General features: G+C 40.5%; 3 protein-coding genes and 1 long non-coding RNA gene across 13 annotated transcripts; 2 read left to right on the top strand and 2 right to left on the bottom strand.

The window, feature by feature from the left end:
* Positions 1–339: 339 nt before the first annotated feature.
* ppp4r3b (protein phosphatase 4, regulatory subunit 3B) lies at positions 340–11,924 on the bottom strand. Its single transcript, XM_085477234.1, has 16 exons — positions 11,440–11,924; positions 10,855–10,910; positions 8,723–8,821; positions 7,894–8,517; positions 7,102–7,179; positions 6,754–6,870; positions 6,520–6,636; positions 5,826–5,957; positions 5,238–5,340; positions 5,115–5,156; positions 4,565–4,723; positions 4,219–4,388; positions 3,999–4,138; positions 3,566–3,711; positions 3,346–3,485; positions 340–3,034 (listed from the first exon to the last, which is right to left on the bottom strand). The coding sequence occupies exons 1-16, from the start codon at positions 11,579–11,581 to the stop codon at positions 2,930–2,932; spliced, it is 2,370 nt and encodes a 789-aa protein (XP_085333360.1). The 5' UTR covers positions 11,582–11,924; the 3' UTR covers positions 340–2,929.
* On the top strand, positions 11,912–14,711 carry LOC146695252 (uncharacterized). 2 transcript variants are annotated; one of them, XR_014923548.1, is made up of 3 exons: positions 11,912–12,004; positions 12,181–12,316; positions 13,930–14,711. It is a non-coding gene; the product is annotated as an uncharacterized LOC146695252 (long non-coding RNA). The 2 variants fall into 2 exon arrangements; XR_014923547.1 differs by having other exon boundaries at positions 13,927–14,711.
* On the bottom strand, positions 14,076–23,463 carry pnpt1 (polyribonucleotide nucleotidyltransferase 1). Of its 3 annotated transcripts, none has more exons than XM_085477237.1 (28): positions 23,369–23,463; positions 21,590–21,650; positions 21,043–21,117; positions 20,822–20,927; positions 20,660–20,709; positions 20,477–20,540; positions 20,329–20,376; positions 20,088–20,201; positions 19,490–19,676; positions 19,225–19,276; positions 19,071–19,128; positions 18,869–18,965; positions 18,673–18,775; positions 18,234–18,304; positions 17,699–17,735; positions 17,531–17,597; positions 17,347–17,436; positions 17,184–17,237; positions 16,877–16,986; positions 16,670–16,741; positions 16,265–16,328; positions 16,095–16,178; positions 15,912–15,995; positions 15,655–15,761; positions 15,165–15,220; positions 14,951–15,029; positions 14,814–14,861; positions 14,076–14,734 (listed from the first exon to the last, which is right to left on the bottom strand). In XM_085477237.1, the coding sequence occupies exons 1-28, from the start codon at positions 23,374–23,376 to the stop codon at positions 14,579–14,581; spliced, it is 2,202 nt and encodes a 733-aa protein (XP_085333363.1). In that variant the 5' UTR covers positions 23,377–23,463; the 3' UTR covers positions 14,076–14,578. The 3 variants fall into 3 exon arrangements, with proteins under 3 accessions (XP_085333363.1, XP_085333361.1, XP_085333364.1); XM_085477235.1 differs by lacking the exon at positions 23,369–23,463 and adding an exon at positions 21,758–21,984; XM_085477238.1 differs by lacking the exon at positions 23,369–23,463 and adding an exon at positions 21,262–21,445.
* Positions 23,464–35,816: 12,353 nt separating this feature from the next.
* On the top strand, positions 35,817–104,615 carry ccdc88ab (coiled-coil and HOOK domain protein 88ab). 7 transcript variants are annotated; one of them, XR_014923546.1, is made up of 39 exons: positions 35,817–36,458; positions 36,555–36,655; positions 47,407–47,515; positions 65,541–65,610; positions 72,810–72,868; positions 73,654–73,737; positions 73,864–74,004; positions 74,642–74,814; positions 80,255–80,336; positions 80,868–81,026; positions 81,447–81,593; positions 81,692–81,836; positions 82,420–82,598; positions 83,564–83,701; positions 84,816–84,999; positions 85,161–85,291; positions 85,471–85,764; positions 86,055–86,237; positions 86,691–86,969; positions 87,206–87,330; positions 87,571–87,709; positions 88,375–88,551; positions 88,638–88,799; positions 90,018–90,295; positions 90,460–90,603; positions 90,725–90,911; positions 91,034–91,179; positions 91,315–91,407; positions 91,738–91,937; positions 92,241–92,288; positions 93,875–93,952; positions 95,914–96,150; positions 96,272–96,325; positions 97,122–97,208; positions 97,837–97,926; positions 98,280–98,560; positions 98,746–99,199; positions 100,990–101,095; positions 101,741–104,615. XR_014923546.1 is itself a non-coding variant. In XM_085477208.1 (37 exons), the coding sequence occupies exons 1-37, from the start codon at positions 36,396–36,398 to the stop codon at positions 99,634–99,636; spliced, it is 6,138 nt and encodes a 2,045-aa protein (XP_085333334.1). In that variant the 5' UTR covers positions 35,817–36,395; the 3' UTR covers positions 99,637–101,057. The 7 variants fall into 7 exon arrangements, 6 of the variants coding, with proteins under 6 accessions (XP_085333334.1, XP_085333335.1, XP_085333336.1 ...); XM_085477208.1 differs by lacking the exon at positions 101,741–104,615 and having other exon boundaries at positions 98,746–101,057; XM_085477209.1 differs by lacking the exons at positions 92,241–92,288; positions 101,741–104,615 and having other exon boundaries at positions 98,746–101,057.
* Positions 104,616–106,771: the final 2,156 nt, after the last annotated feature.

Raw genomic sequence — 106,771 nt, 5'->3', positions numbered from 1 at the left:
GTGTAACAAAGCAGCCTGGCTACTCTGACATTGACAAGGCATTTTCATCCAGAGAACTGCTGCTCACTTCTCTTTTTCAGACCATTCTCCATGAGGGCCAATAGCGCAGGCTTTTTGTTCTCCTGCTCTTATCTCTGTAACTTTCCATGCAATTCAGCCAACTGATATACAGTGCATAGTAAAAGAAAGCACATATAACTTTTCAGATGTTAAACCCCATTTTCTTAATATTTTCTGGCCTCTTATTAAGCAATCAAAATGCCTAACATAAAATCTAGGACACTTGCAGCTCCAATTGCCAATTGGTACAAAGTTGGTAAACAAAGCTAGATTCACAAGTTCAATGTCAGGGTCACATTTAATTTCAAAACTTATCAAATAAATTCATACAAATGTTAAGAATGGATGGTGGTAGTAAATGCACTTGGTACAAATTCATCAAGGGAGAGCAGAAACAGTCATTGTTGGATGGAACCAACATAGAGGAGGAAAGACAATTCACTGCAGGTGCTGCTCCTGAAAAGCACATTGGCAATAATTCTCTCATTTCCTACCTCCTGCTTTTGTTGTTGTACATGAACAACTGATCTAGCAATTTTTTTTACCCAGTTTAGATTCCCTTCATCTTCCTATGTGCTTGTGTTGGGACCATGAGAGAAGAAGCAATGAAAGAAATGTTCCAACCCGACAGAATTATCCCGCTTCATCACACCGGTGTGTTGTCAGAAATAATACGCACAAGAACCACTGTTTGATTCAAAAACTTCACTGCATTGACTGCGGGGTAAATCATATTTATCATACCTAATAAAAACAGATCATCCATTCAGTCAATGAAAACTTTTTTTTAAAAAAGGACTTAAACTAACTTTTGATCTGTAGGGTTTATTTTTCTTCTTTTTTGTGTTTTTTTTTTTAAACAGAAAATGAAAAAAACAAAACAAAAAAACTTGAAATAGGCTTTAAATTTTGGGAGTAAGATCTCAACCAGAGCAGAACGACATTTTGAACCCTCAAAATGAAAACAAAAGCCCCCTTTAGCACCTCAATCTCATTAGAAGAAGTCTCCACAGTATATGTAATATCTGATTATTCACCATCTAGTAGTGTTACTCTGGCCAGAACATAGTATAAAAGATGGACACAGCTTCCAGGACTGAAAAGTGAAACCAGTGTGGATGGGGCCAACTCTGGTTGCAAAAAAAAATTGAAGTTTATGGGAAACCGGCCCTCAACTTGCTTGCCCTATGACCTCAGTACACTTTGTTTATGGCTTCATGGTTTCAATCACTAGTTTCAGGTAATACTGAATAAAACATGAAGCTCACTTTTGTAAATTGCAGTCATTATTAGAATCCGAAAAGAGGATTAGTCAGGGTAGGATCCAGTGTGTGATATCCTTGTTCACAGCAAGATCATCTCCCCCCTTCTCACATCTGGTTTTAAAACTACAAGAGGCTAAGCTCAAGGCTTCATAACAGGACTTCACAAACCAGTGGGTGACGCCACTGGCTACATCCATCTTTTATACCAGCTGTGCCACAACAAGGTGGGCAGCTTTTTGTTTCTGATGCAAGTTAAACTCTGAACCTGAGATCTGTCTGGGAGAAGGATGAACGACTCAGGTTTGCCACCCTTTTAAAACACAAACTGGGCTGATGATGTGCACACTGTAACGAGGACGCCAAGTTTGACTTAAGTACAAAATTCCAGACATCCTCGAAATGTTGACTGAAAAAAAGAAACTTTACTGCAAGTTTTTTTGTTATTTTTAAACCAGCATTTAGGACTTCTCTGTATTTGTACACTGAATCAAATGAACTGTACTAAAGGGTGAACAGTGACCCCACCTTTTTGTGCGACAACAAAAAGAACACAGGCAGGTAGGGGTCTTGCTCCCCTTTCAAAAATCACGTCAGGGGCAAAAGATTAAAAAGAGGAACAAAAAGATCTGTACAGTACTTTTTAACAAAGTCATGAAATACAGGACTTCCTGGCTAACACAGTCTTGTATGTGCGTGTATCATCGTGTGTGTGTGTGTTTGTGTGTGTGCCTCGACCAAACTGACAACATGGCTTTTGAAGGTTTGAGTCCTGCTCCTCTCGCTCTTAGTCTTCATCCCAGTCTCACTGGTCAGCTCCCTTGTCTTAAGAATTTGGGGATTTTTCTATGATGTCCCTCTATCCATGACTAAAGTAAGTAGTTCTCTGGGAGGGCGGCACACACAGCTTCAGCCAGTCAAGCTTTCTATTACTATGACGGCTAGTCCTGCTAGCCTGACTGACCTGCTGTCAAGTTCATACACTGGCTGGTTGTGATCTGACTTCCTCTCTCTCTGGAGCTCATCGATTTGGATTTGAGAAGTATGGAAGGGCTTTTTATTTTTATTTATTTTTTTTAAATAAGAGGTGACAGGCGCAGTGGGGCTCTTGTTGGACTGCAGCTTCCTTAGCCCTGTAGAGCTGGGAACTGCTGTGCCACCAATTCAAACTTCAATGTCTTGTTGGTGTTTAGGGTTGTGGGTGAGGAGGAATAAGTGAGAGCAGGAAAGGAGAGCAGGAAGGAGTGAAAGAGGGGAGAGATGAATTCTCAAAGGGTCAATGAGGTTCTCAGGTGGAAGAAAAGAGATTTGGGAATCTCCCTGAAGAGGTTGTTGAAAAGGAAGAGGTAAACAGGCTGAGACACAGATTGATCCTTCTTTCTTTAAAAAAACAAAAACAAAACAAAACAAAAGCAACTCTTCATCTCCTTTTGCCGAGGGAGAAGCTGGAGCAGCAATCAGAAGGGACTGAGAGAGGTGGGAGCTCATCTTTGTCCATTTCTTCAGTGAGACAGGTGGCACAGGCAGGCAGCCAATGAGACAACCAGAGGAGGGGATTTCAAAGGGACTCAATGTCCGTCCACCATGACCAAAGAGGACAATTCGCCTTAGGAGCTCAAACGAGGCCGCTTCCTTGGAGACTGGTCTTCTTCCTCATCATCTTCCTCTTCATCTTCATCGTCAGGGTAGTCCACCAAACCAACCAGAGCAGTCTAAGACAACAACAAGAGTGACTGTTTCATTTCAACATGTACTTTTGCAGGAGCGCAGGACAGCTATTAGTGCTGAAACATAGTGTTCTAAATTTCACTCACATTTTACTTATTCTGACCAGTGAAGTCAAACAACAAGTAACTTGTGTAACTTTTATCTGCATTCATGTTGTGATACCACTCGAAACATATTGTGCAACACAGAAAATTAAAGACTGTCCTGTGTTATACTGTCCCAAAATTGGACAAAGGATTAGGATAGGACAGGATAGGAATTCAAGTCTTTCTCAGAATGCAACATGAAATATTACCTTGACTACTGGTGTGGCAGGAAGAGGAACAGTTTTGACAGAAGAAGCTGAACTGTTGTTTGGAGTGACGGCTGGTGAGGCAGGTGGGAGGGCAGCAGCTTTCCCATTGTTATTGGCACCATTGGCTCCGTTGGCAGCTCCTACAACACAAACTAGGATCATGCAACAATCTGGGAAAAACTATCCAGCAACATTCATACAGTAAGAGAATATAGCTTACCTTTTTTGGCTTCCATGTACTTGCCGTAGCTATCAGAGAAGTCATCCCCCATTCTCTTCTCCACTGCCTCTCCATCGTCATCGTCATCATCGTCATTGAACCACAACTCTTCATCCTCATCCAAAGACCGCGCATCTCTTCGATATCTACAGTTGAGAAAACTGCTTCATGAGGTACAGGTGTCTACACAAGGGGAAGTACTACCTTGTGGTAATAAGTCTCTGATTAAATATAAATGAAGGTTATGAAGCTGAACAATGATGACAAGCACTAGGGTTAACAGAGGTTGACTAAAACATGCAGAAATTCGGTAGGGGTGTGCACAAAATGGGAATAGAAAACTATGTAAAGTCGGCATATATACATGTAAATTTATGTGGTGGAGTGCATGAGTGATAAAGATCACAGTAAGGGAATGACCCTTGCTTCTGACCTGTTGAGTCTCTGGCTCTGCCGGTCTTTTTCCTGTTCATATCGTCCTTTCAAGCCCTTGAATGTCTGGACATACTCAATGGATTCAAGTGCTTTGTAGAAGTTATCCACGATGTGAGCTATGAGTGATTTGATGTCCTCCTGGAAAGCAAAAGGTGGATCATTATATATTTAATGCAAAAACAAAGGCTTGTTAAAGTAGCCTTTGTGCTTTTACATACCACTTTAATAAACTCAAAGAGCTCTATGATGGCAGAGTTGAGGAGGTTGTATCGGGTCCCATTGTCCAGCAAGGCATTAATGACAGGCTCAAACAGGTTCCCTTTGATGATGTAGCGGTTGTAGTATTCGTCTTTTAGACCAATGATTCTGCGCATGAAACGCAGAGCACCTTGGACAAAAACAGAGCCACTTTGTAAAAAAACGAGGCACGATATGATTCAAAGTCTTATCTGTATTATTTCTGTGAGCTTGGATACAAACAGCAGTTACACAGCTCTGGTATGGTTATATCTGTATATGAGGTTCAACCACAATGTAGTCGCTATCAGAACACAGGGAACTTACAAAGAGCAAGGAACGTGTGCTTTGAGTTCATCAGCACCAGCACTCTTCTAAGCAGGTCTTTGTTCATGATGTAGGTCTTGATGTGATAGGTGTGGTGTTCCACACAAAAGGTCAGAAGCTCCAGGATCAGTGCCAGCAACTGAGCTGTCTGGAAGTTGTCTACACAAATAAAGACAAATCGTGTTAGGACATGCAGCACTGTCCAGGTACATTTCCAAATACAAGCCAGACAGCAAGTGTACAATCCTTTAATATATGGTTTTAAGAGTCATTCCAGATTTTGTGATCCTCAGCATCTTCCTTAATAATTTGAAGCTGTTCCCATAGTCTGGTGACTAGCTTAACATTTTATTTCTTATTCACGTCCTCTAAAAGAAAAAGAACCACACCCTTAGTAAGAGCTGCTGGTCATTTATTTTGGAAGGGTTCAGGTAAAAACAAATAATATAATGATGTTGTCTACTACAAGAGCAGTACTTTCAAGCCACTTCAAATGCACAAATTTCTAACTGTTGAGTAGTTCATGGTTGACAGTTTAAATAACACCCACCTGGGCACACTGGGTTGACCTTTGTTGATCCCTCCTGCAGATCTGAAATGTGATTACATAGATTAAACAGTGAAATTTCCTTTCTTCCAGTCTGTTGTACCCTAGTTTAACTTCCCAGCTCACCTTTTGAATTTTTGTCAAGTGCAGTGTTGGCCAGCAGAGGAGCAGTCAACACGTGCATGCAGTATTTGTAGAAGAAACTCAGAAACTCTGTCTTCTCAGTTTTCTAGCAGAAAAAACAAACACAAAAAAACTTTAATAAGTGTTTAAGGTTTCACTCAGGGGACACATATACTTAATCTAGCGGTGGTAACGGACATGTGGAGACACAGATGGGGGATTTTGTCAGATAACAATGAGGTAGGCACCATAAATGTGCTGCTTTACATCAGTGTTTCTTCAACTGTGAGGCAGGACTCACTGGCAGAGCCACTGCAGGTGGGTAAAAATAATGCGTGAAACTAAGTTGAATAAACTTGACTTTGTAGACTTTGTTTTTTTAAATACAGAAGACTCCACTGACCCTAATTTGACTAAATTGGATCCTTTCTTCATTGTTAATGACTAAAAAGTGTGGGGAAATGAGTCACACCAAATAAAAGTCTGAGAACAACTGATTTAAATGAAAAAGCAGAGTGATCAACATTGAGCAATGGCTGGAGAAAAAGGAAAGGGGAAGAAATCAACAAAAATCTGGTTGATTTTGCTTACGTTGGTGGAAGCCAACATATTCTCAGGGTCGATGAGTGTCCTGAGCAGACCCATCAGCTGGACAGCTCCCCCCAGCTCTGGGTCAGAGTCACAAATCATCTGCTTAATCACAACATTTATCAGGAGAACATCCTGAAACACAAATACACAAAGCAAACAAAGGAGAAGTTAACACAGTAGCGCGCTCAGATTAAAAATAAATTTTGTATGGCATGAAAATAAAACTGTCTCTCTCAAAAAAACAGGGCAAACACACAGTATTAAAACAAACAAAAAAAAGCCTTCTTGTACACAGAACAGAAGATCAACAGAGGACACTAAAGAAAGTTAATCAAACTTTGTCTCAGTAATTCTCTATAACAGTTCTGTGTTTTTATACTACTTTATCAAACATGTAAATTGTGTATCAGCTATAAAATGCCTTCAAATGTTATGGCTCTGTAGTAAAAATCGAGCACATCACGTGAGCCCCAACAGTGACAGGCTGTTGTCACAATACAAAACACCTCGTTTCCCTCATTGTTCATAAAGCAAACAGTTTTCCTTATTTAGATTTCACCTCAGTTATGGACTGTTCTACATGCCTGATGTGGTAATGAACTATTTGAAACTGAGAGAGCCTGGGCTGCCAAAACACTGCTTTCATTAAAGAGAAAGTTCTTTTTTTTAAAAAAAATAATGATTAGATGCTTACATCATCTGTCTGCTGAGGTTCCTGCATGACAAATTCCCTAACCATGGAGGGGCTGAATTCCACCAGGTAAGAGAAAATATCAGTAGCTGCTGCCCTCACCTGCAAGTCATCCATTCCCTGAACAAAAAAAAAGAAAAAAAAAAAAGAAGTTAATTCAACTGAGCATTGACCAATCAAAAAAGACTTTTATTAAGACTACCTCAGATACACATTCATGCCAGAACTATAACATACCATTACTATTTCAAGAGCAGGTAAAATGCCTAGATTTGCCAGAGTTTTGAAGAACGCATCCCTGTTTTGAGGCTGCAACGTTTGTGAAAACGCACAGAATTCTTTGACGAAGTTCACCTAAGGAGAGGAGGAAAAAAAAGGAGATAGATAAATGACAATATAAATGAGAAATGCAAAGATCAAAATAATTAAACCGGTCCCAAATAAAAATCACTGTGCCTACCGCCATTTCTGGGCTCATTTCTCAAACATGGTTATGAAAGGCAACTACTTTGAGGTTTCAACATATGTCCAAAAAAAAAACAAAAAAAAAAACAACAAGAACAAAAAAAACTTCTTAAAACTTGCCAATTCTCTCCTTTTACTGTCCTCAGTCGCATCATCTGTGAGCTGTGCAAAGACCTCCGTTAGGAACTTCTCATCCTCCTGCGGCACATTTAAAGCCGGGTTAAAACATCAGAACAATAAAGAAACATGTCTTAAAAATAAACAGAAAATCTAATCCTGACTTGCAATTTCAGCACAACAAGAATGAAAGACAAATTATTCCAGCAATAAACCCATGAGTCCTAGAACCGTACAGAAAATTAAAATCAGTCACCTGACTGTGAAATGAAAGAATTCTAAGGTCCTGTTTGTTTACACCATGAAAATAATTGTGTGGTATAAAACTTATTGTTCAGAACATATGCCTCACATTTGCACCATATTACAATACACATACAAGTGTTACAATGGGCCTAAACCTATTCACTCAAAGATTTTGAAAATGTTTTAATGTATAGTTTTAATTGGTCATCATCACAATACAAAACTTGACACACACATCTTACGCATACATTATTTGTACAGTCATTACAGGCTTATACATTTCCATCTGTTCACACTTATTATTTGAGCTTTCCCACTTGATTTAACATTTCACATGAGAATTAAATACATTTAAAGAAAAATTTTTAATTTGGTTTTAAGCATGAGTCATCTTGGTGGACTAATCTACAAGCAGGGTCATTTGTCAAACAAATTTTAATTAGTCACAACATGTACAGCAATACTGTATATGTACTGGCTAAACTACACAGTGGATTAAATAATTAACTCATAATGTTGTTTTATAAATAGCTTGGTTTGAATCCTTACCTGCAACATACTGACAATTTCCACCTTGTTGAAGAAGATGAAGGAGGTGAGTGTGGATAGGAAGTTCTCCTCAAAGACAGATGGTGTGGGCAGGATTATGTCCTGGATGTACTGAACTCTGTATGTCTGGTGGATCTTCTGCCGCAGTTCAGAGTCTGTGATAGGGATCACCTCCTTAAATTTCGCCGTCTTGGTCAAGAATTCCCGGTGGCGTTTAGGTTGAACCAATGCTGGGTCGTACTCCAGGCAGCCCACCACATCCATGATACAGTCGTCAGAGAACATCACCTCAAAGAGGGCTGCTTTATTGAGAAATAAGACGCCTCGGACAATCTCATAGAGGTGATGGAGGCCTTCCCTGTTGTCCACTTCCTCACATACTCTAAAGAGACCCAGGAGTTTCTTGATGTAGCCCTCAGTCATCAGGGCCAGGGCAAGCTTTTCCCTCCGGATGGGTGAAGAAAGGACAGAGGTAACCAAGTCGGCAATTTCCTCCAGTCTGCCTTGCTCACAAGGGGGGAGCTCAACTAAGTGGCTTGTCTCTGGAATCTCCTCAAAGCGCTCTTCCTCAGACTCATCAATGGGGTCCTGGGTGATGTCCAGAGCAGGGTCTCTACCTTGGACCTGAGTCACAAATAAAAGCTATTATTAAATGAACACAATTGATAGTATCATGTGTACAGTCACCTCTTTGCACAGGTTAACGTTTCTCAGTAATTTGTCCAGTACACAAACTATTAAATAGATCAACAGAGCTTGCCCATTGTGGTAGGCTCAATGGAATTTTAGCATCAGTGAAACAGCTGTATGTTCCTGGTTTGAGTTTTACCTGGCAAATTCTTTCCCAGATCTCATCACAGCCAGCCTTTTCCTGGAAACTGAGTGCAAGGTCATAGTTATCTGCTTCTGACCAGACAATCAATGTGTCCTGGAACAAAGACAAAGGATTATTAAACTTTACACACGGACACGCTTAACTCTTTCACGGCAGGCACTCACAGACACACACAGACACTTATTCAAGATACACTTCATTAAATTGTATGTTAACTGAACACATGCTTACAAATGTGTGCACACACACACACAGGCAGCAAAGGAAAATAAAAACGTCAACATTTAACTCCTGCAGACAGAGGATCTTGTGGCTCCGTTATGCCTTCTTGTACGTATTGCTGGCAGGATTTGGGTGCAAATCCTTAAAGTGTATCTGAAGGATAAAGTTTTCTATCCTGGTGGGAATGCACTCCTCTAGCATGACAGTGACTTATCCACAGAGTATGAAAATGATTTGAACAAAAGTCTACAACAGACAAAGCAAGCTAAACACATGCAGAATATCTTTTTTGTACCTAGCTTCACCAAGGTGGTTATCAAATAAGTCAAACAGGGGTTTTTCGATCTAGCTATGACCACATTCACATGAAAGAGGCAGCAATGGCAGCATGACCAACCAGAAACATGAACCGGTCTATTAGCAGCTGAGGGGCATAGTTTATGAATACTATCATGCTATAAAATTAGCATTATATAACATGAAGTAGGTAAACCGATAATACAGACTCGCTGCAACACAACTTCTGTAGCCAAAACAGCAGTGTCAGTCTGTGTGAGAAGAAAAGCGCTGTGTAATTTTAAAGTATTGTTATATATGTCTTAAAGTAATAATGATTAAAGTAAATAGTAAAGTGTGTACAAATTTTGATAATTTAAGGCAACAAACTTAATGTCAAAGATCTGGGAAGACCTCATTACTATATTACAATAAAAAGAAGCTAATGACGTTTAGATTTGCCGCTTCTTTCACTCAGTCTCCGCAATTTGAAATAGTCTAAGGGCAAGTAGAGACAAAATTTAACAAAATAAAAGATTTCAAACTGGTAAGTAGCCAACTTGCAAATGTTTCATGACGTCAGAAACGAAAAGGTTTAAATTGCCTGTTTTAGTATCATTTCAATGTATTACAGCCTATACAACAATAAAGTTGCTTTAATATTGTTTGCAGTCAACAGGAAAGAAGCAAGGAATAAAGTTGCCCTCAAGAATCTCTATTTCTTACCGATGCTGAGACAAACTTCAGATTTTCTTAATATCTGCACACTAAGCTCTAATTGATCTTTATGCATTATTTCATAGAAATAATTGTTCCATGGGACGCGATTTCAAACATGTTGATCTCTTGTCTCAAACATGCCCCATTCCTGAGGAGATTAGGCAAGTGTAAATTGCCACAGTAATGTACCCCATAAGAAGTAAACCAGCTCCAAAACACTGGAAATCCAGGATTAAACCTGAAGTTAGCCAGACCCTAATCATTAATAATTCTATAAATTTTTAGGTAATATAAAAGTGTCATATCACAATAACAGTGATACATAAAAAAAAACCCATGCAACACAACAACAAAAAAAAAGAAAGAAAGAAAAAAAAAAAACACGCCTCAACATGTCTGAGAACAAGAGCTGCTGTCAGCCTCCAATACCTAAAAAAAGGAAGTTATTCAACAACCTTCAACAAAGAGCAGTAATTTTAAAGACGTGCAAAAATATTTAGAAAAAGGTGGAAAATATTTTTCTTTATTTAGGAACTTGCAGAGTTACAAGGTTAAGGTTAAGTTGAATTAGTTAAATGTTTCATCAATTACAGCAGCTCACTGTTAAAGGAAGGTGGAAGTTGACTTTCAGACACTCAGCTATAAATGTGGGAAGACTTCATATTTATGCCATAATTCTAATGATACCTTGATTTACAAACCGGTGTGGTTCATATGTGGTAATTACTCACGGCATTACCCGATTATTACTCGATACCAAGTTTACAATTGCATCAGTCAGCCAATTTCTACTGTCTCGCCTAGATTACATTAACTATCCAGCAGCAGATCTCAAACCAGTGTTGGGATTATTTAAATATGTGTGCTATCTGTAGCTGAGCCAGACTCAGGTAATAATAAAAACTTACCTGTTGTTTTTGATATGCAGTATTTGGACTTATCTTCGATTCCAATAGCAGTGATCCTAAAGCACAGAGATATAGGTGACTAAATATTCAAACCAGTTAGAAAGCCGGTTCTTTAAAGACGAGGTTTGTTATTCTGCCTGGGAATAAACAGTCATGGCTATGCAAATACACACAAAAACAATCGAATTAAACTAAAATGCTTAAAAACAAAGGTAAAATAACTACAGCAGACCTTAGATTCTATTGTAATAACGTTATGTACTTTCTTTGTCACATACATGAACCACAAAGAGCAATAACAAGTTTATGCGTTCAGACTTTCAGGGGCACCATGCTATAGAGATCCCGTCGGACTAAACTAATAAGCATGCTAGCAACAGCTATTCAATAAATATTTGCCATTTATTGAGAGACGTGCCTAATATTAACAGTTCTGGCACTATGACGGCGAAGTCTGCCCCACATGTAGAAAAAAAGTCTAATAAGGTAATCTGGTGCCCACTGTGGGCAATCGAAGCGCTCTCTCCGAACAACCAGGAGTTAGCATGCTAACCACCGCAACAACTATGCTAACAGGGAACTTACCGTCCGATTCAGCCCGAACTAATAACGATATCCCCCTCAGTCGTTCGACAAATGTAGACGAAACGTGCCCGGTACCCCGATCATCCCATTGCCGATCTTCATTCAGCGTATATACCTTCACTCGCCGCCGAGTGTCCGACATGGTTTAAACGAGTCGGAGCTAGCAGGCTAGCTTTCTGCTAACAAGCTATCACCTCACCCGTCTAGTGTTTTCCTCGACCTGTTAACTTTGTTTCCAACCGCATGTTATAAAACATGCATGTTTAAATTTAGTTCCCAATAGCAACAAAATATATTAGTAGGTATTTCATAAACATATTACGACGTGAATCTACTTATTAAGGGGCCTAATATTAAACTGGAAAATTCTGAGAGAACACAACAACTCTAACGGCCTTCTTGCTAACGTCCACAGACCGCCATCTTGTAATCCGATCTTGTGTTCTTTTTCTTTTTCTACGTCAATCAAGCGCTAACTGCCGCGGGGTCTCCTCCCCCGGGCTGCATCGTCCAATGGCAGAACTGCGGCTCCTCCAGCTCACCGCGTCACCAACGGTAGAGAAAGGTAATAGCACCCATAGCTGTTTGCAGATGTTGGCATAATGTACAGATGTGATTTTGTTCAGCTTGTTTAATTCATAGAGGAAGCAGATACTTACTTAAGCAGAAGATTAACAGAGTTTTTCACGTTAATTAATCACAATCATAACTGACAAGTTTTTTTTTTTTTACACAAACGAGGAATTTGTCTTGGAAAAAGCAACACTTCAAGCCATGATCTACAGAGAAAGAAAGGAATAAAAGCTTGATGGGTTTTTTTGGCATAAGTTTCTAGACTTCTTGGAAAATATTCCTCAGACAAAAGATTAACTTTTTGGTAAGTAAAACTAACATTTAATTAAAAGAATATCAAAGCAACAGTCAAACATGGTGACGGTAGTGTGATGGTCTGGGGCTGGTTTGCTGCTTTATGCAGCTGATGGAACCGTGAAGTCTGTCCTCTACCAGAAAATCATGAATGAGAATGTCCAGCCATCTGAAATTTTAGCAGACTTGGGTTATGCGGCAAGACAATGATCCAAAACACCAAAACTTCACTGAATGCCTCAAAAAAAACAAAAAAACAAAAATAAAACAAAGGTTTGGGATTGGTCTATTCAAAGTTGGGACCTAAATTAGACGCATGACCTTAAACAGGCCGTTCATGTTCACGAACCTCCCAACATGACTGAATTCAAACTATTCTGCAGAGAAAGGTGAGCCACAGAGGATCATCTGCCTCCATCTCAGTCCATCCTCCTCTGTCACATCAACCTTCCTCTGCATCCATCAATCTTCTCGGAGGTTATCCTCTTGTCCTCCTGTCTGGCAAGCTTCGTCTTCAACATCCTTTGTCCAATATATCCACAAATTACCTCGACAGCCACTCCACCCTGCCTATACTGTCTTGTGCACTGTCTGTTGTTTTGGATTGTAGCCCAGAGGTATTTAAGTCATACACATGTATTCTGCCTTGCTTCTACTGATTTTCATTCCTCCTCCCTCCAGATCTGTAGGCCCTTCCTGATGCAACCCTACACATTACTACTAACACTCTTAGATTAAGGCTGAACAGAGAAACACTTAATTCTTCTGTAAGACTCCAAAGAGTTATTAGATCTTTCCCTGTCCAATATTATGCAATAAATTGTTTTAAATAAATGTTGAAATTTTACAGCTCTCCTGTTATCATCTCCACCACTCAGTTTCTTTTAAGGACCCACTGGATGAACCTTTTCTATTGTGAAGCAACTGTCCATCCATCCATCCATTCGCTTCCGCTTATCCTTTTCAGGGTCGCGGGGGGCGCTGGCGCCTATCCCAGCTGTCATAGGGCGAAAGGCGGGGTACACCCTGGACAGGTCGCCAGTCTGTCGCAGGGCTAACACATAGGGACAGACAACCATTCACACTCACATTCACACCTAGTGACAATTTGGATTAATCAATTAACCTATCCCCACAAGCTGCATGTCTTTGGACGGTGGGAGGAAGCCGGAGTACCCGGAGAGAACCCACGCAAACACGGGGAGAACATGCAAACTCCACACAGAAAGACCCCGGCCTGATGTTGGAATTGAACTCAGGTTGCTGTGCGGCAACAGTGCTAACCACCGTGCCACCGTGCTGCCCTTGTGAAGCAGTTGCTTGTGAAGCAACTGTCTTTTTTAAAACACGCTGAAGCAGTACTTGTGTGCCTGCATGTGGCCACTGAAACATGCAATTAAATCAGCTTTTTATGAAGAAAATTTTACATGCATGCACTCAGTACATTCTGGCACGGTTGGAAGGTGTTTTGTTGACTTAAAGACATGAATAAAGAAATCATTAATGACTTTATTTACATATTACGTCTACATACTGCTACTCCTTTTAGTTGGGTTTGTAAACTCTCATTTACAAACCTTTCCTTCTCTCCTGCTTTCCTCTTTCTTTGTCTTTGCACAGCAGTTTCCACCAGCACCCTGCTGGTCAACAGCACCATTGGTAGTCGTTCATTCTTGATGATCCACATATTTGATTTGAAGATTTTACATCGGATCCCCTTCCTGACCTACTTATCCATGGTTGGTAACAGCACTAGGAGTACACTGGCATGTGGCCCACCTGTGGCTGATTTTTTATTTACATTTTATTACTCACATATAATATAAATGCAACACCATATAAAGATTAAGAAAACGCCTCTCTCTAACACATCACCCACTTGCCTTTCTTTTCTTTAGTGGACACGCTGCTACAACAGATACCAAATATGCCTCAAGAGGCAACATTATCACACATGTGAATGACAGAAGCACTGTTGTTGTGTAATGAAAGAAAAATCTTATGACTTTGATACAGTCAAACAACAGAGCATGAAAATGGGTAGACACTTGTATTTTTGAAAATGTTTGCCTCCTCGTCTTATCCGTTTGTTTGTGCAAATTCTCAGAGTCATGATGTCAGCAGCATTTTAGCCACATCCATGCTCTCAGCAGCGGAGTAACCTTCTTTATGTATAGTTCGTAACAAGATCTGTTGTTTGAAAAGGGAAAGTTGACTCAGTCCAAGTCTACTCTGACAGAAAAGCCAGAAGTTAGGCAGTCATGGGGGAGTGTCACGAATCTGTACTGGTCGTCTGCATGTCGCTTGAACCCATGGAGATGCTCTGTTTGTCATTCAGTCTCTTTACGACGCTTGCAGCGGTAGACTGGAGCACCTTCCGCGAAAGCCTCATTCTGCCATCTGTTGGGTCCCGTCCAAAATACTTGACCTGTTAGCAGAACACAGTTTAGATACAAGCATCCCAGACTGAAATACGCAATGCCTTGTCTGCAGTAACCGAGACGCACCTGTATCTCCTGTCCCACCTCTAAGCCCAAAGCACTCGGATGTTTGATCTAAAAGGAAAATAAAGGAAGTGACTTAAGTAGAAATCTTACCATCAGACTCAAAAGGAAAACCATTTTACGCAGACAAATTCACAAACCCGTTTGTGGTCCAGCTGGGAGTTGTGCAGCAGGACAGGAGTCATGTTGGGATAAAGTTTCACCATCACGCCAATGTCCCTAAAGCAGAGGAGCAGAAGAACAGATGAATGTATGAAGGCTGCAATACTTTATTTATACATAAATCAGTTTCCAAGTGTGGAGAAATAACTGTAAACAAACACTGTTGGTAAATAACGCATTGTTTTAGTTTACCTTATTTCTGTGATGGTGGCAGTGTAGATAGCACCAAACTCCAGCTGCTGTTCTTGCTGCAAAACAAAGAAATAGACCCATTTTCACCTACATACATTATGAATATGTGTAATATGTGTAAGCAGTTGTTCTTAATGTTTTGATTTGTTTATGCAGGTCATGTTTGCATTGTGATATAAAACAGCAATTGAGTTTATATATGTGCATAAAAGGGTGCAAAGAAACTATTAGAATATATAAATATAGATATATATATTTTATGTTTTATTAGAGCATGCTGAGAGCTTTCCTGTTTTTTTAAGTGTACTGATCAGGATTATTTCTCTTATTTCTTTGTTTAAATGCCATCTAGCTTAAGCTTTATACTATATTCCTCTTTTTTTAATCTGTTTCGGGTTCTCTGTAGAGCAAATTTTAACACAAATTTTGAAAGGCTCTGAATAAAGACAGACTGCTATTATAAAGGTAATTACAAGTGGGGGAGACTCACATCATCTTTGCAGATCTCGCTGATGAAGTGTTGGGCTTCGTTCATGGCTCCTGGTGTTGGAGCGAACACGGAAAAAGTCTCTTCGTCTACCTGACTTATCGTCACACCTAAAGGCAAAGAAGAAAACGTGGTGACGTTTTTATATTCTGCACAACAGTTTCTATTATGAAAAAACAAATCTGTGTGCTGCTGGATTAGCATCACGTCACCATCACATTCCAAGTTGCCTTTTTCAGACTTTATTACTTATACATTACCTGTTTGAGCTTGAAGCCTGCGGAGGTTGTAGCCTCCAGGGCCAACAAAGCGAGCTCGCCTTGAGACAGGTACCCGGACATTTTCTGAAGACAGAAAACATCACATATTGGAACAGATGACAGTAAAAACTGTCTATTAAATATTGCATCTTTCTATATATATAATATTCAGACATAACCTACCTACAACAGGTCCATTCTCTTTCCTGCTCTCTCTGGGTTTTGCTATGCATTTGTTCATAATGCCCAAGATCTCCCTCTTTGCCACTGAAACACAACAACAGGCAAATGCTGAAAAACAGCCATGCAAATAAAATTTTAATAAAGAGTATATTTCTCAGTTTTGGGGCTACCTGTGGCCTGTTGGATTGCCTCCATGACCACCTTCAGTGGCAACCCAGGAATCTTCACATCAGCCTGGAGGTAAAATAAAGAAAATTTAGTTAATACATTTCATCTGTATCAGAAAGGCCATTTATGTTTCACCACGCAGTCGTTTAAGCAGAACAACACTTTCACTAAGAAGAATCCTGCTTAACTTGCCATTACAGAGACAAGTTAGTGTTGTCTTATAATAAAAAGAGAATAAAATAAAGCTCTAACACTATACTGGTCTCTTCTTTAATATTTTACACATTGAGTACAGTTTATATTAAAACATTTCTATGAAAAAGTGATGTCCCTTCAGCTAGCTTTATTAAATTTTACTTCTAAAACATCTTTCTTAGACACTTATTACAAGTTACTCAATGCAGTACCTGTAAAGCAGTGATACCCTTGTTTGTTCCTGCCAGTTTGAAGTCCATATCTCCCAGGTAATCCTCTATTCCCTGTTTACGAAACAGTTAAGAGCTCATACTCAACACCTGTCATACCCAGGAACAACTACAATAACATTTTGAGCATTCAACTATAATCTTTCTTCCACTTGTTAGTGATAATAACTGATCACAAACTGGACTTACCAGAATGTCTGTTAATAGTCTGTAGTTTTCTATCTCAGCAGGTTTTTCTGGGTTAGCCTTGGAGATGAGACCAATGGCTACACCTGCCACAGCAGAAGAGATGGGCACACCTGGCAACACAGATTTAGATATATTAGTTAATCATTATTATATGACATATTATCTGACTAGCATCGTATCCAGACACATGCAAAATTCAGGTCACTTTGAAAAAAAAAAGCTGATGTTTGCTGTCTGCACGTCTAAGGTCCAGAGAGCAATTTACAACTGGATTTTTCCTGGATTAACTAAAAAGTCAGAACAGTACCTGCATCCATAAGAGCGAGGCTGCCCCCACACGCTGAAGCCATAGAGGAGGATCCTGAGAGGACATGCAGAGATGGAAATATGTTGAAAAATAAGAGCAATGGACACATTCGTATTTGTGACTTTTTATATTACGACTTATAAAATTGCTTCCCCGCACTCACCATTTGACTCTAACACCTCAGCAGTGACCCTGATGGTGAAAGGGAAGTCTTTAGGAATGACTGGTCTCAGAGCCTTCTCGGCCAGAGCTCCTGCAAAAACACGAACAATGCACAAAAGATTCTTGATGGAAATGAGGGATTATTAGACTGAATACAAACAGAGGATGAAAAAAGTCAAACAAACCATGTCCAAGCTCTCGCCTGTTGAGGCCTCCCATCTTTCCAGTCTCATTGGTTGCATATGGGGGGAACTAAAAGAAAGGAAAGTTGACTTTACAGCTCTATTTGAAAACTAAAACAATTATATTTAATATCTGATAAACTATGTGACTTAAAAAATGATTTTACTTACTTCATAATGAAGCATAAAGTTTTTGTCTTTGATGCCACTGCAAAAAGAAATGCATGCATCACAGGAGTGCAGATGTTGGTAGACGCTGGCAGTATCTCCACAATTAATAACTAGCTTTTGAAATACATTCCTTGAAACTTCCTGAACAATGATCCTTTTCAATACTACATTAACATACTGCATATCTGTATATATAAAGTATATGAGGTGATACCGTTTTTTTAATCCATGATAAACAGTATCAGCATGAGCAACAAATATCCAGTTATGGCCATGCTCCCGTCTGAGCATCCATGTAAGGAAATTCCAAAAAGTTGATTCTGTTTATCTGGATGTAGCGTTTTCAGCGGGACAAATGTTTAGTCACTCATCAAAGTGACTTCTTCAGTCTCAGGATCTAAGGGGAAACCTGCAGGGGTCTGCAAGTGACTGAAGAAGTCACTTGGATGAGTAACGAAATTTTCTCTCCCGCTGAAAACGCTACTTCCAGATGAACAGAATCAACTTTTTGGGATATGTGTTCGGGTTGTTTTACCTTAAAGCTGTAGTGATAATATCTGTTTTGATGCTGGACTCCAGGGAATCAAATGTGACACTGCACAGCACCTACAGGGAGCAGAGGAGGACTTTGTTACAGGTAACATCCAAGTTTTTCCAGTTTAGAGGATTTTTTAAACACAGAATGGTACACTGGTAACACAGACTCATAGACGATACTTTATTTAAACTGATCATGCTTAAGTGTGTACCAAACAGGCCTACTCTGAGCCAGGAAAAAATCCTGTGTAACAGTCATTAAAGCGACATATCTCGACTACAGTTTCAGCGTTCCTGCTGTTGTATTCAAACCTGTCATACTTTTGCTTTCAAAACTGAAGAAACAGCCACAAACATCTTCAATCCCTTCAAAAAAAACCCCAACTTATTTACCAAATGAACTATGACTGTTGTTGGCTCTTTGTGCTTTAGCATACCTGTGTTTGTCCTCTTTGAAACAGAGCCGAGCCATGCAGCGGTTTAAATAGATCTACATCACATGAAATGTTTCTTAAACCAGTCAGCTCTCTTCCATCACACCTAAAAACACAAAATGGGAAACACAATGTTTCCATTTTTCCACACCCAGATGATGTGACATTATAATATCCACCCACAACACAGAGTGCTTACCTCCTGTACTCATTGAGCACTAGATTACGGAAGATTTCCTTGCTCAAAGTGTTAAAGGATTCAATGACTTCAAAAGGCTCGGCCTGAGGGAATTTTTCTATGAATCGACGACATCAATTGACAGGGGTTAAAGATGGAAATACAGCAACACTGGAAACTCAACTGTAAATTCTTTCCATGCACCATAACTTTGAAGGCCTACCTTTAAGTTCCTCTTCAGTTTCCAGCCGAACTTTGTTGATTGCTTCATCTCTCGAAATCTAAAAAGATTATGATGAGATTATTACAGTTATTTAGGTAAACTTCCCTAATACATAAACTGAAGCAGAAAGCTGAATAAAGATGATAGATTTTACCTTGTCATGAGTATAATCGGTAAAAACAGCGTAGATCCTCTCAGAAGCTAATCTGCAACAGGAAAAGGAAAAGCAAGTCATTTCTGAGAGCTAGAACAATATAAATCCTATTTTTGTCCTATTTTTGGCCAAACCATTAAATGAAATCATTACCCTTGCCTCAAGATTATTTTGTTTTCTCGTTTATCAAAACATTTCAAAATACACTGCTTAATTCCCAGCATCCTTTGCCTTCATCTTCCTCAGTCTCAGGCTGTGTTCTTACCTCCGAACATGTTCCACCATGTCAGCCGGGGGTGAAAACATCTTGACCGGGGTGCGCTTAGTCACCTTCTGCTCTCGTGCCAGCTGCTGGATGGCATGTATGATTTGCTGGGTGTGTTTCACTCCCACCTTCACAGCATGGCAGAAGTCCTGCTGCAGCACGTTTTCAGCTGATGCCTCAATCATCACTGGCAGACACAGAGAAACATGAGTATGTGATGCTGTCTAAGACAGGCACAAGAAGCAGGAGTCAGGAAAATGTAGGATTCTCAGAAACTGAATTATTACAGAAAGCCACACATCCAGGCCACAAAAAGATTTAAAAAAAGTCCAAGGTAACCTTTAGCAGAAATTGTCAAATTTAAAACACAAAATGCTATTATGAATAAATCCCCATAAAGGAGAAGCAATAAAAGACAATTTACATAAAGGTAAGTCTATAAATACAGGAAGTCAATACTTCTGCAGGCACTATCTCCTCAGCAAAGTGATTCCAAACACTTGATCAAGTGTTTGAATTCTAAACTTAGCAGCTTAACTACATGCCGCTATAAACACTAGATATTCTGCTGCTTATCACATACCAATTATTAACTTACCCACTTGACTGCTGGGAGCTCCAGCCACTATCAGGTTAAGACTGCTAGAAGCCATCTCTGCCCTCGTGGGGTTGACCAGCAACTCTCCATTTACCATACCCACACGCACAGCACCTGCACACACAATAACATAAGTAGCTCCAAGGTGGAGATAAACAATAATAACAATAATGTCCCAGGAACTGAAAGTGAAGTGAAAACCACCATTTCAGATCAATAAAACAATATGCATATTTCTCACCCACTGGTCCATGCCAGGGGATGTCAGACAGGGCCAGGGCAGCAGAAGCTTTAATGGAAGAATATAATGTTTTACTCGAGGATATAAAACAAACAAACAAAAAAAATCTGATTTGTGAAGAAATCTCTGTAGCTGAGATTTACCTCACCTGCATTAATAGCCAGCACATCTGGATCATTGGCGCCATCGACTGCTAGCAGGTTACAAAGGATCTTTAGGAGTGAACATACATTAAAACAGAATGGGAGGATTATCACCTTTGTGCAAGAAAACAAAAATGTGGCAACATAATCACCACATGACAGTGAAAATTCTTTAAAATTTAACTTACCTGAGTGTCATAGAAATAACCAGGAGGGAAAAGAGGTCTAATCGACCGATCTGAGCAAAACGAACGGGAAAGTTAGTCAGGTCACTCCAATTAAACAGGAAACCAAACCTCCACGACAATGTTATACACTCAGTAAGGACAGCGCTTATCTTATTAACTCACCAATAAGTCTGCTGGTGAGGATCTCATTGTCGGTGGTGCCCAGCTCTCGCCGCAGGTAGTTCGTGGGAATCCGACCAGCAGCTGCAGCTTTCTGTCTGTAGTCCACCTGTCAGTTGAAAAGGATATTAAATCAAAAGAACCCCACCAGATGTTTCCTTACATCGGGGATTCATAAAGTCAAATCCACTTAGAACACGGCTGTAACAAACATGGAGTCGTACCACAAGCGGCATGAACTGAGACGGAGAAGGTTTGGTTTTGCTCACAGCGGTCACCATCACAGAGGTGTCTCCGAGCTATGGGAAAAGGAAAAAGTGGTCACCATTTAAACCTGAAGAACAACATTTTTTAAAAAAATCACAGGTCATCTTTGCTCTGTTTTAATAAGCAGCCACAGAGGTGAATTACAAGTTGAACATATGAACACGAACAATACAAGCCTCAGTATAGGTTCTGCTGTGCTGTGCTGACACGTCCTGGGTAAAACGGACATGGGACATAAAGCCAAACTAATAGACCGGCTGCTACCAGTTGAAAGGATTTTTTTCTTGGTGGGATTCCTGTGCATAAGTGACGATTCTCTGCATGCTGATGGCCCATGGTTTACTATTCTGTAATAAAGATCTTTTGCCAACAAAGTTATGCCTGGTGTTTAATGAATTACCACAACAGATGGAGGATTAGTAGTAAACAGAATCAGAAATAGAAACAATACACAAAGAAGCAAAAAGAAAGGGCGAAGACGAATCAAAGAAGACTTTTTTGTACCTGTACTACAGCAGCTCCATCAGCAAATCTGGCAAACCTCCCTGAAGAGATTTCAAGTTTCCTACAAAAACAGCAAGAACACAACACGTGAAACTGCCAGTGACCCTGCACCGCTCGCTTTATTTCACAGTTCATGGAAGAGAATGGAAACTGGGAAAGACCACTCACTTCTCTCCGAGGTCCACTCCCACTCTACATGCGTTAGTATGGCGGCTGTAAACACTCTGGTGACATAACCGGACATGAAGGCGGGCGAACGAGCGCCCCAGCCGGAGCAAATACTTCATATTTAACCAGTAAACAACAAAAATATCCGCGCTCAGTTTGTCTTTACAGTTGGGATGTGAGCGAGGAGGCTACCATGACAGTTCGTCACATGTGCGGAATTACGTAGAGAAGCTGTCTCTTCTGATTGGACAGAGCGAGGAGAGTGTGTCACATCCACGGAGTTTCCTGCCATCCAGTAAACAACAGTTCCGCTTGATCTACTTTACATTTATCTATTTAAATAAATAAACAAACAGGTGTATTCAAATTGGCTTTTAGTAATCAATAAGGTTTTCATTTTACATATTTTACTTGATTCTCTATAATCTTAAAAAAGCTCAAAAGTATGGCATATTTTTCGATTGTTTGACGTATGTAATATATTTTTGTATTTATTTTCCTATAATCTCCTTGATGTCTAGTTACTTAAAAAATATCAGTGAGTTTAGAAAGCAATATAAGAAAAAAAGAGGAGTAAAACTTGCTAGAGGAAAGAGGAAATACAAATGATGACACGATCATTCACTTAAGACCTCCATGAAATCTGATTGTAATGGTTTGATATATTTGACCCACTTATTCCACAAATTAAAAAAAACACATTTTCTTAAGACCGAGTAAAAAGTTTAAGGGGAAAACAGTATTAAGTTTGCTTTAAAAAAAAAACCTCTTTCTTCACATTCCCAGAATATATGTCAGTGACTGATTTCTTAAAATCTAGATTGCACCTAACATTTGCTATATGCAAAATGTCTTAAGCAAACAAATAATCGTGATGTCTAAGATGCCCGTGGAAATTATCATGCTGTAAATGACAATTTGTGCATTTCTGTGGGAATTTGCATAGATCAGCCAGTTCTCATCTTATGAAAGACTACCCTCAGTTTTCTATTTTTATTTATATCTTTTCATTCTTCTTCTTCTTATTATTATTATTCTTATTCTTATTCTTATTCTTATTCTTATTCTTATTAGTAGTAGTAGTAGTATTAGTATTATTATTATTTACAATTTTTCAAGGCGATATTTATGTTTTTGCTGCGTCACTAAAATGCAATTTTAAATTCTCACCACTAGGTGTCAGGATTAAAAAGCTCATATAAGGCATATAGTTCTACCACAACGGTCAGACACTCTCCTTTTTCTCCATGGACGTCACTGTTGAAGTATAGATTGTTTGTTTGTTTGTTTGTTTGTTTGTTTGTTTGTTTGTTTGTTTGTTTGTTTGTTTGTTTGTTTGTTTGTTTAAAAAGTTCTGCTGATATTTTCGTTTGCTCGACTTCCAGCCACTTTCATTAAAGTGGTGAGATTATTTCAACCCTATATAACAGCATATAAGGAAAAAAATGCTTGTGTTGCTATCTCATCCATATTCAGAAAGTTGCCTTTGTTCAGGAAGAGTAACGTTTTTGTATCAACTGTTATGATTTATCTTGAAACCTAGTATTAAACATTGCATGGACCCTGTCCAGTTATCAGTCAGTACATCTGGCAGTCAATCAGTGAACTTGCCTCCACATGAGACGATCAGTCCTGAAGTTCGTTTACAGCCTTCCAGTCAGTCAGTGAGCCAGCTCACTAACACTGAGCCTGGTGCAGTTGTTATGGCAACAGATGAAGTGTTAACAGCATCTCCAGGCATTACTTTCACGCATACACGCACGCGCACACACAGAAGCTAATTGCAGGGCTGAGCAGCAGGATTTCACACGGGCACACACACTGAAACACATAAGCTCTCATTCCCATTATTACTAAGGTTTCTACCAGTTTTATCTTGTTTCCGTGGCTCCAGGACACACTGAGATCTCATTTATACCACGCAGAGCCACAAACTATTACTGTGTAATGGACCACTCAGTGTTTTCCACAGGACTACATGGATCATATAAATAACTCAGTGGAAGATAATGTGTTGTTTGCCTTGAAGAGAAAATGTAAATGTCTAGAGACAAATACAAAAGTTTGATATATGTTAACGGACAGGCTGTATCAATCAGTCATTAAGTCATCTGGTCATCTAACAGAGACTCCTGTGGCCTTGATTTGATGATTTGAACTAACTGCATAATAATTAGAATTACCCAATTTCCTTCGGGGTCAACCTTCAGGATCAAAAATTTTTTATTGAATTGAATTGAATCCATTTGACTAATCAATGGTTACTCAAACAGGGAAGATTTAGGGGAAGTAAAGGGGAAGTAAAAGTATAATATCAGTTCCATCTTTCAAGAAAATTGGGACACCACTTTAAGCCATAGTGTCTGGTCTTCATGTAGGATGATCGTGCAATTGATAAAAGTGCAAAAAGGTTTTTTGTTTATGTGTCTGGAGTGTGTTTGTCTCTCGATCACTTCAGGACACAAGAGGCTTACGTGGTTTAGTGATTTTCATGCTGTGTTGGATCAGGAGGGGGCAACAGAACAGCCTGCATTAACTCTGCACTGATTTTCTGTCACACACACATGAACACACAAATGCAGAATCAACAGGAGCTTTAGCGGGGGTGAGAAACGAGGCTTTTCTGGCTCCTTGGCGATCAGTTTGAGTCAGAGTGACTGATGCCCTCAGGGGTCGGTGCATTGGTGGTTCTTGGTGTCCAGGGCTGGGCGCTCAGGTATGTACCAGCTCACTCCCGGTGGCTACTTGGCGGGGCCTGGCGCCTGTTGCTCGGTCAGGCCTCCTCCGGGGTGCGGGGGGCCCTCAGGCCTCCGGCCTCTGGGCCTGCGGCTCGGTTCACTCTGGCACAGCTGGCTGACTGCAGAGCCGGCGGGCACGCCGGTGCAGCCCCCTCTAGCTTCTGCTCGGTGGCTACTGGGTGACGCCTCGTCTGGGGATCCTCAGCCCTTCCCATGAGGGTGGCACGGATGCCCCTCCGGTGGTCCTCCTTGGGCTCTCGCACTCTGGGGCCTCTGGATGTCTGGGGCCTGGATCTCCTCCATGCCTGCTTCATGCTCTGGGGGACAGGGCTATGGCTCTCTACATCCTCTTGCAGACCATTACATGTGGAAACCATTCGAATACAAGCGCACTGATCCACACAGATGTGCACACGGGTGTTCACTGTTCGTAGACTTAAATTACACCTTTCTTTGCTGCTACTTCAAAGCACATTGTGCGCTGTCTGTCCTGCGTGCTGCACAACAACATTGAATATTTAGTATTTACTGCTGTTTACACTTAGCTAGATTAATGCGATGATGTTGTGTTTAGTATGTTGCTTTGTTTTTTTTTTTGCTTGTTTTCTATTCTTTTTCTCTCAACAGGTGATCCAGGAGATTTTTTTTCCCCTTCTCCCCCCCCCCCCCCTCTCACTGTCCCTCTCCCCTTCTGTTATTCTTTTCCTTCCTCTTTCTTTCTCCCTTTCCTATCCCTCACTCATGTCTGTCCCGTCTGTAACAACTGAAAATAAAATAAAATAAATAATAAAAACAAAGGTCGATCAAATGGACCAATACGGCAATGCCACGATGATCCATTTGGCAAAATAAATCCATTGGGTATCCTTGTTGGTCTTCAGACAACAATTCTGACGGCTAAAGAACCAAATGGGACAGGCAAAAAAAAAAAAAAAAAAAAAAAAGAAAACCTTTAATTGAGTACTGCTGTTTAATTTGTTTAATGATTTTATTTTTTTACCAGAGAAGCGTTGGTTCCTTGTAGTCCTTACTTTATATTTTAAAAAACATCTCATCATTCCTTCTTTCTGTAAAGCGAAAGCTCAATAATTGATTTGACTGATATGGACACGCATAAGCTTGCAGCAGCCATGTATAGACAGCTTTTGGCTACTTGAGCTGACAAGGCATGATTTGCTTTGTCACAAGCGTGATAATTACATTATGGCACATGGCAAGGATCCACATAAGGAGCTCCCTCTCTGAGAACAAAGCAGGGCACAACTGTAGCTCATGGAAGGTTGTTGCTTCATGGCTGTGATTCATTTAGTCCACTGACTTAACAAAAGGTATGAATACCATGCTTGAAAAATACTTACATGTTAAATTTGAAAACAAAAAAAGAATAAATACATGTAAAAACAAAAGTATTCAACACAGAAAACATACACCCTGTGAGTGTTAACCTATCCTAACTACCATAACCTATAACACTGATCGTTAATAATCATCAGCGTACAAATATGACTCATATATTACTGTTTTTAACTGCTCTCTCTCTCTCTCTCTCTCTCTCTCTCTCTCTCTCTCTCTATCTATATGAAAGAGAAAGACAAATAGAGAGAGAGAGTATTTATATATACTATATTTATATATAGAGAGTATCATAGGTATTTCACATTGACCTTTTGTGCAAATTTGTAATTGTTGTACATTATTATTATTATTTTGTAACATTGCAATTGCATTGCTGTTCCTTTTCCTACAAGACATTAACATGTACAGCAGCTGTGGGCAAATGATTCAATGATTTTGTATTATGAAAAATCCTTTATGGAGTTTAACACCTTGTCCAGTAAATGCCTTCCAAGGTGTTGCTGTACAGCAGCCAGGAAAACTCACCTTGTATGTATAAGGTCTAAAGAAGTGAATTTTGACTGATGCATACAGTTCACTGGCAGGCTAGCTTTGTCAGCATTATGGCTCCTAATTAATGAATCTTTTGGGATCAGTTTATTGATTAGATGCAGATTAGAACTCCACCCCCCTCCTCTCTCTCCTTTCTCTCTTCTCTCTATTTCTGTGTGTGTGTGTGTGTGTGTGTGTGTGTGTTTACTGGATATGAATGATGATTCAGAGAACACCGGGAAAAGTGTCCTCATGACACATGCACAACATGCTGATGTTGAGATGATCAGTCCAACCAGAGTGTGACATCAGCTGATCATCAGTTGCAGAGATTCATGACAACAGTGAACAACAGTTTTCATTATTATTATTATTATTTTTAATCATAATAATTGGTTGGAAACAATGAAGGAGTATTAGGGTCACATTAAGAAAAAATATATTGTTGATCGTTTTGGGAAAAAATTTGAAATGAGATTACCATTGATGTTTCAAGACAAACTGCCACAGCTGCTATACCCTCTACAAATTACCTTGTTTAGATGAGTTAGTGAAACAAATTAACGAGCCGTATGGTAACACAACATGCATTCTCTTTATTGCATGAGTGTGTAACCATCGATAACCTTGCATATGACCATTACAATCCATTTCCTTCATTTCCTTCTCCACATTTGTGTGTTTTCCCGTCTAACCAGATGCAGCTTTCTGCACCATCTTTCCAACGTCCTTATAATTATCACCACTCTGTGTTTATGTGCTAAAAGAGAAATCATTTCCTTTCTTGTTACTAAAACAGATTCTGAGCTCACTAACTCAGAGGGTACAGAAACTGTAGCAGTATGTCTTGAAACAACAACTGTAATCTCCACATTTTGACTTTTTTTCTTAAAATAGTATCATTTGGGTAGCACTGTTGTTCTCTCAGTGCTCGCACTGGCTCTTTTAGGATCTATAGTTTCTAATGACATCAAAAACATGGCAGGTGAATTTTCCTATTACTGTGCTGCAGGAAAAAGCCACTGGTTTACAGCAAATGTAGGTCTCCATGTGTTAAACAATGGTGACCCACCGCTCCCAAAGTCTAACATAAGCAAATGCTGTACAGAGATCAAAGAGCATATCTTTCTGTTATCTCTGTCTTACTATCTAAATTAGCAAAATCAATGTTTATTTATTTTTTGAAATAAAATTGAACCAAAATGTTGTGATTTAAATCGTGATCCTGCTTTCCTAAATATTGGCTTCCTGCAGCATTACTCATTTCCAAAGCCTCTCAAACAGACATGTGACATAAAGCCAAGGGGCTGCAAAGAGCCGAATACTTTTTGATCTCCATCCTATTATGGCCAGTCATTAAGGCTCCTCATAACATCAGACTGTGCTGTTCCTATGGTAGGATAAATTATTCAGACAAAGCAATAAAAATCAACCAATATAAATCCAGTAGCTTTTTTCAAAATTAAACTGCCACCATGATGATGTAGTGGTACTCCAGTGTCTCAATAAAATAAAAATACTTAGTTTATCTGTGAGAGTTAAAGCATGCATCAGCATTTTACAACACATTTGCATGATGAAAGGGTTGGGGCATGCTCATCTTTATTAATGCAATGTTATGCAATTAGGCTTTCACTGTGCCACGGGGCTCTTAACAATTAACATTGGAGATTTAAGAGTTTTGCATTGATTTGTTGTGGCATTGATTCCTTGGTGGGATGGATACAGAGACAGGGCGGATGGTCAGAGTGACCTCCACTATAATGATAGAGGTTAAATCTTTAAATTACTTAATCTAGAAAGGCTGAGGTAATGTTGTAAGATATGCATTTTATTTTATGTTATATGTGTTCGTACACATTCCCACACCTTAATACTCTTATAATCTACTAAGCAGATTACCATTAAATTTGTTCTGAAAATTAATGATACCTGTAATCAGTCACTGGACACATTACCGGGTACACCTTGCTAGTATCGGGTTGGACCCCCTTTTCTTTCAGAACTATGTCAATCCTTTGCAGAAAAAATAAGGGTTTGGAACATCTCTTAGAGATTTTGGTCCACGTTGACATGATAGATCACACCGTTGCTTCAGCAACCATCAGAAGATGGATACTCTGTAGTCATAAAGGGATGGTCATAATCAGTAACAATACTCAGCTAGACTGGGCTTTTTAAATGATGCTCACTTGGTACTAAGAGGCCCAAAGTGTGGCAAGGAAATATCCCCACACCACCGGCAGTCCAAAACATTTATACAAGGCAGGATGGATCCATTCTTTCATGTTGTTTATGCCTAATTCAGACCCTGCAGTTTTCTGGTATGTTGCTGCAGAAACTGAGATTCATCACACCAATTTTTCCATCTTCTATTGTCCAATTTATTTGAATTTTAGGCTCAATTTTCATTTCTTAGCCAAAAGGAGTGGTGCCTGAGTGGTCTTCTGCTCTTTCTGTGTAGTCTTCACTACCATCTTATTCAAGGTTTGGCATGTTGCATGTTTGGATATACTCTTCTGCACACCTTAGTTGTAACTGGTGGTTTTTAGAGTAACTCTTGTTGACTTCCTATCAGCTTGAAGCAGTTGTAGATCTCTGTCTTTAGCAAGACATGAACAATTCTCTGTAAACCTTAGAGATGCTTATGTGGGAAAATCCAAGTAAATCAGGAGTTAAATATTCAGACCAGCCCCCCTGATTTTAGTCCCATGCTCCATCATTGTGTGAATGTGAATTATGGAAAATGCTGGCCAGATTTCCATTTACTTTGGTATATTCCTGATGTTTCTTTTCTTTTTAAAAAAAATCTTGCATTTCAAATGATGGATTGCAAAATTTCTCTTAAAATGGCCCATTCTACCAGGATTTAATACTAAACTTTTCTCATTAATGACAAGTTAACTACACTTTCTCATTTTTGTAATAGTCATTTTATCTTTAGTTGAAGAAAGAGGAAATTCTGTGCAGCCTTAGTCATTCAAAGCTGCATCCAAGACCACAAGAGATGGGCCCAGCTCCAAATTAAAATGTTTGTGGCGTCTTGTAAATTCCTGTGGAATAACTAACAGGAAACTACAGTCGTCAAAGAGAACTTTCTTAGAGAGGAGCTGCCAGTGCGTCTTTTACGTCAGCTAGAGGAGAAGTTTCCATGTGGCTCTCTTTGGTAGGTTTCCACTGGGTCTTTTTCCCCACTTTCAGAGCTGAGTGTGTGAGAGAAGTGCTGTTAAATCACTGAGTCATTAGGTGGAGGTGGATGCCGCTTTGTGACAAAACTTCTTAAAAGCCTCATGAATAATAGATTTTAGTAAAACAGCCAGGAGCACACTGTTCAGTCTGAGGTTAACGAAGCCACGCTAATGGAAATAAATGCAAATACACAATCACAAACACATTGAGCTTTACAAAATATCCAAACCTCCACAGGTCTAATCCCCCACAGTAAATGAGTTTTGAAAAAAAAAGTATTCAGGCTGCTGTGTGAGTAAGCAGGCGGTACACGAACCGTGAAAGGTTTTCATTATCTGCGTCAGGCTTAATTGTCGGCTGAGGTGATAGGGTTAGCAGAGATGTGTGTGGGCTGCCAAGGAAAAGAGCTGGGCTTGATTTGAAAAGAAGAAAAAAACATTTGCACAGACACTGAAGCAAATCCCCGTTCTCATTTGATTCAATTAAGAAAACAATGTCAATTAAACCAATTTTCTTATTATTAGTACGCTTCATTTATCAGTCTGTTAGAAATGATGAAAAACATGATCAATGAGAACAACATCTTCAGGAATAACATATTTTATACACTTTTTTCTACAATTTTACATTAAATTAGATCATTGAAAATCAATTAAATGTTGCTGTAAAATATTGTCAAATATAAAAACCATTAATACTCTATATAGAGACTAATAGAGAAGGCCTGCGAGTGATGTTTGATGAAGCACTCCAAAGAAATACAACAGGGACAAGGAACAGCAATGAGAAACAGGGAACATATTGTTAGAATATTTTGGTTTGAGGGAATGAGTAGAAATGCAGGAGGGGATAATGAAAGTTGACCCAAAGTTATATTTTTTCATTTTTTTAATAAGAAAAAAAACACAAAAAACCTGAAACGCTTCTACCTGCCATAATGGTGTCACCTAAAAAACAGAAAAACATTTTGTGTGTGATCAGTGATTCACTTGAACAGATCTGTGCACGTTTCACATCTTGATGTCCAAAATAACAGCACACTACAAAAAAGGACTGCATCGTTAGGTAGACTTTGCTACAAATATATATTTCTTGTTCTTATTACTCCACTTTGACCCTTGAGCCTCCAACAAATTCATGCAGCCAAAACAGTTATTTTCCAGCACTGAAGCTACTTCTTGCACCTTCTTTACAGCCCTGCAAAGGTGTGAGGGTAAATCTTGTGTCGTACATTTCAACATCTGAAAAGCTGATTTGATTGATAACACTGAAAACCGTTAAAAAAGAACTTTATTATTTTTGAATATATGCTTGGATATTCAAAACAATGACTATCATACATTTTTTGTAGTGTAGTTATTGCTACAAAAATTACAAATAATATCAAACTAAAACAACAACAAAAAACAAAACACAATACTGTGTTCTGACTTTGATTCATTGATTGACTCTTGAGTCTCTAATTTGGGAAAGTTTGCCAGCTTCCAGACTACTGTACTTTAAATGAATACAGTGTTGGTCAGAGTCTTTTGGGATAATTGTAGCAGCAGATGTAGTACACAGATCACGCCAAACATGACCGAGAAGTTCATCAGCAATTCTTGGGAGTCCTCCACAAAGTCACTTTGAATTATAACAGCCCAGAATGAATGAGAGATAGTCAGATGGTAAATTGATTAATGAAGTGGGCAGCACATTTGGTTTCTAGTAAGATCAGAGACTGATTTAATACAAAGTACAAAACAAGAATCCTGGCTTTCAGGATGCTTCTTAAAACATATTTGCCTAAACAAAACAAATTAGCATTTCCCTGCATGGACATATCACTGAACGTTAACTTATCTTTTATTTAACTAGTTCATGTCACTTACCTAACAACACTTACCTAAGGCCTAAATAATTTAGTTAATAACATTGAATATTTATTGCAAAATATATCATATATATAACCATATCCACTTAGTCTTCATTAAAGAAATTCGATTGTAAGGTTAAAGATCAGAGCACAAAATGATCATATCTGAATCATCACCGAAGAAAGAATAGTATGTTCTTCCTTCCTCTCGTGTTTTACTGATACAGCTCAAGAAATGAAACGACATCTTCAGAGACTTTAAATACATTTGAATATAAAACAGGTGTGTTACCGAATTAGTGCTTCGGTATGCGTGATCTAGGATACAGAGGGATTTATTTCAAGCCTCCAAAAGGAACTTTTGCAGTTCAAATATAAGCAAAGACACAATCAGACATTACATGTTGAAACATGTCAGACTTTTACCAGTTTCTGCTTATATCTAATGAGCATTTTGTTGTACGCTAGACATAGCCCATCTGTTAGCAGCAGAGCGTCATTTAAATGGCTGATGCCCACATAAAGAAGCAGACTTCCATGTAAAAGATAAATAGAGTCCTTTTTTGTTTTGTTTACATTGGATTATCCAGCTGAATATTGTGCTTTAAACAACTTACATCGCTTCAGCTAAACATGTTTTGCAGGAAACGAGAGACAGCCGGTCCTGTCATGAACACATACTGTATAGTCCCAAGCTAAAGCACCAACAACAGTGACCGTTAATCTAAATGCAAATTATAACTTCTGCTTATTCAAAACAGCTGGTGAAATGTGCTGAGTGAAGGTTTTAGGGGACTATATGTACAGTAAGCTATTCATTCATTCTTAAACCTGTTTCTTGGAGGTGATTCAGGTCTCTGGTTCTCAAACCAGTGATTGTGTTTTAATTGGCTATTTGGCCACATTGCCTTTGCTCCCTCTGCACATCATCAAAGCCATTCATCATTTGTTGATTAGGTGTCTTCAACCTCTATAGTGGACTTATCTCTAAGTCATCACCTTGCAAAATAAAAAAATTATTGTGTGCTTAAAACTGCTGGCTTCATTCAGCAAACTAACCAAGTCACATTTAGTCAAACACATTAGTCATTGTACTATTTGTTGCCAACAGTGAATTTATTGATTAGTTACTCACAGTCTTCCCAAACCAACCTAATACAATCAGTGTCCATGTTCTGTCCGGCCCACTCAGAAATTCAGTTTCCACTGCTATAAAACAGAGAAATGTTGGTGACAACTTGTTTTAAAAATTATTTGAATGATTCATTAATTATCTAAGCAGCAGATTCTTTTTCTGTCAAAATCTGACCTTGAGTAATCATTTGACCTTTCACTGAATAGTGTGAGTCACAAGTTATCTTAGAGCTTCAAAATTAGCCATTTATAGCTGTTCTGGCATTTAGTAAATCATCATCAGTAAGTCATTTTAAAAACACAACTATCAATAAAAATGACATAACCTCATTCTGTATCATTATGGATATTTTTAGTTTTATGGTCTTTAAAGCAGACCTGTCTATTTCTGTTAAATTTGTAATGTTACAATGGCGACTGCTCAACTAATGATAGAGGCATATCAGAATCAGACGAATATGTAGAAGTAATGAGCCAAAAGCTCAAGTTTCAGACTGCTCTAACTTGCTCCATTTCACATACTTTTTTTCCTACTCTTGAGTATGCATGATGTCACTGAGTCTAGATAATATTGTCATTACAGACCCATCCACCTGCTATTGAGCCTGTGTTTTTATCAGGGATAGCCAATCAGAAGAATGTTGCGTTAAAGATGAGAACTAAAATACAGATGCTGGATGAAATGAGGGACTGTACCAAGGCCCAGTATAAGATTAATCGGGATTGTTTTGAAATAATAATAGACTAGAGTCCAAGAGTAGCAAGAAGATCTTGATAGATTGTACCGTGAATCTCTACATTTTATTAAAAATCCAAAGTCTCTGATAACTTACAAAAACCAATATTGGTTTATCTTTCTCTATGAAGCGATATTATTTAACACTATTGGACGCCTCTTTGTTGCCATATCAATAGTTACTAGCTATGATTGGCCTTTTTTGATGTGACTAGAGTTCTGACAGATGTGGGGACAACAGTGTTTTGTTAGACATGGAATTTACAGGAAGACCTTAAACTTAAACATGGCTATAGCTATTGGTGAATTTAAATAATCATATGTACCAAAGACGCCTCGTCCCAGTGGCCCCCAGGATTACAGGCCCGTGGCACTGACCTCCCACATCATGAAGACCCTGGAAAGGCTCATCCTGGACCAGCTGCGACCCATAGTAAGACCACATCTGGATCCCCTTCAGTTCGCTTATCAGCCTCGTCTCGGAACAGAGGACGCCATCATCTACCTGCTCAATCGTGTCTACACCCATCTGGACCAGCCGGCGAGCACTGTGAGGGTCATGTTTTTTGACTTTTCCAGTGCTTTCAACACCATCAGGCCGACCCTCCTGGGTGATAAGTTAGCAGCGATGCAGGTGGATGCTTCTCTGGTGTCCTGGATTGTTGATTACCTGACAGGAAGACCACAATATGTACGTCTCCCACAGTGTGTGTCTGACAAGGTGATTAGCAACACAGGGGCACCACAGGGGACTGTCCTCTCCCCCTTCCTCTTCACCCTCTACACCACAGACTTCAGCCACTGCACAGAGACCTGCCATCTTCAGAAGTTTTCTGATGACTCTGCGGTGGTTGGATGCATCAGCAGGGATGATGAGACAGAGTACCGGGCTGTGGTCGACTCCTTTGTCACGTGGTGTGAGCAGAATCATCTGCAGCTCAACGTGGCAAAGACCAAGGAACTGATCGTGGACTTCAGGAAGACCAGGAAACACTTGACCCCTGTTTCAATCCAGGGGGTCAGTGTTGACATTGTGGAGGACTATAAATACCTTGGAGTACACATTGACAATAAACTGGACTGGGCTAAAAACACCACAGCACTTTACAGGAAGGGCCAGAGTCGTCTCTATTTTTTGAGGCGACTGAGGTCCTTCAACATCTGCCAGAAAATGCTGAGGATTTTCTATGAGTCTGTGGTGGCCAGTGCGATCCTCTATGCTGTTGCATGCTGGGGGAGCAGGCTGAGGGTCGCAGATGCCAACAGACTTAATAAACTAATCCGTAAGGCCAGCAATGTTGTGGGGATGGAGCTGGACTCCCTCAAGGTGGTGTCGGAGAGGCGGATGCTGTCCAAGATAAAGACAATGTTGGATAACACCTCCCACCCACTCCATGACATGTTGGTCAGTCACAGGAGCTCGTTCAGTGAGAGACTGAGATTACCGAAAAGCACCACTGAACGACACAGGAAATCATTCCTGCCTGTGGCCATCTCCCTGTACAACGCATCCACTTAACACACTGTTTGCTGCTACAACTACACATGTTTCTTTTCCAAATATTTATTTATAAGTGACTTATGTATGTATGTATGTATATATATGTATATATTGTACTATTCTTAGTTAGCGTATTGTCTGTCTTGTCTTAATGTTGGTTTAAAATGGAGCACTGTAACAAAAAATAATTTCCCCCAGGGATCAATAAAGTATTCTGATTCTGATTCTGATTCTGATTCGGATTGCAGAAAAGGAGACATTTCATTATTTTTTTTAGAGGCCACTAATGTTTTATGTTATTTGTTTATTGCATATTAATTGTATGTATGTAGACCTTGTATTTTTTGTTGTATTTGTGGTATTTTGGGGATATATGTCTAAAAGTTGCATTGGCCAAATCTCCCTTGCAAAACAGATTTGATTTCAAAAGAACTTCCTAAATAATGCTAAATAAATAAATAAATAAACAAACAACAGACTGCAGAAAGCTTATTTTAAATTTAAACGAATCATATGTTGCAAATTTGATGGAACAGTTTCTTTGATTGACAGATACTACACCTCCAGTCTTTACGTTACCCACCAGGTGTCAGTAGCCTACATGTCACTAATGTACTGCATGGTGCAAAAGCAGACAAAGAGTATACCTGGATCCCCACCATTTATACATGCCAGTGGATTAACTAAGCACAAACTGGAACCAAATGTGCCACAGCATGTTAGAAATTATAACGCTGAAGCTGCAGACAAACTGGTTCTCAATAAAAAACAACAACATTTGCTTCTTTGATACTTAAAATGATCTTAAGACAGTTTAACTGCGCTAGATGACTAAGTGCTTTCTACGAAACATGACTAAGAGCATGAAGTAGTCTGAGCTGAAAGAGATGCTTTGATCAGTGCCCTACTTTTCTTGGGCTAAAGAGGCGATGAGGCGGAGGGAGATGCACGCGAGAGGCAGGGAGGGGGGCGGTCCTACGTGTCCTCCTCCCCAGTCTTGCGCTCAGTGGTGTGCAGCATTTGAACAGAGGCAGACAGGGGAAGCAGAATCAGTGGCTAGACATGACCTTAGAATAAATTTGAGGAGTAACCCGATGGTTTCAAACCACGGACCTTGAACATCTGGATTTCCCTTCGTATTGGATATTTAATTTAAAAGGAGGTGTTGGAGGAATATCTCCCCTCAGCGTTGGACTCTATCTACCAGTTCCTCAGCATAAAACCATACCTGGCGCAGGTCTCAGAGTCTCCTTAATCTTATTTGTAGATAGACAGCGAGCCCGGCTGGCGACACATTAGAGTATCTTTATTTAAAGCGCTTTAACAGAAAATGTGAATCCCTGCCTTCTCCGTGAGGGAGCCGAAACCCCGTCGTTGGCATCTGAAACAGCTGGCTTGTGTCTAGAAAATTGTGGATTAACGATTTTTTTTTACCCCTTATCCAAAGGAACCTCGGACGTCTTTCAGTGGCCTGTAGCCACAATGAGCGTCGATTTAATTGAATTAACTACATGAGCGGTGTCAAAAGAAACGCGTTTCTCTCCGATTTAAAAAGGGAAAAAACCCATATCTGCTGAAATAAACGGCGCCAGGAAAATATGGAAAACGAGGTGTTCACTCCTTTGCTGGAGCAGTTCATGCTCACACCTCTGGTCTGCTGGGTAAGCTCCCTAATTAGCTATTCAGATGTGTCTTGAGCTCGCCAATTAATCACCCCATGCTGTTCTTTTATTGATTATCTATTGTCCCCTTTTCAGGTGAAGACGGTCGGACACTCGACGGTGACCGATGGCACCAAATTATCGGAATATATTGAATTAGTGGATGGGATTTACCTGAATGAGATAATGCTTGAGATGTAAGTAGTTTGCGGCACACATCCAGAAATATTACCCATCATTGCATTAACAAGGGTTACATGGTTAAACCGTACCCATTCTGTGTGGTTATATGTATGCTTTTTGGTCAGTAAACGGGGTCTGTGGGTGTGGAGGAAGGTCAAAGTGGTACTCACCCTGGGGTTTTTTCGTGGGGTCATCCCCTCATGAGCAAATTAAGCAACTGCAGCCTCTGTCCGGCGCTTAAAATGAATGTAGGCTAAGCACAAAGGGACCTTGTATTGGGGTCAATGATGGGTCGCACTGTCAGAAATCTTTGCAGACAGTTATTGTCAGGGGTTCTTTAGAGCTCCGCAGATTGTCTGCAGGCATGTTTGCTGCAAAGATGCGTGCGTGTTTTCTTTTAAGTCATCCTACACTGTCATCTGCAGCCGACTGGAAGACACCCCGCCCCTGGAAGCTGCAGCTTCACGTTTCCTGCTGTGCTGTAAATTAAACTAGAAATAGTAGCCCTAAGAGGAATCCCTGGTAGCAGCACAGAATCTGGATGTTGACTGCACTGCAATGCAGCAGGCCAACATTTGGTTTACATTCAGCTGAAAGGGAAAGACTGCTTATGTATTGGGAGTTCTGTTGATAGTGAGAGAGGTTGGATGTTTGATAAGGCAAAGGAATTTCATGTTCAGTTTGTCTCTTTCCAGTCATAAATATATAAAACATGGCAGAACACCGCTTTCCATTCCTTTGTCTGGCTCCTGGCTGGTACTTCCTGCTAGCAGGACAATTTTTCATATTTTCCGCTAATGCTACACTCCACACTGTCAGCATTTATCCCCCCGCCTGCCTGTCTAAGCACCATTCAACCCAGCCTGCTCCCACTGGAATTGATTTTCACCTCTCAAGAGATTATGTGTTGCACTTTCATGTGACAACTTCTTGCCACATCAGTAGCTCAGGGAAATGTATGGATATTCTAATCTGTCTTTCCATTGTTTTGTGTACAGATTTATGTTAGTAACAAGTGTGTAGTGTTTCAGAAGGATAAATGTGTGGCTGCATTGCATGAGGAGCTGATTAACCCCCCACACGGTTTCCTCTCTTTGGATGGTTTCCTCTTCCTCCTGTCCTGCCTTCTTATAATGTCCTCGACCTCTTGCTGTTCGCCCATCACTCTAAGCTGCCTATCTTGAGGTTTCAACTATCTCTTCCAGCTCTTTTTCCCATGCTTGTTTTCCTCCTCCAGGCTTTTTCTACATGCTGATGTATTCTCCAAATGGCAAGGCCGTCTTTCCTCTTCCACACATAGCTTCATCAAACAAGTCTGCTATATTTTTAGTGCATTTTCCCCCTTATGGGACACACTATGGTGGAAAAAGAAACAGGAAGGATATGGGGGGAAGGGAAGGGTCAGAGGACCAAGGAAGGCAGAAAATGATTTGCCAAAAAGCCAGAGATGAAAAAAAACAAAACAACTTTGACATGACAGGAAAGATTTGCAAAAATTGAGCAAGCATTTAACACACAAAAGACAAATTCACATCCCTGGTTTGCTGAGCCACAATGGCAATTCCTCAGTTCTACATATTAACACAAAGGTGTGTGGCCATGTAATTGGTAGGATTTCAGTGTGCAGTAAAATGGAAAGAGCCAGAAGGAAATTTCCTGTGGATGGTTGAGAGCTCTATGCTAAAATGAACCGTGACTACCTTAGTGATCGCCTGACAGGATACTGGGAATATTCAGTCACAGCCCGCACAGTGTGTTTATGTTTGTGTGTGTCTGCATGCTTTTCTGCAGGGCTTCTGTCTCTGTGTGGGAGTTTGTGTATCTGTGTTTTTTTTGTTTTTTCTTTTCCCTGTGTATTTGGTTTTGGACTGAGGCAGCTGTTGGTAGTCATCTTGTTCAGCCACCCTCCCACTCAAAGGGCTACAGTATTGGTCAGATTTAGTGTTGGTGAGACTGCTCTTTGTCTGCCTCTCCTGCTTTACAGGCACTGCAGGATTAACTTAAGCTAACTGAAATATCATAAACTCAACTGTATATTACACCTCATGGTTGTAAACTTTGCAGCTGCTGCAGAGCCCTTTGAATAATTGCTATATCATTTTTTTCATTGTCATCCTTTTGTAAATGTAACATGAGCTTATTCAGTATTAAGACCATAAATGTGGTTGAAAGCAATGCGTGGTGTGTGGTTATACTTCCTTCGGCTCCATCTCTCATTAAAAGTAGCTTAGAAACTTCTCCGAATACCTGTAGGTGATAATTAACAGGGCTCCCACTAGAACACTCTTACTCACACATTTAGTTTTTTCCTTTTCTCCTCTGTTGTGACAGCTTGAAACATATTGTAGTGAGTGTTATTGCCTTGCTTGAAATTGATCCAGCTGCACTAAAAAGCTGTACTCTACTGGTGTTACCCTCCAGCTGCTGTTTACATTAAAAACCAGCAACAAAAAAACACCCACTAGCGTTCAGCACAGTTAGCACTGCATTTAGAAGAGTCAATGATATAACTACAAAACTTACATAAATGAGTGGATGGAAGTCGGCATACTTTTATGTTAAAATAAAACATTAATAAATATTGTGTGATCACTTCACATGCATGCCTAATTACACACCTTTGTGGTATTTTATTGGCAACATCAGCTGTTGTAGAGCAAGCTTTAGTATTGCTGTGCGCATGTCTCTATCTAGCACAAAGCAGGAGACATGGCAGACCGGCTGGCAGCAGTTGTCATGAGGACAGCATGGGAGAGCACAGAAAGAGCTGAGAGACCCCAGGATTATCTAACGGTTTGCTGACAGACACCCAGATGGCACCGTGTCCCCTCCCCCTGCCCTCGTGTGACTGACATTACCTAGCCAATTACATCGCCTCCGTAGTGCTGTCGAACCAATTAGTTTTCCCGCCCAGCAAGAAAGCGCCAATTAAATTTTTGTCAGAGTGACAACTGTCCTTTTGAATTCTTGGCTTTTTTGCAAAGTCTGTAGACTCGTGCTGGCTCCTTGGCCTGTTCGGTCAACCGGTCAGTCCGTCCTTTTACAGGCTGCAGTTACCTGATTTATTTGAGTGAGACAGACAGTTGATGGAAATCGGGTGCACAACATTTGTCATGTTGGATGTCAGTGCTTTTCTAGCATTGCAAAGCTGTGAGCTTTGCAATGCTAACTTTGCAATGCTAACAACTTTAAACTAGAAAAGATGTTCAAAAAACTGGCTGCTAATTTTACTGAAGTAGCTACAAGTGTAAAGTAGTAAAGCATATGTGAGAAATGGAAAGAATGCGGTTCCACATGTTCTGTGGTCAGTACTTCTGTTTATTATTCAGACAGATCAGTGCATGTCTGTAAGTCTGTCTGAATGGGTGCACATATGGGAAAGAGAATGTGAGAAAATTGAGCGTAACTACCAGCTGTCAGAATTTTCATCTGCATATTTTTTTCTCAGTGTATTTCAGTACACTTTGTTTGTACTGTTGTAACAGCCATTGAGGTCTGCCGTAGATAATCAACTTAAAATTACAATTTAAATGGATGTAAATTCCAGCATTGGCTGGGTTTTACTGTGTGAAGTCATATGTGCACCAATCTAATACTTTACTTGAAACAAAGCTCTGTTGCATGTTGATACATGTCTTTTGTTTTTTTGTCATATTTGTCTTTACAATTTTTACTCAGGAATCACACCCAGGTATTATTGCACCTCTGCTCTTCTCTAGTTTTTTTTTTTTTTTTTTTTTTTTTTTTTTTTTTTTTTTTAGCAAACTAGAACAGCTAAGAAAAAAATACTACAAGTCATGCAATACCAATAGGTCTCAGAGGGGTAAATATTTCAATAGGGTCAAATCTTATGTTCTTTTTCTTCTGCTGTCTCTCTTCATCATTTACCAACACTTACAGATCCTGCACCACATGCTCTTAGTCTGTTTCTCCCGTCTTTCCTCCAGCTGGAATCTCCATCTCTCCACTTCCTTTTCTGTCCACACCTCAGCACTCCTCTCACTCTCATTTCTCTCTCCTGTTTTCTTTTGAGCAGCACGTTGAAGCCTTTGTTAGCTTTCTCTGGGGCTAGTTACAGCAGACATAGTTGAAATTCCTGCTGGATTGGAGAATGGAGGCAGACAAATGTGCTGCTGGGTTGTTAGACTGTTTGATTTCCCTCCTGCTCCTGGCTGGAGTGTGGGCTCCATCCTTCAACATCAAAGTGTTCGCCTTGGATCTCAACTCTCATAATCATCATTGTGTCATTCTCTCTGTGCCTGGCGAGCAGGGGGATGTGTATCATATCAGGAAGGAAACGGCAGCTGTGACCTTGGAAGGACAAAACTTTAACAAGGCTGTGTTAATATGAGGCACTCCAAACCTCGGAAACAAGGACGTTTAACCCCAAAGGAATCATCGTAGAAATTTAATCGCAGAGTTTTTCACTCTAGCAGTGCAGAGTCATTTGACTTACAATTACCCGACTCTTAAAGTATAGTATTTAAGTTTGCTGCTGCATAGCATTTAGCATGACTATGAATAAATTGCTGCCCATCACAATTTAATACTGAACATTTGAATTCCACTACTGATGCTATTTGCCACCATTTCAAATGTTCATTTTGGCAGCTTTATATCAGATTTTTATTAAAGGTAGCTGTTAATTTGCTGGTGCTGCTATTTGCAATTAATGCAAACTCAACATTTCCTCCATCTGTTACTTATTTCTATCCCTTCAGCGGCTCAGGGATATAATCCCTTCTGTTCAATGAAAGACTTATGGGGTGAAACATCTGCAGGAATTGTTGAGTTTCATTAACAGCAGCTTAACACTGAGAATTAACAGCAAAGTAAAATTAATCATCGACCAGGTAAAACAATTTCTGTTCCAAAGAGTGACCCATAGCAGAATGATTGAAGTGTGATTTATGTTAGAAAGATTCATTCTCTATATTGACAGTGGATGTGTCTAAATAAGGTGCGAACCCTTCTCAAATGAATTAATAATTAATCTTATTTAAAAGTTTCTCTTTTGCAAATGTGTGTTTGCAAAAAAGTACTTTTTATACTTTTTGACAGATAGTGTGTAGTCCTGCGGCAGAACTCCACCTTCACTATCGTCGACTGAAAGTAGCAACACTAGACCTTACTTTGCTCTGAGGCCTTGAGGAACCAGTGCTTCACCTCCTACACATTTCCAGTTTGAGCAGTTAGTCCTTCATTATGCAGATAAACTGCAAGATAGATGACTAACCTTGGAAGGACTTTCCTCAGCACCTCCAATCCAGATTGGTAGGAATGAGTTCAGCTACAATCCTTGTGGGTACACGGAAGACAGGAAGAGGCCCTGTGGTAACAGAAAGACAAAGACGGAAAAGAAACGACTCCATGAAAAACCAGGACAAGGAAATGGGGCGATGAGAACTCGGTGTGTTTAAGCACTACAGTTTCCGTGAGAAAAGGTGAAGAATGAGAGAAGAGGATGCAGTCCACATCTGTAAAGAGTGGTGGATGTTACTTTGTTCCAGCATCTTGCACTCCCAGTATTCTAATGGGGTAAAGTAATATAATCTGCATTGCAGCCCAAGTTAAAAATAACCTAATGGTGCAGTGACATATGATGCTCTAGAATCACCGTCTGATTCCTCACTAATTTGAGATTAATTGGATTTATAAGAGTATGTGTTACCTCCTGCCTGTGCTTACTGTACTTCAAAGCTTCTGTTTGGAAGTGCAGTCAGTGTAATGATGCACTCCAAAATCTAAAAGATAAGTGCTGATTTCCTCATTTTATAGCTGACTTGTTAGTATGGATCATTGTTAATAACTTTCTTTGCTTTCATAGTAAGTGTGATGTTTTAATGAAGGTATCCTATTTATTTACTACTCATTAATCAATTCCCTAATATTTGACCGATATTCCTACATGTCCACAAATATTGGATTAGTGTCCGACAGAATGAAGTCTTGACTATGCTCCATTGTGGACGTGGACAGCTGGAGACCCAACAAGCATGCAATGATTCCTGTTATCCTCCTTGGAAATGCGCTGCCTGGGGCGGATGCGTCGTCGGTGCATTGTAATGTAAATTCCCTGCGGACAAAAAACAGGCAGGCACCTGGGTGTGCACAAAATTTACGCCGTTCAGATTCAGGTGGATTCGTGTTTACTCACAGACAAGGAAAGTCGAGGCTTCAGATCACAGAAATACAAGTGGTAAATATGAGCTTCCTCCAAAGGGTATTTGGACTCGGGAGGAGCTCAGTAATTTTGGAGTGTCTCAAAGTAGTACTTATACTCCCTCGCACTGAAAGTAGCCGGGATAAATGGTAGAAAAGAGTATCATTTTCTATCAGCCTGTTGGTTAACAGTTCTACAAGCCATATAAGGTCTAGATCTGTGTTACTGGGTTGGTTGCATGCCCTCAGTGGTATTTGAACCAACTGGTTTAAAATTTTGACATCTTAAAGGCTTCTGCTGTTTCTTTGTGCTTCTGAGTGGTGGAAAAAACAAACCGAGGGTGTGTCAGACAGCCTTAATTCTTTACACCGACCTGAAATTATCCTGAACCAAACCGTCAGCCTTAACACGGCTGCTAATAAGAGCTCATCCCCCAGATTTCTTTCACCGGCCTCCTGTGTATGTTTGTCTTCTCTCTCACATGGAGGCACAAACACACTGCTGTGTTTGGACAGTACAGCTCACAATCTCCATCTCCAGCACGTGGCCAAATGGGGCCTGGGCTTTGTGTGTACGTGCATTTAGGCTGCTTTCTGTATTGGTGTGTGTACGGGCATGTGCCTGGCTGCCCACGTTGACTCTAATGTAGCCTGTCATATATAGGCTAACACTACTCTCTAACCTACCCAGCCAATCAAAGCTTGCAGATGAGAGGAGGAAGCCCAGTGGCCGCCTGCTCTGCATAAGGCTGCAGTGCCTATCGACGGCAACCATGAACCGACTTATTGACTGGCCGTCTGGCTGACTTGCTGACTAGTTGTCTGTGTTGCTGCCTCTTGAGCTGGCTTTGCCTGTTCATCCTTAATCTGTTTGTCTATTTAAAGTCTTAGGTTTATTGTATCAGCAGGAACAGGGAGGGGGAGGCAATAAGTTGGATTTTCTTTTCTTTTTTTTTTTTTTTTTTTTTTTTTTTCTTTTTTTTTTTTTTAAACTGCTGTTAAGCCCCCGTATTTAGTCGCCCGCTGATCCACAGGGGTGTCAGCCTGTCCCAGACTAGTAACATCAGAGATTGTGCAGGAGAAATGAGTAGTGGATTGCATGTTATTGTCATGAGATGGTGACTGCCATGTTGTCAGCTGAGCGTGATGATGATGATGGAATGCATGAATAGTAACAACATTTTTTTTTCTCTTCCTTTTCCCCTTCTCCAAGTATTTCTCACACACCTCGTTCACCACATTACCCTCCTCGCACTGATAGGATTACAGCTTCCTCTGTGCTTTTTAATTAATGGGTTAAATAGACCCCCTACTATGGACCTCGAAAGGGGCTGTGTGTGCATGTGGAGGGGAGAGATGGCAAGGTCATGTGACTTCGTTTAGCACGGTATTAAAAAGAGCCGTGTGTGTGTGTGTGTGTGAGAGAGTATTTCAGGGTGGAGGCTGTTGAAAAGCCGAATTAACACATCCACACTGCAGCCATTTGAGAGAGAGACTTTTCATATAAACCCAAGACTTCTAAATAAATTCATAAATGGGTCTAAATTGATAACTGGAGTCTTTATATTACTGTGTATTAAGCAAGTATGCTTTGTTTTGTTTCTATTAGAGGTATATTTAATGGTGCTCAGTGCAAGGAGAATGTAATGGTGGTAAAACAAGAAAAGGATTTAACCAGTCACCAATGAATGAATGTTGCTGAAGATAAATACAACCCTTGACATTCAGCGTCGTCTTCTAAACAGGAAAAATAAATCTTGATTATATCTTTGTAATCAAATTATGAGCTGTGCAGATACAGACATTCCTTTGCGATTCTTGGGTGTTTCAGAAGCAGTCATGCACACACATGCATGACGACACATGTGCTGCACACTACATGCATGCATGCATACATTTATAAGCAGTCAGGATCCTTCTCAGGCGCAAGGCAGCCATGTTGACCCTCATAAATAGGTCATGGAGCATACACACTGAGGTTTAAAGTGCATATCACGATAATCAGAGCTGCTCTCTGGCATTGTTGGTGTAAGGCATGATGGTAAGGAAAATACCACGACTTAATTACTTGGATATGTTTCCCTTATGGAGGATAGGAGGTATTTTACTTTATATAGCTATAACACATGGAAGCTGAATGGTGAAATGGTTCATCATTTTGATGGATCATCAAAATGTGTTGCCTCAAATATTGTTAAGTAAATTATTTCATTATTTTTATCTATAGGAACAGCAAAATTAATGTGTGGCAAGTTTGTTAAAATGAGTTAAGTTTAGTATAAAATGTAGCTGGTTAATTATCGGTTTAAAATTAAATTAGCATGAGTGTTAAATTGCATTTCACTTTAAAGTGACATAAGTGTGTGTGTGTGTGTGTGAGATCTATTGGCCTTAGCGGATGTGGTTCTGTTTTACTTAGTCTTATGCAAAAAAAGTTTTCACGAGGCTCCTAAATACACCCTTACTGTTTCAATATGAATTAAGAAAGTAAGGAGCATCCAGGTGCTACTGATGTATTGCAATTAATAAACTGATCATTAGCAAGTGTGAACACCTTTTAATAAAGCAGATGATTTGGCAGTTCATTTGTCTATTCATCATTGAAGTTGTGAAGTTGTTAACACAATACCACAATCTTTTAAGGGATGGAAGATTGTCTGAGAAATTCACTCCAAGTTCAGACTGTGCAATGCACAGAGGAACCGCTAAAAATCCAGAGCTATGTCTCGGACACCACAAGCATTACTCATTAAGAAGGGTTGACAGAACAACATGGCAGCACAGCTCAGGTTTGCATCAACAAACCACAATGTGTGGAACAATGACCTTTGGACAGATGTAATGCACAGTACCATGTTTGGTAAAATCAAGAACAGCATATCAGAAGCACGGTAGTGGAGGGGTGATGATTTGGCCTTGTTTTGCATCCACTGGCTCTGGCCAGCTTGCAGTGAATGACTTGACCGTGAACCCCTCTGTTTACCAAGTATTCTAGAGTTAAATGTGACATGTGTCCCAAAACTAAATGTTGGCCCAAATTGGGTCATGAAAAACAGGACAGTGATCCTGAGTATGCCGGCTAATGAGCTGTGCATAAAAGAAAGCCTGCAGGCCTCAGTTGAGTAAACTGAAGTAATGCTGTGAAGAAGAACGAGCCAAAATTCCTTCACAAGAATGTGAGAGACTGATAAAGTCTTACAGAAAACAATTACTAAAGTTAAGGGTAATAAAATAAATAAATAAATAAAAAAGTAAAGATTTCTGCAAACCATTGACTCATCGGGTGGACTTTTAGTGGAACTTTTAGTGGGATTACTGAAGGAAATGCTGCCCATCTAAAGCTACACTCATTATGTAGAACAAATAAACTGTATGAAAAGTATTTGAGACAAATGTTACAGCAATATATAGATGCATTTGGCATTAGCAAATGTGAAATTAAGACTTTCTCTCTAGATGCTCAAGGGCTGCCATTTTGTCATCGCCTCAGTTCTGTGACTCAAGGAAACTGGAATTTCCCTCAGGGGATCAGTAGATATCACATTAAATACACAAGACTTGTATAGTATCAATCTTTTTAACCTCTAACTAGCTGGTTGAACTTCTTTTTTCTCTCCCTCCAATCAGTGTCGTTTATCCTATCAAAGAACTTTATTGTTAAAACCTGGGAGATTATTAGCCATAAATGATGCAGACTCTGAGCTTGACAGCAGGTCAGCATGTCAGGCTTTCCAATGATGGGAGGATACAAGTTGCTAAGGATTTGTCTGATTAATTATCTTACCAGTAGACTTAATTGGTGAATGTTTGTAATTAGGCTTGGTAACATTCACAGATGTGCAAATTGTTTGGATTGCTATCAGTTACTATGTGAAATGGTTCTGTGTGGATGTGGAATGTTTGGCTCCTTAAAACGTGTTGACGCCTGTGATAATATAAGTTGTGATGCATGCGCCGTTTAACATCCCTTAGGCAACACTCACCGAGGGCACACAGCCTCTTGACTCTGCAGGCAGCATGAAGGCAATGATCACAGTTAAATGTCACAGAACTGCTGATATACAACGCCTCAGTGTAGCCTAGTGGGTATCAAATGTTTTCTGACATTCCCCAAATCGAAGTAAAACATGTAGTAAGCAAAAGGAAGCTCTTGTTTGTGCATTTTCCCTGAAAGTGATTATAAAATTAATTTTGATTAATTTTGCTTCACCCCCCCCCCCCCCCCCCCCCTCTGGTTTTCCACGTCCCATCAACAGAGCCACTATGCCCCATCTCAGTGATTTTCCCCCGCAGTTGGTGTAACCCAAATGTTTAAATACTTCAAGAGCTTTGAATTTTAGTACTTTAATTTGGACCCTAGAAACTGTCTGAAACTTTGGTGCCACTAATGTTTTGTTGGTTGTGGTTTCTTTTAACATTGTTATGGCACTCTGTTTATTTAAGCAAGGGTCTACTGTCACTCTACGGCTTATATACAGAGCCATTCTATTACATAAAGCAATGATACAATGGCAATTCTTAGAAACAAAGAAATCTTCACCTGATATTTATCTTTGCTACAAACTTGGATTGTTGAATAACCCTTATTCCATTTCTCCTACAGAAATCCCAAAGCCACAGTGCAGCGCACCAACAAGAAAGTGAACAATGACTCCACACTGCGCATCCAGAACCTTTCTATTCTCATCAGGCAGATTAAATCCTACTATCAGGTAAGATTTTACTACTTTGCTTTATCAGAAGTTAAAAGTAGCCACACTGAAGTGATTGTTAGGAGCTATTTATTGCAGATATGTCATAAAAATGTGTGGATTTAGTGATAAGGGTCAAAATCCCTTAAATTTAGCTCTTCATACATACCCCATGTTCCTTTATGCCTAAAACAGGAGTTGGCTTTCACCACCTTTCACCACCAAAAATGTATCAGTTAACACACTCGTCAAGTTTAGCTCAGCATACACACAAGCTCATGCCACATAAAGAGTTGGCTGTATAAACGGAGATGTATTTGCAGATGTGTATGTGAGTGATGTGGTATCAGCCTCCATCCAGATGTCAAAAGTAGCCCAGTAAATTTAAAGAGACGTCAGGAATGTAAAACAGTGATGTGGTTACTCGTCTATAGTGTCTGCTATATATTTTTAACTTAAATCTGCTTATGTACCATTTCCGTCTTGAACAATTTTCTTAATTTTAGAGAGTTTCATCCGACAGTGAGAAAAATAAGGCAGTTGTCCTGATATTGATTCATTCTGTGTAAATGTCCTAGAAAAATGAGGAAATCTAATTTACTGCCTAAAAGATACTCTTATAAACTTTGGTCAGAGGTTTGAAGTTGATATAAGTAGACCAAGTTACGCATACTGAAGTAGATTACTGCTTAGCATGTTATCAGGTCTATATACGTTTCAGTTTCCGTTCATGGTTAATCATTACTTGTGAATCTACAGTCTTTGCAGTTGATCATATCAGTAAATAAAGGCTCACACTTAGTAAATACTTTATCAAATACTGCAACAGTATAGTATACTGCTGAGTTACTGTCTGCTGCTCGTCAAATACATTTCATTGCAGTGTTGACCCTGTGCTAACTTCCATATGACAAAACTGAAAACACGTGTGGTGAACTGGTCACAAGCAGTAAATCCCACTAATGCTGTGATATATTTGTGCATACTCAACCTGGATAATCTCTTGACTGCTTGCATATGTGGGACAACACATGGTTGATTTGTGTCGAACAACTTTGGTTTGCAGCCCACTTCCAAGTGCGGATGCCAGATATTTGAATCTGTAATCCTCCCCTATCTCTGTGGTAGAGTGTACATTTTTTCTCTGCTTATCAGTGCTCTGTATCTCACATATAATATAAAGTTTAGTTGGCATAGAATGATATTTTCAGCTGAATTAATGCACGACACAAAATGGTCTGAACACTTTTTGATATTCTTTAACATATGTTGAGACACCCGGTGTTTCCAAGAAATACTGGTGAGCATGACAGTCATGTATTTTTATGTATCATGCAGTTTAAATTCAAGGTGTTAAGATGAGGTAGGGTTACTTGATTTCAGTGGGGTTTTTTTGTTTTTTGTTTTTTAAAGTGGATGTTCTTTAACTTGAGATAAATTCATGTATCTAAAAGGACAGAACACATTAATCAGCATTTCTGTGAAACTACCAGTGTCACCCAGCGTTCCTGTGGCAAGATGTTTTTAAAGGTGCTTTGTTTTTTGTAATCTTTGGAAAACAGTTTTGTAATACAGGTTGATTTATTGCCCAACCTCAAATGCATAAGTTGCCCCATGGTAGGTTGCTGTTACGGTTGTGTAGTTTAGCGTGCTGTCCCACAGCATTCCTCAGTGTCTGCTCCGTATTGTTTATAACGGTTATGCATGTGTGTTGTGAAACCTGCAAGGTTGACAGATTCGCAGAGAATATGATTCACATTGTTGCTGGAACTGTGTTTATGGTAATCAGGAGTTGTGTGCGCAAACATGCTGTTGCAACAGTGCAATGAGTTTAGGAATGCCGATCTAGCCAAGCAGTCAACCTGATAGACACAAATTCCCACACTACAGGTTTAGGATTGACTTGTATCCTCATGGGTTGTGAGTGTGCTGGGCTTGTGTAAGAATTAGTCATTAAAACTGCCATTTCTAATTTCTGTTGCAAAGTCTGTTGTGCAGACTTTTACATTATAAGGCCACAAAAGCTCCAGTGGGCATCTTTAAAAGGACTTGCCAAATTATGTGCCATAGAATCAATGTGTGCCAGTTTCCTCTGAGGTTGATTAATGACTAGCAGAGTAAATGAATGATGAGATGACAGGAAGTGTTAATGACATTAACTGGAAGTGACCCAATCTATCCTGTTTTTTAACATCCTGGATTTAGGCTTCAATAATGCCCCCATCTTCTGGGAGGTAGATTAAAAATATATGTATTTAGTTGAGTGCATGCACAATATACAGATATCTGATTTACTTTACGTTGCATTTGTAGTAAGGTTTGTCATTTTTCCAAGGTGTTCAGCACAGGATGCAGCATGTGCTTCCTGCTTATTTATATTAATTAAAAAAACATCCTTTTCTGAAAAATTTAGCTTTTTGTGATTTAAGATTTAAGTACTGACCCTGCCTACTTGTGAGGGATAATTTGTTGCACTAATATGAGACAAATTCAGTTCAAGACCTTGCTAATGTAAGTAAACGGGTGTTGTTTTGGGTGTATATAGTACTGTGTAATCTGTGTGGTCGTTAGCTTTACGTGAACGTTGTAAGGCAACAATGCAACTCTTGTAGGGCCATGGCGTTTGATTAATCATCCCTGTTTGTATGGGTGTTGTTCTTTTGACCTCCTAGTCACGCCATTGTTCAGCCACTTGTGTCTGCAGCCTCAGACTCTCGGAGACCACCTACAGGCTTAAATCCCTCAAAGTTCCCTGCTGTCCTTGTTGTGTGTCTGACTGCCCCTATGATGACCTATTAGGGATTTAACTGACAACGGAAGGGTTATGTGTAGGATGTAATTACCTATTTAAGTGAGCATTTTAATCATTTTGATTTGTGTGGTTTTGGACATATGTTATCTTGATTTTTTTTTTTTTTTTTTTTTTTTTTAAATGAAGTTCATATTTAGTTCATTAGCAGCTTAAAAGAAATAAAACTAAAGTGTCTATGAGGCTGTGTGTATTGTATTTAATAAAAAATAGTGAGTCTGAATGAGATTAATTCTATATTTGTTTAGATGAAAATGAAAAGCACTTTTTTTTGTTTCAATCTCTAATAATAGCGAAACGGTTTGTGTGTGCATGTGTTCTTTCTGTGGGGAAGCACGTTGGATGTTAAATTAATCAGTGGGTTAAAGATTAAACAGTCATACCTGTTGAGCATGCTAGGCTTTTCTTCCCCTGCAGCGCTGTTCAGAAATTGAAAAGCAGTTCATACGTATACCATATTTTCTGATTATGCTCCTCAGCAGAGTTTCAGAGCCATCCTGCAAAATATGTATCCATGTATAAATATATATATGATCATACTATATTTGCACACATGCACAGTTTGCGCACTAGGCCACAGTCTTCTGGAGCAATGAGGAGGAAAATGACTTTGATAAATGGCTTTGCTGTGGTTTCCATTTCCTCTTACTGGTTTCACATTTCCAGTGACACATGGAAGAAGATGGTACCTTTCAGGTCTTAGGCTAATGGTGTTAGCAGCTTTATATTTACTGCAGCACTCAGCACTTTGGACGAGGATGCAGCATGCTTGGCTGCTTCCTACGATTCAATAAATTGATCTTGATCTTTGAGTCTGTGTAGTGGAGCATTGGAGGAACTCTGAGTAATTCAGCAACAAGAACTCAAGGCAGTTCAGAGAAGCTTTTTAAACAGACGTGCCCCGGTGACTGTGCTGTCGTCTTTATAAGCAGCACAGCAGCACATGTCCGGGAGGAAGGAGGAGGGAAGGACTTTATTTGGTCAGTCAGCAAGGGTTCAAATTTAATAATCTCCTCGTGTCAAGAGAAATGCAGTTATTAACTTTTTTGATAGCAGGCAGTTGCATACCTGGGATTTTCCTTTGTCCCTTTCCTCATCCCTTTGCCTCTAGGAGATGTAATCCTAGGAGCGTGTGTGTAGAAGCTGCGAGAAGTGAGCAGGCAAACAAGAAATTCAGTAATAACGGCTTTCATTTCAAAGTATCCCTGTCTTGGGCTGTGTTTGAGTATGAGGGTTGTCTTTCAGTGTCGTGTCATATTTGTGAGTCTTTGTCTCGGTTATTGTTCTGGTAAAGTAGATTCTGTAGGAGGAGGTTGATGTCTAGACGGGCTTCAGGCTTTGATTTTTAGAATCTGGTGAACATATCAAGGTTGAGCGTGTGTGTGTGTGTGTGTGCCTTTTCATGTGAATTTAATGTTGTGAAGAAGCAGACATGGTGATTGCAACACAAGTAAGCAAGGGGTGGAAATTTTCATTCTGGTAATTATTGCATTGCTTTTGAGTAGAATATCAAGTTTCCTGGTACAGAGTCCACTGACTTTTCCATTGCACTGATGGTCAGTCCAAATATAGGCCAGGCCTCCTTTTTAATTTAGTGGCCTTGGTTTGGCATTCTTAAGTGGGATGTAAGATGGAGCCTTCAGCTGAACTGAAGTCTTTGTGCATGTACTTTTCTCAAAGCTAAGTGAATCCCTTTGTCCTGGTTTATGAAACTCTGGCTCAGACACCATGTGGTGTCATTCATAGTCGAACGTAATCATTCAAACTGATGGAAGGGATTATAATTTTTTTTCCCTCAAGTTAGGAAAGTGTATATACTTTTGTAGTTTTTCATAAAAATGTATAAATGGCACACAAATTATTGCAACTTGCATTGATTTACTTTATTTAGTGCACAGCAACATTTTGCTTCTATCCTTTGAGTTTTAGACGTTACATTTGAAAATAAGAGTGTTTTTGTCCCCTGTTTGCCTCTGCTTTGGTTTGGGGTGTGGTTTAAAGGCTGGGAGCTCTGTTTTGACTCTTTAAAGAGTAACAGAGGACACCATTGATGCAGAGTGTGCCTGGCCCCAAAGCTCTGCAAGGTTTTTTTTTTTTTGGGTTTTTTTTTTGCAGACTAATTCACGATAACGTTGCATGTTTAACGGTGATCTGTAAGCACTTTACCAGCGAGCAGCAGTTCTAAAGTCCTTTCAAACCCTTTATTTCACATTTTCTCTTTGCTGTTGTTTCAAAAGAGCATTTGGTGTTTGAATTTGTAATCCAAGCTTCAGATCTTTTATCCATCAGCTAAACCTGAGAAAGCATAAGGGTGAAACCTTTGAAATTGTGTGGCTGGCTTGACTTCACAGATGGATAATGTTTGCATCTTTCTTGTTGTAGCCTTTGCCTCAAGATACTGATTATGTTTTATTGCTTTCTGCTAGAAATTGTACTGTATTTGTATATTTTCACCAAGTCTGAACTTACTCACACAGTCCTTTCAGCATCAGTCATGAGTAAATCAGTTTATTAGGGCATGTGCTTGTAGCTGCAGGCTAAATGTGCTTTGTCATGCAGACTCACATGCTGGCTATTCTGAATAAGTCCTGTAGATTATAATAGTTTAATAGCTCAGTTTTTGAACTCTTACACAGGTAGCAGTCAGTCATACATCACTCTAGGCATATATAATAAGGTTTGGAGTTGATTCATATTGATCTGTCTGGCTCAAATCATGAAATAAACTATCTTTTTTTTATTCTGTTCCCAAAACAATAACTTGGTTAAAGCAAAGACAATTGAAGAGTCTCAAAAACTGACAGATGCCAGACAGCCTGATTAAGTCGCTAATCAGATTACCTGACTATACAAATAAGAACTTAAAAGCTTGATTTATATCACTGAATCCCTTGGAGGTTACACTGTAATGGATATTGTTGGTGTTTACCTTTCTCTGCAGTCACGTGCAACACTGAGGTGGTTATGTTGGCTTTGGAGCTAATAAATATTGAAAAATGCTCATACTTATATTGAAAAAGGGCAGAAGAATTTAGAACAATTTGTCTATAGAGGTTGTCAGAGTTAGGAAAATGAGAAAAGACGTGAATAGACTGGAGGAAGGGGGCAGTCATTGTCTTATGGCTCAGCACACTGGAGTAAAAATAAAATGGCAATGATCGCAAGCTGATGGCACAGGTTGCCTGGTAGGAAGCAAGTGATCTGCAGATAGTTGTGGTCCTCAACTGCAGTCACGCTTGGATAGATTAGCAACTGTTTGCAAAACATTGTCGTCTTATTTATGAATGCCGACAGTGTGAATCACCAACGAGCACAACTCTTTTGCATAGTGTTTCTTTTCACAGAAAAGTGGTTGCTAGTTGGTTGGATTCTGGTTATTTTGCTATATCAAAACACTGTTTATAAACACAGATTGCAGATGTTGCAGACCTGGGGCCCGTTCTTCGTACGTCGCTTACTACATCCAAGATCAAATGACACATCCAAGATCAAATCATCGCGCTAACCGTGAGCTCGCTAATCCGGTTCCCCGAACACACCTGCTGTTGACGATTACTACAGCTGGACGCAGGAATGTGACATCACTGGGTGTCGTAAAAGGGGCTACGCATCGATAGTAGAAACATTGATCGGCAACCCGCTGATTGGTCGGCGAAAATGTCGAAGGGGCGTGCTCGGTATTTTCCGGCAGCAGAGCAAGAACTCTTGATTGAGGGATTTCAGGAGTTTCAGAGTTTAATTAAAACGCAAGAGAACACTGCAAAGGCTGCAAAAGCAAGGAGAGAGGGCTGGCAGAAAGTTGCTGACAAATCAAACTCGTAAGTAATTCAATAATAATAATAATGATAATGGATTGGATTTATATAGCGCTTTTCAAGGCACCCAAAGCGCTTTACAATGCCACTATTCATTCACTCTCACATTCACACACTGGTGGAGGCAGCTACGGTTGTAGCCACAGCTGCCCTGGGGCAGACTGACAGAAGCCAGGCTGCCATATTGCGCCATCGGCCCCTCTGGCCAACACCAGTAGGCGGTAGGGTAGATTTATCATATCACACCATATTATCCAATATTATATTACATTATATTATATTATAATATGTTATATTATATCCCCTTTCACATTAGAGCCACAACAGGACCCACTAGAACATGGGAACAAGTAAAAGTGAAATATAAGAATATTCTACAGAATGGTAATATTTATCACTTATATTGCTTTTCGTCTCTTGGAAAGAGACCCTGAAATAATCTGTTTGTTTGTTCATAACAGCAACCAAGAAAAGGGCAGAGCAAAAAAAAAGACAGGTGGTGGTCCTGCACCCCCTCGTCAACAAGTTGGTTAAGTGAATAATACCCTCACGGGAAAATCGATATCTCTCTATGAGCACACTGTCGCGCTGAGCTAAAGGATCCTGTCTGTCCCGCAATATACGCTGAATTCTGAGGACTCTCCTTATCAATCTTGCACCTTCCGCAATGGGTTGCTCGCGTAAACGGACAGGATATGACTGCGACAGACTTCCCAAATCCACCTTCGCTTTTATAGCCGTGGTCTCTCATCTTGATTACACGAAGTAATTTACAATTGCTACTCTGAAATATGAATTACATCTGTAATAATCACATACATGTAATAGAATGTTAATAGTACATTTCCCTTTTTTAGGAAATGACCTGTATGTATCTGTGTGAAATCAATAAAAGGATCAAGTGCTGCATTATCTTTAGTTACATTGATGTTATTTATTTATGGTGAAACAGTGGTGGAATATCGCTGTTGCTTTCGTATGAATGACGCGGACATACCTGAGTGGCCGCGATCTAATCCTGTTTACATAAAGTAAACCTGCTCCCGAGCAGGTTTACGCTTACGGCTCTGTTGCTATGACAGCAAGTCCCGGATGAGCTTCGGGGAACCGACTGATCCAGGATCACGCGAAATCGTCAACAATCTAATCCGGCTAACCTACTTAGCGAGGTACGAAGAACGGGCCCCAGGTTCCTGTCTTCAAAACAATCGTTTCAAAAGCAAATTGACTGTACTTGACACATGGCCCCAAACTGTCAAATTGAAGCTGGCAGTTGTCTCGGGTTTGCAAAACCCGGTATTATTACTTTTCTGAGAAAAGGTGCAGAGGCCAACGTAAATCCCAGGGGCCAGAATCGGCCTGGCAAAGACTTAATCCTACCTGCTGAACAGCTTTTTGAAATATAAGGGAAGGCATACATTTTTGGACTTTTAACTTTGAAATAAAATTATACTCCACAGTAGATGGGTAACAAAAAAACAGCAAATAACAGAAAAGTTCCTGCCATTCACTGAATACAGTAGAAATTTCAGTTTTATAAATATGGGACAGTCTGAGCAGTGAGCTACACGAAATTGTGCCAGAAACTGTTATTTTAACTTGAGGATACTCAAAAATAAATAAAAGTTTGAATTTCTGGTTTCACTTTCATGTTGATGGTTTTCTGAGTAATGTCAAACGTCAAAGAATGTCAAAGAAATATTGTAGTGAATGTCATCCATGTGTCACCTTTTGCCACTGGCTTTCTGGTTGGCTGCTTACTGTAAACAAATCTATATTGTGAGATGCATGAGTCAGTAAACGAACTCACTTTTTTTTTCTTCAGATTTTATGAAGGTTGGTATTAAGTGTTGTTCCATTTTAAACCCAGAACCTCTCACCGTTCACACCAAATAATCACAGCCTTCAGTGGGAACTGAACATTAGCTTGCCTCTGCTCCTCTGCGTGCACATTGATCTGCAAGTGTTTGTGGATGTGCCTAGTAAGATAAAGCATAACAGGAATTTGTGGCAGTTAAATGCAGAGACAGTTCCTGTATGCCAAAAGGGAGATATTTATAGATGTTGTTTTTAAGGGGAAGCTAAGAGCTAGGTTCTTCTTTTTCTATTACTGAACTAAGGCATGTCTGCTATGTCTCTGTTATGGACTTACTGAAGATAAGAGTGACATTTTATTGGAAGCGTCAGTGAACAGTTGCACTTTTCTCAAACATAAATGCAGAAAAAGCCCACTGTGTCTTTGAAATCTCCAAAAATTCAATTTTCAGCAACACATTTACACAACCACTCAGATTTACTGCTCCAAAACGGTTTAGCACATTACAGAATTGACAACAGAAACAACCAAGCTAATTTGAATTATGCATTAAAGAGAGCAATAATTACTACAAAGACGTCTGTAGCATCAGACAAAGTTTTCCAGTCAGTGTAAAGCACAGCCCTAGGGATGACTGGATAGTGGGTGGTGGGGCAGGGCTTCCCCAGCCCACCTGCCAACACCTTTGAGACAAGCAGCAGGATCAACCCGTTCACTCGTTCTGCCTCGGGGCTCTCTTGTTAAAAGCACTCTAGCTGATGGATACCAGCAATGAACAAAGGAACTGGGCACTAATGGTGCATTTGCCTACTCCTCTTCATGTAAATGATGATCTGTCCATCTGGCTATCAGTGGACCCTCACTGCTGCTCTTTTCATGGTAGTTTTTATTGCCAAGAGTGACTCTTGATTTTTATTTCTTTCCTAAAATTCAGTTGTTTTTGCTTGTAACCACTTTCTGCAAGGCTCCACTGACAATAGTAGTAAAGTAATTTTAATAAAGTGTTCATTTAAAAAATAATTCTCAAACCTTTTTTGTGGATTTTTACTCAGTTTGATAAGCTGTCAGTTCAGGTAAGCTGTTCACTTGTTAGTTTCTCTGAGACCATCAAAGTTTATTTTTGTTCTCCTCTTAAAATATTACTTTGACCAATAAGCTCACAGAATTATGTTGGCTTGCCCCTTGTTCTCTTGTGCAAACCCCTTAAGTGTACCTACAGCTCTTTTAGGCCTCTTACAGACATGAGATATGAAACATTGCTGACTTTATTCAAACGTGGCCAGAGCAGTGAAGAGTGAGCCATGGTACATGAGGTGTAATTCATGCAGCTATTTTATTATTATTAAAACGTGTGTGTTGAAAGTAACTTGTCTTCCTTTCTTTCTTTCTGTATCTACTTCCTCCCTTGCTAACTCATTCATCTCTCACACACGGTGACAGCAGCAGAGATAAACTATGAATAAACCGGCCTTATAAATGACTGCAAAATGCATTAGTCTGGATTTTTATCATACCTTGATGGATGGATGTGACTTCCTGTTTGTCTTGGGAATTTTAGCTCCAGCTTTATCTCATGCGGTCTTCCCTGGTCGACAGCCGTGAGACTGTTACTGTTTAAATTTTTACCACCAGGTCAACTTATCAAGAAAAGCTGTGTTATTCTTTAACATTGCTAATGACACACAGTTACATTTACCTGACTGCAGATGATTTAAGCTAGAAAGCTTGATGGTTTCCAGAGTCCCATCAATAGTTTGACTTGCTACAGAGAAACTTCACCTTCTCCCCAAAAGCGACTGTAGGGTAAGGCCTGATTTAGACGCAACCTATGTAAGGTTCCTATATAGGTCCCTCCATTTCATTTGACCCGTCATGTCTAATCCTGTAGTTGGCGCATTCTCCATCTAGGAATTTGCTGACATTTTCGAGTTCTTATGTGAATGCTATTAATATTATTCCTTATATTGAGGCTATTATTGCTATTCTCTCACTGATAAATTCAAAAACTAGAAGCCAGAAATACACTGGAAGAATCGACGGTAATGAACGCACTGATGTAACTACCTGACATGTCATTGCACTTCTGGGGAGGTCTACATTAGGTTACACCAAAGGTTACAGCATAGGGTTTTCAGAGGACTTTGCAGTTACTATGTAGCTATGTAACAGTGTGATATGTATACATACCCAGGACCACTGCTGTAATAAGTTTTCCATCAGTTTAAGCTGTAATAAGGTGATCATTTAGACTTAAAGAGGAAACCTTAATATGTCACTGGATGAATTCAAATGAGTGTAAAAATGGCTTTACCACATTGAACAACAGGAAAAGCTTTTCCTGCATTGATTTAGTCAGTGGGGATGTCGTGTGATCTGGCGTTTAAAGTGCTTGGTGTGTGTGCGATAGATAGGAGAGAAAGCGGAAGCATGGTCCTTCCCATTGTTGTTGGCTGTAACCTTTTCAAGTTCATAATCTCTGCAGTTTTTCTCTGCAGAGGTGTGTGTGTACGCCTGCTCCTGAACATTTACTGTACCACATGCTTCAGACTCTTGAGCATGGGGAGAATAAATCAATCTCCTCATTTCTATGGTAACACTCCACTCAGCAGAATGGGTGTGATTCAAGCTTTCAGGGCTCAGGCAGCATGTGTACAAGCACACACATACTGCACAATTAGTCCCCTGTTAAAGCTCTGCCGGTAGCGGAACTTGTGCTTGGGTGGAGAGATGGAAGGTGTGAGTGTTGAGAGGGCTACCTTAACAAAGAGCAGTCCTGTGTGACCAAAGCACAGCCAGCTTATGACCTCTCTATGGACAACACTGAACACACAGCAAACTTGCACACATACTGTAATGTGTATTAATTTTCGCATGGTTTTCGCAGCTCGAGGTGCAAATCTCATCTGCAAGAAGATTATCTCCATTCTCAGCACGTCCATTCACTGACCTTGAGCCTTAGACAATAGAGATGTCTGCAGATCTCAAAATGATCATCTGCCTTGCAATTTTCTTAATGTATTCTATTGTACATGCTTTGGGTTTATCTTACGTTTCAATTGAGGATGTTTTTGCTTCGCCTATCAGAGGAAATGGCTCAATAATACAAAGGGAAAGAGGAAGTGCAATATGTTTTTAAGTATTTCCACTTTTTGTTCACACATACTACATGATGACAGCTGTGTGTGCAGAGAGAACATGTTGAGGGAATATATTCCAAGGTTTGGGTGGATATATGGGGGTGGGTGTGTGGATAAGCTTCCACTTAACCTGTACCTCATTTTAGCAACCTGTCTAAATGTCTCTGTAGGATGCAAGAGCAGCCAGTGTTGAGGAGCTGTGGATCCTCATGGAATCAATAATACAGCAATATAGTGTCAGGATAGGGGGATGGTGGGGTAAAGAAAGATGAGAAAAGAGGAGGAGGAGGAGCCCAGCACTGCGTGCCTGGAGTGAAAAGTGATGGAATCAAAGCTGTAGCTCTCTTTCTTTCATTTCTCCATCTTTGCCATTTTCCCCATTCTCTCCTCATTTCCCCCCTTGCTCATCACACATGCCTCTCAATGTCTGAATAACGTCTCTTTTTTTTTTTTTCTTTTTTTAAATTTAGTTTAATGATTGGCTATTCCACATCCCCCATGTGTGAAATGGAAATGATTAGACATTTGTAGTATTGGAGGCTGTCATATTGACTTGGCTAAGGACATTTCTGCTGTCACAGTTCGGATAAAGCACTGAAGGCTTTCCACTTGAAATCTGTATGACAGTAAGTGTGTGTGCACATGCATCCCTTGGTGTTTGTAGCACATTGCCATGACATGCTCAGTGTGATGGCTGGTCTCTCTCCTGCAATGTCCATCATGTTTTATGTATGTGAGCTAAGCCTTTGCCAGCTAATCCAAGATGCATATTAGGCTACTGTAGTTTAGTTTTTATTATTCGCCTCTAATTAATCCTCAAAGCATGCTATTACTCATGCTCTTGAAGGGAAAAAAGTCAATTTAAATAGCACCATACTTGAAAGTGCTGGACCTGATCTTACCTATAACACCTATACCTTGTCAGAAACCTATAGTCTACATACCCTACACCTCCCTCCCACAGTCTGGGTAAAATATATGAAGCTGTGACTGCGCCATGATGTTATACTGTGAACATTTCCCACACATTTAGTCTGCGTGAATGCTGTCAAGCTACAGTCTTATATTTTTTTTCTTCTAAGTTATAAAGTCAGTTGCAGACTTGTTACTAAAGAGATGTAGTGCATGCTGTCTTGAGTTTTTTTTGACAAAGCTCCAAGCTAACACCCAGACATATCACAAGATCAAAGACTACGAAGTGTTCTTCAGTGTCAGTGGGGGAAGAACAGAAGGAAAAACTGTCCACGGTGTAGTTCATTCTTTTGTAAAGTCTTTAACAAAGCAGAAGAGGAAGTTGGGTGATGAATCAGTGAATGAATCAGCTGTAGTGCCAAATCACAACATGGGTCATGAAGAAGAGTATCAGACTATGACAAAGGTCATGCACCCAGACAAATCCATCAGTATTAGCTGGTTTTATGCCATAGAAGCTGCAAATTAATGACATAATTAATATAGCATAATTAATATAGCTATATGATAACCCAACGGGCGGGGCTGAGATAGATTTTGGTCGCCCGACCGGAGATATCGCTAGCTCCGGGACGTCGGGCTAGCGATTTTTGCGAGCCCTGAGACTGTTTTATAATATCTATTTCTCCATAGTTATTTATGTTTACAAATGATCAGTGGAAACATTCTAATAAATTAAAGTAACAAAATGATTATATAAATCCAGGTCTTTGAAAAGTGAAAGTTTGCCTTTGCAAATGAAAAGCTATACTTGAAGTGTGAACATAAAGCACTAAACTCAGTTGTCATTATATGGTTGTCATGAAATGAGAGTGTGAGAAAACAGAGCTTGCAAGGCGAACACATGCTAGCATGGAAGGGGACAGGTGTGACCATGAATGGATGAGGAGCAGCGGTCAGCAGTGGGACAGGTGGTTGTAGGAAAAGAAGTGTGTTTGTGTCAATCTAGTAAATGACTTCTTTGTTTATTTATTTAGTACTCTCAAATGCTCAGTTGACCTTATAAAAATCATGTTCTGCTGGTGTTTTACCATCAAAAAGGCACAAATGTTTAAAACTTGTCTGGTTTCCACAGCAGCAAAGGCAAAAATATTTTTCCCCAGGCTGAACTTGTGGTACTATATTAAACAGCAATGGAGTGAGTCTGAAGTGTAGCTCTCTGTGTGCGCTTATTCACTCTGAATACCAAAGAGATAATAAAGCAGAGTGCTGAAAATTTCCCCAAATTTTAGACGGTGACTCCAGGCTCTTTAGTTTCCTTTAGCATATTTTGGCTTCTATTTTTGCCCTTTAAAATCAGATGAATTTCACCCAAAGCGGCTGTCATGAGTTCTACATGGTGAATTGGCTGTCAGACACACCAAATGCCTCTCTGTGAGATGCCAACTGTGGGCGTCTGAGATACGCTGATTATTCTGTCTGACGCTTGTTGAGTCAATCTGTCTCAGCCTTCAGACGTTATGGCCGTTTGATCGCTTCGGCCTGGAACAGCCAGACATTGGTCACTGTTATCGCTCCATTTTGTCATTGTTATCAGTGTTGTATTTGCCATTACCACATTTGTTTATTGCTAAGTATTTACTTGTAAAATGCTATAACATTTATTGCTCTTTACAAAAAGCACTTGAAGTTATAATTTCAGAAATGCAAATTATATGTAAGCTTTTCTGGAAATTGCTTTGGAAATGTATGATGACTCCTTTCGTTCCTCCGTGCATGCTCAGACACCAGTGTAGACAGAGGAAGAGAGACATAGCAGCTAGGGTCACTGCTGTTATCACCACTGGGATGAAACCATGGCAACCACGCTTCGGACCTAATAACCATTACTGCCTGTTACTGCGACCCCCCCCTACTCTCACCTTTACCCCATTTTAGTGAAGCGTCTCTGTGCATCATTTCTGTTATCAAATTATTAAAGGAAATTTGGTGAGTCTAACGTTCTTCAACTAAAATATTACAGTCTAAAAAAAGACAACAACAAACTAAGACCATGTGAACCATGTTGTAGTGCTATTTGATGACAGCCAAAAATCAAAATCACAATTATTTTGGTCGTATATTCAACTTAAGGAACATCATCCATTAACTCAGTTGAAGTATTAATGATTTTTCTGCAGGTTTGTGTCCTCTAATTAAAGGCTTCCTTTCTTGGCTCAAAATAAACTTCACAGTGGAGGGGGGAAAAAAAGTTTTTGTTCATGTTCGTCGTTAAGGTTGTAACAATTTTCCAAAGCTACCGTTTAACATTTTACTTCAGTTTTCCTTTAGAGGGGATGGGAGGGCAAAATAACAATTTTGGCAATAAACGTGTTTACTCTGATATATTTCCAGTCCACTCATTATCTGACCAATCCTTAAACACAGGTATCCACATGGGTACGACACTACATGAAGACAAAACTGATATATTATTGTCATTTGTATCTTAATTATGAATTATTGCACCCTTAGCAAACAATGGAAAATCATAATTAAATATAATTATTTGCACAGCCCTAGCTTTTTGTTATAGCTCGTTATTTGTCAGTCTTTCAGACTATGCGGCTATCTGTTTAAAACCAGATGTGAGAAATGCACTGAACATCTGTCACCCCATCCTCTGTATACCTTCCTGTGTGAACCGGCGGTTCTCTCTCTCTTCATCAATCCAAACAGCTGACAAAGGTTGTCAGAGCTGCTGCTTCTGCTGCAGGACTCTGATAAGGATAATAGTGCTGAAATTGTGTTTGCAACTTACATTTCCTTAAATTCCTTAAATTTCCTTTGACATGAAAAATATACTGGCCCATACATGTTTCTCAAACTGCAGCCATGTGTACAAACAGTTATATGGAGATGGGAAAAGCTGCACTGAGATTTTGAAGCAAATCTAGAAATTTCTTGTGTGTACATAAATATATGCATATTTTCATATATCTCAGTAAAGAGAGCCTATTAATGAAAACGTGAAATTGGCCAAAAGTTGTAGTTTTTTAGTTCCTATTATATCCTATTGTGTAGTTCCCTAAGTTATACAGGGATACAGTTTTGAATTCATCAGCTGAATGTAGCTGGTTGATTATTTTGGAAATGTTTCAAAGCAGCAACAGATGTGGTTCAATTTTTAGCCAGCCACCACCAAGTGATGTCAGTTTTTTTTTTTTCGTTTTTTTTTTCTCCTTCTACGGTGAGGTCACAGAGTATGTATAGAGCAGTTAATTACTGCACACGCAGAACTTCTGCAAAACCCTTTACTAATATAAGCCTCGTTGTCATGACTGCAGCAGTGCACTGCACAGAATAGTCGACTGTCAGGTCAGATGAGTTCAAGTTGTTCTCTGCCATCAGGTAAGTATGAAATATTCAAGTTAGCTGACCTTTATGTATATTCTATTTAAAGAACCCATCTCTTCCTTTGCAATCAGACATGTGGTTTAGGGTTGGTTTATACTGCTCTAAAAGTTTAGACCATGAACACTGTGGCAGTTAGCTGTGTACAGTTTCTACCAGATGGTTAGCTGGAACTTTCTGAATTTTACAGATGTTGCTTTATGGCAGTTTGCTGTTTTTCTTTTCTTTCCTTTCTTTCCCTTTTTTAAGGAGGCCATATTTTACCTTTTGCCTATCTTGTCCACTTTCATTTATTGTGTTTTTTCCTTTTTGTGCATGTGTAATATCTGCAGAAGTTACAAAGCCCATGTCAAGCCCTTCAGAAAATACTAGTTGTTATTAGGTGTCTGAAACACCTTGTTGGGGTCCAGCTTTTTGTTTTGTTTGTCTGTATCGCCGGGTAATACATTTGCCTAATGACCTCCGGCAGAGAACAAGCACCCTACAGACCAACATTTTTATTCTTTTACAGTAGCTCAGGCTGCACCTTCAAGTCTTGGTTAAATGCCAGACATTGATGACTCCTTACTACTACAAGCCCAGGCTATACTATTATTTTTACCTCTTCATGCTTCGTCCAAACTGATATACTTGATCACAAAAAATAGGGCTGGTAGATGCTGTTTATATGATGAAAATAGGTAATTTTAGTCTGCTGCTTGGTGGTTGATTGGCACCATGATGGCGTCATCACATCATATGTCATTTGTGGATATAAATGATGTTGTCATTAATTTAAAATAATAGGGTGCTTTCATCAGGCGTTTTAGGTGCAGAAATACTAAAGTTCTCACGTGCCAGATTTGTTGCTCAGCCACTGGTCCAGGAGGAGCTGGTAGAAAAAGACAGATTTCATGTATTATAGTAAGATTTCCACACCACTACCAGGAAAATACTCTGTGCTGTTTTGTTACATGGCTAATGTGGGTATAATTATATGCCCAGAGGCCAAAGTTATGTCAACATTTTAACAGCAAGGGGCAGAAACTGGGGAAACTTTAAGACCAATTTTAAACCAGTAAACAAGGACTGGGAGGGAGTTGGTTTGTTTCCATGTTGCCTTTTTTTGCTGCAGTGCGGGTCTTTGAGAAAATGGTAAGGGCATCCAAACAGTGTCTTCTGTTGCAGGTTCTCGTTGTTTGCCTGATTCTGGTTCTGGCTCCACTGGCTGATGGCTACTCGTGTTCTCATGAGGTTTACGGTTAGCCAACAGTAGTCTTTTGTCTTATTGTTTGTTCCAACCATGCAAGGCAAACAGAACTTTTCTGAAAGGTGGTCTGAAAGACACTGTGTCTAGAATAGAGTTGCATACAGAGAGAGAGCAGCAATGTAAAGTTTGGGTGAAAAATGATCTATTTATGGTTGTGGACCTCTAAAAGGAAATTTATATAGCCTTTTAAATGGCATTAGACATCTTATTTTTATGATGATTTGAAGTCATTTGTTTCTAGCTGTTTTTGTACCATTGCCGCACCTTTAATTTGACTAAAATGAAAGCATCAACACCAACATTGTCAGTATGTGCAGATGTACACATTGGTGCATTTGTCTACCTGAGTGTAATTTGTTGGTTTGGTTTCATTTTGGTTATGATGATTGAAATGTGAATGTAGAGGGCCCTGCGGCATAAACCACACCAGCTATTTAACCCACATGCACACCACTGCCACTTGCATCATCTCACATATGCAGTCACTACCAATGCACGAAATCTCATGGTTAGCCAGATACTATTGATTTATCTGGCCTCACCCAGTGTGTAACTCTTAAAAATTTAAGAATTGTCTTTCTTTGGAAGGATCTCACCTTCCTACTTCCACACTGTCAAATCTCTGAGCATCATACTTGTAATATTTCAATTATTGCTATGTAGCCATGTATTGATAAACAATCAATGCTAAAAAAAAAGATAATCTTGGATGGTAGTATCCTCTGATAGACGTATGTAGCGCTACTAAAGCTATTTAGAGTCCAATAATCAAGAACTCTGGCAAATTAAAGTCACATTTGGGCTTGGTTTAGATTTAGTTGCTTCGATTTCTTTTCCATAATTCTTTTTTTAAAAATAAATATTTGACATTGCGCTCCCTTGCTGAACATTTTTTTTTCTTTCTTTGTGTGACAGGAGTGTCTCCAACAGCTGGTGATGATGCCTTTACCAAATGTGCTGATACTGGGCCGGAACCCCCTCTCTGGTAAGTGCCAGCGTACTAAACAGTACGTCTTCATTATACAGACTGACGGTCTGACCCGTCCTGTGCCGGTTTTAACTTGACTCTAGCTGAGTGGCACTGGTAGTAAGTGCATTGCAGGCAGTTCACTAAGAGGACATTCAACATTGCAGAGCTCCCCAAACTTCATCAGAATGCAAATTTAATCCTGTTAAAATTATCCAGTGCTTTGATGTTTCATGTGTGCTTTCTCTTTGGTGCCTTTATTTTCTTTTTCTGCACAATAACGAGCTGTTAAATGTCATTCATAACCCACGCTGAATCGAAACTTAACAGCAGAAAATGAAAAATGTTGATCATATTTTTGCAGCGATGTGAAGTGGACCAATTATAGGTTTCACAATCTTTCTGCAGCTCTATTCTCAGAAAGCGTTGTGAAAACTTGTACACACATTTTCCACCACAAGCAAGTCGCCCACGGCCACATCTGTAGAGTTCTATTACCCAAAGTGTTAAATTCATTTAACCCCTTGGCATCAAGGCTTTGACCTGGTGCTCCCAGCTATGCAACTTAATACGTCTTAGTCGCCTTAAAAGCAACAATCGTGCAGAGTCAAGTGTTCGAACACCATGATAATATTTTATGTAGCTTGACTTGTCCAGCCCTAAGTGCCAACTTGATACTCCAGCATGAACTTAAGTAAGCCACTGAGGAGAAGATAACTAACAGCAGGTCATCATTTAAGAGTATGCCGTAGTGGTTGCAGAAATACATCTGTATTAAAATATATAATTTGGAGGGGGTTCAGCCAGTGTAGATCAGTAGACACACAAAAGATCATTGGATTGGTTGCTCTACTTTGGGAAAACAGTATCCACACAAAGGTTCAGAGCTTTTGTGTAGATGTCTGCAACTTTAATCATGAGCTCTTCAGTGTATTGTTTCCAGGCTCAGGTCACAGATGTTGCTGAAAGATCTGTACCTTTTTAAATACCCATCCTCCCCCAGCTGCCTTATCATACGTTCATCACAGCAGTTTGTTATTTTTGGGTTTTCAGCACTCTTTAGTGGTCACAATTACCCTTTTTAATTCTCATATGCCCCTACTAGCATGAAAGGTAAATAAATGAACAATAAGAGGCTGCAAGTAGTGAATACTTTTGTGTATGGATCACTGGCACCAGATTTCATAATTGCTTTTATTTGGTGTTTATTAATCCTTGTCAGCCCCTGTCTGTTTGTTTGAATACATCACTGCCATTTTCACAGCACCTTGGCAGTCTTTCACAGCCTCACGCAGCAGCCTTTAGAAGTCCTGAAGGAAATATTAAGAGGATACCGAGGTCGACCCATTGCACGAGTGGAGTGAAGCTCCATGTAAGTGGGCCAGACCAAGCAGGAAGACTTCACTCATCTAGTGCTTTTTACCTTGTAGCTCATCAGATAATCACTCAGCAAGGCAGCAGCCAGTCAGACCAGTGCTAGCTGTGGAGCTTGGCTGCTGGCTCAGTGACTGCCAGCTGAAAGTCATTGGCCATGTGGCTTTTATTATGCTCCCATTAGGGGGGGCAGGGGACAGCTCTCCATGTGTGTGAGTGCATGCATGTGTGTTTGGTGGATGGGGGAGGGGTGTCTTCACAACAGTGAACAGTGGGAATGCACTGTAGTACCCCCCTCAAGGCTCTGGTTTAACCCTAGTTCCCCTTGCATAAACATGCAGGGTTATATGCACAGACAAACACTCCCTTGTGCATGCAAGTAGTGTCTGGTCAGTATGGTTATGTGCACATGTCAGAAAAACAGAGTAGCTCCTTTGTTTAGTCTGTTTTAAAGTCTGTGAATTATCATCACTAATATCTTAGCTAATCTATAGCTGCTTTCCTTGGGCAAATTGAGTGGCCTTTTATAGTTATAATCCTCTTTTCATCACTCCTACTAATGGAAAATGCTATTCACTGACACCAGCCAAAAACAAAGCTGATTGAGTCATCAGACAAAATTTAAAGGTAAATTAGTGGAGTGTTTTTGGAGCATTTCTAAAACCTACAGTATGCTCCCTTATATTGAAGAACGCCATAATCTGAAGCCCTCTTTAACTCTATGCTGAAAACTCATACGTAAACTACGAGGGGCATAAAAGTGTAGGCATAAAAATAGTTTCCGGTGACATCAGTTCAGAAGTGGATTTCCTCGAAGTCTAAATCAGTATCGATCACAGTGCTTTGGCTGTCCTCACTGTATAGGAGCACTCAGACTATTTGTGTTCCTGAGGCTGAAATATTTTCGTTTTGTGGAGATGCACGTTTACCTCTGTTTGTGTGTCACCCACTGTGTATTTGTGTGAATTTACTGTCTTTGCATAAGATTTGAAATAGGACTTTGCTTCACCATGTGCAAAAATACCTTATATAGTGTAAATATTTATTTTATGAATTAATATATTTAAGCAAGAAAATCCGATATGAAAATCTCTGAAACTGAGGAAAAAAGTTCTGCCTATTTTTACTATGTTGTGGTCAGTTGTGCGTCTATAATAAGCAGAGTAGATGGAGAGGAAACCAGTGTTGGGTTAGCTCTGAGAGCTAGGGGATTGGTGGCTATTAATATAAATGGGTAGCCTGCCTGAATAAAATCTATGTGCAGGAAATGCTGGGTAAAGCACAATTGCTCTAAAATGATCTCTAAGTAAGGTTTAGTCAACTCTGCCCTGTCCTCTGCTCCAGTGAGATGGGTTGAATAGACTCTGGCACCTTGTCAAAGCAATATCATATTGCATGTACCAGTATTATTACTGACATGCATGCCATTGGGTCCTGACAGAGCTTGCATGGAAGTACACAATTCTGTTTTTCCTCATAATTGACTCACATCCTCCCACACACTGCTGTGGCATTGCAGGAAGAAGGGTTGGTAACTGTCCTTCTGACCTTTTGTTTCCTGCCTAAAGGATAAAAGAGGGAGGAGGGAAAGGTGGTGAAAAAGGAAGCCTAGATGAGTGTGCTCAGTCTCAGAAGGTGCAGATCCTCTATAACAATGTTAGAGGATGGTAGGAAGCAGTGGCGGCTCCTGAAAAAAATCTCAGGGGGGGCAATTTTTATGATATCGACTAAAATGACCCATTTAATGAGTACATCAAACAACACAATTTTAATTTTAATTTAAAATGAACAACCATATTCTGGCCATTTGTATAGATTTGTAAAAATGAACAACCATATTCTGGCCATTTGTATAGATTTGTAAAAATGAACATGAACTGATTTTTTTTTGCCTCAAGTCGTGATCAATTGATGCCATCAAGTCGACTAAACCTCTAAAAATCCCTGGATTGTCTGAGGAATCACTTTCATCATGTCCCCGCATTGCTAGCTCAAAAGCACCACAAAACTTAATACAATCGATGATTTTAGATAAAATATGACGGTTTTTATCTACCTCTTCGTTGTGCCTTCTTAAAGCAATCCGATGTCCATCATCTAGCTGCGCCGCTATGCTAGTTTTCCCTAGCACAGCTAGCTTTACACTGTTGTCCATATGAACTCGTGAGCTTTCATGTTTCTTGATTCGTTCGGAGAGGTGCTTTAAGTCGGTTTGTCCAGATTGTGTCCACGTCAAATCACACTTGTCACTTTTGAACAGTATGCACGGGAAACAAAAAAGTGCATTAGCTGTTCCACAGCCTGTCAGCCACGACTTGCGCTGGAACCAACTCCGACAAAAAGTCCTGTTGTATGCTTTTGACTTCTCCTTCGTTGCCTGGGTTAGTTGAATTTCGGGCTTGTCAGGTCCCAACTCTTTAACTTGCAGTTTTTCTGCCATTGTCCTTCTGGCAAAAGGGTAGGTTAGAAGCGATCTAACCGAATTTGGGGGAGGCTGTGCCTCAACCGTTAACAATACCGCTGCCATCGTCTCTCTCTGACCTTATAGCTCACTTAGGCTACTGACTGAGGTAAAATTCTAGAACAGCAAATCTTCGCGCGTTTTCTGCAGGGGCGCAATTTTAAGCGCCCCCAAACCATTTAATTCAGCGACGCTGATAGGTCAAATATTTATTATTTTCCCCTGGCAACCATTTAATGATAGGCTATTTCGCTGCATATCAAGGGCGCTTTGACGAGCGCCCCAGAAGAAGAAAAACACCGTTTGTTGGTTGAACTTTAATGAGTCAGCTGGTGAAAATGTTAAAATACGCCTGGCTGTATATGGGCACACACATAGTAAAACTATCATTGATGAATTTTTAAAAAATATATATTTTTACTCCTCCACATTTGGGGGGGCGGAGCCCGAGCGCCCCCTATGGGCCAGCCGCCACTGGTAGGAAGGAAGGATGGGTGGATGTGTGTTGCAAAGAATAAATGGGTGGATGAAGTGATTGGATAAGAGAGGAGGAGAGTGATGGAGGACAAAAAGCCAGCAGAGATTGAAGGCGACCTCTTTGCTGCTGGAGGGAGATTTCTTTCTTTATTTTCAACCTTGCCTTTTCGCCTTCCTCCTGCTCTCTGTCTCTTTTGGTTTCTGTGTTTCTATATTCTTCCCTTGTGTTTGTGTTGCTTGTGCGCTGTGGTGCTTTCCTCCTTTTGTGTCTCTTCCTTTCATCTTTCCCTCTTTACCGCTTCTCGCTCTTGTTCTCTCTGTCTCTCGGTTGCTCTCTCTGATGGTATAAATTATTTATCCTATGAGGCCCCTTATCTTTCCTTGGTTGCTTCAGTCGATTTGCTGAGCTAAATCCCTTCCCTGACTAGAATAGGTTCCTGTGGCTCTAATAGACTATTGTTAAGCCCAGTGGCTCTGAGAATTAGTTTTATCTGTCACGCTCCTAGGCCCAAATTCACTTTTTTGTGTGCTTCATAATGAGTGACTGACTAAGCACACTTCAGTATTCATTCTTAAAACAGCACTGGTTATTTTCTAGAGACAGTTATTAAGAGTTAAGAGTATTTACTATTAATTAATGATAATATATACTTAAAATGCAGTGACATAAATGTTCAGTTGATTTTTTTTTTTCTAAAATGTTTCATGACATCATGCCATGTCTGGGTCACACGCACAGTGGATTTGTGGAAAAACACCTGACCTTGTTATGACTGATTTCTATACCAGAAGGTTAGAAAGTTTCCCTCTGAGTTGTCAACAACCTGCCACTCATTTCCTTGGTTGCGCTTCAGCACAAATTCTATTACAAGAGAATTTCCATATTATGATTGAAGCATCTCTATAATAAGTGCCTAAAGAAGAAAAAAGGCTGCTGCAAAGCTCCAGGTCTACTAGCTGGAATGCTCAAAAAAGAGAGGGGGGAAAAAAGAGACCTGCTTCACTATATATTTAACATAACTGAAAGTTATTTTCTCACATATGAATGCTGCAAATGTTGGCACAGTTGGGTCCTGACATTGTCAAGCAGTTGGCACACAAGATAGATTTTCGGTGTTGGCAAAATTCCACTTGCTTTAGGGAAGGATGCCGAGAGAGAGCATCCTAGAGGCAGGATGCAGTGAACACACCGGATTATTACCTGTGATATTTCACAACGTGCAAGCCGGCAGAGAGGCGGGGGCTGTCACACAGACGGGGGCTGTGAGATTAAGTTTAATATCTGATCTGACTCATTTGCATTCTGACATGTCTGGTAATTTCTCAAAAGCTTCAGGGCTACTCTGTAATAATATTGACTTTTGTGCCTCTGATTCAAGACTGATGAATGAAGCATAATTGATTTGTATAGAGAAACCTGTAAAATAGCTGAATAGACACTTGCAATGGGAGTCTCTGTTTTGCCATCCTGGAGCGACAACAGTGTCTGTTGCTTTAAAAAGCTCTTTCACATAGAAAGCAGCATGTGCTGTGCTGACTGCTAGGCCAAGCAAACGCTGACCACTGTTCTCTGTTCTCTGTCTGTACCATGTCATTTTTTGCGGCCACTTATGGTTTTATGTGTATGGTATGCGCTCGCTTCTTGCCAGTCTGCATTTCTACGGGTTGTGTGAATGTATGGATTTCAGAGGTGCCGTTTGTATCCACACTGTATGTGAAATGCCCTTAAGTTGTTGCTTTCCACAGCTTTTTTTTAACCACCTCAACCCACTCCAAACATGTACTTTTCAGTCCTTCATGAAAAGTACTTTCATCACTCATTCATCTCATTATCTCTCTTTTTTTGTCGTTTGGAAAGTCCCACGAAGATTAAAGTTGTCAATGAAAATTGTCCTTGTGTATGCCTGCTGTTTAGCTGTGATGATTGGCCCATAAAGCAGACCACCCTACATCGAGAACATGCTGTCACTAATCTGGATTTATGATCGTTTTAGCGGGACATTTTTAGCCCTTGCTAGCCCCCCTGGGCCGCGGGATGAGCTGGCTTATCACACACACTCTGGTTATCAACTGGGGGAACACAGTCTTAGTACAGAGAGACACAGATGCCCTTAACTAGCATTAACTATACCACTTAGTTAGTGTGTGACACACACACACACACACACACACACACAAACACAAACATGCACCACCTGGTTTGCTGTTGTTCAGTCCCAAATCACACAGATGAGCTCAGGCCTGTTGAGCAGGCAAGCAGCTGTTTGTCGGTTTCAGCAGTTTCTGACAATATGTCCTGACATGTGGAAGTACTGGGTGTTCACCCTGCCAGCCTACTGCGCTGTGGAAAACATCGTGTCACTGTATCTGAGGAAAGGTTTTATAAGGGGAAATGGGAACAACCCAAGAATTTAGGCTTATTGGAAGTAAATGTGGGAATGATTTTATTCCTGTCTTAAAATAAGATGAAGCTGATGTTTTAATCTGAACCTACTACATCTTGATTTTTACAGGGAATTTGGTCGTGTGAAGCCCTGTTTCCAAAGGACACACAACCTTAAGATAAATTTATTACTAATTGAAAAAAAAATCAGTTTGTAAAGCTTAATTTATGAGTTAGTTACTGACCTACATCATGCAATCGATCTGAGCTTGTTGTGATGAAGAGGCTGCGGAAAATACTTCCACTGCTATCAACAAAACACCAATCAGTAGCACTAATTAACTAACCTCTGTGTTTTTACTCCTTAATAAACCACAAAAACTGAACACAAAGCCAGACAAATAAAGGGAGTAACAAGACACACATAACAAATGATCTTTGATTTCCACAGGAATTTTGTTTGGGTTTTTATGCAGACATATTTAAAGTTATTCCCCTGCTGTGTCCTATGTCTTCCTTCAGCACAAGGTCTGGAAGAGATGAAGAAACTGTTGCTGTTGCTACTAGGCTGTGCTGTCCAGGTAAGAGCTCAGTGTAGTCGACCTAAACACTCCACATAAGTGCATTTGATACAGGTTTCATGCTGCTGTGAAAGTATGGACTAAGAAGATTCATAAAAGACGACTATCAACTCAAGATGATATTTTATGAGGAGGTCAAATAGATATCATTGTTATTTGTGTCATTTTTAGTGGTCATACTTCTGCAATTTAATTCTCAATCCAAAAAACACATTTGGAAGAGTTTAAGTCTGTTTAGTCCAGTCTTCCTTGATTTACTGCCAGCTTTAACTCTGCTACAACTAACGCTGTGTAATGAATGACAATGCAGACCTTTTTCCTGTCTTATGACAAAGCCTGCATTCAGCTCTTACTCACTGCACGTCAGATAAAACCACTGACCTTTCACAAACTCCATTGTTTTATTCAAATGAAGCTGCACCTGTGTTCATGCACTTAACTCTGACTTGATAATGTGCCTACCACAAGGCTGCATTAAAATGCACAGATGCCTAGCTACTAATCAGAATTATTCATTAAAAATAAAAAAATACATTTTTCCATCTTCTTGCATCTTCTTATTCAGTTCAAGAGCCTGTCTCAGCTGTTTTTGCTCTTATCATCTTTCTGATGTATAAGAATACACTCAGCTCATGTTTACATTGTTGGCCTGCTAACCTCCTCTGGACCCCCAATTAAACTTACAGTATCAACTATGTCACATCTCAAATATCGTGCTCTTCTTCTCTCATTGAAGATTTAGAGATTTAACTTTTGCCCCTGCATCCTCCTCTCTCTGTTTACAGTGTGAGAAGAAGGAAGAGTACATTGAGCGTATCCAGACTCTGGACTTTGACACCAAAGCTGCCATAGCATCACGTATCCAAGAGGTATTTCTCCTCCACAGCAAACACAAAAGAGAAAATGTTATAAGCCTTGCTAAACCTTTCAGCTGGTGTTCACTGTTACATTCACTATTCGCTAAAGCTTTATTGACAATATGATGGTAATTTTAGGTGACTCATAACCAAGAAAATGTAGTGGACCTGCAGTGGTTGGAAAGTGGTGAAATACCTCCAGAGGATCTGGACAGCCTCTCCAGAAACCTGGCTTTCCACCTCAAGCGCCTGGTGGATGAAAGGGACACACAGCTTGAGGTAATGACATACTGTATATGTGTGTGAATATACACTTATTTAGGCTTATTAGTAAAATGACAAAGTACATAAACAATGCAGACCAAAGAACAAAGAAGTGTAGAAAATTTAATGAATTGAAATTCTCTCTGTTGTTGGGGGAGATTTGCTGATGAAAATCTTTAGGTCACTTTCGAACAGGGTTATGTGGAAATTTTTCCTTTTTTCATGTTACCACACAAGAGAAACCTCAGGAAGGAAGGGTTGAAACTGTTAACTGTCGCATGGATGTGTGTGTGTGTGTGTGTGTGTGTGTGTGTGTGTATGTTTGACTTTGACTTCGTGCGTCATTGAGTTTCCAACCCATGGGGTGCAGATCCCAATGACAGATACAGCGTGTGTGTGTGTGTGTGTGTGTGTCAGGGGGTTCTAATAGCCTCCAGATTATCACTGTAGTCCAGCCTCTTTCAATTAAAATCCCATTTCCTGTCGGGGGCAGTAGATCAAAATGGGCTGTATGTGGGACTGTGTGCACTTTTTATTCTGTTCTAGTTTTTGGGTGGTGGGAGTCCTTCCGTTGAATCAGTGAATCTCCTCTTTGTTTTTCCCTCTTAGCACTTACACAACACCTCACCTTCTATTTTCTGCTCCCATCCAGACTATAGTCGAGCTTACCCAGGAGAGAGACTGTGTGCAGCTCTCTCCACTGGCTCCCTGTTCAACCCAGTCTCCCGGTGACTCTCCCAGTATGAGGAGGACTGAGAGCCGACAGCACCTCTCTGTGGAGTTGGCTGATGCCAAGGCCAAGATAAGACGCCTTCGGCAGGAACTGTGAGTGCAACCACCATATCAGCTTTTTCAATAATTATCTAAATTGGGGCGATCGTGGCTCAAGAGTTGGGAGTTCGCCTTGTAATCGGAAGGTTGCTGGTTCGAGCCCCGGCTCGGACAGTCTCGATCGTTGTGTCCTTGGGCAAGACACTTCACCCGTTGCCTACTGGTGGTGGTCAGAGGGCTCGGTGGCGCCAGTGTCCGGCAGCCTCGCCTCTGTCAGTGTGCCCCAGGGTGGCTGTGGCTACAATGTAGCTGCCATCACCAGTGTGTGAATGTGTGCGTGAATGGGTGGATGACTGGATATGTAAAGCGCTTTGGGGTCCTTAGGGACTAGAAAAGCGCTATATAAATACAGGCCATTTACCATTTACCATTTAAATTAAGCACAGGGAACAGAAAAAAGAAGCTAGAACTGTAAATGGATCTCTGTGGGTGCCAATTTTGTTTCCTACTGTTGCAAGTGTCACAAATGTGATCTGAACTGGGCAGATAAAATCTTGCACGGTCATCAGGATCAGTATTTGAATTTCATCAGATTCTTCGTGATCAGCAATCACCTTCATTGTGAGAAAAGGATACAGTCTAACTGGATATTTATCCAAAGAGTCCATTTCCACTTGGCCCACTTATTAGTTGCACGAGCTTTCGTTGTTGTTATGAGCCACACACAAAAGAAGAAAAAGTGAAGTCATTCTCAGAAACCTTAGAGGCCTTTTAAATGTGGTTTATGAATAATAGAGTTTCCTTTTTTAAAGTGCTGTAATTTTCCAGCAGACAAAGGCTTAATGGCTGACATGGATCAGTTAGAATAGAAAACTTTTCACTTCAAGTGGAAGTATTTTACAGGGAGTGCAGAATTATTAGGCAAGTGAGTATTTTGTCCACATCATCCTCTTCATGCACGTTGTCTTACTCCAAGCTGTGTAGGCTCGAAAGCCTACTGAACAAGACACACAAGCTGAAACGTCAAGACTGGGCCAAGAAATATCTCAAGACTGGTTTTTCTAAGGTTTTATGGACTGATGAAATGAGAGTGAGTCTTGATGGGCCAGATGGATGGGCCCGTGGCTGGATTGGTAAAGGGCAGAGAGCTCCAGTCCGACTCAGACGCCAGCAAGGTGGAGGTGGAGTACTGGTTTGGGCTGGTATCATCAAAGATGAGCTTGTGGGGCCTTTTCGGGTTGAGGATGGAGTCAAGCTCAACTCCCAGTCCTACTGCCAGTTTCTGGAAGACACCTTCTTCAAGCAGTGGTACAGGAAGAAGTCTGCATCCTTCAAGAAAAACATGATTTTCATGCAGGACAATGCTCCATCACACGGGTCCAAGTACTCCACAGCGTGGCTGGCAAGAAAGGGTATAAAAGAAGAAAAACTAATGACAGGGCCTCCTTGTTCACCTTGTAACCCTAACCCTACACACAGATATCCCCCTAAAATAGCTAAAACTAAAAACAAACTAAAAACTACTTCCAAAAACATTCAGCTTTTGATATTAATGAGTTTTTTGGGTTCATTGAGAACATGGTTGTTGTTCAATAATAAAATTATTCCTCAAAAATACAACTTGCCTAATAATTCTGCACTCCCTGTAGTGCTGCACGAATGAACTTAACTTGTACCTGTCCTGACAGACTGGCTGGTGCCTTGAAGTTGGTGTTGTTTAACAACTTTGCAGGAACTGTTTTACTCTACAGAGGTTGATTTTCATGTTTTCTGTTCCAGCTGAAATAATCATGAATTGGATTCCTGTGATAGGCTGTTATCAGTCCTGACATAGACTATGTCAAGGAAATTGTTTACACACTTGAGTGGATCTAATTTGCTGGAAAGAAGTGAATCTGTCACCATAACAGCATTTAAATGAGTGCAAGCCCTGTGTTGACAAAAATGTTAGCTCACCGCAAAGAGGTTAACTTGGGGGAAAATCACCAGGACTCAAGTAGTTTTGTTCATGTAGGTTTCATTTAGTCAAGCGTACCCTCATTTTCTTTATCAAATTAAGAGAAATGACAGCCATCTATTACACAAAGACCCATTTTGAGTCAGAGAAAGTCCTGAGCACTTCTTAAATTTATAGAAAAAGAGAAGTCCAACTACCTACCAGCTAAAGCTTAATTTACATGGATAGAACTCCATAACAAATGACCAACATTGCAGGCTTGTTCATGCAGTGTGAGCTGCTGTCTGTGTTCTTATTGAAATGTTAAATATATTTATTTTACCAAATAATAATTTTAAGGATTTAGATCTGGGATGTGAGTTCTGCTCACATTATATAATCTTCACATTTTGTTAATGTATAATGTAGGCTATCACTTCTAAAGGGTTTTGGTCTCTTATAAGGCAATATTTGCTAATGTGCTACGTCATGGATTAGCCTCATTCTCAGTTTTAACTGTCGACTCACTCCAGTTTAAACAGGTTGTTGATTAGTCAAAAGGGTAGATTCCTGTTTGTCGAAGGATGCGTTGTTTTGTTTCCTTTGTTTAAACGAAATGTTTGTATGAGGCCTAACTAAAGGACTAAATTATGGTTCTTCAACAATTGATTGTATCTTAGATTGAGGTGCAGATCAGCCACTTCCTTGTCACATTAAAAACATCTCACCTTGAATGATCTTAAACTAATTTGTCTTAGTTCTTGTGCGGGAATGGGTCGCCATCAATCACTGTAGGCGTTTCGCTTATCTTTCCTTCCTTGACCCACATTTATAATCTCTTCAGTTAACTTAAAAAGGGGCACAATACAACAAGAGCAAGATTTATTTTGTTTGTTGGTTGCTATAGTGTTGCTATAGTGCTGCTGTGTCTGTGATAGAAAGGTTATTGCCATGTGATGAGCTGTGACAAGGAACAAAAAGGTCCGTCTGTCCATTCTGATGTAGTCTGGTCACATGATTTCTGTGCCGTCTTTAAGGGAGAAGAAGATTGTTTGTTGTGTCTATGGATGCAGGCACATACACAGACAGTGTCTCTCCATATAAGTGTGTGTGTGTGTCTGCTTTTTGTGTCTGAAGGAGACCAGGTCAGAGCTGGGGGGTATGTTTCACTGTTTCCACAGTGGTCTGTTTTTGTTCATTTTTTGTGCTATTTCCACTTATCTGCCCCCAAAAGCTTATTAGTTTTAATATAGAGGTATTACAGCTTCACCTAGATATATAAATTTGGACTGTTCTAGAATCATATAGATAGAAATATTGAAAAGTAAAAAGTAATATTTTGTTACATTTTGGGATCTAAATGATTGATTGAAAAGCACAACAAATCTTTCAACATAACCATATTTGGTGTCCTAACTTTTCATTTTAAAGCTGTATTTTTATTGAGAATGCTTTTGTTTGTTCTTAGACAAGAGTATACTTCTTTTTTATATGACAAAGAATTAAAGCTATGAAAATAACACCAGACTAACAGATGGAGGACATTTAGATATTTGTTAGACTAAGAATAAAGGTTTCTTTGTTTCTTGGCTTCTTGAATATGGCAACTAACACAACTGTTTGTCTGTGCATGCATGGCGTGTTAAACCAGTCAAATAAGCACCAGACTGCATTCACAATGAGAGTCCAAAACTATCTCCGTGGGTGGTGTTGACAGGTGTTTGATTTTTGGCAGGGAGTTAATTGATGAAATGAAAACAGAATAACGTGAACCTTGGAAGAAAGAAGGTGAACGAGAATGCCTGAATTAAAGGATGCTTTTTATTATTCAGATGGACAGAGACTCCAGAGAGCAGTAATCAAATAGTCCATCAAATGTTCAGTGGAGCGGATTCATGCAAACACATGCACACAGAGAGCAGCATCTCAGGAATGCAGTTATTTTCCTTCAAAGCTACCCTCTGTGGAAGGAGCTGGGAGAATTTGCAACACAGACAGCAAATGTCAGGCTGCCCTACTTCACTGTCATTGAAATAAATGTTACAGAACAGTCTTGGATAGTAGATCGACCCAACTGTTGATGCGAAAAAAGAGTAATGAATTGAATTCTGTAGTTTCCATCCCAGTTTTTATGTCACTCTTTTTATTTTTTTGGCTCCAAAGTGCACCAGGGGTTTTAGTCTCAGGGAAAGATTGACATGCAATCTCTTGAACTCTGTTTTTCATTTGTCTGTGACTGTTTTCCTTTGGCTGTTATTCAAAATGTGCTGTCAAGCAGAATCGGTTTGTTTATTACTCACCAAATTTAGGGCAAGACGCAGGAAAGACGCTCCTGACAGCTACAGGTCATACACACCAGGCACGATAGGATATTTTTATGCATCTGTCCCAGTAACGGCACAACTGAAAACCTAATTTTGGGTTATTCTTCCCTTTCTCATGGACACAACGTTACAAGAATGCCTGGGAGGCATTTCCTAAAATGTGGCACAGTCATACATTGGACTGAATACCTAACTGATTCATATTACTCACTATGACACATGTCACACAAAGATTTAAGAGCATCAAAAGATTTGTATTTTTTATTTTTTTTTTAAAGACTACATAACTGCTGATTGCAAAGAAGCTTCTCAGACAAAAACAATCAAAGCTGGAATTTGAGCATAACTAGCACGTGAAACAGATCGGGGCCTTCAAGTAGCTGACGGTGGTTTTAAGAGATCTAACTGCTGAAACTCGGTTTACATTCCTGCTGCCTGTTGCTGAATACTTATAACTTCTTGAAGCTTCTCAAATTACGTAAACTAAAGGGTATCAAACATAATCCAAGATCAGCCCGGCAAAGGCTGCAGTCCGATAGGCAGCGTTGAAAATTAAAACAGGGCACAAATTTTGGACTTTTAACTGTATTTTCATATTATTTTACAACTCTTCCTACTGATGAAGAGCTCTCCCATGGCCCTTCATAGGACACCAAAAACATTTTTTGGGGTTAAACCTTTTCTGTGAATTAACAGACTTCCTGTTTTAATAATTACACGACAGTATGGGCAAATAGCTTCTAGAACTTTATGTGTAAAGTCATGCTTTCTTTCATTCACTACAGCAGCATTTCTTTATCATGTAGATAAACTGGAACTTAGTGTTGTATTAACTTAGGTGTTTCAGGTATTAAATGTGTAGTTAAACTTCTTTACACTGACACAGAGGGAGTTTTACTGATCCAACCCACTTAAGATCAAAGTAGGCTGCATGTGGCCCACAATATAAAAGAAGTTTGACATTCTGTCTACCTACTGAAACTACTTTTCTGATCATTTATTTTGTTCATATATTCATTTCTGTGCTCCACCTGTAAATGATTAACTGTAGCTGAAAGCTTTGAAGTCGAAACAGCCCTAAGGGAATGTTCTTGTGCATCCCGAGAACTGATATACATAGGAATCCACACTTAAAAACAAAAAGTACAAAAACCCTTTGGCATGGGATTTTTCAGTGTAAAGCTTAATGTTTCTAACCTTTTTCCCATTGCTAACCTTTCTCATTTGTTTGCAGAGAGGAGAAGAGTGAGCAGCTTTTGGACACCAGGCAGGAGCTTGAGAACATGGAGGTCGAGCTCAAGAGACTTCAGCAAGAGGTAACGTCTCCACTGACGTCCATGCTTGTGCACCTACATGCACACAAACACACAAACATTCATGTGACTACATGTCCCCTCCACCTGCTCCTTGTGCCTCTAAGTCCTCTGTTTGTGCAGCTCTGCCAGGATTTAATCAGTCAGCAGGTGACTTAGCTCATTACAGGCTATTGGAGCTATCTTTAGTGAAGCAGCAGCCTCACATGGCTTTTGATAGGGAGTGGGCGACAGGCTGACTGGTGAACTGCAGTAAACAAGGTGCATGAGGGTAATTCTTGTGGTTCCAGAGGTGTTTGTGGGGCGAGTTCATTCTGGCCTGATCTGTTTATGTAGCAGAAGAAACTTGCTAAAGTTGCTAATAGCTTATATTTTTACAAGATTCCAGATTCACTGAGTGTTGTTGTTGTTGTTTTTTTTCTTTAATGCATGTTTTGGTTGTTTGCATCTTTGTCCATGAAATTCTTTGTCAGTTGCTCTTTGTTTCATGAATCCACATTATCATGCTGTACATTTGTTTGCCAACTCCCTCAGAGCTATCAGCTGCTGTCAGATGCTCGGTCGGCTCGGGCCTATCGTGACGAGCTGGATTCGCTCCGAGAGAAAGCGATACGCGTGGACAAGCTGGAGAGCGAGCTGAGCCGATACAAGGAGAGACTTCATGACATCGAGTTTTACAAGGCCAGAGTTGAGGTACAGGGCTGCACATACAGATCAAACATGATCTCGTAGCCAAATATTAATAACTCTAGTTTATGTTGGCAGTGTTGTGATATTATGCAACCAGTATGAGACCCATCTTATTATCTATACTGCAATATCTGTGTTCACTGCAAACTGCTAGTTTTTAAAAAATAAGTATTGATGTTTGAATTAGAAATTGAACTATTGTTAGTGCTCTCTTGAATAAAAACTATAAATCTAACAGAAAACACTTTTCTAGATGAATATTTTGTGCCATTCACATATATAAAGATTCATGCATATGTAAAACTGTGTAAGCCCAGTCTATGCAATATATTAATTTAAATCTTACGTTTTTGTTTAAAGAGAGCACATGTCCAAGTTGTAGTTTTGTTGTTCACCTTTTATTACCTGCTGGCTTTTCTGTAGGAGCTGAAGGAGGACAACCAGGTTCTGCTGGAGACTAAGACGATGCTGGAGGAGCAGCTAGATGCTAGCAGGACCCGGTCCGACAAATTACATCTCCTGGAGAAGGAGAATCTACAGATCAAATCAAAGATCCACGACCTGGAGATGGTATGATGATACGTTTTTTAATTCAGTGTTTCAGTATCGGTACTATTTGGAAAGTACAAATAGTGATGAAAACTTTTGTTATATCCCCAATGACCCAGGAGCGGGACATGGACCGTAAGCGAATGAAGGAGCTGTTAGAGGAGAACCTTGTGCTTGAGATGGCCCAGAAACAGAGCATGGATGAATCCCTGCACCTTGGATGGGAGCTGGAACAATTATCAAAGACACCAGAGCTAACAGAAGGTTAGAGGAGAGCCACGGAGTTGAAAAGTCGAAAAATAGCATGTTGAGTTAAAATGCTGCTGACAGTCACCTGAGTTCACCAAGATTAAGGGTTCAGATGGCCCGACAGATCAGACTGTGGTCATTGGCTCTTAATCCTGGTGTCTTCTCTATGGCCCTTGTGCATTTGTCAGCTTCCACTGGGTTTTCTTTCCACTTGGTTAAGACCTGTAAGTAATATTCAAGCGCTCCTGAAAGATCAGCAGTGCGTTTGGATTATAAGAGTGGTTAAGAGGTTTAACAAGACAGGGATCTGGATAAAGACTTTGTGTGGGAGTTTGTTTGTTAAAATGGCACTTTAAAGGCTTTAAGACCTGTAAAGTTATACCATAGTGCAGGGGTGGGCAATCTCAGTCCACGAGGGCCGGTGCCCCTGCAGGTTTTAGATGTCCTCGAATCAACACAGCTGATTTAAATGGCTAAATTAGCTCCTCAACATGTACTGAAGTTCTCCAGAGGCCTGGTAACGAACTAATCAAAAATCAAAACAGAATTCTTTGGATTTAGTTGTTAACATTTGCTATTTGTAATCCATATTTTTCAGCCCCTCAGAAGTCTCTGGGGGAGGAGGTGAATGAGCTAACGTCAAGCCGTCTGCTAAAGCTGGAGAAAGACAACCAGACCCTGCTGAAGACGGTTGAGGAACTCAGAGCAGCGGCCAGTCAGGACACTGTGACAAAACTGGTCAAAGCTAACCAGGAAAACCAGAAGCTGAGCAAGAAAGTAAGAATTGACGTCATATTTTATTATTGTTCTCTCTGGGAACTAGCTGAAAGTAAATTCCTGTTTTCTGTTTGGATTAAACATATCTGATGTTTGTCGAATGACTCAATAAAGTTACGCAGACAACTATGCTTCCGATTATGTTATTCGAAGGAGAAATGCCTGCCTGTACCCCAAGTCCTCCCCAATAAAAACTGGATATATAGTTTCACATGTAGGTCCTGTTCACTGTTCATTTCTATGACTGAAATAAAGTGGGTATTCTGTGTGTGTTCTAGTATAGATTTGCAGCTCTACATCGTTTTTTGAGGCTAAAATTTATGTCCTTTATCAGATTAGCATATTGCACCAAGTTCCTCTAAAATATATCATCCTGGTACTTGACTCTAGACCTTTTCCCTCAGTAGGAAATGGACAGAAAGGAGGAGAGAGGGTATAGAAAGGGGTGGATGGGAGGTTGAAAGCAAACCTATAAATCCGGGGAGCCCTGCATTGCCTTTTCTTTTCCAGTGTTTGACACACCAGTGCCCCTTGCTAAGAGAAGTCTCTCAGCTATTTTCAGAAACATAAGCCTCTCTCTGTGGCCGTTGAATAAAAGGCTTGAAATTGTGTTCGTCTCTCACAAAGAGAAAATTCAGAGTTAGATTTCTGAGTGGCTTGAGGAGCCAGAGCACATTAAAATGTGAATGCAGCTGCTGGAAGAGTCGAGCCACAGTAATATTTACTTTTAATGTGTGAACAGCTGCTTCTATGTGTCTCTCTGCAGATTAGTGACAGAATGAGGTGACGTATTCAGCATTTGTTACAGATTAATAACTGCATTGCCATCTTTGTGACTATGATATGTCGTCCACACAATTGATGCTGCAAGACCATCTCCTGTGCATCTTTTTCTTATTCTGTAACAGAATAAGAAAAACTCCCAAGAACAAAAATCGCAAACTTGCTTTAATTATTGTTTGCAGTTGGAGTCGTTGGAGAGCGAACTGACAGCAGACAGAGAGTCGCTCCGCAGTGCCGAATCTCTCAGTACTGACCTGATGAAGGAGAAGGCTTTGCTGGAGAAGACTCTGGAAACCCTCAGAGAAAACTCAGAGAGACAGGTACGCACACGCTTACAGGAAATGACACGTCATCAGTAAAAAATAATATGCACAATTTTTAGAAGTCAGTAATCCAAATATATTTTGGAGTGGTCACATCCTACTCAGTTGTGAATGTGCCTAAAATATCAAAAATATATTTTTCTAAAAAATAATAACCTGGAGTGGAAAGTTTTTGGTAAAAAGCTAATTAGCTTTGGAAAGCTAGCCCTGACTTTGATTTAAATCTCTCCCCTTGCGCCTCTTTTCAAGAATGATACTTCACTGACTGATTTAGAGAGCAGCTTTTCTGAAAACCAATTGCGTAATATTTTTGTGCCTTTAAAATGTAATTAACATTCCAGTTTATTGGACAGTCTCAGACACATTAATACAAATGGGGCTCTGACATAGACGCTGTGCTCTCCACAAAACCGTTACTGACTCTCATTCCTGGAAATTTCATTAAAACAACACGACTACTACACGGCTGTGTAATTTACTGAAGTCTCTAGTTTTCTTGAAAGCAATCTTTGTGTAATTGATTTGCGTTTGGCTCCAAAAAACTGTTTAGTGGAAACTCCACTAATGTTTTATTGACTGAACAGATTTCTGGCACTCTGTCGCCCAGATGCACTAGCTCGCTGCCCGTCTGCAGGGACTTTGCAGCCGTTAGACCTAAATCTGACACCTTTGATTAGTTTAAGTGTCTGATTTGTAAAATCCGGCCTTGATTAGCTACACAGAGAGAACACTGGGATTACTGCAGCAAAATCTATGCACTTGGCTGGGAACATAATGAGATGTGGCTAATGTGATGTTCCAAAATACATGAACAGCTTTGCATACTCCTAATAAGTTTCTGGGTTTTTTTTTTTTGTTTTTTTTTTTGCTTTTTTTTTTTTTTGTTTTTTTTAACACATCATTAGTTTTCTTTCTTGATGTCAATTGAATTTTAATGAGTTTATCTAACTAGACTAAAAGAAACTAAATGAAAGTCTTTCTCCAGCACTGGCTCATGCAGCCAAGCTAGTTGTTGCAAAAATGGTCACTAAGCATAGAATTCACCCAAAAGTAAATAATTTATCTTAAAGTTGTCTGTTAGCCTTCAATAAAACTGATATGTGCTCTCCAGATGAAGGGTCTCGAACAGGAGAACAAGCACCTGAGCCAAACCGTGTCGTCTCTGCGTCAGCGCTGCCAGGTGGGTGCCGAGGCCCGGGTCAAGGATGTGGAAAAAGAGAACCGCATTCTCCACGAGTCGATCTGTGAGACAACTGCCAAACTAAATAAGATGGAGTTTGAAAGGAAACAGCTGCGTAAGTGACATGTTTATTATTTTTTATGGTTCATTACAGCAAGTTAGTAATGGTAGGTTTTTTTTTTGTTGTTTTTTTTTTTTCCCCCTCATCTTTCCTCATGTGCTATAAAAATGTTATGGATAAACATTCTAGTTGTTGTTAAACATCTATTTTTGCAGGCAAAGAGCTTGAAGTTATGAAGGAGAAAGGAGAGAGAGCAGAAGAGCTGGAAATTCAGATACAGAAGTTGGAAAGGGAAAACGAGAGCCTGCAGAAGAAAGTTGCCAGTCTTGGAATCACCTGTGAAAAGGTCAGGTGCATTTTGTGACAGTGTCTGCAAGTTTTCATCCTCTTATCTTATCTCACATTCAGATTTTTTTTTTTTTTTTTTTTTTTTTTTTTGGAAGCAATTGTTGGAGTAAGATGAAAAGAATTTGGTGGTATTGCCAAATGCTTTGCTTCTCATCTTTGTTTCCTGTGTGTGTTTAGGTGGCTTCTTTGGAGAAGGAGAATAGTGAGCTTGAGGCAGAAGGCCGTCGCCTCAAGAAGAAGCTGGACACCCTGAAAAACATGGCCTTCCAGCTGGAGGCTTTGGAAAAAGAAAACACTCAACTGGAGCAGGAGAACCTGGAGCTTCGACGCTCAGCTGAGAGTCTCCGCTCGGCGGGGGCTAAGGCTGCTCAGCTGGAGGCCGAGAACAGGGAGCTGGAGAGCGAGAAGAGCCAACTGAAACGCAGTCTGGAGCTGCTCAAAGCCTCGTCTAAGAAGACTGAGAGATTAGAGGTAATACAGGTCATACAGCGGGTACATATGTGATTGAAGAGCAGTGAGATGTAACTGTGGGAATAAATTTCTTTGAGAAATAAAGCAGATATATGCAAATGAAGATTAGTGGCCATCTCGGCACAAACGAAGATGATGTTTATTTAAGAATGTGAAGAATCCGTTTTAGTTTTGTAATTTATTATCACTGAATGCTGTTACAGGGGATCTGACATATAGTTGTCTTCAGGGAGAAGCACAACTAGTTCATAGATGATTTGAATTTCCTAATCTGGCTATTCCTCTCCCAGGTGAGCTACCAGGGCCTAGATACTGAGAACCAGCGCCTGCAGAAGGCTTTAGAGAACAGCAGCAAGAAGATCCAGCAGTTGGAGGCAGAGCTGCAAGAGGTGGAGTCTGAGAATCAGTCCCTCCAGCGTAACCTGGAGGAGCTCAAGATCTCCAGTAAACGTCTCGAGCAGCTGGAGCAGGAGGTAGGTAATGCTTAAATGTGGAAATGGACTGAAAATGAAAGAATTAAAGGTATTTTGAGGAACTTGCAGTTATTTGTCCAGCTCAAATATATGGCAACTAGTGGGACAGCTTTAGGCGTCTGTTACTTTTGTTGGCATTGATTAATGGGGTCAGTCACACTGGCTCAAAAAATGTAGTTTCAGCAGACTGAATTCTCCTAAATAAATCAAAAAAGTGAAAAATGATCTGGTGCTTAAGGAGCATTGTACTGCCGCTCTGATTCTTTTTAGTTTATTTTGAAATTATAGCGCGATTCCCAGCTGAGTTGGATTAACCCAGATTATTTGTCGTATACATTTTTGGCCTTTTGAGCAAATCTTTGTCCAAGTTCAGCCAAACAAGGCATTTAGACAAAGAGTAATCCCAAATCATATTTAACCATCTGCTCTCCATTACATTCGTTTCTCCTCCAGAACAAGGCTCTGGAGTTGGAAAGCTCCCAGCTAGAGAAAGACAAAAAGCTCCTGGAAAAGGAGAACAAGCGACTGAGGCAGCAGGCTGAGATCCGCGACTCAAAGCTGGATGATAGCAACCAGCGCATCACTACCCTGGAGAAGGAAAATCGGACAATGGGCAAGGAGATGATCTTTTTCAGGGACTCCTGTACGAGAGTCAAGGACCTGGAAAGGGAGAAAAAGGAGCTGGTCAAACAGGCCACGATCGATAAGAAGACCCTTGTCACGCTCAGAGAGGTAAAAATAGCTGTTAGACTATCAGACATCTCAAAACATATCAAACCTCTTGATTTATATATTGTAGAGGCCATTCATTGTGTATTGAAACAAATATTGATAGAATTAAGAATTTGTGATTAAAAATTTGTTTTTATATCCCTTTTAATAAACCTTGCAACCAATTTGATTGGGTTATTTTTAATAATATGTCTGTTGCTAATATGGAATTCAAAAGCATGTAATTGTGTGTTTAGGAGCTTGTGAGTGAGAAGCTGCGGACTCAGCAGATGACCAATGATCTTGAGAAACTGACCCATGAGTTGGAAAAGATTGGACTGAACAAAGAGAGGCTCCTGCATGACGAGAGCTCAGACGACAGGTGAATATTATATCTGCACACAAAAGCTAAACCATCCTCAGATTCAGCTCATATGAGAAGCCTGTCAGCTTGCTTGGAATCAGAATTATTACAAAGCACAATCACTAAAGTTAAGGCTTAAAATGAATCAAGTCTGGTGAGGTGTAAATGACATGCTTTGATTTTAAACAGCGTTTCTTTCACAAACTCACTTTGCAAAAACAAACACTCGTCTGGACTGACCTGAACCTTTATCGTCAGGTTTAAGCTCCTGGAAACCAAACTGGAGTCGACCCTGAAATCAACTCTGGAGATCAAAGAGGAGAAAATTGCTGCACTTGAGGCAAGACTGCAGGAGTCCTCCAACCTTAACCAGCAGCTTCGCCAGGAGCTGAAAACGGTTTGTAACACAACAAATGAATTTTTTAAAAATATGGATTTGTATCTGTGAGTCTGCCGTCTTCTGCTTATCTAAAGTGGAGTTGTGCTGGCAGCAGGTTGACGAGACTATTCCAGATGTCATTCTCTCCAGCCACACTCTAGTTCTTTCTGGGCAATCCCAAAGCATTCCCGAACTCCCCAGCCTGTTCTGTCTCTTGAGGCCTCCCATCTGGCATCCTAACTAGATGCCTGAACCATGTCAACTGGCTCCTTTTTAAAAAAAAATACTTTAATATAAAACTTGTTCATTTACAGATGTTTAGCATTGCCACATTAAAGAAAACCCCATTATTAAAAACTTGAATATGCTTGCTTGTCCACTTGAGATCAGCGTGTCCCAGCATCTTTCTCGTACACTCAAACGCTAGAAACAATGAAAACATCGAAGACTTGTCAAGGCCGATGCATTATTTATTTTATCCACTCTTCGTTTCTGTCTGCACTTTATCTATTTATAAGGGCTGATGTGCTATAGGAGATGTCTGCTTTCCTTCAGGGAGGTGTTTGTATTTTGAACCTGCTGACACAAATCTAATCCAAAGCTGTGAAAAAACATGAGCCATGAACAGGCGGTCGCAGGAATTGAAATGTTTAATTTTGTTGACTTACTATTTTCATCCCCAGGTGAAGAAAAACTACGAGGCGCTCCGGCAGAGAGAGGAGGAGGAGAGGATGGTGCAGAGCTCGCCCCCTAAAGTGGGGGAAGACCCTCAGGCTGTCAGTAAATGGGAGAAAGAAAGCCATGAAGCAACCAGAGAACTGCTGAAAGTCAAAGACAGACTCATTGAAGTGGAGAGGAATGTAAGTTTAGATACTGTCAGGAATGAATTATGGTGTGAATTTTGGTTCTATATTTTCCTGTCTAATATCATGTGTCGTCTTCCCAGAATGCTACTCTGCAGGCTGAGAAGGTGGCCCTGAGGAGCCAACTCAAACAACTGGAAACCCAAAACTCCAACCTGCAGGCTCAGATAGTGGCTGTGCAGAGGCAGACGGCCTCTTTACAGGAGAACAATACAACGCTACAGACGCAGAATGCCAAACTACAGGTAATCCCGTCACACCTATCACAGCTTGGTGTGTGTTTATGGGGAATTTTTCACACTTCTTCCAGAAGCGCATTTGTGAAGTCAGAGAATGATACATGTTGGAACAGGATGGGGCCGTCCCCAAACTGTTACCTCAAAGTTAGGAGGATGAAATTGTCCAAAAAGTCTTTGTATGCTGAAACGTTAAGTTTCTTTCACTGAAACTAAAGGGCTGGGCCCAGCTCCCAAAGAACAGCCCTACACCAAAATCCCGCATCACCCAAACTTTATACTTGTCTCAGTGCAGTCAGGCAAGTACCGTTCTTCTGGCAACCGCCAAACTCATCCATCGGATTGCCAGACTGAGAATCGTGATTCATCACTCCTGAGAACACGCCTGCACTGCTCTATAGTCCAATGGTGGAGTGCTTTGCACCACTGCATCCAACCATTTTTTCTGTCTGGTGAAGTAAGGCTTGAATGCAGCTGCTATGCCATTAAAACCCTTTCCATGAAGCTCTCTACTCAGTTCTTGAGAACAGAGAGTTTGGGTTCTGTAGCAATTGACTTTGCAGAAAGCTGGCAACCATGCATATAGTAGGCAACAGAGCTTTGTTAGCCGTTCTGACTTGGATGGCACTGCATCGTGCCTTTATAGCCTCCACTGTGTACTGCCCTGTTTACACTGTTGCCTTGCCCGGCTGCTTAGCTCTCTGCTCTGGATTTACACTTGTCCTCCCTGTTTGGCAGTAATTCAAACCCTTCTTAAGGGTGGAGGGATTTACACAGTAGCTATTTCTCTGTTTGCATGTGTTGCTTTGAATTGGGCACTGTTTGAGGACATTTGTATGTGGGGTGGGCTAGAGGTAGTTAAGAGTTTTTTAAAAAAAGGTAGAAATTGTAGCAACACCAGGACTCCGTGTGTGTGTGTGTGTGTGTGTTCATAGTGTGAATAAACACAGTAGTCATGTCTGTAGAGGGATTTGAGAACTGGGTGCTGCTGTGATCATAAAGGAAAACATGTAAAGAAACAGCTTTCATGCTGATGTTTTGTAGTATTTTGAAGCAGGAGAGCAGGTTGAGGGAAGAGTGCCCCCTACAGACCAGCTACTGCTTCCAAGTTCTTTGATGTTTGATTTAAGGGGCTTAATGCTGTTCTTATTCACACGCCACACATCACTCTTATCACCTCTTTGCGTAATATGTCCTTTTCTCCCTCTGCCTTTGTCCTCTTTTTAGGTGGAAAACTCAACTCTGAGCTCACAGAGCGCATCCCTGATGGCCCAGAACGCCCAGCTGCAGACCCAGCAGAGCAGTGTGGAAGGAGAGCGTGAAGGAGCGCTGAGGGAGAAAGAGGAGCTGAGAGCTACCTATGAACTGCTGCTGCGCGATCACGAGAAGCTGGCAGCGCTCCACGAGAGGCAGGCAGCCGAATATGAAGCGCTGATCGGCAAGCACGGTGGGCTGAAGACCTCCCACAAGAGCCTGGAACAGCAGCACAGGGACTTGGAGGACAAGTGAGATGTGGTTTAGGAGCTTGGGATGGGCACATGCTCAAGTCTAATTGCAGCTTAAGTCTCATTTGTGACTTTAGTTTGTAGTTTGGCCGCCTTTTGCAAGGAAATATGGTCCTGGACCTAACGACATAAGTGTTAAGGTGTGTGTCTGTTTGCGTATGTAGGTACAAACAGCTCTTGCAGAGAAAGGGGGAGCTGGAGGAGCTGGAGAAGAATCTGAAGGAGCAGCAGGAAAAGATGGCCCTGGAGAATCAGACCCACCAAGCTACAGCTGACCAGTACAAACTGCTCAAAGAGGAAAATGATAGGTCAGCTCAACCTTTTTTCCATAACCTTAAACATTATGCTCACATTAGCACTAATTCATCAAAGGGACTGAATTAAATCAATGAGGCCGTATACCAAGGAGTCGATTTTCTCTCTCCTCAGGTTGAATAGCACCTATCGTCAGCTCTTGAAGGACAATGAAAATCTCCAGCTGGACCATAAAAACCTAAAGAGCCAGTTGAACAGTGCAAAGCTGGACCAAACCAAGCTGGAGGCTGAGTTTTCTAAACTGAAGGAGCAGTACCAGCAGCTGGACATCACCTCCACCAAGCTAACCAACCAGTGTGAGGTAATGAGTCTCTCTTCTCTTCCCTTCAGGTTTTCTCATGGTGTCTACCTTTTTAATGTATCATATTTCAAAACACTGCTTCTAAAGCCAAATATGAATGTATCTGTCTATGTTTGTGTTAGTTGTTGAGCCAGCTGAAGGGAAACTTGGAGGAAGAGAACCGTCACCTGTTGGACCAAATCCAGACTTTGATGTTACAAAATCGCACACTGCTGGAGCAGACCATGGAGAGCAAGGACCTGTTCCACGTAGAGCAAAGACAATACATGTAAAACTCACAAAGAAATATGCCAGAACCATGTATCTGTGTTTGTAAATGCAAATATGCTGCCTTTATGTTTAGAGTGTATGCATTCTTGTCTGCTTTTACTGTGCTTTTATCTTCTCGTCGTCCAACCTTCAGAGATAAGCTGAATGAGCTGAGGAGGCAGAAGGAGAAGTTGGAGGAGAAGATCATGGACCAGTACAAGTTCTATGACCCTTCACCTCCACGCAGGTGCATAATTTGTTTCCTTTAAATGACATAAAATTGAGTCAAATTGGTAAAGTTCTGCATACATGCTGTCTTATATTTTGAGATGGAAAAGCAGTGCAGCATCAGGAAGGGAGTGCATCAAATATTTATTACCTGCAGAGCATCATACAGCTGTATAGTGAAAAAAATTTTTTCTTAACCCTGATAGTCATTTGGGCTTTTGGCCTAAAATAAAATTTCAAATGCATCTAGCCTTATATATCCTTTATATGATTATGTATTGATTTTTTTAAAATTCTATTTCCTTTTGTTTGTCTGTTATTGAGTGTCTGTCTCATCTCTGCTTTACAGGCGCGGCAACTGGATTACTCTAAAGATGAAGAAGCTGATCAAGCCGAAGAGCCGGGACAGGATCCGGTCTCTCACACTGACTCCATCTCGATCAGAGTTTGGAGACAGTTTTCTGATGTTTCCCCAGGACAGCCAGGACAGCTCATCCATAGGCTCGGGCACCAACTCGCTAGATGACACGCTCTCACACATGAGCAGCAGTGAGTCTGAAAGAACCAAACACACACAAGATTGCACAGTTATAGTTTCAACCATCACTGAAGGAACTTCTTTTAATGTGTTCACAATATTTTTTTGTTCCAAAGAGAAGGGAAACTCTTAAAATACTGTTTTGTAGTACACACAGAATTAGTGAAACATTTGCTAACAGCTTTAATTTGATGCTGAACTTTCTTCACTGACACATAATGGCCTACTTTGTGAGTGTGGCTTTGTATGCCTGAGTGACTGAATGGGTCTTCCCTCCTAACTGCTCCTTTGCTTCTTTATATCTCTCTGCAAAGGGAGGAGAGGGCAGCAGTCTCATGCCCAAGTGCAGGGTTCCTCCAATGGTATGCTGCGGATGGGGAGGGTGGGAGGGGTTTGTGACCCGACTGTCACGTCTTTCAGGGCATGTTTTTGTGAGTCCATTGTCCATATCACTCAGCTGTCGTAGACATTACGGCTGAGCTGTGCAGGCTGACTCTTGACCTCAGACCCGGTTAAAGATGCAGAAGCATTTCTTGTGTTTGAAACAAATTGAGGTGCACTCAGTCAGCTGCTACCAATGCTATTAAACTCAATCACTGAAGAATAGTACTATTTTATGTAGTTACTGGCATGTCCACCATTTCTGAAGAAAAGTCGCTTTAACACTTTCGCTTCGTGTCACTGGAGTCATTGTCATTTGCTAAGCTGTAAGATTTAATATCTTGGAATTTGCAGAATAATTTGGACTACATATATGTTGCCAGCATACTCGCTCAAGGTCGAGCTGAATCAAGTGCACCTCATGGTTTAAATATTGGAGAAAAAAAAATCTAATCCCAAGATGCTTTGCTCTCAGGTAACCTGTCGATCTGTTCAGCTCACTCGTAAATAAGAAACGTCCTGTATCATAGCATCGTAGATATTAAAAGGTGCAATGCGTTGCCTGGTTATCGCGACCTGGCTTGGTTGGTTGTTTTCAGTTGTACTGACATTAACTGTAATCACCAAGAAACAACTAAGCCACATATTTCTGCTATGTAGCACAAAGTTGTCAGTTAGTGTAATGAATCTGTTTTTCACAACACACAAGATAAGAGGTAAGACAAAGAGAACGTAGCCTTTAACAACCATGTAGTAACATTTGCTAAAACACTTGCGTACAGTACAGAAATTACACAGTCGAGTGTGCTGGAACAGCAGCTATAAACCTCTCATTCTTTGAGGTTCTTGGGAAAGTCTTTGCTGGAAACACTGTAGTGCTGTTTTTTGCTGTTAACCTGCCCCTTCTTGTTCTCCTGATTGCACCCTTTAATAATTTTCATCTTGTCGTCTCATCTAGGTGTGGAATGTGTTGTGTTGTGTACAGAATGTAATGCCTGGAAATAAGTTGAGAATGTAATATACAGTGGTCAAAACCATTAACATGAGAATGTGCGGATGATGCTGATTGTGTGCAGGAGACGGTGTGTGTTTTGCATAATGTGTGTCTGTTTTTCTATTGTTTACACAATGTAGTTTTATACAAAAGCCTGCCCTTAAATACAGAACATATAGAAAGTCAGTGGAAGGCATTTCAGTCCATCCAAAGGGCATCCAATAATGTGTGTGTGTGTATATTTTTAATAATATGGAGAGAATTTGTATAGATTGAAATACCTTACACTTGACTAACCATCTAATAGGCTCTCTAATATTATAATCCACATGTTTTTAAAGTCATATATTATAGTTGTTGTTGTGTCTGTTGCAGTGTTGTCTGTTGTCCAGTTAAGGTGTCCAGGAGCTCAGCTCTCTCTCCCCTGGTTCTGTTTGTGACAACATTAACCACATCCCTCTGTTCTGCCCTTCTTTTCTTTCTTTTATTTTGCTTTTCCTTCACCTCCCTCCTGGTCTTACTCTGTCGCTCTCTTCCCTCCCTACCTGTCTGTCTCTGGCTGTGATCGGACAGCTATAAAAAGGTTGCCTTTCATGAGGAACAGATCCAAGGACAAAGACAAGGCCAAGGCCATCTACCGGCGCTCCATGTGTAAGATCTCTGTTAGCTGCCACGCTAGCCTTCATCTGCCTCCTCTCCCTCCTCTTGTCGCGCTAGGAGAAACAAAGGAGGAGCAGTCACTGATGTCAGGGTGGCGGTGGTGAGGGACTTCAGTTTTCAGTCACATCTGCAGAATTCAGTGTTTAAAACTCCAGAGTTTTATCATCCATGTTTTAGAGATGTCTGCAAAGGACCTACCAGAGGATCAATTTTTAAATTCTTTATAGAATTTATCCCATCCCCCTGCCGCTCTGCTATACCTGGTGACATCAGTGACTTGTCCTTAAAATTTTTTCCTAGTAATCCCCACCCATCCCATCACTTCTGCCGCCACGTCTGCCGCCGCCACTTTCTCCTGTAGAGTATCTTCCAAGTCTTTACTCACTTTCCTCTCACTATTTGCAGATGAATGATTAACACAACCTTAACACTAACTTTAGTGTTTGTTAGGGCTAAACTATAGGAACAGTGGTGATTTATTTTTTTTCTGTTTTCTTTTGTTTCATTTTCACCTCTGGACCAAAACCATGTCATTTGGTCACTTACAGTAATGTGCAATGGGCAGCTTTCTTGTGTGCTTTGTGGTTTTATTTTGTTTGTGTATGCTGAATGAAAGGCCGTGTGTGTGTGTGAGAGAGAGAGGGTGTGTGTTCAGGTGAGACAGCGGGAAAGACTGTGGGTTTGCCTTTCATGCGCCTGAGAAATGTGTGCTCCCGTCTTTGATTACAGCATGACAAAGAAAATCACTAAGTGCTTGATCATCGCTCGCACTCACCATGGAGGACTTGAAATGGAGCCTTTATTCTGTCTCTCTCCCTCCGTCTGTCTCTCTCTCTTCTCTGTCAGCGTGCTGCATTTCAGATCTTATTCTGCTGACATGGGCTTGCCTCGCTCTGATTTATTTATTTTTGTGTGTGTGTGTGTGTGTGTGCACAGCACCACCGCCGTCGCTCAGAGCAGCTTTGCATGTTTCCATGCTTCTTCTTCGCTGTCGGCTCAGTAATCAAAGTGCATAGAGACGGTCAGGGATGTCAAAAAGTGTCTGGCTGTGACCGACCGTGCACTTTGGTTGATATGTTGTTGGCTTTTAAAATATTATTATTATTATAATGCTGTATGCCTGCAAGTGCATTGAGTTTTAAAAGGCTTGGACCTGTTATTCTATAGCATGAATTTATTATTGAATATTGACTTATATCCACTGATAATTATAGTCTAGATCTGCCCTGTCAGAGTCCTTCGAGAAGCAAGTCTCAGCACTGGGTAGCCATTTTGAAAAGCCTCTGTACAGATGTTTATTGCTATCATCTAAATGAAAGCCGAGAGAAGTTATAGTTCTGTCTGTGCACAGTTTCAAAACGTTACAGCTTTGCTAATGGCTCAGTGCTGACACAACTTCTCACATGATCTGTGCTCTTCTCGTTTCAGCACAGCCAATTCATGATACAGTATTACAGCGCATCTTTGCTAAGATAATGAATATGAGATGTGCTTTTCTTATATGAAACTTAAACATGATTGGCTAATGTATTTTCCATTTTGTCAGTTGATTTGCTCTGCTGGGGCAGCAGCGGGATAACCGCCACCTTTGCTTTTACAGAATCCTTTTAGATTATTGAAGGATTCTTTGAGGCCACGTCTGTTTCCTGTAATGTCTCTAGGCACATTCCCAATGGTAACTTAGCCTTTGTCTCCAAGAGGGACCTAGATGAGTGTCCTGTGTACAAAAAAATGTTGTAAAAAAATCTTTGCAAGGTTGTTCTTCCATCGTAAGCATATTTTAGCGACCAGTTTCTCTGATTTTAGTTTGCCTTTAAAGTCTAGATGGATTAAATTGAGACTTCTGTAAGATAAAATGGCTATAAATCCTGAGCCATTACTTGAGGTAAGATTATATGTATTAAAATGTCTAATCTCAGTTTTTTTTCTTCATGCCAACCCATCCATCCTAGCTATGAATGACCTGCTTCAGACCATGGCAATGGCAGGTGGTCCTGAGGCTCAGTGGGCGGGCAGCAGTGAGAATCTAGACGGGGCTGAAGCCGGAGATGCCAACATGACGGGCAGCAGCAGGCGCAGCGGGCAGCGCATGAAGGAACTCGCCTTTTCCACCAATGCCATTGATTGTGCCACCCTCACCCTGCCTAGTTCAAGTCACAGTAGAGCCAAGCACAGGCTTCAGGTCAAAGGTCAGGATGCCTGTTTGTGGAAATACATTGTGTTAATTTCCTCATTGCATTTAGTTGACGAAATTTGTTCAGAACAGAGTGAAAAGAAGCCGTAGCATGACTGCACCCTTTATCTCAACAGACAATGCCTCCTGCGAGGATGTCGCCGGCTCATTGGATGATCCCAAGAGTCAAGGTAGAGTAAAGCTTCACACGACATCAGCACGAAACTGTGTCAAAGAAAAGCGCCTGCAGTCTCTCAGCACCAGGCTGGAATCTAACGGCCCCTTAAACAAGAAATGAGGGGGGGAAAAAACAGGTCATGTCCTCAGGAGTCCCACTGATAATCTTTGGGCTGCCTTCCTGCACTTTGATTAAGCTTGATTTAGAGTTAGATGGGAGCAAAAGAGACGGGGAGAGGGAGACAGATCAGCCTTTGCTGAAAGCAGGATTGACTTTAATACAGGCGCTAGGGTGTTATCCAGGGCAGTTAATCTGGATCCAGGCAACACTTGATCAGGTCTGTGTCGCTTTAATGTAGATGACCCAGTTGCTAAACAGCCACAAAACTACTGGCACACATTCCTTAAGTTAGGTCTACAGACAGATTTCTCTTGTTGTGCTTGAGTGCTGCAAACATCTGCACTTTTGATGGTCAATAAACTGGTTCCACAGGATATTGTTCCCAGAATGAGAGAGAGAGACTATAGTGAGACTCATTTCCCACCTCATCACTGTAATGGTTGAAGGACGCCCAGTCTCACTCACACACCGGATGTTGCTCAGAATGTATGAGCCATTAGGTCATCGGATGTTGTAGACACTAATGGTAGTTTGAGACGTGTATTGATTTTTTCCCCCCTCCCCCAGACTCTGTAAAAAAATTTTTGTTTCCATCTGCGTTTCATTAAACTTTATTATTTTTGAGCAGTATTGAGTTGTCATGTTACCCTTTAGGTGTGTTGCATTGTATTTTTTTTGTTTGTTATCAGGGCCACAGAGGTATATGTCTCCCTGCCATTTGAATCGTTGTGCTGTTGGTCTGAGCGCTGTGTGCAGAGTGTCCTGTAGCATCTGTAGTAAGTGACAGTTACTCAGGACTGAGGATCACTGTGGGGCCACAAGCAATCCGCTGGTTTCTGACTCTGATACTGATCTGTAACATTGGGGTTGATTTGAAATTCTAATTTGGTGTCAAGCATGTCGTGAAAACCGGTTTGAGATGATTTCACGGTCACTGGTTTTCAGTTGGGGCTGTCCCTGTCAGCACTGGAAAGAGCAAGTTCATGTTGTCTTCACACCTTTCCTTTTACTCTTTGTCTTCCTTCTCAGTTCCTAACATGGCCTGTCATTTCCTCTTTAATTACTAACAGACTCACACTTGTATCGTCAGTCACTTCCCCTTTATTGGTGGGAAATCGTTCCTTATATTTGGGTGTCCCTGCCGTCTCTGTCAGTAGTTCCTTTGTTTATTGAATGGACATATTGGGGCTGCAGCCTGGCATTGAGCCACCTTTCCTGTCCCTCTGCCTGGCATGTGCCATCTGCTCCCCCAGCAGGAGACGTTCTGTCAGGGTGTTGGCGTCCGTATACGTGTTACTCCTCGCGTTGGTGCATGTTGGTGTGGATACATGTAAGCGTGTACAGATATAAATCCTAACTGTGAATGTATGTGTGCATGTGTCTTACCTCTCGTCCCTTACCCAGCCGCCAGACCCTCCAGTCTTCATAGCAACAGGACCACCAGTAGTAATAGTAACAATAACTCCCACCTCACTTCTCCTCTGGAGGGCAAAGGTATGCTCCTCCTTTCCTCTTCCTCTGCTCCTATCCACTTGTTACTCTTGTCTTCTTCTTTTGCTCCCTTTCATCTCGTTTCTCTCATCATTTCTCAAAAAATTAATTTTTTTTTCTCGCACAAAAATGTGATCAAGTTGGTTTGGTTCAACTTTAAGCCATTCTCTTTTCTTCATTGGGTAGAAAGCAATAAGTCATGATGGTAATAAAATTAGATCTGAGTTAAATTATGAGATTGTTTTTTCAATATAATGCTTTTTAAATTGCATGGTGTGTTCTGAAAGTGTGGGGTAGTCTGATCACTACTAATGCAATCAGAAATCTTGTAATCCATGCCTCCCCTCGTCCTGCAGGCACATTGAACGGCAGTCTGAGCAGGCCTCACAGCGAGAGCAGCGGTGAGTTCAGCCTGAGTCTGGACCAGGAGGTGTGGTCCAGCAGCGGCAGCAGCCCCGTCCAGCAGCCCACCTCCTCACGCTCCTCCCACCAGAGCCCCCTGCAGCTGCGCAGATCTCTTGACCCATCCGCCGCCGCGGGCAGCGCGGTCCAGTCCCAGATCAGGAAGACGGGATCCCCAGGGAACGAGGTGCTTTCCCTGCAGCAGTTCCTGGATGAGGGTATTGATCCTGCAGAGGTGAGGCCTGAAATTCTGCTATAAGTGCTGTTCTTAGATTTATTGGATTACAGCCTACATATGAAGCGGACTAAAATCGAACATGTTCTTCTTTATTAGTCAGTTCAGATAACGTTTGGAGTTGGACGTGAATTGTTTCCATTGTTATTTGTTCTGTCCTTAATGCTGTTTGCTGTCTTTTGTAGTCTGGCAGTCAGGAGAACCTCACTGTAGACTCTCCTCGCCTCTCCACCTCCTCTGAGCACGGCCAGAAAGAACGCACTGTCACAAAGGGCCGGGGCATACTGCGCTCGTCCAGCGGGAAGGCAGCAGCAGTCAGCGCTGACCGGCCTCCGAGGTCTTCCGGACAACCAGGACGCCCTTCCCTGCGGAAGGCCGAGAGCACACGGGTGAAAGGCTCCGCCCCAATCCGCGCCAGCCTGTCTTCACAGGGCAAAGCGACCTCTGTCTCCGAACGGCTCGATTCAGCCTCCTCCACCCTGCCCCGGGCCAGCAGTGTCATCTCCACTGCTGAAGGTACCACACGGCGTACCAGCATCCACGACCTGCTGTCCAAGGACAACCGGCAGCCCGTTTCGGTTGACGCTCCTGCTGCTGCTGCTTCCACCAGGGCTGGGCTACGCTCGCAGCCCACACCCAGTGAGTACCACCCCAACAGCACCAACCTTAAGGGACCCCTCACCACCATCACCCCCATGCCCAAGTCAGTCAGCTTACCTTGCAATAGCTCGGAGGACCCCGACCTCTCCACCCTTGAGTCTTTCCTCGGCCCTTCCTTCACTGTAGAATCTGTATTCATGGACTCCATCTTTAGTGAGTCAGCAGACAAAAACCTCCCCTTCCTTTCTCTTAACCCCACCTTAGTCAGCAACATCAGCGGGCCTCCTGTTACAAATAAGACCCACCCTCCTCCTGTGCCGCATCACATTCGCACCCAAAACCAGAGCCCCCACAGCCAATCAAACGGCCAGGTGAGATCCAGCGAGGGTGTTGATCAGAGTTGTGTAAATAATCCGGATCAGTCACTGAGCCCAGAGGAGAGGGAGTCTCTGTGGTACGAGTACGGCTGTATCTAAATGACGGGGAGGTTTCTGGTTTGCTGATTTTAATACTTGACTTGAAGAGGGAGGAACAAAAGGATGGATAAAGAGCAAAGCCATTTCCTCTGCATGTATTTGTCAGAGTACTGTCTGTCTCTGTGTGGTGTATGTGGGTCATTTTTCCCTGTTTGCTATGGTGCTGATTGGTGACTTTACTTTCATTTTTAATATTTTTTTAACCCCCATTTTCTTTTCTATGATGCGGGACTTTGACTGTTCTTCCGTCCAATACCCTTTCACACATTATTTTTACCTCATCAGATAAGTTTTACCTGGCTAACATTATACTATTATCTGCTGCAGTGAGGTGATACATTTTATCTTGGGAATGAGAAGAAATAGAGAATTATCTAAAGCTTTCATGTGAGGCCAGAACACACAGAGCAAGTCGGTTCAAGTCACACCAGGAATCATAAAAACAGCAGGAAAAGCTTTTTTTTTTTTTTATAATGAGCATAATGAGCAAAGCATTCTGGGGCAATTTCTACATAGTAAAGTCAGATAATAGGTTCACTTTGCATTTTCTGTTTATTATGGTGATTCTTGGCAAGTCCCACTTTTCACCTCCTAAATTGCATGGCTTTGTTTTGTCTGTTTGACCTGAAACTTTCATTTGGATTGCTGTGATCAAAATGGTTTTCATCAGTTTGTTTCTTATGATGGTGTGTGCTGTTTGTTTTTTACATTTGATATCTTTTCTGTTTTTCTTTGCTGTGTACACGTTCACTGGAGTGTTTGCTCCCCTCTGCAAATGGATTAATATGATCTGGTGGATCTAAGCTGACCTCCTGGGCTGGTGACAAAATGATGAAGCTTCATTCCCAAAACAATCAGGGCGGCATTTTTAGTTTGAAACGTGAAAGTTGACGGAGAGGACACAGAATACAGCATGGCAATAGTGATTTGGTTTCACGCAGTTTATGATTGTTTGGGGGTATTTTAATTATTTTTTTTAGAACGTGGAGTTGATACTGTAAGTTGATTCATTTGAGGTTGTTTTGTGAATGAAGCGAACATCATTCCTTTTGGTATTTTCTCCTGACACGCCACAAGTTGGATAACTTGAGGTGATATTTGAGACTGACCTATCTTGTATAGACTGCTATCATTAAGTTATAATCAAAGACGAGCACTACATGTTGTGCCAATACTAGTTGAACTGCCTGTATCTACGTCCTTATTTATTTCTGCTTTTGTACTCTTTAGTTGCTGTTTTGAAGTTGCTATATTGTATTTATCTTGATTCAAAGTATCCGCAGGTATGAAGTAAATGAAAATGGTCTGTCATCACTCTGCAGATGTAACATAAGCGTTGCCTTTGTCCTACAGATGTGGAGGGCAGAAAGTCTAAAAGCAGGAGCGGGGAGCCGCAGCAAAGCTGCTAAACCCTGTCCCCCCCACCCTCGTCTGTCTGCTACCATGCTGTGAGCGCGTGGTGAGTGAGCGAGCGGGAGGAAAAGGGGGAGGGGGGTGGGGAGGGTGGGGTCAGTCTTGTCTCCATGGGAACCTAAAACATGGTGTAACAGATGTCGTCCATCCTGCTGTGCGCTTGCTTTCCCCTGCTTCTCTAAGCTGTTACCCTTCTCCCTCACTGTCCTGTCCATCCCCTCACTGTCACTGTGGTGCCAAACGCCTGTTCAAGGAGCCTGATGAGACCCGTCTGCATGGCATATGGGCCATTTTACCGTGTAGCTCTCAGTGTATGCTGCTTCCCCCCCCCTTGGATCTCAAATCCCTCGACAAGACGAGCCATTCGGCTCCAGCAGCTCACCGTTTCCCACTCCTTCATAAAGCATCTCATGCTATTGGCGACTGCTGAGTGAAGAAGTCGGTGTTTGCAGGCTGCTTATTGTTGCTGCATGGCTTTGGTGTAGCGCTCAAATCCTTCCCTCTTGCATGTAGATCCAGGCGTCCTTCTGTGTTCCCTTGTCACGTCTCTGTCTTTGCTGGTACAGCTTCTGATCTCTAACTTTCTCCTTTGTCTGTTTTCCATCTCCTTTCCTTCTTTTATTTTTCTCAACTTTCTTGTCATCTTTCTTTTCCTATTCTCTCTACTCCTCTTTGCTTGCTTGGGACTCAGAGAAAGGTGGCCTTGGAGCTGTGTGTCTGAAGCCTAGTAGGGTGAATCTGCTGAGACCGTCTACAGTGAGAAAAGATTGTAAAAGCCTGTCTCACCCCCCCCCCCCTTTTTTTTTAACCCAGGACACTTCAGTAGAGAAAAGTGGCTTCCTTCTCTGTTTTCTTCTTTCTTCCTTGAATCAAGGAAACAACTTAAAATTATTAGAAAATGTTACAGTGACAGTTTTTATTTGTTTTCTTTCCACTAAGACTCCAATGGCAGATTGCACTGCCACGTGTCCTTCAGTGTGACGGACAGTTAGACATGCACTAGTGTCTGTGAACTAAAATTAAAGTGCCAGTGTTCACACAACAGCCAACAGGGCAACCTTGAACCAGTGAGACAGACCTTCTTCTGCCCAGTGCCATGGTCATAAAACATTTTGTAACTGGGCAGAACGCACAAACAAAGACAACATGAAGCATGTCCGAAGAATCACAATCTGCATGGAGCAATCAGTCAATCATCCCGCTTCCTTTATCCAATCAAAGAGAACAGTGTTCAATGGAAACATGCCAGGATGCCAAATGGACTCGGACAGGAAGCCATGACAGCTTGATTGAGTGAAGGTAGTGTGAGAGAGAAGTAGAGACTTATCATGGGAGTGTTTCAGGTCACCTATAAGGCAGAGACACACCCTGAGAAAAACCCTACATGTAGTTCATCTTCACCCTTCATTTTCATTTCACCAAATGGCACTGAAGCATCTCATTTATCACTTCCATTGCTGCTCTAATCCAGAGAATAACTGTAAAAGCACAGTCTTTACATTCTAAAAAGACACTCCGTAAGGAAGCGTTTAATAAATCTGTCTGAAGTATAGGTGACCTGCGACCTGCCCAGTGCAAACGGAGCATGTGCAGACTTCTGTTGTGTTGAACATGTTGGCAGTGATGAGACCCAGTGTTTTCCTCCTTTTCCACTTTTACATGAATTCATTTGATGTAATTAAAATTCATCAAGACTACCTGTGTGCGCTCTTGGTTTGTGTGTGCATGTGTATATATAGTCGGGGTACTCTGTTATGAGAGTGTAGTCTAATACAACAGCGCTGCAGTGTGAATCGTGTTGGAGTTCTATTTGAGCTACTGTTTGTGGTCCTTTCCTTTTTCAAAGGTGAAACACAGCAACTCAAATGTAGTTCTTGCAGTACTTGGTTGTTTATCTTACTGCTGAATTACTCTTGATTTCTGAGTTATTACATTTAAGCAGAATTGGTGTGTGAGTAACTTTACACAGTCAGATTTAAATACCCCAAATATGTATAAAATAGCCAGTGCAATAGCTGGTGTAGTGTAACGTTAATTTGTAACTTTAGTAGATACGCATAGTTAAAAGTTAATGCAGTCTAGTACTGAAGTGCTGCAATAAATTTTACCATCATGATGTAGGCATGAAGGGAATAATTATGTAACAGACTTTGTTATAAAATATCCATTAATGGATAAAATGACGAGACAGGAAGGGCTGCCTTTGTATAGAGGAGAGATATTAACGTCTTCACATGCAGCCAACTTCAAACCATCAAGTCAGTGATGGAATCGAACCTCATCCAGGCTCACTGATGGGAGAAGGATGACCAGGAGTCAGAGGTATGGTTCTTAAAGGCAAGTTGCGTATTTTCTGCTGCAAGCAGTAGTTAAAATGTTCTGCAGCGTGCTTGCAAATGATCCCTTCTTACTTATACTGATCATTTAAAAAAAGCCTCTAATTTTCTCTGAAAATAGAACATTGTGTTTGTCTCCCAGGGCCCATTTAACTTTAAAATATGCATGAAGACTGGACTTTGTTCCCTAATAGGCACATGGGAGGCGATGTAGGCTGAATAAAGGGATGGATGGTACAGAAATGGATGAACCAATATATTCTGTAATTTCATGTTACCTTTAACTACCAATAGACCTTAGAGTGGGTTGGGTAATGAACACATTTTAACCAATGTAAGTAACTTGCTATTAATCTCATTGCAGGCACAGTTTTCTCCAGTTATATATTAACATTGTTTATATTGCAAAATGTTTTTACATTAACAGTAAAGCTTTGAATAAAAAAAAACACACTTTTTTTAATGTATGTTTATTAACTGTATGGTCATGCAAAAATCCAGCATCCAATTGAAACTCTGACATATGTTTCCCCCCCCTTTTTTTTTTTTTTTTTTTATTGTAAGGTTACAATGCAATAAATTCACTTTCAAGGGGCACATAAAAGCTAAGGCTTTTGCTAATCTTTTAAGCATTTTAAAGCGATTTAACATCACTTGATTTTAACATCTCAGCCTTTTCATAACCTTGAGGATGCAAATAACATAGGTTTCCATTTCTTTATCAAGTAAACAGTGAAAAATTACCAGAAAGTAGACATGCATATTTCTTTCATTTGTAAAACTGCATATATAGTGTTGCTGTTAAAGATTGTGGTTTTTAAATTATCCTCTTTAAACATCTGTTTTAAGCCTTTCACAAATCTTTTCAGCTCCTCGGTTCACTCGGGTACACTCTTAACACATTTCACACATTTGCCAAAGTATTTGGAGAACCTGACTGCTGAACACAATAGGACTTGTGAAAGAATTCAAATGCAGGAAAGCTACTTAAAGTATAGGGAATCATTATTCTCTTATATGCATTTGGTGCTTTTTCCAAAGTTAATCTGTGCCCTAAAGTGATCAAACAGCTGATTTATCCAACAGCTGACATCAGCCAAGGAGAAATACGGATTATATGTGGTGTGACAGAAACTGGAAAACTGAGAAACCAAAACTAGATCTTCCGGTCTTTAATATTCTAGGTAAGGGTTCAAAAATTGAACGACTCACAGGTAAGTTTATACTTAACGTCGAGAAAAAGATTCTTTGAAACTGCATTAATTATAAAATTTGGACCATGTTAAAGTTGCTTTGTGAAAGTGGATATTTCTAAAATCATCTTACGCACTGTTTAGATCCATCGTAACTTGCTACTAGCAGTCCCTGTCTTGGCTTGTTGTTGCCATCTGCAATTAAGCAAAACATGAGAAATATCTAATTTTTAAGGTTAATTATGAGCAAAGAAAGTGGAGATGAAATTTAAAGTGTATATTTTTTCCATAATATTTTTTACTAAACACACCCAATTCAAAGTAACCAGGTAAGCATATGCACAACCCAAAATCTCATGCTCTTAGCTCTGGTTCATGTAAGTTAATATTTTATGAGCATAGAAGCTCTAGCCATTTCCTGTTCAAACCTTCTGTTTGTGAGGGGCAGCCAATCAGGAAAAAAAGCTACCCCCTAAGACCCGAACTCTTCCACGACATGCATTTTTAATTTCTCTTTGATATTTGGGCATATTGGGGCCCGATGAATGTAAAAACAAAGAATTACCAGATTTTTATTTTTTTTTAACCTTATTTTTGTTTTTAAGAAAAGAGCAATTTTGATAGAACAGTAGCAGTATGTCCTCATAAGTGGATATCAGGCCCTTGTAGAGCAAAATTGAGTATTTTAGTCTAAATAACCCAAAATGTGTTGTCCACATATGTGGACGCCAGGTCCTAGGAGGTTAAAGGAGGGGGACAGGACAGAATTGTTTTAAGTTGAATAATAAAGTCAGTAAAAGTCCAAGAATAAAAAAAAAAATATGGACTTGCAACAGGATACAGATGGATCTGCACACCACCTGTGTGACTAAAGTCGTGAGCAGACTCACTGTAAGGTCACAAACGTTGACGAATCACTGTTAACGTTTAACTGAAAACTTATTTGTTAAGCCTGTGCAGCTCACATATTAACATCAATGATGGCTCACTTGCAGCCTAACAAAAGCAGACCAGAGGTGAGTGCAAGGGCCCTAAAATAGTCAAAACTTAAAGGAATTCAGCCTTTAATATTTTTGGTTTTGCCTGAGCTTTCTCGGCTACAGCATATCAAAATATTTGAGTCTAGTTTGGTTTTGTCATAATTGACCAAAAAAAAAGCTTGATGTCAACTGTCCAAATACTCTGGCAAACTCTGATAAATTCTCCTCCTTCTAAGATAGTCGTTAAAGCCTAACTGTATTTTCCCCATTCCATTTAAACATTCTCATAAGCGTGGAAACGAGTGCACACACATACATACACGCGCGCACACACACAGACACACACAATGAAAGAAAAGCATCTCATCAACAAACAACTGAGCACAAATGGAACTACTGAACCATACAAAACATCACATAGTTTCAGTACTGGTTTTACAACGCTTCATTGTGGTGCAAAAAGTGGGAGGAGACACAGTTTTCATGGCATGTCAGATATGTCCACAGCACAGGCGCTTGATACAGTAGGCTGGGGCTCACATATGATTTAAATGTATTTACTTTTTCTTTTTTCTACAGTCTGTTTACCGTGTTAGCGCACAGATATGCGATGGTCCGAAGCTTCGATGTGGTTTCTGCTCTTAGGTGACCACCAGCAACAGGACGGGTGGTGCATGAGTTACTATTAAGCGGCGCCGCACGGGACAGGACAGATAGCAAGCCTCACCCCTCCACTGGTACAAAGTCACACACTCACAAAGTTTCTACGACACAGTGCTGCAAAGTTTAACCACTGAAACACAGATATGGGTTTTTTTTGTCCTCCTAAAAGGCAGAATCTTTGATCTCATGTGCTTTCATGATGTGAATTCCAAAAATATTTAACAAGAAGAAATCTTTATCCCAACATTTCAGTGATCTGTGTGTGAGGGGATGAATCTCCATTCAATTCAAACCCTTAATATTTTTAACCTCTGCATAAAACAAATGGAAAATATCAAAGATTAGATCAAAACACTAACGGCTACAACATTTACAACAGAATCTGACAAAAAAAACAAAACTAAACGGGGCCAAATTCACTGACTGCAGTTGATCAGCGACGGTCCCAGAGCCCTCTAGCCAGTGTAGCCCTCTTCCCATCGTGCCTTTTTTAAAATTTCCTCCTGTCCATTCCCTCGGCTGCATTCCTTTTTAAACATGCTTTTTTTTT

This window comes from Copadichromis virginalis, linkage group LG13, assembly GCF_057382275.1.
Source record: "Copadichromis virginalis isolate Kocher_CV1m ecotype Utaka linkage group LG13, C_Virginalis_male_GT1.1, whole genome shotgun sequence".
In the NCBI taxonomy this organism is placed as follows: Eukaryota; Metazoa; Chordata; class Actinopteri; order Cichliformes; family Cichlidae; genus Copadichromis; species Copadichromis virginalis.
Note: the sequence above shows the minus strand (reverse complement) of the source record. Positions and strands in the feature narration are given on the sequence as shown.

Bases quoted from the DNA above. Each gene is read 5' to 3' on its own strand.
- ppp4r3b (XM_085477234.1), bottom strand. From the start codon at position 11,581: ATGTCGGACACTCGGCGGCGAGTGAAGGTATATACGCTGAATGAAGAT. The intron at 5,341-5,825 runs GTAAGCAAAATC...TTTTTCTGCTAG, and splicing joins ATATGTTGGCTTCCACCAAC to AAAACTGAGAAGACAGAGTT. The intron at 5,157-5,237 runs GTGAGCTGGGAA...ATCACATTTCAG, and splicing joins ACTTGACAAAAATTCAAAAG to ATCTGCAGGAGGGATCAACA.
- pnpt1 (XM_085477235.1), bottom strand. From the start codon at position 21,876: ATGAAGTATTTGCTCCGGCTGGGGCGCTCGTTCGCCCGCCTTCATGTC. The intron at 20,710-20,821 runs GTGAGTTAATAA...CGTTTTGCTCAG, and splicing joins CCTCACCAGCAGACTTATTG to ATCGGTCGATTAGACCTCTT. The intron at 19,677-20,087 runs GTAAGTTAATAA...TGTGTCTGCCAG, and splicing joins AGCTCCCAGCAGTCAAGTGG to TGATGATTGAGGCATCAGCT.
- ccdc88ab (XM_085477208.1), top strand. From the start codon at position 36,396: ATGGAAAACGAGGTGTTCACTCCTTTGCTGGAGCAGTTCATGCTCACA. The intron at 91,180-91,314 runs GTAAAACTCACA...TCCAACCTTCAG, and splicing joins GTAGAGCAAAGACAATACAT to AGATAAGCTGAATGAGCTGA. The intron at 97,209-97,836 runs GTAAGTGACAGT...TCCCTTACCCAG, and splicing joins AGTGTCCTGTAGCATCTGTA to CCGCCAGACCCTCCAGTCTT.